The following is a 123,083-nucleotide window of genomic DNA, read 5'->3' on the forward strand; positions in this document are numbered from 1 at the left end:
CACGGGCAGAGAACGGGGGAACAGCGGGGGCGTGACCGTGACGGGAGCACCGTGGCCACCGTGACGGGAGCACCGTGGCCACCGTGACGGGAGCGCCGTGGCCACCGTGACGGGAGCGCCGTGGCCACGCTCAGCTTGGGGACAGCGGGGACGCGCCCGGGCCGGGGATCCCGGCCGCGCTGCGGGTCTCCCATCCAGCGCCGATCGCGGCGGGCCCTGCTTAGCTTCGCCACGCGCTCCTCCCGCCACCGCCGCGCCCGCGCAGGCGCGCCGGCCGTACGGCGGCCGGGAGGGCGCAGGCGCGGGGCCGCTCCGCCGCCCGCCGCGTAAACAAGGGCCCGGCGGGGATGCGGCGGGGTCGGCGCGGCCGCGGCGGCCGCGGCTGAGGGAGGGGCGCAGCCTTCCGCAGGTGCTTCCTCGTCCTTCATCTCTCCCCCCCCGCCGGACGGGTGGTGGCGAGGGCTGTCCCGCCATGAACTTGGCCGGGCAGAGCGGCGACGCCGGCAGCGGCCATCTGCTCTTCGCCAACTTCAACCAGGACAACACGTAAGGGGGGCTGAGGGGCGCGGGCTGAGGGGCGGCGGCGGCCTGGGGGGCTCTGGGCCGGGCGGGGCCTGCCGGGGTCTCCCCGGTGCCGCTGTTCCCATGGCGGGAGCGCCGCTGGAGCCGCCCGGGGCCTCGGGGCCGGAGCGGGGTCCCGCAGGGGCAGGGCCGGGAGCAGCCCCGGTCAGCCCCCTCAGCTCCCCTGAGCCGCTCCTGGCGGGGACACGGGCCCTGGCGTGCTGGCAGCGGCGTGGTGCCCTCTCCCTCCCCGCCAACTTCTGCTCCTGCCTGGGGAAGGGGATGGAAGCAGCTCCTCGCTGATGTGGAGCCTGGCATGACCCCCCCGAGTCACCCAGGACGCGCAAAGACTTCATCCAAAAGTTCCTCACAGCTGTCTTTTGATACAGTTCTTTTATTGTCGTTGAATCAGTGAGACTCAGGCTTGAAGGTATTTTTATGAGCCCATGCTACTTTTGGTTTTGATTTAGAAAAGAGGCCTTTCTCTGATCCTTGAAACTGCACTTCCTCGGGTTCGGATGGTTCAAGCTGCACGTCTCGCAAATTACTTAATCATTGCAGCCTATTTAGATCAATTAGTGCATATTAGTTTTTATGTGGGGTACTATAAAGCAGTATTTTTAATTTAGGAACCCCCTATTAGTTGGGATTGGAGCACTGAAGTTCATTTAAAGAAGGATTTGATTGTCTTAGAGGCCTGTGAGATAAAACTGGGGAGGGAGTAAGAACTGAAAGAGCTTGTACTCGAGAAAGGGGTTTTGTTTTAGGAAGTGAGTAAGAGGAAATGATCTCAGGTTGGCATCACAAAGCATAGCCCACGTGTGTGGTGGAGGGTTTGTTGGTTTTATTTTTTTTTCTTAACGACTTGTTCTTTTTGCAAGCAACAGTATCTTGCCCTGATGAGGGAGATCTGTGCCTGTCCTTAGCAGGCATATGGGAGTTGTGAAGGTGAGAAGGTTATTTCTAGTGGCTGCCAAGCAGAGTTACATCACAGCAGGACAGACTCTGCTTTTTAGGCTTTGAGGGGGGTGAAGAGATGAGCAGGTTTGAGACAAGAGACTCTGGCAGTAGATAAGTTGTGGTGAATGATGGGGGAGCAGTAGTGCTCTGTCTATTTGTAAGTAAATCATTATCTCTGTGTTGATTCAAGCCAGAGACTGTGCAACTGCTTTTTACATTTTTTCAGTGGGTGCCATATAGAGCTCACTCTGTCCATATAAAACATGCCCAAGTTTTGCTCAGCTATCAGTCCTTAAACAAGTCATAATAAGTAGGGGATTTGCCACCTCTTTTTTCTGCAGCTTATAATGGCCATTATATAAGTTTTTGAAGTTCAGCTCTGTTCTCCAGTGTGGCACCTCTGCCTTTTCAGTTGCACCTTAGCTTTGTGGAGACCTTTATGTACCTAAAGATCACTGAGTTGTGACCAAAAAAGCCCCCTGAATTTGAACAAGAGTTGCAGGTTGGCTTGAGAACAAAACCAAGACAGAAATAACAAGAAAACAAATACAGCATAAGTTTACCTAGGTTTTGACTTGTACACCTTGAAATCTTTCTTCAAGGAGCTTAAAGGAGTTTATAGGGAGAGCAAAGGAACACCTGGCTAAAGATTTAATTCCCCAGCTGGTTGTGCTACTGCACTACTTTTCCCATTTCATTTTTGTAAATAACCAAAACATGTTCTTTGACAGCTGGTTTATTTTCTTTTTTTTTTTTTAATTTGGTGTTCTAATATCCATTGTTTCTATAGATGATGTTTTTAAAAAACAGGATTTATATATAAGTCACATTGAGATTAGCTGATGAGAATTTTGGTGATGTATCTTTTATGTGAGGCAGACCTGGCCCATAGATCTTTGCAATTCCAAGTTTTGGGTTACTAGGTCTTTCGTGTAATTTTTGAATATTTGTGAATTCAGGTATCTGATGTAGCAATGACAGAAATATCAAAAGGCTTCTGTTAGTGTTTTTGTCTCAAAATTCTGAGATTAATTTAAAAGGCCACTTGATTTGAGATAAAATGAGGTGGATGCTGATGTGGAATAATCTCTTCTTACTAACAGTATCTTAAATAAAACTCCCCAAGAAAAGTAGTAAGTATAAGACCAGTTTTGCAGATGCTTTTTTGAGCAGCTTCTCACTGAAACACTTGTCTGATGTGCTAAGTTGCCCAAACAACCAAGTTCCATTCAAGTTCCTAAACTGAGTAGAATTTAGTGGTTGTGTACATTCTTTAAACAGAAGTTTATTAAATTTTGTTCCTGTTTCCCACCCATGATCTCTCCTAGTTTCTTGAGTGGAGAAAGAAGGCAGCTCTTTGAGTTTATAGTATACTATTATATAGTATATATTCTATATACTATTTTACATACTATAATATATATACACTATATAGAATATATATGCTATACATCTAGGAGATCCTGATTTACCAGGTGAGAAGAGCTGAAAAGAACTTATTAGAATTACTTACACTTTCTCATGCTGGGCCTCAGAAAGCTCACCTGTTTTCAACTTTTACAGGTAACTGGAGCCCTTCTCCAGACAGGCAAGGTAAACAAATGTATATTCTTTCAGGCACTATATGAAAGACAAGCTTTGTTTATGTCTGCCCAGTCAGTAGAGCTCACATCATGCTTTAAGGTGCTTCAGTAATTAGAAAAATTGCTGACAGACAAAACTGGAAAATAAATGACATGGGCTCATTGTTGTTACTACATTTAAAGCTTTTACCTTCACCCTAATAAGGTGCTTGTTGCACTCAGGCTTAACTGTCTTGCTTACCTGCACAGCAGAGCCAGTTCCTTGTCTTAGGAAAAGATGGGGCTTGTTACTGCTGAAAAGAAGTACCAAGCTAACTTTTCTTTGCTTTATGAAGATTTGGTAATTAGGTACTCTCTCCTGTAGAAAGATGAGCTTCAGGATGGCTCTCAGTCTTGGGAAATTGGATTGCTGGTAGTTAGAAGAATGTTGTCATCATAAAAGCTGCTGTTGCTTTTCACAGCTGTTGCAATCGCTGGTGACTGAAGCAGATATCCTCTATCCTGCTTTTAGTCTCTTGGTTTTCCCAGGCTTGGCTAATATTCATTCATGGATGCTGTGTGTAGTGACATTGTCTCTTGGAATAGTATCTGCATTATTGCAAGTGTTGTCTTGCCTGTTTATCCCACATTGCCCTAAGCTTTATTTACATGAGAGTTTTGAATTACTGGCTGGGACTGGAACCCTGCCTGAAAACGCTTCACCTATAATGCAGCAGAAGCGGTTGGTTTGTGGCTTCTCTTTGATATAATGTTTTCATTAGGTAAAAACACAGAGAAGGGTATTTTCAGAAGATGTTAGTGTGCTTGTTTTGGACTGAGCCCTTTTCCCCAGTGAATCAATCATTGCACAACTTGGCATGACTGGCGTTCCCTGATTGAGAGGCAGAAGCTCCAGCTTGCAGATCAAAGTGGAGCAACCCATCGGAATTTGGGTGTCCCAGCAAAACCAGGCAGTGGAAGCTTGTGGGTGGCCTCTGTGCTATGTAGGTTTTACAGCTGCAAATCTTTAACAGTGGATAGCTGGGAAGAAAAGCCCAAGTGCAGTTTGTATTACTTCTGGGAAAACTGCTAAAACTGACCAGAGATACGTTTATGAAAAATTAAACACCTCACAAACTCATAGAAGCTTTAAATCTCATAAGGGAAATGGTAATGGATTAGAAGTTTGTGACTTTTTAAGCAAAGCATAACTTCAAGATCCCAAAGCTTGTATGTATCTATATAATAGGTAAAACTTTCAGTATTTAAACTCTTGCACAGTTATTCTTTGGAAGTACTTAGAAATGGTGTTCAGATTCAATTTACAAATACGCACCCACTTCCCCCCACCCACAAAAAATAACCCCACCAAAAACCTGCTTGCAAAATAATGCGAGTGGGCAGACTAGAGAAGTTTTAGTCATCTTTTTTTAAAATAAGTAATTGTGTGACAGCGTTTGGAAACAAAGTAGTCACTGGAGTTTTGAAAGCAGACTCCTGATGAAAGGGGAAAAGAAAACCTTGTGTTCTGACTTCTAAGGAAAACACTGGTGTGTGCCTTATTGGCAAGGATTTCTTCAGCCTCTGCTTTCATTTATGTGTGGAGTTACACATGACATGTATCACTCCATGTATTTCTTCTTTCCAATTTAATTCTGCCCTTTATTTCCAAAATAAATCAATTTCATTTTACATTGTGAGCAAATGCTACTGTCTCTGTATGCACCTGGCATGCTTTGTATCCCAGAAGCTGTATTCTCATTCCCTTACTCTGTGATGTTTGGATCTCTGTAGTAAACTGATTGTGGTGGGAGGAACAAGGGTTAGATGCTGAGCATTCACTCCTCTGCCTTTGTTTCTCCTAGGTTCAGGTGTCCTTCACCCGTGATCCTTGAGGACAGGAGAGCTCTCTATTCCAAGGAGACTTTAAAGCTAAACACAGACCAAAAAAAGGAAGGACAGAGCGGGCACGTAGCTCCTACACTCAGGGAGGATAGCTGAGAGAGACAACCGTATGTTGTGTTTCTTGCTGTTGTTGCAGAGGGCACAGCAGCTGAGGGGGGCTGGTCAGAGGAACTATTCTTCAGTTTGTGACCATTTGGATGGGGATTTGGCCCAAGAATAGTGCTATTTACTTGGATTATGGACTTTCTGTTGTCCCAGCCTGTGTGTGAAGTGATGAGCAGGCATGGTCTCCTTTTGCTGTAGCAGATTTAAGTTTGAGTTTTCTTTTAATACAAGAATAATGGGAAAATCTCCTGTGGGTTGTCAGAAAGTTGCTGACAAAAATGTATGAAGTTCTGTATCTCTTTTCCAAAATAATGACCTTTGATATTACAACATGCCCATGAGATGTTACATCAGATATTTTGGAGGGGGAAATAAAGAAAGATACATTTCTTTAGTAATTCCTTAGCAGTTCATATGTCTTCGTTGACTTTTATTTCATCATCATCATTATTATTATTATTTTCCCCCTCCTCATCATAAGCCAAAATGTTTTGTCTGTGGAAATTTACATTGGTTTTGAAATGAGATGGAACATTAGTATAATGAGACTGTATCATAATGAAAGTAGGCTTAATTAAACAGTTATTTAAAGCAGTAATGACTTTTAGAGTCATGTTTATGCTGCAGCTGCAATTGATTTAATCTTTGGGAGAGCTGCCCTTGTTAGGAACTTTCTGATTAATGTAGAATATTTCTGATTAATAGTTAAGGTCCTCTGTGATATGGAAAGGGAAAAACTGGTTTTTTTTCCTTGCATATATATATTAAAGAAACAAAAGAAAACCTTAGGATTCTAACCCAGCTGAAAAAACTTGTTCCTAAAGAACCAGAGAGACTGAAGGAGCTGATTTCCCACTTTAGGTGAGTGCACTTAGAGTGAGTGTCAGCATCTTCCAATGAATGTGTGAAATCTCCTAGCACTGTTTGCTTGATGAGGATAGTTTTAATTATTTATGGTAGTCACTCTTCAAAATACTATCAAGATTTATGTAGTCTTGGATCAGTCTGCAGCATTATCTCTGCAAAAAGTGGAGAAACACAGTTCCATAAATCATAGCTATATTGATAATTTTGCACTGAGGAGACAGCCTTCACGATGAAATAGCTCAGTCTACAGTCTAAAGTGTGTAATAGAGGCTGCACATAATAGAGCTAAAACCCACATGTGTATAGCATAATGTTAAGGGGAAAAAGCCATTTTAGAGAATATTTATTTTATTTTCAATTTCAGTCTCATCAGCTTCTGAAAATCAGTGATTATAAAGCATAACACCTATGCTGTAAAAGGAGCTTTTGATAAACCACAGCAGCTTCTTGTTGGCCACTGTCTATCTGAGCAAGAGCTGAATGGCTTATTGATCATATTTCTTCCCCATATGCTTGCACATTTTTGCAGAGGTGAGGTAATTTTGGCTAGGTCCTTGTTTTGTGGATTTGGCTGTGGGGTGTCTTAAGGGCTTAAGTGTAATATCAGTGCAGGGGAAGATGAGAGATTTAAATCACTGTGATTATGCTGGTATAATTCAGCCTAGTGGGTTCTTATTACATAGAAAAAGCCTTTTTCCAGTAGTTTCATATGAAGTAATTTAAGAGTACATTTAAAAAAAAACCAAACCAACAAACCCTCCAAAAGCAAGACTGCTGTTCCAGAAGAAAAAAGGGTTATTTTGCAGTTACACTTGTACACTAAAATGGGTTTAATTATCTTGACTTGAACCGCTCTGTGTAAACAGATAATTTTGACTTCATCACCTCGATCCTGAAATAAATAACAAAAAGCAGTTGTCATGGATGGAAAGGTCCATTCTGTGCTTCTGCATTTTGGGTTCTACTCAGTCTAATGATTTTTATCATGTACACAATTCTTGTTTGCCATTGTCTACAGCTCATTTGAATGAGGTGTAGTCGTAGGACAAGAAAAATGGGCTTCCTTGCTGCTTTCAGTGATCCTGTCAGAAAAACAGTGATTCAGCAGTACTCTGTACTTAAAGCTGTAAGTACAATTCAGGAATCAGTTCTGCCTAGAAATACAAATAGCTGCTGTGTGGGGTTCTCCATGAGGATATCATCCTGTGTCTTTTGTGGATCATTTATATTGCAAGGAGTCTTGTGGCTCCATTTATTTTTAAATAAGCACTCTGTGGAGTGCTTGTTTACCTTTGCAAAGTGACAGTTTTACTGTCATTCTTTGTTAAACTTTCTTTTGAGGAAAGCAGTAGATGATATAAGAAAAGCTGACTCATTGCTTTGTTTTACCAAATTAGAGGTTCAGGGTTTGTTTTTTTTTTTCACATAATGTGAGTGTTTGTTGAGTTGTACAAAAGTAGTTGAGCAAAACCACTGAAGTGTCTTTGGTGATTAATCAGATGGAGACTGCTGAACATTGCTGATTTTGTCTGAAGGAAAATTAAATTCAGTATTTCTAGGATAACTTAGAGAAGCAATCATAAAACAAAATTTTGTTGCTGCTCCTCTATCTTTAAGGCTAATATGCTTTTTTAATATCTTGGTTATTGAATCTGTGGAATTGAATCTCTTGCTTGCATGGTTCATGTTTTAAATTTGAAGGTTTAAACCCTTCTCAAACATAATTTCCTAAGCAGATTGTGCCAGTTGTATTTTCTTCTAGAAGGTCATACCATCCTACAGAAGTTGATTTTGTAGCTTAATTTCAGAGGGTGAACTATATGAGGAGGCATTTTTAATCTTCTGGGTATGCTGAAATTTAAAAAAGACTCACTTTGGAGCCACAAGTGAAAATACAGCAAGAACATGAAATCTAGGAATCTTCATTGCAGTCCAAATGCAGTATTAATTGTCGGTACATCTGAATTGTAGAGAACCATCTTGCTGAGTTCACAAAGGCGTTTTTGGCAGCCTGACTGGCACGGTTGGATTAGAGCCCTGTGTTGAATGACTTGCCACAGTTTAGGGTATCAAAAATGTATTTTATTGGAATTTTTCTCCATGTCTATTGGCACTAAGGAATATATGAATTATAAGCATATTAATGCACTCCTGTAAAACTCTATTGACTCTTAATTTTCTTTATCTGTGGCATAAAATCTTCCTCCAAAATGGGGAGGGGAAACAAGAATGAGCTATTGTCCACTGACTTGATGTGTAAAGACCTGCAAGACAGGCTAAAGGTTTTTCTAGCTTAAAATTTAAGACCTGCCTTTGACTCTGTCTGGAAAAGCAATTAAGTGGTCTGTGACCGAAGTGTGAAAATTGAGTAATGGAGGAAAGAAGGAGTTTTAGTCAGATTTTTAATGTTCTGCTATTGTTCAATCTGTTTAACATCAGTGACTGGCACTTTTCAGAGGGTGCCTCTGATCAAAGATTCAGTATGAGTATTTGTAAGACTGAAACCTGACAGTGGGGGTGCTAGAACATCATCACATAGAGCCAGAGAAAATTAGAGTTGGCAGTCTTTAATTACTTTTTTTTTTTTAATATGAAAATTCCTCTGGGATGCTCAGGGACGGTTACACTGTAAAGAACAAAAATCCCCAGACAGCCCAGTTTAAAAGGTCTTGGAGGTCACCTCTAATGATGAGGCAATGATGTAATTGGTTTGCATTACATTATTCAAGTCATCATCTTCCCTCCACACTAAAGCTTTTAGCCTGTGTAGAAATCACCAGTGAGAATTGGGCAGTAGGTTTACTTTAGGCTGTGAACTTTCATTTCATGAATGTGAAACACATTTCCACACCCAATTTCTGTAATTCTGAAGCTGTTTGGTCTAATCAGAATTGAGGAAGATGTCTGTGTCTGTTATGGCTTTTTTGGACAAATCTTTTATCACTTTCCTTACTGAGCTAACCCAGCTGGAGGTTTAGAACTGGGTAAGAATCTCTCCAAGGGTAATCACTGCTGGTGGAGTTGATGTTCCTGACTGGCTTGTTTCTTTTGCAGGTCCCTTGCAGTTGGCAGTAAATCAGGCTACAAATTCTTCTCTCTTTCTTCTGTGGACAAATTAGAGCAGATCTATGAATGCAGTGAGTATCTTTTTTTTTTTTTTTTTTTTTTTTTTCTCATTTTCTAATCCCCTTGGTTGGCTTAATGTGGGAAAAATAAGAAATGTTTTGCTTTTTCACAGGTTGTTTGAAATTGGTATAAAAGGAACCTTAAGTGTAAATATCACACAAATACAGTAATTGCCAGCAGGGTAAAACTATGAATCAGTGATCTGTATTTAAATTTAGCTGGTATGGTACAAAATTTGGTAGAAGCTATGAGCATTCTGCTTTTCTAATAATGTCCAGCCAGATTTTAGCCAGGTTATGTATTATTTACTCATGTGGGAGTGTCTTTTGGATCTTTATACTGGCTCTTGGGACATGGAAGCACTAATATACCCTTATCAAATAAGAAAACAAAGCCTTAAGTATATTTTTTTACCCTAATATTTCCTATTAGAATATTATTCTTTACCATGCTAGCTGCAGGCTTGCTCATCCAAAAGGGCAAATAACTCAGATTCCCATAACTTCTCAATGGTGATCATAGTTGAATAGGATCTGAGGTGAAATGGATAGAGGCCTGGGTGAGAAGTGGTATCCCCTGTTCTGGCAACAGTTCACAGACTTCCCTTTTTTGAGATGCTAATAAGTCAGCTATGAATTCTATGCATGAGTATCCTTGCTTTCTTGTAAACTCCATGTGAGCAGGTGGTGCCAATTGCTGTGATGTCAGCATTTATAGTGGGATCCCATGACAGAGCTGTCCTCAGACTCCATTCCCAAAGTGACCTGACCCTGTGGCATGTTAAGTTTGGAAATGAGGTGTGATTCAGATCACCCATTACCTGGGATGACAGCCTGCTTCTCTACACAGTCAATGGAGAGAAGTAATTGTGAGGTTCAAATTAGGCACCCGTGGTTGGATTAAACTGTGTTGTAGCTACATCTTTCTATTTGAGTCATGGTCTGGTTGTACTGGTTAATAAGTGCCTTGGATTCCATTTTCTGCTGTGGAGTTTATGTACCTGACCTCTGCAGTATGTCAGGCACTTACAGTGGCTGGCCTGGTGTCACCCCAGAAGATTCAGTGAAGATGATTCCCTGTTACACAAGACACTGAAAAATATCCTGTGAGGTCAGCTGCACTGGCCAGGACTGCATCTTCTGGGTAGTCCTTGAGAGAAAAAGTACAGATTGGATAAAGTGCCTTGTTCAACATCCTGCAATAAGCTGATAAAAGCAGCTCGAATTGGAATTTTGACCTGCTGATTCCAGTCTTGTCTTCAGACTGTTCTGGGATGCTTGTATTGACTTAAACTCTTGGGTATTTTAAGTTTTCTGAGCGTTAAGTCTGTGAAAGCTGAGCAGAGAGTGTGAGGTAACACTTAGTAGAATGTTTTGGGTTGGAAAGGACCTTAAAGATCATCCAGTTCCCCTATCCCAGGTTGCTCCAAGCCCTGTGCAACCTGGCCTTGGACACTTCCAGGGATGGGGCAGCCACAGCTTCTCTGGGCACCCTGTGCCTTACCACCCTCACAGGGAAGAATTTCTTCCATATACCAAACCTGAATTTCCCCTCTGTGAGTTTGAACCCATTACATTTTGTCCTCTCACGATAAAAAATCCAGTCAGTCTTGGCTAAAAGCAGATTCAAATATTGTGAGGCCTTAATTTTCTTTGTGTGAGTCAAATAATTTTCAGTCTTGGACTTGCAAACCATGCCTGTTAAAACTTGATATGAGGGTGGAGAGCTTCCTGTGCATTGGGTACCTCCTTTCCTCAAGGAAGGGTATCTTGAGTCCTCCCAAACACAGTGCCTCCCACTTCCCAATTTAGTTTAAGTGGATGTAAAGACTTCTTGTGTTGAGTGAGCACTGTTAAGGACCCCTCTTCTGGAAGACTGATCTGCTAACTCTTGTGTAGGTGTTTAAACTAAACTGCAGAATACGCCTCATTTGTCTTGTGTTTGAGAGAAACACAAAAAAAGGTGGGAGATTTGGCTGCTCCCATCACTGACTTCTCCTGTGACTGCAAATCTCCTGACTCCCTGTGCAGTTGATCCCACTGTAAAAACAAGCATTAGATTGGAAGGTGCTTTAAGGCTTAATGAATGCTTCTGACATGCTTCATGTTCTTGGATTAAAAATGGAATAAAGGCACAGCTGATCATAATCTAGCTGGCTCTAACCAGCTCTTGTCTGTGATGCTACATGCTTGTGTTTATGAAACTAATCTTGTTATGTGTTTGCTTGTTCTCCCCTTGCTGCTGATACTTAATTTGTTTTGCAGTTCTTTTTGTTCTTACTCTGTTTTGAATCTGAGTTTCTGGCAATGTTCAGTTGTGTAGTGTAAAGGAGATAATACTAATAGAAAAAAAACCCCTGTGTAACAGCATTGCTACAGGGCTTTATTGCTGCTAAACATATGATTAATTCAGGTCAGCTGAACATAGGATGGGCAGTATAGCCTGGTACCCTGTTGAATAGTTGCTGTTGGGAAGCATAAATTACTTGGCAGCTGTGAAGAGATTTTATCTCTTCTTCCTGTTAAAGGAAGACAAAGGAGCAGAGGTGCATCCTGTATTTTAGTGTGATTTTAATTAAATGCCCATCACTAAGCCTTTCTTTAAAGGTAACCGTCTGTATTATTGTCTGTGTATGGTGAGACTGAAGTATTATCAATACCTTTGAGGCATTTTGCTTATTTAAAATTTTTTCTTCTGTCTGGTGGCATAGTTGTTGATAGTGCTGTTCCCTGTGTGCCTTCTGTGCTGCCCACCCTTCCCATCAGTGCAGCATAGGACAGCACTATTTCCATCTGAATCCCTGCTGCTGTTCTTCTGAAATACCAGTTCTCCTGCCTGCCTGAGAGGAGGACAATTCCCAGAAGCTGTGTCTGCACACTTGTCCCTGGATGGGGAAAGAAGCTGTGCTCACCCTGGAGCTGGGAGCAGTCAGACTGTGGGGTTTGGGTCTCTGAGTGCTGATCTTCTGACTCTTCTACAAAGATGTCGCCATTCTGAAGGATTTTAGATGGAAAGCTGATCATCCATCCTGTAAAAATATTCGAGTCTTTTATGTAGCTACTCTGATTCAAGGGACACAGACCTCTGCATTTCAAAGTCTCTGCGTACATTTATTGAAGCCAGTTTTTGTATTTCTTTTTCATGTGTTTTGTGTAGTATCAGAAAAATGGAGAGCAATTCCTTGAAAACAAAGTAATTACTAAAATGCATTATCCCTCTTGCATGAGAAAATTGAATTTTCAAAGCCTCTGTGAGCGGTTATGTCTTCTCTGGAAAAGTACCATATTAAATACAAGATGTAGATAAAAGTCAATTATGTATTGTGGAGTACTGAAAATGCAGATTGTAAACCTGCTCCTTTTTCATAAGTAGCCTGTTTCTCTCAAAAAAATGGAACATTAAATATTTTGTGTTCGCTTTCTTGAAATAACTGTCCAGAAAAAGCACTTTGAAAGCAGATGTGTCCACACTGATGGCAGTGTCATGTACTGAGAATGTTGAACAGAACTTTTTTCATGGAGTTTCTGTCACTGCTGATGGGAACAGTGCAAATTAATTATTTAATGTTTCTCTTGGCCAAAACAGAAGCCTTCAGAAACAAGCTCTTTTGGGTTTTTTTTGTTTGTTTGGTTGGTTGGTTTTTTGGTGGTTTCTTGTTTGTTTGTTTTGGTTGGTTGGTTTTTTTTGGTTGGTTGGTTGGTTTTGGGGGTTTTTTTGGGGTTTTTTTTTTGTTTTTTACTGGCTGTTCTATGGTTTGGAATGTGTTAAGCGTTGAGCTAATCCAGAAGCTGGCTCCTGAAAATTTTGTTTTGATGGATCAAGGCCAAAGGTTCGAGTCACTTGTCTTGACTGGGCTCTGTAATAAAAGGGCAGGTGTAGCCAGTGGCTGTGAAAGAGCTGCAGAGCATGGTAAAACTCTCTCCAGCATCTCACTGCCCTGAAATCTGTATGCACTGTGTTCCTGGGGCTTTGGTGGAGAGCTTTATGGGATGGAGAGGGAGGCACAGATGCCCGGATAACTGGTGGTGGGACTTGGCCTCCTGCCAGCATGGTCCAGTGATGTGCTGTGATCAAATGCTCTGAAATTATCTTTGCCAGGGATCCTGGACTCTCCTCCCTCCTGCTGTCTCCTCATGCAGGGATTTGTGTTCCTCCTTTGCTTTCAGTGCTCCCATAGTAGAAGCACTTGGCAAATCTGATGTTTTATGGCTCTGCATGAATGCTGGGCATCAATGATTCCTGCACAAATTGCTCTTAGGGCCTGTCAGGTAAAAGATGGGATGTGTGGAAATTGCTAATTGGTGGCTGCAGCAGTCTTGTGGCAAATGAGTTTCACCAGCTTCTCTGAGTACTGTAACCTTTCTTTCTTCATAGAGGGGTAAATGGAAATGCCAAGGGTTTGGGTCATCAGAAACCCTTTCAAGCATAATACAGCTTTAAAAAGAAAACCCAAACCCACACACAAAACAAAGCCTTCCTAATTTTTCTGCAAAGATAAAGAAGATAATAAAATCTGGAATTTTACAATTTTCTTGGTCTTGTAGATTTGGGAATTTTTTTGTGTTGGATTCTGGGCATGGGAAGTAGACACTGTTCTGAAACATAAACTTGTGTGACACCTTGGGGAGAGGTTAGGAAATCTTTGGAAATCATTACTCACTGGGTAGATTTTCTGCTTTAAAAGCCTGTCCCATGTCCCACCTTGACTCTGAGCTGTTGTGGCAGAATGTTTGTGGTGTTAAACTGTATTTTTACATAGACTGAATCTATGATTCTGTGATTTTCTTAAACAGTATTTTCTGTTGATATGCATCATTCTTCTCCCCTGAAATGTCCCTCTGTATTTTTCCTCGTTCCTGTGATTCCTCAGCTGACACAGAAGATGTGTGCATTGTGGAGAGGCTCTTCTCCAGTAGTCTGGTGGCCATAGTTAGCCTTAAAGCTCCACGCAAGCTGAAAGTTTGTCACTTCAAGAAGGGGACAGAGATTTGCAACTACAGTTACTCCAACACCATCTTGGCTGTCAAACTCAATAGACAGGTGAGAAGTGGTTCTACCTAAGTGGAAATATGGAAAAGGGGTTGTGGATCTTATTTCCTCTGCTGATTGATGTCTCTTCCTTTAGCGACAGAATTGCTATTTGAAATTTAGTAGTACTTTTCCAAGTGTGGCTTCTGTATGGAATCTCAGTACTTGTATTTAGTTAAGTATTTTTGGTTCTTTGTTTATGTATTTACTTGGGGAAATACCCTAAGTAAGCTGGGCATGCTTTGACTAGGAGGTTGGACTGGAGACCTCCTGAGGTCCCTCCCAGTGTGAATCATCCTTTCTTTCTAAATGTGAAAGTATGTAAGACTGACACTTTCTCTTCAGGCCAAAATTCAAAGTTATCTATTAAATTATTATTGTTCTAAGTGCTGTTTGCTGAATTCCTCTCAAAAAATAAAATCTAAAAAATGTCATGCAACTGGTGAGTTTTTTAAGCACCTGGAAGCATAGTTTGCTGTATGACTAAATCATTAGTAGGCTCTTCAGCAAGTATAGACTTCTCTGTCTTTAGCCAGTTCATTCAAACTACAGAGAATGGCATCTGGAGGAGAAAACCTTAATGTCTGACTTTGCCCCCAAAAAATGAGTGTGGGAGGAGGGGTTTCCTGTTTAAAGTCATGAGAGAAAGAGTGGGTAATTTGATTTCTGTCACAGGGAGTTAGTGTAAAATGAGTAATGTCTAGTTAGTCATCCACATGTAGTCTACAAAGTAAATGAGATAATGAAGAACTTGGTAAGAGTTTTTAAAAAAGGCCATTCACAAATGATTATGGATAAGTTATAGGTTTTATGAATGGTTAAAAAGTCTTGTCTGTTTTCTCTGTTTAGCAAAAGGAGAAAGTAATTTCCATTATTTCCACATGTAAATTGGTACAGAATAAGAATTAAGTGAAGGCTTCTGGCTTGCTGACTTAAACTCGTACTGGGCGTGTTTTCAGTTTGCACTGGTGAGGTTGAGGGAAGGGGGGTGCAGTGCTTGTGTCAAGAGCTGGATTTTGTGTATTATCTGTCAGACTCTTCTCCCCATCGGGTGGGTACAACCTCTTCTCTATTGGAAGATACCTACTGCATTTTGGGATAGAGTTTTTTTAGGATTGCTAGATCCGCATGAACTCCATTTTCACATCACCATTTTGTCCTGTTTCCCTTTTCTAGAGGCTGATAGTATGTCTGGAAGAGTCTCTTTATATACACAACATACGAGACATGAAGGTATTACATACAATCAGGGAGACACCTCCCAATCCTGCAGGTAAATGTGATGGTAGAATCAGCAGAACTCTGAAAAGTGCTTTTTGTGTCAGTGTATGAGGTTCTCTACAGGGAACTGTGGTGGTGTTAATTCTGCTTTCAAATACAATAACAAATATGAGTGTTGTCTGAAAGCCTTTAGTTAGATCCAGCTGAGAACAAGTAGCAGACTCTGCATCTTCCCAGTATTTTGGTCTCCTGGGGTGGATGTGTTGAAATGTTAGGAAAAAAACAGGAGAGATAAAAGCTGGATTTTGACAGCACTTGGTATAGTTAAAGACTTTGTCAGGTTAATACTTTAGGAATCATGGCAGACATGGGAAGCTCTGCTGTTAATCAGTTATTGTAACTCTATTGGTATTCTTCCTTTTCTGTTTTATATTAAACAAACTTATGCTAAATAGTTGCATACATCACAGGTTGACTCTGAGATTACTCATCTTTATTTCTATTTCTGTTGATAATTTGAGTTGTTTTTGTAACATTCAAGCACAGGATCAGGAGGTTTTACTGCATAAGTCCTAGAATTTTCCTGTTTCTAATCCTGTATCTGCATCCCTTCTAGGGTTGTGTGCTTTATCAATAAACAATGATAATTGCTACCTGGCCTATCCAGGAAGTGCAACTATTGGAGAAGTACAAGTCTTTGACACCATCAATCTGGTAAGAATCTTTGTATGCTGTTTCCACCTGTAAAGATGCAGGTTTTGAAAATGTCTTAACTTGCTCAGGGAGGAACTACTGGACACTTAGGTTTCTGAGCAAGTTTGCAGCATCTCTCACTTCACAGAATGTCAGCAAAGAAAATACACGTGCTAATACTAGATTTGATTGAGTAGAATTGGGCAAATGGGTGGAACCAAGTAATTTCTATTTGAATTGTCTTCCTGCTGCTTGTACTTGCTATGCATATGCTTCAGTGATAATTTTATGTACTTAGTTACTGGAAAAAATCTTGAAGCTGTTGTCCAGAAACTAAAAAACATATTTGCCTTGAATGTGCTTAAATATGCAGTCACTTGTAGCTTTTAACCTGTACTGTTCTAAAGTTCTGTTTTATTGATTCACTGCAGAGAGCTGCCAATATGATCCCAGCTCATGATAGTCCCTTGGCTGCTTTGGCATTTGATGCAAGTGGTACTAAACTTGCCACAGCCTCAGAAAAGGTAAGGGAGATTTTGATTGCCTTGCTAACAGCGATAAACATCAAATTTGTCATTAAGTATTTTAAGTGTGCACAGTTCCATATGCAAGTGCCAGAAAAGAAGGCTTACAGTTAAAATGGGAAATCTAAGTTAAGATCTGTTAATGATATTTGACACAATTTCCATGCTGAGAAATGCTGGATAATAAGGTTATTTAAATAAAACATTTTAATCTGGCTGTAATTAAGGCAGTCCTCTGAGTGTTCCTCCCTTTAGTGCAGGATATTTAATAGAAATTAGTTGTCTTGTTTTGATGCTGTCTTCCTAATGAAAACAAGACAGTTAAAATCCAGATAGAGAGAAGTGCCTTGCTAGTCTTTGGCATGTGATGACAAATTGTTCATGTAATGTGTGTAAATTAGAGAGTCTGAAGCCTCTGCTCTTTCAGTAATAAGCTTAGACTATAAAGGTATAACTGATTGCACCTGATAAAGGCACAAAGACATCCAAGAGTTTGCACTCGTGGTGCTTGTCTAGTGTGCTGGTTTTCATGATCAAATGTGATAAGAAGGGCTGGTTTGGATGCTCAGCTTGTTCTCTGCATTAATAGCTCCCACCTCTTGTTTCTGTACTCTTCAAACACATCTTACAAACGAGCTCCATAAATACTTCATGTAGTATCTGGGCTGCATCACAGCAATGAGTTAACAGCAAAGAGGTTTGCTGCTTCTAGTTGTGCTTACTAGAGCTAGTACACAATGAATGAACTTGAAATGAAAAATGATCTATTTATACTTTTTTCTTTGCAGGGGACAGTAATAAGAGTGTTTTCCATTCCAGAGGGACAGAAACTATTTGAATTCCGAAGGGGAGTGAAGAGGTAAAGTTCAGCTGGGTTAATTACCTGATGCTCATTCCTTATGGTTGATTTCCAGTGTGTTCAGCAGTTGAGCTGGCATCCTGATTTTTTTGCCTGTTTCATCTTCATTCATCCCTGCATGTATGCTTAGAACAGTTTCAGCTTGAATGTTTTCCAATTTCCTTCCTTTGGACTTGACTATTCTACAAATCAATCCTGTCAGAATTGTACTCTCTCTTGCCTTTTAAAATTTATTGGTGAGGGAACTTGTTTAAAGTGGGTCACCTTTTGTAGGATACATTGTATTCTTATGGAAATTGGAGGCAGTACATCTAATATTCTTACTCTCTTCTAAATCCTTCTAATGCTGTGACCATCGATAGCCATTGTGCAATGGTGTTGTGGTTTGTGGCAGCAGAGTAACTCTGTGGTTCTGCTGTACTTCATACAGGGTAAGACTGAGTTCAGATTGTTACTAAATGATCCCATATCTGGTAAACATAGAGCTGAACAGCATTAGTCTTATGCTTGAATAGCTTCAAGAAATTATCAGAGAATTCAGAATGCTAATTATTGAAGGGTGTTTTTTGTTACTTGCAAAGTAGTGGTGGCTTTAGAAATCTTCTTAACTAAGCTAAATAGTTTGACTGCTTTGTTTTTCTTCTCTTTTTGCCTTTTTCCCAGGTGTGTGAGCATCTGTTCATTGGCTTTCAGCATGGATGGCATGTTTCTGTCTGCATCCAGTAACACGGAGACAGTGCATATCTTCAAACTTGAGACTGTGAAAGAAAAGTAGGTTTCAAAGGGACCTTAGATTTTTTTCAAGGAAAAGGATTAAAAGTTGACTGGACTCAACAGAATGAGTTCTCAAAAGTGTGGACAGACTTCTTTTGAACTTTTATTGTAAAGTAAAGGGCATAAGAAGTCACTTATGAATCAGCAACTGCAGTTGAGCTGTGTACTGTTCTCCCACTGAGTAGAAAAGGTGTTTTCCTGCCAAAGAGAACTTGGCCATCCTTCACAGAGGAGTGTGGAGCAGTTTTAACATTTTCAGTTACTTTTGTTTCACCTCCTCTGACATCCATGTGGGAAGAGCTATGTCAGCAATGCCTTCCAGCTGCATATAGGGGGCTTTAAAAGACACCAAGTTGTAAAATGTGTATTTATGATTTGAGAGGACAGTCTTAATTCCATTTCAGTGGAAGTTATTGGAAACAATGATTTGCTTACTGATAAACAGATTAATAAAATCCTGAAACATGGTGCTTTCCAGTAGATTCTGCTCTTGTATAATGAATGTTATAAAATGGAGTCTTATATGCAGAAGTATCAGTTTACAATCAAACATGCTTAAATAACAAGCTGAGGGTATTGAAGGACACATTTTGTCCTGTAGTATAAATGAAGTGTGTTAGGATTCTCAAGGGTGTTAGTTATTTCTGAAGAGAAACAAATACTTATTATCTTTTAAAATAAAATGTTTTAAAGTGTTTACACACTCTTCTCTCTAAGGTGAAGGCAAAGTGGGTCACTTTTCTCTTCTGACTTGTAGACCTCAGGAAGAGCCTACAACCTGGACAGGTTACTTTGGAAAAGTGCTGATGGCCTCAACGAGCTATTTGCCCTCTCAAGTAACAGAGATGTTCAACCAGGGTAGAGCCTTTGCTACAGTCCGTCTGCCCTTCTGTGGGCACAAAAACATCTGTGCACTTGCCACGTGAGTACAGAAATGGAGCCTGCACTCCCCACCCTGCTGGGTTGTTTGGGCTCTGGAGAGGCTGCCACTGTAAAACACAGCTTCATCTGCAGCAGAACACTGGTCACCTGTGATCATTGTAGTCTAAGAGCAACGTGGCACAGCTAACACCTCTCAGTCCTGTGAGAGAAGGAGGAAAGGGCATAACATTTAGATAGGAATAGCCCATTTCTAAGAGTTGTTTAAAGTTGTCTTTTAATTTTGAATCAAGAATATTGAGAACAGACCCGTGGGCTTTTATGGCATTTGTTACCATTAGTGCTATGGGGAGCGATAGTGTATGTTGTTAGTGAATTGCAAAATTAGGCAATCCAGCCTAACCATTAAAGAAGTCTTTGAAAGCAAGTTCATATAATTCTTGTCTCTAAAACAGCATAGCATTCATTAAAGTTAATTTTGAGGACTAAATCTAATCTTTTATTCTGTCTTCCTCAAAGGCAGGTCCCATTTGGCACAGCTACCAAAGTAATAAGCTGAGCAGTAGTAAACTTACTTTGTGGGGGTTTTATAGTTTTTATGCTAAATTGACTTCATGTCTGTGCTCTCACTCCTCTGATCTCAAAGCACCCTTTAAGCAATAATTAAGCTTTGTAACATTTCTCAAATAAGTAAATCCTTCCCGTTAGACTATTTGTCTCTGGAATTGCACAAAGCTTGATAACAGGATGGTAACTTCTGAATCTGTTTTACTGAGTTATATGTAAATGCTTGATTCCTGTGGCATCCTGTTAGCCCCAAAATGTGGTTATGCTACAAATCTTTTACACACAGCTCTTTCCTGGGTGCTCTGTTAACAGCATTTCCTGTCCAGGAGCAAATATGTGGAAAATAATGCCTTAAAGTTATTAGAATCATTTAGGTTGGAAAAACCCTCTCAGATTGAGTCTAACCAGTAAATCATGGGAAGGGAGGAGAACATGCTTTCGTATGTTATTAAATCTTTTATATAATAATCTGTTATTTAATTACTTCTGCTCTAAACCTTTTTAGAATCCAGAAGATCCCTCGTTTGCTGGTGGGAGCTGCTGATGGGTATCTCTACATGTACAACTTAGACCCCCAGGAAGGAGGCGAGTGCACACTAATGAAGCAGCACAAGTAAGTCCATGTTAGCTGAGAACCGTTGTATTTTGTTTCTTCTCAAAATCCAGTTTCTTCTCAAACCTAAGTCTGTTCTGGAAAAGTCTAACTTAGAACAGCTCATTTCTTTAAACTAATCTTTTTCCAGACCTCTGACATGAATGAGTAACTTCAGAATCCCCCTGAGCCTTCCCTCCAGGTATCCCCTACACCAAGCACCACTTTACCAGCAGAAACTTAACCCTGTCCAAGTGCAGGGAGGGATCAATCGCTGTTCTCTCTGTGCTCCTGTTTCCTCTTGGCACTTTGAGTTGAGTTACTTAAACAAGAATTTGAAACGCGTGACACCGTCCTTTTCATCAATAAATGAAGTGGTTACAAACATGAGAACTTACTCTGACTTCACAGAGGGGAAACTGGCCTATGAAATTATCCCTATTCTCTCTCTGCTGGTGTCCTTATTAAACTTCCTTGCATATAGGCCAGGCAGCTGGTGTGCTGTAATAGTACTGTAGAACACTTAAGAAATAGGACAACAGAGTTTTTCAGTAAAGGTTGGCAGGAAAAGCTAGGGTAATACAGTCAAATTACTTGATCAATCATGGAACTAAAGATAATAATTTGTGATGATAATTCAGGTTTGCAGCTTTGGTCAACCTACAATTATGGTCAAAAACCATACATTTATCTGAACATTGGAAGACATGACCTCTGGTTAGAGATGAAGTGAAGCCTCATAGAGGGAAGCTTTTACCAAGTTGTTAATATTTGAAATGCCTGAATACTTTCTTTAAAGGGCTTTCTGGTATCTGTGTCAGAAGCAACCACTTCTATTGTGACAGTGCTCAAGATAACCTACAATATTGCTGATTGGAATGGGGTGTTTTACAATGCAGTCTTGTTTTGAGTCTTCTTTTCCTGCTATGAGCTACTAGGATTTAGATCCTGATGCTGTGTCAGAGGCAAACATGTTGCTGATGAGTCATCAGAAAAATACCAAGTGTCGTCAGGTACTTTCTGTCCAGGCCTCTGGAATAAAGGGACCAAGTTCCTCCTGTTGCACTTCTATGTACGTTATTCTTACACATCAGATGAAATATTTTGCTGTAAGCTGCCAGCTCGAGCTGTCTTGTGCCCAGGCAGATGACCTCTCCAGCTAACCCCTCTCTTCCTGGCAGGCTCGATGGCAGCATGGAGCCCGCCAACGAAATTCTGGAGTCTGCATCCCACGACCGGCCGCTGGTAGCGCAGACATACAGTGCCGCTGTGACTAAAGGTACATATGTGCCTTCCTCACCCAGCAGGCATGGTAAGGAGAGGGCTGGGAATGGGGCAGGGAGCACCTCTGCCTGTTGCTTCCTTCTAGATGGCTGCGTGAGCTGGTCCACGTCCGCACCGAGCTTTGCGTAACCGCGCGTGCGAGGTGGAGCCTCGGTGAGCAGTAGGAGAAGAGCACTCGTGGTGTGCAGTAGCTTTCTGTAGATGGGCCGCTTGTCTTTGCTGCTTTCTGGGTAGAATCTTGTCTTGAGTTGTGGTTGATGGCTGTAGTGATAGTTTCGGTATTTGCCACATGGTTCTTGAGGCAGTTCTGCACCTGGACCTTGTGCAAAGCATCTGAATTATAGCCCTGCTCTTTTTTTTTTTAAAGAAATTTTTTATGAAAGGTTGATAAATGCTGCTGTTGTTCCTTTATGGGAACAGTGACCTTTTAGCCTGATTCACTGCTCTGATAAATCAAGAGGATGAGAACTTGGTTAATGCTGCAGCTCTCCAAGTCAGTGGAGCTTTTGCCACGTCTGGCACCCAGTTTAGTGCCTCGCTGCAAAGGAAGGGCATTCAGCACATGACAACGTCTGTATTGCATCAGTGGAGGCTGAAAACAGCAGCCCAAAGCTCCAGTGTGCATTGCACACACACAGGAGTTTAATTTTGATCATGAGCTGCTCTTGGCTTGGAGAAACAGTCATGAAACACAGTCATGATAAAAACAAACATAGGGTGGCAGTGAAACTATTTGAAGTAATGCCTGGTACTTCAACTCCACTCATTCACTCTGGATCCAAGCCTTAGTTTGTTGCTGCTGATTCCCCAACTCCTTGTTCCTTTCTCTCCAGCCTATACGGATGACCTGGGTGCTGTGGGTGGAGCTTGCCTGGAAGATGAAACCAACTCACTTAGATTGGACGAAGACAGTGAGCATCCCCCCATGATCCTTCGGACAGACTAAACTTGGACCTGTGAACTCACTCCTGAAGCAGAGAACACTGGCTTGACGTTTCTTGAGGAATCTCGTGTTATGCTGCTATGAACTTTGACATGAGTTGGGAGAGAGGATGACAGACTCTTACAGTTTTAAGTCATAGCTGTAGTTGTAATTCTATACAATTGGAAAAATACATGGTTTTCAACTCAGTGGCTTTTAATCTTGCTTATCTATTTTAGCTGTGTTTATTTTTTTTTGTTGCCAAAACCTGCTGTTTGTGCAGCCCTCAGAGCCTACTTAGCTTTGCATGCATTCATGTGCCAAGCAAGCATAGGAGGGGGAGAGAGAGAGAGAGAGAAGCCACTTTATAACAAACTCAAGTTTGTATTTTTTTTATATATGTATATAATATTTAGCCTATATAAGGAAGGAGTAGAGAAGTGGTTCTGGAAGCTGAGACTAGTTCTGCACTGACAAAGGTCCAAATGGTTCCCTGTGCATGGGCTTGCAGGCATACCTAGTGACTGACATGCAACCTTTCAAATGCAATGGCCTGTTTTTTTTGGGTTCTCCCTTCCCTTTCCTGGACCATTTTGTTAATTAAAATTCCTTCTGAATGTTGTGTATTTGTGGGACTGTTCTGTTTGTTGGGATGGAAAACTGGAAGTGTTTCCCTGCATAAGGATATAGAATATAGAAAGTGCCTTTACAGGGAAGGAAAGGAATTGCTGCAGGAAGAAGAGCTAGAATGAGGGAAGGATTGTTAGAGAATCGTGTCTGTACACCTTTGGTGCTTGGGTGTCTGTAGCCTGTGGTGGCTGATAAGCTTGTGGGTTTTTGAGAAAAGACTTGGAAAGCACTTTCTTTCTTTCCTGTAGATTGTCCTGTTTCCTTGGCAGAGTAGCAATAACCTTTTTTTATACCTTTTTAAATTATCCAAAGCAAGGATTCTGTCAGGCTGGAGGGAAGTCCCTGTAGAGTTTGGCAGCCCCACTCTCTAAACAGCCTTAAGGTTTCCTGCTAGAAGGCTCCCAATTCCTGCTTCTTCTCAGTCTGGGGCTGAGTATACTGCTCTAATACTGAAAGTTCTTGATTTTTTTTTTTTTTTTCAGATTCTGATGTAAATATAAATGATTTGAAAATTTAATTTACTTCTGGATTCTCTACTTCTACATAACAATGTTTTTCTTTCTGTTTTTTTTCCCCATTCCCCTTCTCATCAGAGTACCTCTTATAGACACATTCAAGGACTAATAGTTTCTTTGGCAGTTTTGGAATAAATCCTTAACTGCCCTGACACTGACTAGGGCTTTCCAAGGCTGAGTAGTGCTGCAGACTATTTTTAGGGTTGTAATGTGCCTTCTCTTAAGTCTTGGATAACAGTTATTGAGCAAGTGATTAGTGAAGTACTTGGTGAGTGTTACTTCCCTTTGCCAAAAGAGCCTGCTTTGCCTTCTGTGTAGCAATGTGGGTTTTTCCTTTCCCCCTACTGACTGCTTGCAAGGAAGTGAATATAAAGAGAGGCAAGGAAATGGCAGATCTTGAGAGGAGGACATAGGCTGAGTGCTCCAGCTGTGTGTGAACTCCCTGTCACAACTAGGCAGTGATGTTCTTTTAGGATTGGGTACCATGAACAAGTCTTCTGTGGAGCAGTAGCAGGCAGTAGGCTCTGTCCCCAAAGCCCTGTGTGGGCAGATGGGCTTCCCCTGCCTCTACAAGTACAAAGAAGGTGGCAGCTCCTGCCAGGAGAGCTCTCTCAGGGAGGCTGCTGTGAGTCCGTGTCAATGGAAGGTGTTCGTACACAAGTGTGTGTGGGAGAGAAGGGATCAGGCTTGTTTATTCACTGCAAACCCTTGACTGTCCTAAGTAGTTGGTTGGAGTGGCTTGTGGTGTCCTCTCCAGAACCCAGCACATTCACAGCAAACCCCTGACTCATGCTAAAATCTCACTTAATCAAGAGACTGTTCTGGCTGACAACTCAATTCCATGGTCTGCAGTTATTTATTTATATTCTGTTTTGCTGTGATGTTCCAAGCTGCAGAGTGAAATACAAGTCTTGAAGTAAATATAAGCTCAGTGAGCTTTGCTGGCAAACTGAACCACCCAGGAGATGTCTTCTCATTCCAGACTAAAGCTGGTTAACATTCCTGATAACATCCTTGGAGGTTTGGCCTAGACTCCACAAGCACAGTTAGCTGTAAACATGCACCAGCAACACAGGTCTGTTAAGCACAGAAGTTTTACAACTCTTGAGTGTGGCAAAGGCCATGTTACACCCCTAAATGTAATTACTAACTTTACTGTTAAAAATTGAGATCATTTATTGTACTAATTTTATTCCCTTCTTAATTTCCATACCTTATTTTCCACAGGTGAGTAGGAGAGCCCATAATCACTATATTTGTGTCTTCCATACGCTGTAGTGTGTTCCTGCTCCTGAGCCACACACTGTGGAATTGCTGTGCCCTACTTGGTTCACTCTTCTTAAATAGAAGCTGAAAGCCAGTTAAGAGTATCTTCTTGCTGTTATAACAGAGAAAATCTTTTTATAGAGCAAAAATATTCATGTTCTGAGGTTAGTGACCAGCTAGTAGGGTGGAGCAGGTCATTTCTGGTCCCCGCTGGCTGTGTATTTGAGTGGTGACAGTAGTTTAACTGCATGAGGATATAAACTTTTTCTCAGATAAAACATGACTGATGTAATTTCCCTATGATGGCCTTGGGCCCTCAGTAACCACCCTGTTGTGGTGTGCTACCAAAGTTAGAAATCCTTTCAGGTTGGGGGTTTATCCCAGTGACACAAAGATGTATTTCTATTTTTTTTTTTCTTTAAACATAACCAGAAATGCTGTTTGCAGCTGCATCCTCGCCTGAGTGTGGAGCATGTGATTGCACTGTTGTTCTCTGTGAATCAGGTGGTGTCTAAACATTTCTGTTCTGATGCTCTGACAGACCCAGGGTAAGCCAAGGAGGCTCGAGCCCTGTGCTGTGGCCACAAGCTGCTGGTCACAGGATATGGGAACACCTGTGCAATCCCTCTCAGTTTAGACTGACCTTCCTTGGAAGGACAGTGTTTGTTCTGTACAGCCTGTCTCTCTCTCTCCATATGGGCTGCACTTCTTGATAGCTTTTAACTCAGTGGAGGGGTGAGACAGAGAACTGAAACAACCAAAGCTGGGGAGGGGGGAACACTGAAAAACTTGGAATCCTAAACTCAGGTCTTAGCTTGCAGTGGGATCAGTTCCCAGTGAGTACCGTAGGGAAGGAGCTGTTTCTCTTGATGTGCAAATGGGCACGACATCTGTCTGTTTACTCTGTATTTCAAGTTCTGAGGCACAAAGCTTTTATCTGCCCTGGTCTCTTCTTATGTCACTGTTTCCAAAATACAAGTGATAGATATGAATCTAGCAGTTAAAAGGCAGGGCCTGGCAGAGGAGGAGGAGGAAGTAGAAAGCATCAAGAGATTGGTAAAAGCTGTTTGTTCTGGTGCCCTGTTGAACAAGACATTGGCACGAGTGCTCCCTCTGAGATCAGGTGTGTGCTTGTACCTTGCTGCCCTAGGTCCTGCATGGCGAGTTCCTTGGCTGTGTTTTGCAGAGGATGGGGGGTAGAGGTGGTGGCTTTTCAAGTCTGCCTGAATGCAAATAAATACCTGAGAAGACCTTTAATGCAGTGGCAGGTGTCTGCACAGAGGGAACTTGGTCTGACCTGTGTGGAATAGTGAAAAGGGAGGAGTGAGCAGAGGAGCCCCGGGCTGGGTGAGTGCTGAGCCCGAGCACAACACTGTTCCATCCCATGCTGTGCTTTCTTGGCTCCAATAATGGCATTAGCACCAGCCAGCATGCAGTAGGACAGTAGGATTTCTTTCCCTGTGGGTTGCTGAGCTGTTCAGTATCCCACTGGTGTGTGCAGATGCTCCACTGCTGTTTGCAGAGCGACAGGAGTCTTTGTCCAATGCGTTGGTGGGGATTAATCACTGCAGAGGTTTGGGAAGTTTTATTCTGTTTTATTCTAGCTCCAGCTGTCCTGGCTAAGAGTCAACTTTATTTAACCTGTTACTATCTGAGAGCAAGGCCCGAGTGTCTTCTCCACATGTGGAGAGCAGGCCTTTCTTTTCCTGGAATCTGCTGACCTGTGAGAGGCTTGCAATGAAGAAAGCTTGGCTCTGACTGTAAATAAATCCTTTCAGATTCCAGTTGTACAACCAAAGGAATTCAGCATATTCCTATTTTTCTAATCATGACATGCCTTCATTTTAATGCTCTTCTGACTGGCAAATCTCATCTTATGCTGCTTTGAAAATAACGGGCAAGAAGTTGTAATTCTGGCTTGCAAAGAGCTGCCCTTGTGCTCCTTACAGGTGTCAGTGCTGTGGCTTTGGCCCTGCGGCCACAGGGACCCTGCATGTGTCCGACTCGGGAGTGGGGAGTTCTCCCCAAACCTGCAGCTCTGGCTTTCTGTGGGGTGTTGACTCAGCCCTAGGTCTACCTGGATCTATTTGCTCTTGCATTTGCTTCCTTACCTGGAGAAAACCCTGCATCCTGCAGTGCTCACTGCCTGTTTGGTATCTGTGTGGATAAGTGAAAAATCTGTCTAACATTCCACCTCACCAAGTGTCTGGCTCTCACTGCTAGCCCATCGCTCTTTGTAATTTTATAACTGCCTAAGAAATTAAATCTGTGTTGTGATAAGTATTCTGTGTCTTCTTCCTTTTGTTTGCTTCTTGGAGATGGGGCTGGATAAGATCAGGATAAGGCTACGTGGCCCAAACCAGAACAGCAGCAGTTCTGTGCCCTCGGTCTCACAGTGCTTTGTAGCTGCTCTCCATAGACACTGTCTGTGGAGACTGGGACTGGGAAAGGACAAGCAGAGTTTTTCCTGGCACATTCTGCTTGCAAATGTAATTTTCCCTCTTGTTCTTTCTTAAAGCTGCTCTTCCCAGGACTTGCATTTGTGTATTTTTCTCATGCTGCTCAGGTGAGTTTGATAAGTGCCTTTATTCCTATTTTTTCCATGGGATGCATCTCAAGCAGTACTTTCATACCCAGCCCACTCCCTGTGCTGTCGCTCCAGGCTTGTTGCTTCTCACATTCAAGCCCTGGAGGAAGATGTGGAGCGAGCCCCTGCAGATGGGAGAGGAGGCAGCTCCTGCTGCCGAGTCCTTCCTCCTGCAAAGCAGCGATGAGAGCTTTGATCAGGGTGGACAAGGGGAGCAAAAGCCTTTCTGCTCTTGTTGGCAGTGTCGGAGCACGCAGGATGAGATGAGTGTGAGACTCTCCCTGTTCTCCTGCGTGGCTGTTTCATGGCGAGGCCTCTGCTGAGGAGCTGCAGGCGCCACCTCCCCTGCTCCAGCTCTGGAGGGCAATGCTGCCCTGTCGCTGCTGCTGCTCTGTGCCTCCCTTCGCTCCAGGCAAAATCGGCTCTGCTGGCTCAGATGAGTGTCTCTAAACTGTTGGGGATGTTTCCCTGTCTCCTGCCTGGAGCAAACTGAAGATCTGAGGTGGGTTCAGGCAGTGGCAGTGACTTCCATCTGCTTCTCCTCTGTCCCCTGTGTCGCAGGTGGATCGAGTCATCCAGACCCACTGATGCTTTGGGAGGTCCAACAGCCCCTCTGCTTCTGCCCTAGAGGAGCAAAGCAGAATAATCTCCATTAAGCATGGGGAAAATTGTAAACAGTGGGTCATACCCAGCCCTGAAATAGGCAGCTGTGGTTGCCTTCAGGACAGCAGTTTCACATCTGTCTGCTGGTACTGAGTTTGGCCCACTGAGCATGAGTTTCCAGGGAAGGGACTGAGCAACCCCATGTCCAATTATTTATCTTACTACAAGGGTAAAGATGGACTCGTGCCTCTGTTCCTCTTTGCTTTCTCTTGGTGCTGAGCAGGCTTTTGGGTTCAGGTGTGATGGTCTGCCCTGACACCCTTCACTATGCAGGGCCTGAGTCCAAGATGAAACAACAGAGCAAAACCACAATCCTGGTGTGAACAGCCCCACTTGGGCTGTGGCTGAGCTGAACACACTGCTGGGAGCAGAGGAAGGAGTGAGACACGAGCAGAGCAGCTCACACTGCCCCTGGCCTGGCTGGTTTGCAAGGTGGATGCAGCATCACTCATTTTTAGAGCCAGTGGGCAGAAAGGAGGAGCTGGAGCTAGAGGTGAGGACCAGCACCACTCTGATCCTGCCCAGGCTAGGGAGCAGCTTGTCCCTCTCTGCAGCACCCACACTCAGCTGGTCCATGAGCATTCACCTCTCCCGTGCCATATCCAGCCCACACCAGTCTCAGACAGGCCCTTGGCAGAGGTTTTCTGGCTAATTAATGAACTATGAGCTAACTGAGGGCATTGTGCCCAGCTTGCTGGAGCTGAGGACAGCTGATGCTGGCTCCTCTAGCACTGGGTTGGGAATTTTAGCAGAGTTCTACTAAGTTACAGGTTATAATAAAGGATTTGGAGATTGTTGTATCTGGGGTAAGTCCATTAAAGTAAGCCAGAGGGTTTGGGGAGTATTTTGATATTTTGGATGCTGTTTTGCAGGGGCAAGGGACTCATTTCTCCACGAGCATAGTCCGGAGCTGGGGAGCACCAGGTGATGCAGGGGCACGGATGCACTTTGTCCATGTGATCAGAACCTCCTTGGCCACACGGTGGGTCCAGAGTCACTTTTGGGTGCCAGCCTGCTGTGTAACTTCTCAGCATCTCCTTTGTCACTGCAGTCCCCTCCTCCCTGCTTGAGCGAGGCTGGTGACAGCATCAAGCCACTGCTCCTCAGTAGCTCCAGATTGGGGCTGATAATTTATTTTATCTGTGGAGGGCAGGCAGAGGGCTGGGCCGGTGGCTGGTGAAGGGAAGGCTTCTGGGGGCCAGCAGTGGGGGCTGTGCTCTGCTGTTGTGCAGCTGCTGGATGGAGGTGCAGTGGCCTGGGGCCACAGAACGTCCCTGTCCCTTCCTTGGGACCATCCCAGCCGTCTGTCCCCAGAGCATCCATGTTCTTTCTTCCCTTCTCTGGTGCCATCCCAGTCTTTTCCTGGAATTTCCATGTCCTATCCTTCCTCTCTGGGGAGCAGCCCTGCTCCTTCCCTGGGAGCATCCCAGCCTACATGTTCCCTAGCAGCATCCCAGCCTTTTTCCTCTCATAACCTCCCTACTTTTGCTGGCAGCATCCCAGCCTTTTCCCCTTGGTGCATCCACGCTGCTTCCCTTGTTTACTCCCATAACATCCCTCATGCACTTCTTCAGCAGCTCTGCAGCACCTTCTGTGCGTGCTGAGGGCATCTGCCTTGCACTTGTGCTCCTTGACCCAGAGCCAAATGTGAGATGGGGGAAAAATACTGATCTGTGTTTGTCTTCACCTGAGCCAAAACTGCTGGGGGAGGCAGAGGGTGCTTGGCTGCTGTGTGTGCCACCAGCTCCTGCCTGGAGCTTGATCCGTGCTGGGACGAGGGGACTGTGGTGGGGCCAGAGCAGAGTGGGTCTGGCTCTGTGCCGCTGCTCTGCTGTGTTTTCCTGAGCAAATAATGCTGCAGCTTTTGGAATTGGGCCCAAAATTGAATTCTGGCAGGGGAGGGCAAAGCTCTGGGCTTCACCTGGCCCCACAGCCTCTGCTGCTGAAGCCTGGAGCAGGGCTGGTGTGAAGGGAAATACAGACCCTCTGTGTCCCCTCCCTCTGCACCACTGGGGCACAGGGCTCTCTGCTCTCTGTGGGCACCAAGCACTGGGAAATCATGCAGAGCATCTCTCCTCTCCTTACCCGAAAACAATTTTGGAAATGAAAGCCGGGAGACAGAGCCAGGGACGTTTTCTCACCCCTTTTTACCGTTTCAGATAGGAAACAGCCTTTCATCTCTCCCAGGGTGAAAGGCAATTTGCATTTCAAGAGGTCAGGACGAAGCTTTTTCTCTTTGCGATCCAAAATTCGTTATTCAAAGTCTATTTGGAAACAAAACAACACATGCATGGGAAGATGGCCTCTGCAGGCTCAAATTAAGTGTTCCTGTCATCCCTGATTTCCCTGGCTGCTGCTGGAGGATGCGAGATCGAGGAGGAGGAGGCACTGCTGGAGATGTGAGTGGAGCAAACCTGTGATATCCTCGGAATGGCTGGAGCTGCTTCAGGGCTCGGGGGTCTCCCCTGGGAACTGGGGGGGCTTTTCACCCCCCTGCCAGGTCAGTTCCCTGAGGATAGCTCCAAACCCACCTCCCTGCAAACCCTGCTCCCTTCCAGCTCCCACACTCGCCTGGGCTGGACCTCAGCCTGGCTCCAGCAACCCAATCCTACCCCATAAAAAGCCTCTGGCAGCCTGGAGCTTCGCTGGGCACTGGTGCTTTGTTTTCTCAGCTGCTGCCTCTGCCCTCACTGCTGCCACTTACTGATACCAGAGTTTGCATTAGCAGGTGCAACTCTGGGATATTCAATTACCTATAAAGAGCTGTAGCAACGCCAAGGCATTGCTGGAGGCATCAAGGCCGTTGGTTTCAGGGTTTTTTTCCTCGGTTTTGGGTGCTTTGTTTTGTTTTTTACCTTGCATTTAAAGGAGACGCGAGGATGGGTAAAGTGGCACGGACCGAATAAGAAACATAAGTAAAACATGGAGTAAGAGAGGGAGAAATAAATAAATAATCCTGTTTATTAAATGAAACAGCTGGGTAGGAAAAAAAAATGATCTCCGGGAAGAAAGCAGCTCCCTGGGCTATTTTTAGCTCTTTTGTTTCTCCCCCCCTTTCCACCCCCACCCTCCTTGCACAGTCTGAGGGTTTGGTGCGTGTCAATCCTGCTGTTCTCCCTCACCTCCTGAGTGCCAGGTGATGTGCTCTTTTCTTATTTTCTTTTTTTTTTTTTTTTCCCTCCTTTTTCTGCATCTTATTTATAGCACGGAGCCGGGGGAAGGGCAGCAGCATCAGGAGAGGCCGTGCAGGCATCGCCCTCGGTCCTGGCAGGGGAAAGGAGGGGGCAGCAGGGGCTGAGCCTCCCCTGCAGCATCAGGGGCTGGACACGGACCCTCCCTCTGCTCCTTGGCATCCTCAGGAGCTGCTGCAGCCCCCCCAAAATTCCCTTTGCCTGGATCCTGGGGGCTCCCAGCAGCTCCAGGGCAGGGGCCACGTTTGGTGTCTCCTCTCAGCTTTTGCACCAGTGGTGCTGGAGGAGGATTTCCACCAAGTCTTTCCCTCTCTAGGCACCATCATTCCTAAACCCATCCCAGTGAAGCTCCCCACTACCCCCAGGCACCCAGCCCTGCAACCTTCCCCTTTCCCAGCCATCCCTCCCACCTCCCACACCTCCCACCTCTTCTCCTGGATGCTGCTGCTGCCCCAAGGCCCCTCACCGAGCATCCCGTGGGCTCCCATCTTTGTGCCGTTATGGAAGAAATACATAATTCTTTTATTATTCAATTAGGAGTTTAACACACAATCAGGTGATCACTTTAAGAGGATTTCCTATAAGGCAGGATTTGAATAACGGGGCTATGAGTAATATATTCCCTTAACTGGTTTATTCCTTTATCAGATTTTTTTTTTTCCCCCTAAGCACTTTAATGCATTTACTTTCCCATTGTCGACACTTTTCTCTGGCTCTTCCTCCCTCCCCGAGCTTATGTAAATCCCCGTAAGGCGTTTAATGCGCCGTGTGTGTCAATAGTGCCCAAATCTTGCCACAGCATTAGGCTTCATGCATGCCCCGGCTGATTAACAGGGGTGGTGGGGCCAGCCTGGCTGCCCAAACCCCCTTCCAACCCCCACCGTGGGGCCAGCCAAGGGGCCTCTGCACTGGGAGCTGCATTTTTCCAGAGAAAAGGCTGGAGCTGAAAGTAGCTTTTCTTTGCAGGGTGAATGGGGAGCGCCAGGCTGCCCTGTCCGCCGCTGTTTGCTGCCCTGTCGCTCAGATTTCGGCTGTGTGGAGGTGTTCGCTGCGACAGGGGGATGGCTGTGGGTGGGATGTGAGCAGGGAAGGAAGGGGAAGGAGGTCAAATAACCCCTGAGCCAGCGTCAGTGCTGGTTTGTGCACACACAGTCGAGCCTGTGTGGCAGAGGGTGCTCGGGGTTCCTGCTGGAACCCTGTGGGAATGGCTTGGGCATCACTTGGGCAGGAAAAACTAGGCTTTTCCCACTTTTTGTGCCACCAAGGGCTGAGGTCACGTCACCCTCACCACGCTGCTCAGCTTCCCTTGTGCTGTGGGTTTGCTTCCCCTGAGGCAGCCCCTGGGATTTGTTTTGGGGGGTTAAACAGCCTTTATAGACATGGAGTGTGATGTACTGTTACTGGGGGAGAAACCTGGAGCCTGGCTCAGGGGGATGCGTTTCCTGCTCAGCTTGGTGGAATGTTCACTCTGACACCCACAGACAGTGCTGGGACACTGGGGAAAGGGGAGCCTGAGGAGGAGGGCAGCAGGGATGAAGGGAGCACCAAAAAGGGTTGGCCTGTAATTCCTGGTTTTCCCACTGCCTGAGGGTTTTGTGGCTGCTGGTGAAGCACAGCACTGGGGAAAACACCCCCTCCAAGGGTAACTGCCACCATTTTCTCCTTCCAGAGAAAAATCTCTCTCTCAACCTGTGTCTGTAAATAGCCTGGAGAGTGGGAGCAGGCTGGACCAGCCCTTCCCGGCGTTGTTTCCTCTACGCCCACCACTGATTGTCTCCTTTTTTTATCCTGTCCTGCCACTCTGCCTGTGCGTGCAGCAATTATGCAAAGTTGCAATCAAGGAGCTGAATTAGGAGCTCATCTTGGATTAATTAGTGATGGATGCAAATCTGTTCCAACAAAGAGGAGCGAGGGGAGTGCAAAGGCCATGGGTATCCTCCCAGGGTTTCTCCAGCTCTCCCAGGCTCGTCTGAGGGGAGGGATGCAGAGTAATGCCTTGTAGGAGAATTCAGGCATCCACGTGAAAGAATTTGGTTCTTGGCTTTGGGACAAGGCTTGGGTGCGCCAAAGCTGATGCTCAGCTCAGCCCCTGCATCTCCTTGGAGGTTTTAAACCCAGAGCTTTGGGCTTAGAGCATCTCCTCCCACCCCAGCCTTGCTGCAAAGCTTGGGGAAAAACCAGTTAATCCCTGCGGCCTCCAGAGCTGAGCTGCTGCCAGCACTGGGGATTTCTGTTCTCCTGCAATCGGATTGTGACAAACCCCTCCACTTGCATTGAACAAATTCCCTGGCTACTCCCCGCTCCTCGCAGGCCCCACTAATCCCCTGAGTGTGACTCTGGCCAAGAGGCAACATCCCTGATTAATCCCCACTGCTGCCGAGGATGCTCCTGGCCCAGCCAGTGCTGGGAGCAGACCCCGGGGATGGATGCAAAGGATGCAATGCTATTTAAAGGAGCTTTTCCAGGAGGGGATTGCAGGCTTGAGAACAGCCTCTTCTTCCCGTGAAGTGGAAGAGATGCACGTGCAGCGCACTGAGCCGGGGGGTGTGGGAAGGGGGTGCAGATGTTTTATCCCTTTGCGTGCCCCCCTCAGTGTCACCCAGCCCAGCTGGTGCAGAGGGGACACCCCTGGGGCACAGAATAGCCAGGGCAGCCTGGCAGAGTGAGCACGGCTTGGTTAAGGAGCTCCTTAGCCAAGGGACGGCTCGTGGCTGTGCCCACAGGGATGGGGACACTAGGGACAGCCCATTCCCATGGTCCCCAAGAATTTAAAGCCTTGGCTTGAGGTTTTTGGTGTGCAGACAGCTGAAAGGTCTCTCCTTCCTCTCACCTCTGCAACAGCAATGATTAATAAAACCTGACTCGGCTGGAAGGGCAAGAAAAAAACAACAATACAGGACATTTCTGGAGATCATCCTAATCCAGCACCTCGGAGCCAAATGAATCAGCAGCTTCTTATTCTGCCAGCAGGATTAGTCAATGTTCATCCAGGCTCCTGGGAAGTGAGGTGAGGCTCTGCATAGCAAGGAGCAAGGTGGCCACAGGGTGTTGGTTGGTTCATGGAGCCAAACAAATCCCTCCTTGTAATCCTGCAAACACTGCTGGGATGCACCCACTCGTGCTGGGAGCCATGGGACAGCAGGGAGAGGCAGGAGAAAGGAATAATGAAAAAATACCTCTCAAAATCTGCAGTGTAGGTGAAGGATGAGGCTGTTGGATGTGGGGTGTGGGGGAAAAACTCGAGGCTAGGGCTGTATGCAAGGGATGTCCCTATGCAATAGGGACCAGGATGCCTGGGACCAGGAGCACCATGCCTGGCTGGTTTTCCTGGCTGTTAAATTGGGTCAAGCAGAAACCAAAGGAGCATCTGAGCTCGCCAACCTTGAGCCAACTGTGTGGAAGCTGAATTATTCAGGGCCAGCTTAAAAAATTGAAGAGCCCAGCAAAACTCCAGGAGAGTGCAGCCCATGGGACCTCCATATCCTTGTCAGGCAGAGGCAGCTCAGCCCATGCTCAGGGGCCACCTTGGCATTTTGGGAGGGGAGACAGTGTTGTTTGTCTTTTGGGGATGGGCAAAGCAGAGTGAAAGCACCCAGAGAAGTTCACCCTGGTAGATTCCCCCGTATTCCCTGTAGAGCTCCAAGCTGTAGCAGCTACCTTGGGTATCCCAGCGTGGCTCTGTCACATCTAGAGCAGGAGCAGCTGAAAGAGAACTCCCTTGTCCCCTGAAACGAGGATGTCTTGATGGTGTGGTTTTAGAGAGGAGGTTAAACCTGATCTTTGCCACCAGCTGTTTGGTTGTGGCTTGGAGAAACCTACGTCCACTTGGGAGCTGAGGTGCTCCCCTCAGCTCGGTTGTCTCTGAAGGACCAGCCCTGCTTCTGCTCCCGGGGCTTTGGAATGGGGAGAAGCAGCTCCTGGGGGGATTCCCTGTGGTGAGTAACGCTGCCTGGCGAGCGCCGGGGAAAGGCGGCTGCACATATGCTGCAGCTCATCCTGCTCTTTTCGTGGAGCACTCTCACTGTCTGGGTGCCAACCGGCGGCAGACACGGCCAGGGAACCCCCCCACACTCACCCCCTGCTTTGTTTTTACATTTCCAAGGTTTCTGGAAGAGGGTGATGGAGTCTGGTGTAGAGCAAGGGGATGTAACTCAAGGGGAGTGAGGTGCTTTGAGATTTTATAATGATACTATGAAATTAGAGCTGAACAAATGTGCCAAAGCAAACAACCCAAAGAGCAAACAGCCCCAAAAATCCCTTTTGCACCAGAGGGCCGAGCTGTGCAGGTGCTCAGCTCAGAGGGGAGCAGGGAAGGCTGAGCCCCGGCTCCAGGCTGTGCTTGGCACAGCAGTCAGATGCACTTTGAGCCAAACTCTGGCTATTTCAGACCAGGAGAAAAGATGGAAATTTCCACCTGGCCTGTTTTCTTCCCTGTGCTGAATTTGCAGGAGCCCCGTTGCCCAGCCCCGCTCCCTCAGAAGGGCTGAGGCGCTGCTGGCGCTTGTGTCTCTCATTTCCTCTGGCGGCAGCAGCGCGTCCCCGGCCCCGCACGCTGATTTACACATCGCAGCATTTATTGACTGCGAGGCGATTGTAATTCACAGCCCGGTGCAGCCACGGCCTGGAGCAGCGATGGTTCCTCTCCTCCATCCTCACACACTCCGCGGGGAGCCCAAGGATGGTTCCCCAGGGATCTCACCCACTCTCTGGGAGGAGGCACCTGCTGAGTCCCTGCTCGGTGCCTTGCTGCTCCTGGAGAAAAGCATCAGATCCCCGTGATGGAGCCTGCACCCTGGGCCGGCTCACCCAGCCCAGGAGGGGTGGGGACACCCACGAGGTCCTTGCCTGTGTCACCCACCTTGGGGAGGCGTGTCTTCTCCCTGGGCAGACATCCACACTGCCCCATGTTGCTGGTTCCCTTCCTCCTCTGCTTCCATTCCCTGGTTTTGGAGGGGAGCAGAGACCCTCTTGGCTGTTTCCTCAAAAAGCTGGGGGATTGCTGTGTTCTGTTAACCAGAGCTGCAATCCATCCATCCCTCCATCCATCCATCCCTCCATCCATCCATCCATCCATCCATCCATCCATCCAACCATCCATCCCCCCACCCACCTGTCCTGCCATCCACTCACCCACCCGTCCTGCCATCTGTCCATCCATCCATCCTTATTCCATCACAAAACCCTTCACAGGGCAGGCATGGCCCCCTCCCTGAGAAGCTCATGCCCTAAATTAAATTACCGGGGCTTTCTTCCTAATTAATCTCTCTTCTCAATTAGCTCTGGACCTCCGAAATCCCTCCAAGGCACCTCTAGCCGGTACTTCAGGCGGTGCCTATGGACGGGGGTACGGGCGCGCATCGGGAAAGCCTCTCCGGGGCTGGCGGGGGGGCTCGGGGGAGGAGCGGGGGGCGGGCGGGAGGCAGAGGCAGAACCGGGGGGAGCAGAGGCAGAACCGGGGGGAGCAGAGCCGGGGGGAGCAGAGGCAGAGCCGGGGGGAGCAGAGGCAGAGCCGGGGGGAGCAGAGCCGGGGGGAGCAGAGGCAGAGCCGGGGGGAGCAGAGGCAGAGCCGGGGCCGCCCCCGCTCCGCGCCGCCGCCGCGCTCGGTGCCGGCCCCTCCCGGCGGAGGCTCCGGTATGGCGGGGCCGGGGCCCGGCGGCCGCCGGGGCTGAGCGGGGCGGGCCAGCGCCGGTGCCGCAGAGCCGCCGCGGCGGAGAGAGGTAAGAACGGCCGCGACCTGTTGTGCTCGGCCGGGACCGCCGGGGAGCGGGGGGAACGGAGGAGAAGCCGCCGCTCCGAGCCCCTGCCCGCCCCGGCCCCACTGAGCATCTTCCCGGCTCCCCCGAGCATCCTCCGGGCGCGGCCGGGAGCTTCTCTTTCAGCCAGGGGACGTGGGATACTGAATTCCCCCCGTTTATGGCAACTTCGCCGCTGGCAAGATGTCGGGGGACGCTTTTGCCAGAGCAAAAATGGCTTTTGTGCCCTAACAGGAGGGCTGCGGTGCCCGGGGGTCCCGCAGAGCCGGGGGGCAGCGGGGCAAGGGCTCCTCTCGGGTGAGACCTCCCACCCCTGCCCGCGATGGAGAAACGCCCCCACCCTGGGGCCACAGGGGCGGCAGGGTGGAAATCCGTAGGGGCAGACGGATGTAAATCCAGCGGGAGGAGAAAATCCAATTTACGGCAGCGCAGGGATGCTCGGGGGAGCGAGGCGGAGAGCGCCGGAGGCTGGTCCAGCGCCGCGGCTGTGCCGCGCATCCCGCATCCCGCTCTGCTCCCGGCCCCGGGAAGTTTGGGGCACACACAGTACGTACGAGGCTTTTCCAGCTGGGATGCTCTCCATCTGGGATTCCTGCTATGGAAAAGCCCTGCAACAGGCTTCCCGGCATCCCGGGAGATGCTTCCCGCTGGGTTTTGTTGCCTGGGTGGCAGCAGGCGCAGGAGGGTGTGGGTGAAGGGGATTGCGGGCAGCTCCCCGGCAGCGGCACGATGGAGCGGTGGCCCCAAGACAGCGTGCCCTGCCGGGCTGTTCTGCTCCGGCGCTCTGGGATGGGGTGTCGGGGTGAACCCCAGCATGGTGCGGGAGGGGGACCCCATCCCAGCCCCCCAGCAGTGCTGTGGCCTCAGCACAGCCTCGGGGCCGGGGCAGTGCTGCCCTGTGCACCTGCCCCTGCATGAGAGAAGCATTTTAGGCTCCAGGAACTCGCTGACGGGGTCTGTGGGCACCACGTTTGCCCCACACCTCAGGGCCCTCCAGCATCCAACATGTCCTGGCAGCTGGAAAACCTCTCTGCTCCTGCAAACATCATGTCTGGCAGGGAGACCAAAGAAATCACTGTCATTGATTTTTTTCTCCCTTGCCTGACTCAACCTACTGCCTTGGAGGAGATTATTTTCGCCACCACTACCACCACCCTGGATGTCAGGGAGATCTGCAAGAGGTTGGGCTGGGGACAGACAAGGAATTCAGAGCAGCCCCTTGGGGTTGAACCACAGGGATGAACTCTATTTTGGATGGCTCTGGTGGGTCACTGGAGGATGTCGGGTATTTGGAGAGCTCATTTTGGGATGCGCTCGGTGCAGCCCCTCAGGTGTGATGCTGTGGTCTCTCTGGCAGGTCTGTACTGGCTTTGATCCCCCAGAGAAGCAGATCTGAAAAAAGCAGGGTCAAATCCCATCCCCTCTCTAAAAGCTGCAGGAGTGTGTCTGCCCAGTTCTGCCCCAGAGCCAGGCACCAGAGATGCTAGAAGGGCAGAAAGCAGAGCAAATGTGCTGCCTGCAGGGAGCGAGGGCTTCCCGAGGCAGCCAGGATCTTCCCTGAGTGATTTCATCCATTAATTTCTCTAATTGCTTTTGGAAATCCCAGTGGTGTTTGTCTTCGGTAGCATTGCAGTGGGGTGCTGAGCCGGGCTGTGCCTCGGGGTGGCTCCTGTGGGTGTCCCACGAGCCCTGCTCAGCACCCCAAAGCCAAACTTCAGCTCAGAAGGTCGGTGGATCCCATCTGCCTCGGGGAAATCATCTTTCCAGGTGGAAAAAACATCAGAACCGCTGTGATGCAGCCAGGTGGAGAAGGCTCAGGGCCACCCACGTGTGTCATTGTCCCTTGCAGACCCCTGGCATCACCCGGGGGGGACCTGTGCCCCCGGGGGTGTCACTGTCACTGCTCTGCCTCCCCCTCAGGGTGGCCGGGATGGGCTCGGTGGGAGCCGAGCGCCTCAAGGAGCTGAGCCCGGCGCTGACGCCCGAGGGGAACGTGGTGATGAGCTTCAGCTTCGACAGCTACCAGCTGGAGGAGGACGAGATGCAGCGGGGCAGCCAGGCCAAGGCTGTCCTCACCTTCATGGAGCCAGGTGAGGGTGGGCACGGCCCAACCTGCCCCACAGCCAGGAGGAGGTTCCCTGCTGCTTCCCCCCCTGCTTAGGAGCTTCCTGGGATGGGTTTAATAGCCACAAATAGCCTGAAATGTCACAATATAGCCCACTACCCTTTTTCATCCCTATTTGTACCCATGTGAGCCACCAGCACATCCTATGACAGCTCTGCAGGCTGGCAAGGCATTGAGGATTGGTGCCCTGGTTCTCCTGCCAGGCTCACCCCCAGCCTGCAGCTTCATCTTTCTCCATGCAGGACTCAGGGACACTGCTGGGATTCACCCAGCTTTGCTCCACATCCTGAGGCAGCCCTGTCCACCTCCACACCCACCTTCGACTCTTCCTGCACCTTGACTTGTGCTGTCACCTGCACTGCCTGGCTCTCAGCTTGTTTAGCTGCAATTAAAATTCACCAGACCCCCAAAGCCCAGATGTTTTCCTGCCTCCTGGGTCTCCATGTCTTTATTTAGGGAAGGACCTTCTCAGAGCTGGGGCTGTTTATTTGTACATCTACAGGGAGCTGGGCTGTTTCCTTGCCTCAAGGCTGGGGTCTGACGTGGGTCCCAGGGGTGCAGCAGTGCCACTGTCATGTCTTTTTCTCTTTCTTTCCTCTTCTGGGGCAGTTTCTGAGGACCCTGAGCCCCAGGATCGATACCATGGGATTTATTTTGCCATGCTGCTGGCTGGAGTGGGATTTCTCCTGCCCTACAACAGCTTTATCACCGATGTGGATTACCTGCATCATAAATACCCAGGTAGGTCTGGAGCAGCTCCAGCACATCCCTGACACCCCAAACCTTGAGAGAGCTCAATCCCACTTCCAAGGGAGCTGAACTCTTGTCCTCCCATCACCTTCAGGGACCTCCATTGTCTTTGACATGAGCCTCACCTACATCCTGGTGGCCTTGGTGGCCGTCATCCTCAACAACGCGCTGGTGGAGCTGCTGAGCTTGCACACCCGGATCTCCGTGGGTGAGTGGGGTCCCTGTACCCCCAGGCAGTGCTGTTCCCATGCTGTGCCCATGCCACCACCTCTGTCTCCTCCCCACAGGCTACCTCTTTGCCCTGGGGCCCCTGCTCTTCGTCAGCATCTGTGACGTGTGGCTGGAGCTGTTCAGCCGCAGACAAGCCTACGCCATCAACCTGGTGGCTGTGGGGGTGGTGGCCTTTGGCTGCACAGGTATGTGGCAGAGCAGCTGGGCTGGGACATGGCAGGTAGGGGTGGGAAACAGCCCCATCCCTGTCCCATCCTGGGACAACCTCCTGCTCTGATCCCTACAACCCTCAGGTCCCCGCCCCATCCCATCCACCTCTGTCCAGGCATTGTGGGGCTGGCCAGGGGCATCAGCATCAAACTGTACTGGTCACTGACACCACTGATCTGGGTCACCATGGTGGCATGCCAAGCCCCCACACCTGATGGCCACTCTGGGTGGGAACAGGCATAGTGGAGCATCCATGGAGGGGGAAAAAGGCCCTCCTGCTTTTGGAGCAAGGAGGCTGCTGGAAGGAGCAGCTCCCAGCTGCCACAGCACATGGGTTCCCTCTGGGATTTCTTCCCCCTTCCCGGAGTTTCGGCTGCAGCAATAATCCCTCCTTCTCCCCTCTGTGCATCTCTCCTGAAGTGCAGCAATCCAGCTTCTACGGCTACACGGGGCTGCTGCCCAAGCGCTACACGCAGGGAGTGATGACGGGCGAGAGTAAGTACCCACAGCCACTGAGCATGTCCCCAGCCCACCACATGGGCTTGCACCTTCTCCTGGGGCCCCAGTGAGCCACGCTCGGTCCCCTCTGGCCTCAGCACAGCCAGCAGATCAGGGATACCCCAGGGTGCTCCCCAGCAAACCAGGCAGTTTACTGGTTTATAAGTCTCTGCACTGTCATGCCAGGCTGAGGTGGGATGTCTGCCAGGAGCTTTATCACCCCAAAATCCCTGCTGGTGACTCCTCTACACTGGGAAGCACCACATCCACGTGGTGGGGGATGCTGAGGATCCCTGAGCCGGGATTCAGTGGGACCCAACACTGACAGCTCTCCCACACCACCAGGCACCGCCGGGGTCATCATCTCGCTCAGCCGCATCTTCACCAAGCTGCTGCTGTCGGACGAGAAGGAGAACACCGTCATCTTCTTCTTCATCTCCATCGGCATGGAGCTGACGTGCTTCATCCTCCACCTCCTGGTGAAGCGCACCCGCTTCGTGCGCTACTACACCGACGGCTCCCGCAAGGGCCTCCCCGAGAGCCGCGGGGCCGGCGAGCCCGGCACTGGCTACCGCGTCCACCACGACGTCACCTCCGAGGACGTCCGATTTGTAAGCCGAGGGTGGGTTCCCCTGCCGCCCCCTGGGGTTCTTGGCCGCTGCACCTCAGCACTGCTGTCCCCTCTCCCCTCATCCAGGAAAACCGGGAGCAGGGGCAGCCGAGCTCCCCCCGGGGCAGCCCCGGTCTCGAAGCTGAGCTGGCTGGGAGTGGCACCTACATGCGCTTCGACGTCCCTCGGCCCAAGATCAAGAGAAGCTGGCCCAGCTTCCGAGGTGAGTGGTGGGCTCCATGGAAAGCCATTCCCGTGGGGTGGGATAAATGATTGGTGATCCAGTGTTATGGGGGAGGATCATCCCCAAGGCTGGAGAGGGACTTTTGAAAAGGGCATGGAATAGCAGGACAAAGGAAAATGGATTCCAACTGAAAAGAAGACAGGATTAGATGGGATATTACCAAGAAATTTTCCCTGTGAGGGTGGGGAGGCCCTGGCACATGCTGCCCAGAGAAGCTGTGGTTGCCCCATTCCTGAAAGTGTCCAAGGTTGGACGGGGCTTGCAGCAACCTGGGATAGTGTAAGGTGTCAGCTGGGGGTTGGAACTGGATGGTCTTTAACAGTCTCTTCCATCCCAAACCATTCTATGATCCCTTTCCTAATGATGTGCCCATAACCATGGGGCAGACTCATCTTTGGAAGGCACCCCTGGGGGTCAGACAAAGCTCTCAGGCTCTGCAAGGGGGCTGGGCTGCAGTTTTGGCTGAGCTGTGCTGTCCCTGCCAGACATGCTGCTCTACCGCTACGTCGTGTCCCGCCTCATCTGGGCCTACATGCTCTCCATCGCCATGACCTACTTCATCACGCTGTGCCTCTTCCCCGGGCTGGAGTCGGAGATCCACAACTGCACGCTGGGGGAATGGCTCCCCATCCTCATCATGGCCATCTTCAACCTCTCTGACTTTGTCGGCAAGGTAGGAGGGAGGCCAGAGCCAGCACTGAGGGGGTCTGTCCTCCTTTGGTGCCCTCTTTCTAAGCCACTTGGCTCCACCAAGGGTTATCTCCACCCACGGGGGTCTAACCAGTGTGAGGCTGGTGCTCACCAGCATGGCCAAGGTTGGGTTCCCACAGCAGATGTGTTTCCCTCATCTCCTTGTTGCCTCATTTTGGGCACAGCCTCCTCATCCCCACAGTAGTCTCTGCTCCTCGCTGCAGATCCTGGCTGCCCTGCCTTATGACTGGAGAGGGACTCACCTCCTCGTCTACTCCTGCCTCCGTGTGGTCTTCATCCCCCTCTTCATCATGTGCGTCTACCCCAACGGGCAGCCCACCTTCGGCCACCCCGCCTGGCCCTGCATCTTCTCCCTCCTCATGGGCATCACCAACGGCTACTTCGGCAGCGTGCCCATGATCCTGGCCGCAGGCAAAGTGAGCCCGGAGCAGCGGGAGCTGGCAGGTAGGACTGAGCCCTCCCAGGAACCCCCCATGGTGTGGCCACAGCACCCTGACACCCCCTGTCCCTCCCCACAGGGAACACCATGACCGTGTCCTACATGACGGGCCTGACGCTGGGCTCGGCCGTGGCGTATTTTGCCTACAGCCTCACCAGTACCTCCCACAGCACCTGCTTCTACACCGAAACCTCCAATGGCTCCTTTACCTCGGGCTACTGAGCCCTGGGGCGGGCAATGGGGACAGGATGGGACCTGCTTCCCACCACGGTCCCCAGCGCCCCACGTCCCTCCTCAAGGAGGGAGCCTGGAGCCAGAAAGCCACCCCAGCATGGACAAGGACTGGCATCCTGTTGGCACAGGGCTGTGGCATTCCCAAACGGCCTGCGCTGCCCAGCCAGGCACTGCGCAGGGCCGCTGCTCGGGGTGACATTCCTCCCACCCCAGGGGACAGTTCTTGTTGCTTTTGGGGGTCTCCCCATCAGCAATCTCCAGTGAAGGCTGGGGATCTTCAGTTTGCACCAAGCCATTGACAGGAGGAAGAAAATACTGCCAAATCCCAAAGGGAATAGGACCAGCACTAGGGAGGAGGGTGATGGAGGGCTGGTGAGGAAGAAGAGGAGCAAGAGAGGAAAGAAACACTCCTTCAGTACCCCGTGGCTCTGGGAAGGTGGGTCTCAACTTCCATTGATGGTGCTGCAGGTTTTCACCAGGAATGGCTCGAAATCACAGTCCCTCCCTAAATATGTGAATCATATGGTTGGGGAAAAGTTTTATTTTAAATTGTATCTTGTTTTAACTCTCCTAACTGCAACAGAGGCAGGGTCTTGCCTCCCCCCACCCCACACTGTGAATCTGCTCCTTTGCAAGGGGAAAAGGGGGGGTCCCAAGGCTACAGCACTGCCAGTGCCACCTGCAGGCCACTGCTGAGCTTCAAGATTTATTGCACAGGATGTAAGTGAAGCTGATTAAATAATTAAATGTCTTTGCAACAATGGCTGGTCCTTAGCTGTGCCACTGGCACTTGACTGCTGTTGATGGGCTGGGCTGGCTAACGCACACAGGGTGATGCCTGCTGCCTGTCCTGTTGGGTTTTGGGGTGCCCCTTGTCACCTTCAGTGCCCCCTTTGTCACCTGGGGTAGTTGAACACGTCACTGGGTTACACCAAACCCCCGCCAGCCTGCAAACTGCCGTGGGCAGCACACAGGAGAGGGAACAGGCCAAGAGGAGCAGAAAACGTCAGGAGGAAGTGCCAACACCACGTTTTGGGACCAGCTGTACCTCACTGTGCCAACTGGTGGGTGCCATCTCCCAGGGAATCGAGCCCAAGGAGCCAGCGAGTGCCAAGCCTGGCCCCAACCTGGCCCCCGCAGCACAGGCGGGTCTGACCATGCCAAGCTCCTGCCTGTAGGAAGTGCAGCTCACACCAAAAAGAGCAAATCCAGCGTTTCATCCTCAGCACATGGTGCCCTGAGCATGGTGGCAGGGGGAGGACTCACACCTCCAGCCCACAGGGCCTGTCCAGCAGACACCTCTACTCCAGTGTCCAGTCCTGTCCATCGGTGCCACCACATCACACACATGGGTTCTCCCCAAAAAGCCACCAGGCACCTGGGTTGTGTCTTTCTCCAGGGCAGGGGCTGAGCCAAAAAGCCATCATTGCCTGTGGTCAGGACAAGCGAGACAAAGAAAGATGCTTCGTTGGGTTGCTTTTTTTCAATTAGATTTTTTTTTTTTTTATGAAAAAAGATCACACGGAGTTCTCCAACAAACAGAATGCCAAAAAAATTGTTTTAAACAAAACATAAACAAAACAAAACAAAAAGACAAAAACCTGGCTCTCCTTTCCTCTCGATTGTCTGAAATATCCTTGTGTTCCATAGAAGGCAGTGGGTTTTAAGTGCTTTCTATTTAACATTAGCATAAAATCTCTCTCGCGCGCTCTCTCTCTCGCTCTTTAAAATATGCTCACACAATTTGCTTCTAGAAGTACAGTACACTTTGAGCGTGGGGGGTGTGCCTGTTCCCAGATCATTTACAATCACAATCCAACAGGAAATAAAAAATAATATTCTAAACGTCAGACTGTGTTCATTTCTGCCGTTGTGGGTTTTTTTCTTTTTTTGTTTTTTATAATTTCATAATTTTTTTCACAGTTTTAAAAAGTTTATATTTATATATATATATTTATATTTATATTTATAATTAAAAAGTTGAATCCATTTAAAGACTTATAATACAGGAGGGCTAAAGAGTCTTTTGGTACATTAAAACTGTACAGGCTAGAACCGTCACTGTCCGCCGTGCCGAGGCGCCGGTGGCCCGGGGTGGAGATGAGCTCAGCACCATGTGGTTTGTTAAAAGGATGAGGGTTAACTCTGTGGGGCTGTCCCTCACCCCTGAGCCCCGGCCTCCAGTCTCTGGTACGCAGCCAGGGTGGAGAGTTTCCAATCTGTCCTTGGCTTAAGCGTCTCCCCAGCGGAGCGTGGGCCGAGCCGGGCCCACTCCGCGTCCCGGCGATCCGTAGTGCGAGTCGGGAGTTGCAAAGATCAGTGCGTCTCTTGGAGTTTTGTTTTAAGTGCAAGGATGGTGCGTCGTTCTCCTCAGGTTCTCCTCCAGTGTTCCCTCTGGCCAGGTGTAACCCTGGAGCAGCAGTGGCGGTGCCCAAGGGGAGCTCAGCCCCTCTGTGATGGAGGGAGCTGAATGAAGGGTGCAGTCCCTGAGCCCGAGGTGGCAGCGGGGCTCTGGCTGTGGGAGCGCCGCGGGCAGGCACAGCCGGGTGCACACACTGCCCCTGTTCCCTTCAAATGATGGGCAAGGCTTCCCAGCAGCTCCATGGCGGGTAAAGCTGGGCGAGGGATGCCAGAATCCCGTGGCCTCTGATCTTCTCTCCTCCAAGCACCAAGCAGCAGCTTTTCCCAGTCGTTTCCTGCCCCTTCACTGCATGTTCCAAGATGAGGTCTCAGTTTGCACCCCCCTTGCTACCTGCTTGCTCTCTCCAGCACCATTGCAGAGCAGAAGGGGTGCAGAGCTGCAGAGGGTTCAGACTGTTTGTTCAAGGCAGTGGGAAGGCAGCATCCCAGACTGGATGTTGGCTCCTCTTCCACCTGGCTCCTCCCAGGCCAGAGGATTCTCTTCTGCCATCTCTGTGCTGGGGCCAGCCCTGCCCTGTCGTGCTCCACACGCTGCTGGAGGAGCCTCCAGGGAACGGGAACGGCAAAAAGGCGCTGAGAGGATCGAGACGAGGCGCTGAGAGAGACTCATCTCCTTTCTCTTTCACCCTGTCCTTCCTATAAAGGTCATGCGAAACTAAGCAGGAAAGGGAATATAAGGACGGAGAGGAGCGCACGCAGAAGGCCAGAGGGTCCTTCCACGCGCGGGCGGCTTCCGAGTTACTGATGGGGAAAAATGACACAAAAGGGATCCCTCCTGCCGGGGGGTCCCGCTGGTGAAATGATCACGAGACCCATGTGCTTTCCTGGACCAAAAGGAGGAAGGGAGAAGTTGGTCAAGTGTAACCTTACTTAAAGCCACTTCCAGAAGAGCCTTGGGGTTCAAGCACCACCATCACCACCATCCCAAATGGCATCTTCCTTGAGTCCTGTAACTGTTTCCCCGACCCCTTTCTTCAGCCTTCTCCTTCCTCCTCGCGTCTCTCGCGCTCTCCTGTCTGTAGTGTGACACAGAAATGAGCATTGAAAGAAACAATCATGTCGTCTGAACAGGCACGTCCTCAGGTTTGTCCCATCCCTTCCCAGAGGGTGGCATGTGTCCCCTGGGCAGTCAGCAGATGACAGGGACCCCGTCGGTGTTGAAGATCATGCCCGTGGTGGGCTCGTAGGTCCCTGCAAGGTAGTAGAGGTCCTCACTGTCTTGGTATTTCTTTGTCTTCAGCATCTGCTCATATTGATCCAGACCAACAACAAGACACTTGTGTGAGATGGTCTGGACATCATTTTCATCCACGTGAGAGGACTGGTAGAGGGCTCTCTGCACAACAGGAAGAGAAGGAAGGAGGTGGGAAAAAAAGGAGCCATTAGATCACACAGCATTTACAGCATCTTCTTCCGTAAGTAGGAAAAACACTCATCATCATGGGCTAGAACTCTGCTCACACTCAAGAACATCTCACTCATCCCAACAGCCAGCCTAGGGGAGGGACACCAGGAATGTGCAAGGTCCATGGCTGGACAGTCCCTCCAGCCCACTGAACCTGAGCCCTGGCTTTCACTCGGCTCCCACTGATGGGAATGCTGCAGCTGCCCGGCACACATACAGGGAAATACGGAGGCCAGGAGTTTGTCATCCTCATTTCGAGGATGCAAATGCAAAGATGGGTGCTGGATACCAGCTCCCTGTTCTTCCCCACACCCAGCACCTGCAGCTACTCCCACCCTCCCAGAAATATCCATCCCAAGTCCTGGGTAGTGCAGACTTTGCAGCTGAGGCAGGAAGAAAGAGCCAGAGAAGTTTGGGGGGCATTTCCTAGCAGTATTTACTTGTTACAGGGTACCCAGCATTCCCTCCCAGCCTTCTCCCAGTCTCACCAACCTCCATAAAGTCCTTCCTCTGGTTGGATGCTTGCAAAGCTGTGGCCAGACTCCTGCCCGATTTCTGATCCCAGCGCTGTGCCAAAGCAGAAAAGAGGAAACAGATGAAAACCTGGTGAATTTGTTGTTTTTCCATGCCATCACCTCCTGCCCACTACATGTGCTTTTGGAACTTCAACCCCTGCCCACTGCCACTAAGAATAAATCCTGCTGTAAACCAGCTGCACACATGTGCAAAATTAAGCATTTCTGAGCACCAGGCTCATCATTCTTACACTTTAAAAGCTTGATCTGGATCTTGACACTTTTTTTGGATGCACGCAAAAGTCTTTATTTCCTAATACAAAGAAACCCACCCCTCCCTTCTTCAAGAGGCCAACACTGCGCTTGCCCACACCACAGGCAGCCCTCCACAAGATGAAAGAATGGGGCCACCCCCTCCAGGGTACCAGTAACAAACTGGGCCTTGGGTGTTTTCTTCATTGTTGGAAACAAAAAGGGAACAAGGAGCTTTGCAGCCCTCTCAGCAAAGGAGACCAGCCTACCTTGCCTTCATTGAGTTTCTTCCCAGGGTTGGTTTCTTCTGGGTGATAAAACCATTTGACTCGGACCACCATGTTGTTCCCCCAGGATTCCCACATGCTCTGGATCCGGCCAATGTAGGGCAGGTTGGGGCGGCCAGCGGAGAGGAAAACGGCGCAGTCTCCGATGCGGATGATCTCCTTGCCCCGCACGATGGCTTTGTAGAACAGCTTCCTGGCCTTCCCTTTCATTCCTCTTCTCTGCCAAGAGAGGATCATGCAGGTGGTCAGACAGGGATTACCCGTATTTTCCCTATACACCACTGTTTGCCCTGTCCCACATGCATCCCTTTGCTGTTGGCAGAGCCACAGTATTCCCAGAGGACTGGGACAGAGGGATACACCACCACACAGAACGGCTTCCCCAACACAGTGAAATCCAATCCCCATCTCCTCCCTGCACAATGGACACCTGGCACACCACGCCAGCAGTTCCACCACCCCAGGAAAAGGGAAGAGGCACCAGAAGGCAAAACCAGTGCCGAGCACTATGGTGCATTTACCTGCGTGGGCTTCCCAAACCACTTCCAGAGCTGCCGTGCCGGGAGGAAAGCAGCGATCTTGGGCCTGTTCTCCACGGAGGGCAGGCGCTGGCGCTTGGCCAGCTCCTTGGTGGTGGGCAGGTGGATGCCCTCGCGCTTCTTGGGCCGGCTCTTGTTGCCGCTCTGCGGCGGTGCCGGCTGCTGCGCCGGCTGCTGCGCTGGCTGCTGCGCCGGCTGCTTCTGGCTCTGCGGGTGGGAGGACGCCCGGGATTTCCCTGCCTGCTTGGTTTGCTTGGGTGGGAGGGTTTGCTGCACCGAGGAACTCGGCTGGGCCTCGGCTACTTCGTCATCAGAGCTGCAGGAGGAATCTTCATCCGTAGTGGAGGAGGAAGAAGAGCTGGAGCTTGATGAAGAAGAGGTTGATGAGGTGGAGGAAGAGGAGGAAGATGAAGATGAAGAGGAGCTGCTGCTAGAAGAGGAAGAAGAGGAGGAGTTGGAGGAAGAGAGAGGGGTGGATGCTCTTGAGCTGGCTGAGCTGCTGTCCTGGGCTTCCCCTTGGTTCTTCTCAGTCTCCTCTTCTCCCTCTGACTCCGAGCTGCTGTCACTGCTGTTGCTCTCAGACTCCTCCACACCTGCTGGACCTGCTGACTTTTCTTCCTGGTCCTTTGAGACAGCAAGACTCTCTGCTGAGGCATCAAACTTTCCTCCAAAGCTGGCAGGGGAAGGGTCTCCCTCAGCCACCTTGGCTCGGGAAGATTTCTGCTTGCCCTCCACACTCACTGCAGCAGAATAGCCCAGCCCCAAGAGACTCTTCCCATCTCGGCGACTGGCCAGGTTCGAGTCCTCCAGCATCCTCATCGCCTCCTTCATCTTCTTTGTCTTTGGAGACATCACACCCTCATGGTCCAGCTTGATCAGGATTTCGTTGTCATGCTTCCTCTGAGCCTTGACCATGGTGCCAAACTCTTGTGTCTCTTCAGTGGGCCGCCCTTTCTTGGCCTTGGCTTTGGACACGGAAGCATCACTGGAGCCGAAGGCTGCCAGCGTTCCCGGGAGATCGCTGTAGGGCTCTGTGCCGAGGATGCTGCCGAACACAGCAGGCTGGTAAGAGGGCTGTGGGGGGCTGTGCAGCTTCGTGGAGATCTTCATTTTGCTGGCTTTTGACCGCTTTTCCTCTGTGGGAGCAGGAGAGCCTCCAGTCGGCAGCGGTTGCGATTTTCGTGACCCCTTCATGCTTGGTTTGCTCAAGCAGGCCGGCTTCTCTGGGACTGAGGAGGTAACAGGTGAAGAGTCCACCTGATCCTTCTCTTCAGGCAAGGCAGCCTCTTCTGCAGAGGAGAAGAAACACAAAGACATGATGTTATCCCTCCAGATGGGCTTTATTAGCTCAGACACAACCAGACACCAGCGCTGACTGGTCTCTGGCCAAGCATGGCTTGTTCCTGCCTGCTCAGGTACCCCCAAAGGAGCACAGGGGGTGCCCTCACTGCTCACTGAACAGCCTGGCCTGGTGCCAGTACTGTGAGAAGTGACTGACAATGCCCAGGGGTGCTGCTTCAACTTCAGGAGAACCCAACTACAAATCTCCTGCACCTCTGGCCCTATTGATGGCTGCAGAGATGCTCAGCTGAAAAAGGGACTCTGCTCCATATCCCTGACTGACAGAAGGAGGCTGTCACAGCACAGGCCAGCATCCGAGCCAGACTCCTGTAAACTGTAGCCACAGCAGAGTGAGATGCACGGGTGTTTTGCACTCAAGCAGCACATCCATCCTCATCCAAATCCTGCTCCAAGCAACAGCTCTGACTTGGGGAGAACAGTGGGGAACAATGCAAAGATTCCCTCAGCTCCAGGTCTGGCAGTGTGGCAACTTACCAGCTTTGGCCTTGACACTTGGCTTTCTCCCTCGCCCTTTGCCCTTTGACACAGGCTCCTCTGACCCCAGTGCAGCTCCCTCTTTTCCTTCTCCAGTGTCTTTGCTGGATTTACGGCTACGGCGCTTGGTGCTGGGCACCAGAAGGGCAGGGGAAGGCTCAGCACCTGGAACAGGTCAAAGAGATGTTCAAATGCAGTCAAGTAACACACAAAATAGAGATGTGATATAGTGAAAGTATCCCAATCAAATCTGCAATAGGAACTGGCCTTTTTCCTTATGGGTGATATCCCACCCCAACACTGTGTTCTGTAATTGATGGTGCAATCTTTGTAAATGAGTCTGTGAACCTGTCCCAGAGTTTGAGGAAAGGACCCCAAAACTCCATGTATATCAGAGTGGGAGGAGTATTGCAAAAAACTCAACAGCAAGACTCACACTGGATCTTGTAGTCAGGTGGGAGAAGCCGAATGTGAGACAGTGGGATGCGTCCCGTGTCCCCGTCATCGAACTCTACTGTGATGAGATCACCATCTTCCTCCAGATCCAGGGTTCCTGTGGGATGGGGGAGAAGATGGGATTAGGAACAAACATCAGAGTACAAACCCCTTGGGGTAAAGGAAGTGGGGACACTGGAGAAAGATAGGGGTGCTACACCTGCTGCAAAGCATCCCACTTCACCTTTCCTAGGCTGTGCAGGGAGGGCACAGAAGGCTCACTCTGCAATGGAAAGTCCCTGATAACAATAAACCAGCCCACTCAGTGTGAAATTCCCCATCAACAGCACTGCTCCAGAACATTAACAGCCATTCCAGTTTGACTTCCCACCTCTCTCCAACTGTTTCCCTTTATTCTTGCAGAAATTCACTTTTCTCCTTTTACTGAAATATCTTTTTTTTTAACTAGTATTTCGTAACTACTCTCAGCCATCATAAGCTGCTGCTTTTCACTTTCTCCAAGAGAAATAAGCTGTGTTCTCACCCTCTCTTCTTGCATCAGCATTACTGGTTCATACATCACAAGTAAGTATTCCCTTTAACACATGTGGTATGACCAAGACCCCAAAAAACAAGACCAGCCATGAGAGAATTGTCCAGAACCATTCATTAACTTTTTAATGAGATCAGACTAGATAGTTTTGTGTCAGAGCAAAGTTGTGAGTGTCCAGGTGATTTAGAAATCTTCACAGCCTCAGAAATAATTGATGCCTGGAATAAATTCTGACTTTCTGAAATGTATTAAATGTCCTTGATATTTTTAAGCTCCTATATTGCTCAAACCTCTTCCAGAACCTGCAGGATGTTACTAAATCTGCATCATTAATGAGAGAGGCATAACCTGGGCAGAGATCAGGGCTTCCCCAGACAAGGCTGACATCCCTGAGGACACACAGGGCTGAGACATCCCAGCTTCACAGCAGCCAGGGCGGCCTTACCTCGGACAACTGTCCCCGGGTAGAGGCAGCGGTACTGCTGGCTCCAGTAGGCTGCAATCCTTGTGCCCTCGGGCAGGAACCGCACTGAAGGGGGCTTCACATCGATGATCTGCTCAGGGCAAGAGGAAGGCAATTACTGACCACCCTGGCACCAGCACAGACCATCCCACCACACCTGGCAGGAAGCAAAGCAGCTCTGGAGAAGGCAAGGAACAGCTTCCCTGCTGCAGAACAGCCTCCTGTGTGCTCACAAGAGGAAGGAAGGATCACCCCGCTGGAATACAGGACTAGTGCCTGCTGCCAGCGGGGAGCGAGCACACCAAGGGGAGTTCTGCCCACACTGACCATGGGGGCAGGACCAGGACACCCCTGCAGCTGGAGGAGGAGAGAGCTCCCAGCCAGCCTCCCCCCACCCCAGAACAGGCCAAGGGCACGGAGGACAGGCAGCCTTTGGCAGCACATACCGCTTCCTGCAGGAGCTGCTCCAGGCAGTAAATGTGGGGCCGGTTTCCCCTCTCACCCTCCACCACCACCCGGTATCTGAAACACAAAGGCTGGGTCAGACACAGCACATGGGAGACACCACCCCAACCAGGTAATGCCTCCCTCTGATGGGAGAGGATGTGAGAGCACTTAATGAGAGATAATTGGATTTCCCTCAGTGCTGATAAACCAGAGTGAACTCTCCTTCCCTCCCTGCCAGACACTGTCAGTCTCTAAGCAGTCAGCTCTACACAACCCCCAAACTGATCAGTGCAGCAGCTATGTCCCCATTTTCTGGCAGATCTCAGGTGGATATGGCAGCCCCTCAACTCACATGTCTGGTGAATGCACTGTTTTGACATGCCCAGCATAGAGCAGTTTGTCATCCATGGGGATGAGGACACGCAGGCCATCCTTCAGCTCATCCTTGTCAATGATGCAGGAGCGGGGAGCTGTGAGGTGTTGGAGCAAGATGGGGATTAGAGAGCACCACACATGGGAAGGGACAGTAAGGAGAGAAGGAAACTTCATATTCCCAGTACCACTGTCCCCTCTCTTGGTAACAGTAACATACCAGTAAATGAAAATAAGGCAACTGAGAGACTGGGCTTCGACTAGATGTCACAGTGAGCCATGCTGATCAGGCTTAGTTTTTATTGAATTGACTGAAAAAGTGGTATCTCCACCCCAAAGACTCATGGCTTTGGATGAGGAATGTGTGACAGCAGCACAGTTGTCCTCTGAGCAGCCCTGGGAAACCTGCCCAGCTCCCCTACCTATAAAATTCTGCCCTTACCTGGTGTGGGTGGCCTCTCAACCAGCATGCTCAGTGGGATGTTCTCATCCTCTGAGAAGCTGCTGTCTTGGTTGGGTTCAAAATCCTCCTCTGCTGCCATGCTCTCCATGAGCTTGCTGACAGCTCCTCCTTTCCCTCGGTTCTGTGGGACAGCAAGCAGCACATCAGCTGGATCACCACAGGAAACATCTGATCCCATCTCACCACCCTCCAGCAAAAAAATAACCTGAGGATATCAGGACAAACCTGTTTCCAGCCTCAGGAATGTTCATCTCACAAACAGTTAAGTGTGTGCACCCAGACTTTTTGTTGCCTTTATCCCCAAGCATTACCAGCAGCTGACTAAAAGCTATTCCCCACATGCTCAGTCTTGCAGGTTGGGAGAGATGCTGTGGAGCTGCAGTTTTGCTCTGCATTCACCACAGTGCCCCTGAGCCTGTGCCTCCACTAAGGCACCAAGCTCTGTTCCTATTTCTTCTCCTGTCTCCATGATATGTTCCTTGCTGTACACACAGACCATAATAAGCATCACATAGAAATCATGTGAGAAGACAGCAATGTGTGTTATGAGATGCAGTGGAGCAGGAACCAGCTGTGATCCAGTGCTGAGCAAGGCTACTCCATCACCATCTCCACGGTCCTTGCTGTCCATGCAAGCTTTCCTTTCACCTCATGGCAGCCTTAGAGAAAATCCTGCCTGCTCACTAATTTGGGGGATGAAGGCAAATGAACAGCAGATGGTAGCAGCAGGTACTATCAGAGTCTCCTCTGGATTTTAGGCTTTTCAAACCAGCCCTTTGCGTGTAACACACCCAGCAAAACCTGCACCTCTGTTTGCCCTCTCTCACACTGCAACAGTCCAGGTGTTCTGCCAGCCACACTAGAAACAGCCCCTCACCTCTTTTTTCACCTCCTTGGCTTTCACCTTAGCTTTGCTCTTCTTCGTGGAGCCCAGGGCACTTGCCAGGCTGACCCGAACATCAGAGGGAGAGCTGGGGATGCCAGGGGGAGACATGGATGAGGAGGAAGAGCAGCAGGGTGTTTCTTTACCCTTCTTCCGCTGCTAAAAATAAAAACAAAACACTCCATCATTAAAGAGAAGATTGGTAAAGACCTGGGTCCAAGGAAAGGGAAAAGGTGGAACAAGGCAGGCTATGCACAGGTAGGATTATGTTTAGCCAGCAGTTAGTTCACTGCCCACATCACATCCTACATCTCTGCTTTCTGGCTTCACACGTCTTGGGAAAAGCTTTTCATTACACTGGAGAGCAACTCCTGCCCATCAAATCTTCCTCCAAAGAGCTCCAAGAAGATCCCAGCTGGCCTCATGTCACAACTAACTTGTCTAACTCTCCCCATCAGTGCTCTTCCCATATGAACTGAACTGGAGCCAGAGGGAGCCAGGCATTCAGCTTAGATGAAAAGCCACTAACCCAGAGACCACTGTCACCCCCAGCCAGGGACAGACCTCATAAGTCACCATGGTAAAGGGGAACAGCCTTAAAGGCCAGTGTGGGTGCCACAACTCAGCAAGAGGACAACCTCTTGCACAGAATGGGAGAGAGATTTCACAGGATCCGTTTTAATGCAGGATCATCAACTCTGGCCACCCAAACAGAATAGATTTGGTAAATGGAGTGCGACAGAAGTAACCAGTCCTATTCAAACACAGCTTTTACTCCCTGCAAGTCAGATTCAAGTCTGACAGAGCCTCCAGGTGTACATGGGGTGACAAGGGGCAGACAAACAACTGCTGAGACAGGACTCAACTCTCCTGTGCCTTAGTGGAGTTACTCGCCCTCCCTTCACCCTCAGCTCCCAAGCACCCCAACACCAATCTGGCCAGCACATTCCTCACCTTGCTTAGGTCCTTCCTCTCCTTCCCCTTGCTGCCCTCTTTTTTGGGGCTCATGGGGGCCCCCTTGCCACAGCGCCCAGGTTTGGAGACAGGGGTGGAGCTGGCAGGCGCCGTAGATGTCAGCATGGCCGAGGACGTGGTGGCGTCGTGGAGGAAGATCCGCTCGCTGCGGCGCCGGTTCCACAGGTCATCATCGCTGGCCTCCAGCCCAAACTCAAAGCTCAAGTCCTTAGGGGATTTAAATTTCTTCAGCTTGCGGCCTTTCTCAGAGCCCAGCTTGGCCTTGTCAGCGCTCCCAGACCCGGAGTCAAGGCTGCCGGGGGCCTGGCTCGGCGGGATGCTGCTGGGCTCCAGCGGCCCCTTCTTCCCGCGCAGCAGCCCTGAAGGAGATTTCTTCCTGATCTTGATCTCACTCTCCGAGTCGGTGTACTCAAACTCTGTCCCTAGGTGCAAAGGATTTAACCATCAGTCAAAGCCCTGGCTGAGCAAAGAGGGGACACATCCTGCTGGAAACTTCTGGGCTCCATGGAAGATGCTGTGCCTGTTCAATAGAGCTCTTGCTTGTTCCCCTTTCCAATCCCCACATCTCTCAGGCCTCCATTTCTGACCCATAAAACACAGCGCAAATTCCCTGGAAGTAAGCCTGCCCTGCTCCAAACCAGAGCCAAACAATTCAGGCAGTGTGGTTCAGTGTGTTCCCTGCCTCCATTTTCTCCACAAGCAAAACCCTGTAGGGAAGCTCTGAAAAGATACTTTAACGTGCCCCTCCTCAAAAAGGAGCTGCTCAGCTGAAACGAAGCATAAACCCCAAGCTGATCCCTCCTTCTTCCTGGTGGGAGCCCTCTCCAGTTTCACCTTTGTTTCAGGAGAACAATGTCTTTTAACAAATGGAATAAACCCAAATTTCAAGCTTATTTTTTCCCATTGGCTAACAGACACCACAGATCTTTTAACTGGCTCAAGGAGTTGCCTTAAAGTCAAGAGAGGTAAAGGATCTTTTGTCTGTGGCAAATGGAATTCCCCTCACACTGGCCTCTGCTCAGCACCATGAGCACAGAAGTACCCAGAGGCCTGAAATACTGTCATAATGCCAAGATGTTCCCCACCTTCACTGTATTCCCCTGAACCTGAAAAAGGAGAGCAAGATCATGTTTCCAGGGGCAGAAGAGAAACTGAGGCAGCACCTACACACCCAGCAACACAGGCAGGAGGTAGGCAAACAACTTTCACATGGGAAAAGGAAAATAAATGTGGCACAAGCAAGGAGAGCATCTTCTCTTGGTCCTTCTCTCAAATACACTCACTCTCCTGGGTAAATTCAGTCTGCAGGAAACTGCTCTCATCTTCTACCCAATCCTCTTCCCGAGACAGCCCCAGCATGGAGAGAAAAAAGAGCCAGCGTGTCAAAAACAAAGCTGGCAAAGCTCAAAATGAAAAACCCATTGGAAGTTAAAACACTCCTCTCTCAGTACTGTATGAGGTAATTTCTAGATGCTTCCAGTTTCAAGGAGGGCAGATTACAAGACAATAAATTCTTAGCAGAGGCTGTTGGAACAAGTTGGCAAAAGCCTAATATAGCATGGAAACAGTGCTAAAACAAGCCAGGCTCCTGAGGAGACATCATTTTCCATTCTAAAGCATGCTATAAATTCCATTATCACTTAATAAATATTAATAGAGAATTTATAAATGGAACCCATATAGATCTGTCTGACCAGGAACAATGTCACCAATGGGCACTTGTGCAGCAGGGCATGGGGAGGGGAAGAAATAAACTCCCAACACATTGAAACTGAGACAAAGGCAGGGCAGAAACCCAGATTCTGGCACTGCAAACACATGAGCAGAGGAAGGAATGTTTGTTTCAAGTCTCTCTGGCTGGCTTCTATAAGTAACTTGATGGGATGAGCTGATGGAAAGAGCTTTTCTTCTGCTTGGGTGTCTGTGCTTCCCTTGGGTATCCAAGATCAGTTGCATTTAGCACATGCTTCCTTCCCTAAAATTTAACAGCACTTCACTGCCTTCTGCACTCTGTCCAAGGGGATGCAGCATCCCACTGCTTGCCTCTGCAGCGTGTCTTTTTGAGAATTTGCCAAGTAGGAAAAGAGGAAACTTTGACAAAGCCACAGCTGTCCCTAGGGAAGCCACGGCTGCAGCTGCTAACCTGCCATGTCCGTGACTGGCTTTTGTTTCCCTATCAGCCACTTTCTCCACCTTCAGCATCAGGACCAAGCTGCCAAAGCAAAGAAAGGGCAGCTCAGTGTCTGGGTACACAACATGCTCTCTTGCAGCACAGCTGGGACCTCCCAAACCTTCCACCTTGCCCCCACAGCACCACCCCACACCAGGGATCTCACCCATCAGGCTCTGCCGCTCCTCCTTCTTCTTCGCCTTCTGCTTGGCCTCCAGCTGGATGATGGACAGCGGAGGGGGCACGATGGGGCTGGGCATGGCGCTGGCAGCAAACCTGGCCAGAAGGCCCAGGCCACTCTCATCCAGGGCAGGTGACGACAGCCTGTCTGTGCCATCCGTGCCATAGTCCTCTGCTTCCTCCTCTTCCTCATCGTCATCATCCTCCTCCTCCTCCGAGCTGGAATCTGGCACGCAGAAAATAGGGAGCCCATTACGAATCTCACGGAGTTGTGCACCAGCCACATTCCCAACCCGAACTGCAACTCTCCTGCTGCCCTGTGCCCAACAAAGTGGCTCTGAGCCAGCCAGGACTGAGCCACAAGATGCTGGCCATGGGCACACACGTGTCCTTGCAGCCATAGAGCCAGTGTCACCCTGCCTGCCACCACCCTGGAAGGACACAGCAATACAGGGTACAACAAAGACAACCCACTCAGGGCAAGGGAGGGAAGAGCAGGGTGTTGGCAGATTTGAAAAGGATGCCAGGCACCCCTTCCCTACAGCTTTCAGGAGGAATTAAAAGTTAATTCCTTTGAAAATCCCGACCTGGGAGCTGTGGGATTCCCCTCCCGCCCACCAAACTTCCTCCATAACGAAATCCATTAAGTGTAATCAGAACCAGAGATCAGCATGGAAGGGGAATACCAGAGAGCAGTCTGTGCCTTGGCAGGAGGCAAGGGGAACACAGGGAGGAGAAGGGGCAGGAAGCAAAAATGCAAAGAGGGGAGGAGAAATAATAATTTGAAAGCAATGGATTTGGAATGCATAAGGGAGGAAAGTGTAGGTAGTGTTGGAGACAAGGAGCAGTGTTTGAACTCTCTGCCTCAGAACTCTCTCCACACCTTTCATTTCCCTTTCTACAGCTCAGGACAGGGAAGCCCCAGCTCAGCGCAGGCAGAAGAGCTGCCCACAGCCAAAATCTAATTCTGGCAAAGAAATCAACCTCACTGCCTGCCTCAGCTGACACCTGCAGAGCAGTGGGCTGAGGGTTTCCTCTAGGGTGTGTACACAGCAGGTATTTTGGGGTAGATGCTCCGAGAGTGGCACCTCTCCCTCCCTTCAGCGCTTCCCAAGAGTCTGTCAGCAGCTCAGAGGCAATTAATTTTAACAGCATCTCATCCAATGAGTGCTGGTGAGCAAGCCACTTCACAAATGCACATATACCACACACACACTTATACACACACATATATGAGCACAGAGATCTATAAAAATGTATACATTTAACTCTGAAAAGTGAGTCTGGAAAAGATATTTCATTTCTCTTGAAATTGAGGGCTTAAGTAGGATCATTGAGGCTGCTGGAAAATTTCCACCACTAGCAGGAGCCCTGTTCTGAGCCCACTCCCCAGCTCCTACCAGCCACTATCCTTGTGTCTGAAATCCAGCCAAATGAGAAACCAGATCCCTTCAAAATGAGCTGGAATGAACATGAAAATCCTTTTCTTTTCACATATGCCCTCAGGGATAGATAAAAACGTCCTCAACACTTGATTGCTCAGAAAAAAAATACAATAACACAAGTGTTATTTTTCAATTATATTAGAAAGAACAGGAATTTCAGAAAACAATGTTCTCATACTTCTGTTTTATCAACTGAGGTAACTGGCAGCTTTTTCTTGTCTTTTTTTTTTAACATGGATAGTTTATCTCTGTAGCATATATCTGATAGTCAGAGAATGCTGATTTTTAACTGCATAAAAATTCCTTCCCCATTTCAGTTCCTCAGACTCGTTCCTTGTGATATAAAAATGCTACTAAACCTACAGTCCTGCAGTCAATACCAAGAAATCCACAACCATGTTCACTCCTTGCATAAAAACCACATGCAAAAAAAAAAAATTCCACAGCAAACTGGGATCAGATTCCTTCCCCTACCAGAAAACGGGTCACAACTGCTGTTTTTACATCACATTTTGCCAAAAGACAAAACAAATCCAGATGAACTTTATTCTGAGACGTGAAAACCACCTGCCTGAAAAGCAGCAAAACCTTGCCTGAGTTCAGTGACACCTTGTGGGATAGTGAGACCTTCTCCATCCATCCCATCTAGTTCTGAAATTCAGCAATTTCCAGCAAAAACAGAGGAAGAAAATTTAAAAACTCAACCTGTACAGCCCCTCATGCCAGAACTGAGAGCTGGCTGAGCAGCGAGTGACTCAGTGAGCAGCTGGGGAGGAAAATGAGAGGGGAAAAAAAGGGGAAAGTTTGCAGGAAAATCCATGACCAGTTCAGCCACATGGACTGCCCAGCAGCACCATTCCTTCAGCACTTACACGCTGCATGTGCAAGGGCAAAAGGGTGCCCAGCAGCTCCAGTAGTTCAGAGGCACTCAAGTAAAACAGATTTAAAAGCCAGGATGGCAGTGGCTGCTCCTCAGGCTACAGAAAATACACAACACAATGAGGTGCCTGGTGGTTATTCCAACTTCCTGCTCATACACAGTGTCACACTACAACAAGACAACCGAAGACAGTCCCTTGTCAGCATTTTTACCACAACACTTACATTTTTATCTGCAGGAGATACAATTTCCAGCCTGAAAATAACCCCATTTTAACACATTCACAGCACAGATCTATCCTCCTCCACCTCTCATGGCGAGGATAGATGTTGCTAACCCCACTCCACACGCACAACACAATCCCTGCTCCTCTTCTTTCTGATTTTCCAAGGGACAAAAAGTAACAAATGAAGCAAAAAGAAGGCATCTGGGGCTCTGCTCCAAGCCCACATGCTTCTAAAGTAAGTCCCCAAACTTCTGGCCATAGTGGCAAATAAGCTGCTGGTGCTCTCTGTCCATCTGTACAGCTCCTTGGAGAGACTGGTGCCTGTATTTAATGCGAAGCAGAAATTTTATTCCTACTGTACCCAAACTATGTGTGGGTTTAAAATTAACTATGTACAGATGCCATTACACAATTGAAGCCTCAGTATTTTTTTTTTTTTTGTCCTGAAAAGGTGATTTTTAGCTAGCAAGGGGGAAAAAGATTTTTTTTTTTTTTTAGAAATCGTTTTTTCCTTCAATGGTAAATCTGTTAACAGTGAGAGAGGGCAAAGGAAAAAAATGCTCAAAGTTAAAAATATCTTTTCTAATTGACATTTTTAAGAGCATGTATATGTGTGTATATACCCACACACACAACCACACATGTACATACACAACTCCACAGCCAAAACAAACAATACATTCATATCTAAATGCAACTGATGCCATAAATGGGAGCCAAAGATTATTTTAATTTTTACCTGCACTGAATTAAAACCCAAACCCAGTTAAGAGTACTAAGTTTTCTCATTGCTTTTAACAGCTAAGCTGCCATGGTATTTTACTGTAGGAGAGCAGTAAATGAAGATTTGTTAATGATGAACAGAAATTGAGTAAGCAATTTGGTTTTTAGAGACTGATGTATGTAACAAGACGGGTTGAGGCAGGGGTGTGAAGAGGAAAGGCTGGGGAAGGGAGGGAGTAAAAACACACACTTAAAACAGTCATTTCACATTGTAAAAATAAATAGCATGATTTTCTCGTAACACCAAGCAGGTCTACAGCATACAAAGCAGGCTAAGTACAGGCAGACTTTAGACAGCTACTGGGTCATTAACATCTGATTTCTGCAATCTGTCCAAATTCTGGAGGTTACTTATTTTTGAGTGTCCAATTGAAGACTGTACCTTTTTTTTTTTTTTTTTCCAGATAAGCCAATTCTCACCACTGGAAGATTCTTCCCCTCCACATGTGCTGTGCTGTTGACTCCAGAAGTGCTTATGAAAAATTTAGAAATATTACAACTATCACATGGGAATGTGTAGGGAACTGGTTATCCCTCATGGCTTTTTTATTTTTTTAACTGGGGTAAAATCATCCTCCAAGTCACGAAAAAGAGAACAGAGAAGAAGGCACTAAATTCTTAAAGAAAACAGAGTATGGAGGAGGAGGACTTACGGGTCTTTGGTTTCAGAAAGCTCAAGGAATTACCTATCCTGATGGGCTTTAACCCACATTAGCAGTTTCCTCTCCAAGGTCACTTGATTAAAACCACACGTTTGCTTCTTATCAGAATGGCAATGTGATGTTTGGTCTGTAAGAAAGCAGCGTTCCCCCCACAATCTATGTCTAACCGGATGAAAGAAAACATGTCTTCCTGCAGCTAATCCCACCTTTGACACAGATACTGCAGAGCCAGGCAATATCCCTGACATGGGGACATTTCTACACCATGGCCCAGAAACCTTTAAGGTTTGCATCTTGGACTCATCTGTAAATCCTTGCCCTGGCTGGGCTAATGGGTTGTCCAAAAGTAGTTCTGCAAGCAGCAAAGCATTTCTGGAGTCCTCAGACACACACACACACGTGCAAACCTTCCATGTGAGACTCTTCATGGACAGAAGAAAGCTGGAAGCTGACAGCAATCATTTTCAAAATTAAAATAACCAAGAGAATGCAAAGAGCTACGTGTCATTATTCATGGAGGCAACATCGAAACGTCTGAGGCTGACAGATGACATAAAGAAAAGTTATTTTGCCTACCTACATAACAATGGTCAAGGTTCAGGCTCATGGCTAGTGACCCTCGCTGAGAAGTGTCTGCCCTACAACCAGCCAACCACTTTGCTTCTTTAGTGCAGCGTGAGAGCAAATGCAAGAGACCGACACAGACATTCAAAGCATCATGGATAGGGGCAGGGGTGAAAGGGTTGGTCAAGCAGCTGCAAGGAGAAAGCGAGCACTTCTAGAAAAGCTGAGGTTATTAATCGGTTTAGTATTCAGGGAAAGCCATCAGAAACCCTATTACCCAAATATCCCTTCAAGAAATGTTTCTGACAAAAAAATTAAAAAAAAAAAGCCCAAAAAAAAAATCATTTGCAGGAAAAAAACCCCAAACTGTAACCAATAATCCCTTCCCGCCTCCCTCTCAGTACCCACCTCCCACCCCAGGGGGTTTTGCATCTTTGGTTTCCCCACCATTAAATGACACCCCAATGGGATTTACAATGCATTTCCCCACTTGTTCCAGATTCCCCAACCTCCTCCCATACCCCCTCCCCTCCCCAGATTTTATCCCATAAAACTGTGATTTTTTTCTTCTAATAAAGCAGACAGGTAACTTGAAAAATAGACAAAGGGACAAGTTACCTCTCTGCTTACCTGGAGCAAAACCGAAAAGCAAACCCAAAACCCCCCTCAAGAACTTGGCATCTAAAAGGGATTGATATCCTCAAAATTTCCAACAGCAGCAAAACAAACAAAGAAAAGATGCAGGAAGGAACAAGGAAGGGAAGAATGGAAGTTAACGCAGACTCTTCATGGAAATGCAGCAATCTCAGCCTTACATAAAATTCCCACTGTCCCCACGACTTTTTGGGCTCTCTAAAGAACAATTTTTCTTTTTTTTTTTTTTCTTTTTTTTTTTTTTCCTTTACACATGTATTTCTCTTTTGGGTTTTCTTTGAAATGCATTGGTGGGTCCAGCCCAGAGCCACATCAAAACAAATCAACATTCTGTATCTTTCTGCCGTGTTTGATAATTTTCTTTTATTTTTAAGCTTTAATTTTCTTTCTTTGCAGGTTGGGTTTGGAGGGAAGAAAAACCAAACAGGTGCACGGAGGAAATTAACATCAAAAAATTCAGAAAATAAAAAAAAAACCCAACAAAACAAAAGCCAAACTATCCAGCCCTGTTTTTCAATTAACAGCCCTGAGCAGTGTAAAACACTAAAAGGCTTTTGCTGGGCTACATCCAGCTCTGCCATGTAACTTAGATAACAACTGGGGATGCTCTTGCTTTGCATTCAGCCCAGCCGAGCTAGTTTCTTTTGGGAGCTGAGGGCTCATTAAAATGACCTTTCCCCATGATTATTATTTAATGAGTGCGCTCTAAAACAGAAACCCCTTGTGTCTCTGGAGGAAAAGTCTCAAGTAATCTCTTTTCCCACTGAAGTACTAATGACAAGCTGACAAGAAAAAAAAAGCTGCAAGAAAAAAATTGGGGTGAGGGTGAGGGAGGGAAATTGGAGAGTCGAATTTAATGCAGTAATTGCCACATCCTTGAGCACCGTGGGTTATGTCTGGGCATCTGAAAAAAAAAAAACCTACCATCCAAAAAGAGACACAAAAACTTGACATTTACATTTTTAAAAATTAAACAGAAAAATTTCTGGCTGTTGAAAACACCCTGCACCCTTCCTGCAGCAGCAACAAGGAGTCAGTGCCTCCATGTTTTATGTGCCTGCCTGGAGAGAGTCTATCACCAAAGAAACTAATATAAAACTAAAGATGGGTGAACAAAAAAAAAAAAAATTAACTTAAAGGGGTTGGGGGGAAAGGGGGAAGCCTAGGCTTTATCTGGACAAAGGCAGCAGAGATATTTGAATAATAGAGAGTACCCCAGACTAGGTTAATTCCAGTTCTACTGATGGGGAGTGGGAGCAGGAGGGGGATGCAGAGCAGGATGGAGTGAAGCAGCAACCTAATCGCCTGATAAGAGACACAGCAAGAGAGACAAGGTACACAGGTTTAGTTAAAAATGAACTCGGTATGTTTAATAAAGCTTGGTAAACCAAATCGCAGTACAAACATCAAGTCACACGGCCACACAACAGTACCCCGGTAATGAAAAAAAAAAAAAAAAGAAAAAAAAAGGGGGGGGAGAGAAAAAAAAAGAGGGGGGAATCAAAGAAAAAGGAGAAATGGAAGAAAAAAATGGGGGGGATAAGAAACAGAAGGCGGAAGAATAAAAAGGGAGAAGTAATAACAGAGGGGAAAAAAGGGGAAAAGGAGGAAAGTAATTAAAAAACTCCTTTCAAACTTCGACAAGGCTCATGCCAAAATAAAATAATAATAATTAAAATAATAATAATAATAATAATAGTAATAATAATAATATAATGGTGGTGGTAGTAGTAAGGAAGGAAGTGAGGTTAAAACTGAAGGGAGGAAGGGAACAGGAAAGCAGGGAGAGGTGGACACTAAAACCCAGTCAATATAAAAGCTCGAAAAGAGCCAGCCAGTAAAAATATCACAATGATACAGATACAAAAAGGATAAAAAATAACTGTTGGGGTGATAAAGCAGGCTACGCTGCCAAGGACAAAGATGGCCGCCCTGGCTGCGACCATCAAAATGGCTGACCCCGGCCCGCCAGCCCCCCGCCCCGTCCCACACGGCCCGGGCTGCGCTTGCTATGAATTAATAACCTTGATCGAACGAGTCCTCCGAGGAGTCGCTGAAGGAAGATCCCGCCTCGGCCTCCCTCAGCAGCAGGCAGAAGGGCTGCTTGCGCCCCGCCGCCGCCTTCGGCCGCAGCGGCCGCGCTGGGGCCGCGGCGCTGCGCGGGGCCGCGCTGGGGCCGCCGCCCGCCCGGCCGCCCTTCCTGCCCGCCGAGCTGTACAGGCCAGGCGGCCGGGCCTTGGCGGCGGGCGGGGGCTGCGCCGGCCACTCGTCCCTCAGGGATCCCTCCTCCTCCTCCTCCGAGTCCGTATCTGTGGTCAAAGCGGGTGGGAAGAGCGTTACATCACCGAATGGGGGTTTGGGGATTTTGGTGCCACCACTGTCCGCCCCTGCCCAGGTGGTCCGTCATAAGCTCAACGAACACAGAAATTCACATTTCCTTCTTTTCATCACAAATGGACATTCTCCACCTCCTTGTCCTCCCTTAAGGTCCAAGGAGGGTTTTTAGCTTGGCAGCAGAAAAATGAAGCAAACGTTTCCACTATGAAAATGTCCACTGAAGGCACAGCACTGGCAACAAATGGACCATCAACCTGAATCTGTCTTGGCTATGGTGATGTTCAACACTCTTGACCTGAATCTCCTTTTCTACATGAACCAGCCCTCACAGAGGGTTTTCAACACATGTGGCTGGAGCAAGCCCAGCTGCCAAGAAGGCAGGATGTCTAACTCCAAATGTCTGACTCGGAGCATGCTGCCCCAGATGCTCCACGGCATACGCCGCGAAGGAGCAGGGACCAAGCCGCTCCTTGGTCTGCGAAGCATGGCTTTACAAAGCTGCTAATCCTTGTGGGTGGTGAGAAGTTATCAGGCCATCCCCTCTGGCATCTGATGAGAGGGGGAAAAAAGCATATGGTACCCCTGGATACAACAGCAGTGGGTATAAATTGCCACCTGCCCGTTTGTGGACATGCCCTCAGCTCCACAACATTACACATTGTGGCATCACTCCCCAACTCCACTGCACTGGGTTGTGGAGAGGAAGACACGAAGAATGGCAAGTTTAGGAAGCTCGAAGCCCAAATACGCAAATTATTTTAGACACCTGACTTCTCTTAAAATTTTTGGGAGTAAGATGCTCAGTTCGCCCTTTGGATCTATGCCCAAAGTTTTCAGGACTCCAGGAAGAAAATCCTGAGGTCAGGAAGCAGAAGAATTTGGCGCCAGTCCCGCTTGTCCTTCTCCACATGAGCAGCCCAGCAATCATAGGAGGTGCTGCCATATGCTCTACCTGCCTCCCCAAATTCACCATGCCTGAGTGACCAAATGACAGGCTGAGGCTCTTCCCTTGAACCTGCAAAAACCAAAGCTGAGCTGTTTCCTCAGTCACAACAATCCTGAGCTGAGACCTGAGGGACAAAGGGAAACATTCCTACCCCAGGAGACTCACTGGACAGTGGTCAGATAGAAGCTCTCTTAGTTCTGGGAAGGAGATTTTGCTCATGAAACCACAGTGCCAAGTGTGAAGGCACTGTAAAAGCTCCCTGTGCCATGAGCCAACAGCCTATACTTTCTCTTCCCATTAGCTCCAGAGCCCACAGTTCAGGAGACACGTGTCTGTTCCTGAAGAACAGAACTGCTGGGTAGTATGTAGAGCACAATAAGCCAAAGGCTGTGTTCAAGTCCAGTGGACACAATGACTCCTATTTTGCCATATAAATGGCTAATTTCATGCCAAACATTTGTTCCATTGGAGAGTCACTAGCTCATCTTCCCCATTAGTGAAATTTCTAAACTAGTGTTGCACCAAGAGATGTATTTGTTATGCACACAAACACCCCATAAAGGTTTTAACATGGCTTTAAATAGCTGCAAGCAAAAGGAAAGATGCGTGTGCAAGTGAGCTGAGACCATTACGCAACTGTCTCAGACCATAAACTCTGCCCCAATGTCTGCCTGAACTGTTAAAGACTCTCCTAATGTTTGGTTCTACTGTTTTCCCAACATGGTCAGCAATTCAGATTTTTCCTTCTGTAACAGGGGTCAGTTGCTGGAACCGTCACCTCGGGCACACTCTGGGTTCAGAAATAACCATCGCCACACTGATGGGCTGGGGACAAAGACTGATGAGACCAATGGGAAGGCTCAGCACAGCCAGCCAGGAAGCAAGCCGTGACACTGAAGGGCAGGAGGATGCTCAGAAACATCAGTGTCCTAAAGCCAAGCCCACTGAACTCAAAAAGGACTTCTACAGTCAACTGCTCCTAGAGAAGAGGCTCCACCTGCTCAGCTGACAGGTAGGAGAGTGTCTACTCCCACCAAAAGCAAGAACATGGGTCAACTTCTTTTAAGTGTTGAATAGAACAGGTCAGGAAGAGACACACTGATTGTGGCTTCCCCTTGGACAGCAAGATGGGCAGACAGCCCATGCTGACCCCAAAGATGCAGCAGCAGTCACTGGGAGGAGGAGGTTGCTTTTCATTCATGAGCAAAACCAGACCCATCTGCAAGACCCCTTTCAATAGGCCAGAAACTCCCACCAGAAGCCCTCCTACAGAAAGAAAATATAAAAAAGAGGTTACTTACTATAGGAGTAGCTGCTAACTTCAGATATTGCTGGTGAATGGGAAACCTTGAGCTGATTTTTGACTTTCAACCCCACCTCCATCTTCTTCATTTTGGCAGTCACTTTGTTTTTACCTTCCTTGGCAGTTTTCAGTGACAGGCCCAGGTTCTTGGCCAGGCTCTTCTCCTCCTTGCTTGGCAGAGCCTCATGGGCTGAGAGGTACCTGCTGCCACCTCCGCTGGTTTTGAGCTTTCCCCCAGAGCTGTCAGCAAACTTGAAGGGGGATTTGAGTTTGTCTTGTTTGGTGAGAGACAGAGCCTTGTCAAGCTTGCTGGCCAGCTGCTCCTGATCTGATGGCACCTTCTTCTTTTTGAGCTTTAACTGCCGAGGTGAAAGGAGAGACAAGGTGAACATGGAGCAGATATCACAGTAGACCTGAGGGATTTTACTAGCCCTCCAAATTGCCTCATGCATCTAGTTAATAAAGCCTCAAGGTGATAGTCTTAGCCCCCAGTTCATAGCCCACTATGGTTCTAGGGAAGAAGAGGAAGATGTCAGCAAACAGTACAGTTTTACTGAGCACTACAAAATTGCAAGATTAACTTAGAAAACTTGAATGTTCTTCCAAAAGAACTATGTTCATAGAACAACATATTTTGGAGGTTTTTTTTTTTCTACACTACCTAGTTTTTAGGGTATGTTTGGTTTGTTTTACAAGCTTTGCTCTGAATCACAAGGATTAAAAATCATCTTTATCCAAGAGCCAGCCAAATAAATTCTCATTTCCACATAATCAACCAGTTCCAGAGGCTGGGATGCAAAAAAACCCCAAATACCTCTCAGCATGAGCATCAGCACCACTGCACTACAGCCAGAGCTGTTACATCCTTTCCAGTATTTTCTCGGTTCTTGAAAAAGGCAAATATATTTTACATGTGCTACAGCTAGATAACAGCAGCTCAAACTCAGTACTTTGCCTGCATGCAATTTGGATTTCATCAGCAGCTTAAAGCTCCAGTAAGTATCTTATTGCTTCAACAGGAGCAGAAAACCCTGCATTTGAAATAGCAAGGTTGTGCTCCCATTCCTCCTTGCTTCAGGAGGTCCATTCCCCTGTGCTCCCTCAATAGACAAAGGGGTAAGACAAGCCCTGCTCTGGACTCAGAGCCAGTGCAGCACTGAATGCTCTGGCTGGCTCCAAGGCACTTGACTCGGACAAGGAGGTTCAACATGGCTCTGTAAGCCAACATTAGCCCCTCCACTGCACACAATCCTCTCCTGAGGAGCATCTAAACCCATGTGAACTAAAAACAGACACTGAAAGATCAGGAGTCCAAGCCAACACCAGCAAAGCAGGAAAGAGGTGGGCTTTTGGCCTGTGGCTCCATGCTCCCCACAAGGGCACTGACCTCATTTGAGAAGCTGGGAGCTGCATCATGCTCTTCCCAGCTTGGGTTCTTCCCTTTTATCTTGCCACTGCTGCTTTCCACATCCTCGTCTTCCTCTGGGAGGGCCCCTTTGTGCCTCTTCTTCATGCCCTCACCGGTCTCAGAGTCTTCAGAGAGCAACAAGGACTTGCTCAGTCTGCAAGCCAAGCACACGATGGGTCAAGGTGGGGGAGCTTTCCTCCCTGTGATCCCCACCAAGCTCAAAAGTGAGGTTAAATGCCTCCCAGACAGTGGGGATCCTCAGAAGGAGCCAAGTGAAGTGACAGCAGTTTAGACAAGGTTTTCCACCAAACTGGAGAGCCTAAGAGCCCCTTTGTGCACACTCTTGGCCACCAGGACAGGTGAGGATGCCTGAAATCAGAGACCTGCAAGATGGTCTCCAAAAGGAAGTGCTTGGTGTTTTGGGAACAGCCACCAAGAAGTGCCTGACTTGGTACAGAGCAGCAACAGGAAGGACTGACAGCTGAGGTGGCCCTTAAGATCTTTTCCCACTTCTACTTCCATGGACTCTGCAGGTGAAGAGGGATACTCCTGAGGCCCAGGGGGGTGCCTCACTGCCCAGACACTTGCTTTGGTATGAGCAGGAGGTGGCAAGGAAGTGCCACTTGAGGTGACAGGGAGGGACAAAGGCACTGCAAGGACTGACTCACTCCAGACTCCAAGTCGGGCCCCTTGTGAAAGGCACTTGTGATCTACGTCACTGGACTTGCTTTGGGATTTGGGGGAAAGGAGAGGGTAAATAAATAAGAAAAGAAAATAAAAAATGAAGTAGGTGAGACTATAAGCACATCTTTCCCAGCTCCTCAGCCATCTCCAGTAACTATCTGATGGATGCTCACTCAACACCTCAAGATTCCTACCAAGCTTCCATTTCAAGCTCTCATACGCTGTCTCCTTCACCCTAAGCCTGCTGGTCAGACCACCGAGACAAAGCCACTAACACGGGGCAGCTTCCTCAGCTTCCAGGCACTTCCCCTCCCTCTATCCTCTCTGCTGACCTGCACAAACAGCTAAACCAACACCTCAGGCCCTGGATGCTGGCTGAGGGTGCATCTCCATCTCCCAGAGCAGCCTGCTCCAGCATTGCTGTGATCCAGAGACATGCACACGCAACACGGTCACACATCCACACGTACACAACTCCAGTTGCCTCTGGACACCTCCAGCCTGCCCAGCCACACAAACACAAAGAGCAAAACAAGCAGCCACAAAGAGGACAGATTTTCAGAAGCGTTGGTCAGTGGGAGCTGGGCACCTGAATCTGATTTGCCGTCTTGAAAAGGATATTTGCAGAAATATGGAGCACACAGGGAGGCAGCTTGGAAATGCCTTCCCTCTGGAGAAGCCATCTATGGTAGGGTAGTTGGCCAACAGAGATCCAAACAAGAGCAGTTGGACTCGCAAAAGAGAAAAAAGCAGAGTAGAGGATAATCCAGATGCTTGAAAGAGAGATGTCAGGCAAAACCAACTCCCACTGATTCAGGGAACAGAGAGAAGACAGAAGAAAGACAGCAGAAAAGTCCTACAAAGTAGATAACCTGGAATAGTCCTGTCCTTCCCAGTTTTGACATCAACATCCCCACAACTGGCTCTACAGCACCTGATTGCACCATCTGCTCTCCCAAAAGCACACGAGGACACATCCCCCAACTCCAAAACCTCACCTAGAGCTCCCTGCCAGCCACATCACCTCACAGCTGCTCAACTCCACCTGTCCTACCTGCACCCAACACCAGACAGGTGCTCCACCTGCGGGGAGGGAGGAACTGGCACTGCATTCCCACCCTAAGGACACACTCACGTTAACGGCACGCGCTTCCACCGCTGCGGCCAGCGGCCAGCCTGCCAACACAACGAGCCCCCGCTGCATCCGAGATGCTCTCCCCACGTCAGACCCTGGCGCAGTGACCCTGCCATGTTCCCGTCTTCCCCAAATTCCAGCCTTACTTTCCACTTTTGCTGTCACTCTTCCCTCTCTCCTTAATGGGTGACAGAGCGCTTGATCCAAGTTTCCTCTTCCTGGGCCTTCCAGGGCCTCTTCTCGCCAAGCTTCTACTTTTCTCGTCATGCTTTTCCCTTTAAAAAAACCATACGCTTCACTGTTAACCAAGGCAACAAAAAAAAACCAAAAACGAAAACAAAAAAAAGGCAAAGGAAAAAAAAAAACAAAACCAAATTTTGCAACCAAAAAGCAAACCAAACAGGGAAAAAATAAAGAAAATAAATCCAAAAAAGAAGAAAAAGGGAAAATAATTAAAAGAAAGCAAGCAAGAATGGGAGCCAACCCAGAACCTTTGCCTGCCACCAAACTGCTAAACTGAGCTGCTGAAGCCAAGGTTGTCTCTAACACAGTCTCCCAGCTGCAGTCACCAGTTACCAGGTTGTCGTGTCACATAGCCTAGGAGTGTGCTGTGCAAAGCTCTGGTGGGATGTACCAGGAGGAGAGGAGAGGAGGCAGGGAGGGATGGAGGGCAGTTTTCTCTCCTGGGCCGAGAGGCAGTGGAAATGCCCAGCTGGAAAAAACCAAGACTTGGGTGAGCAGCCTGTGACTTACTCGGAGTCCCTGCGGCGCTGCAGCTTCACCAGCTCCCGCTGCTTCTCCTTGTAGCGCCGCTGCAGCTCGGCCAGCCTCATCCTGTAGTCCAGCTCCATCGCATCCATGTTCTCGATGGCCGATTTGATGGAGTACATCTGGGGTGGGGAGGCAACAGAGTGTCAGGACACGTCCAGGGGGGCCACACTGGGTGCCCTGGCAATGGCCAAGGTGTGCAGCCTGGCAGAAAGCCCTTTGTGCTGAGAGGGGAGCAGACACCAGCACAGGCTCAGAGTGGTACCCAAGAACACCAGCAAAGCAAAGATGTTCTGTGGCTTATGCACAGGATGGCATCAGCTCACAGGGACTGCAACTCTGGAAGAGAATCTGCAGGATAAGATGCTCTTTTACCTCATTTAAAAAGACAGATCATAATACAACATATCTTGGAATACTTACTTGCTCTGTACAAAATAATTTCTCAGCCTCTTCCACAGGGAAGGACCAGCAAATTAAAAATAAACAAGGAAAAACCCTGCTGCCAATATTTTTATTTATCCTCTGGCCAAAACAGCAACACACAGGTTCCTCTGGTTTCACATTAGAACACCACTTCCAGGGGCTGACAAGGGTCCTGCTGAACCTTGACTAACAAACAAGGCAAAACCCTAAACTGCAGCCCACTGACTCCTGTGCAGCCAGGAATGTGACATGAAGGAACAACCAGCTCGTTCTGCTGAATGCAGAGGGGCAGCACAAGCCAGCATGAGCCCCCAGACTGGGGCTGGGACAGGGAGCTGTGTGAGTGGGTGCACTGGGGCTTTCCAGGCTCAGCCACACTAAGAGCTACTTACTGGTTCATCTTTCTTCTGCATCCAGCTGTACTTTTTGTTGGGATTCAGCTCTCGAGGCAGCCGGATGGTTTTCAGACTTTCCATGAAGGGGGTGGAAAGCACTTCCATAAGCATGTGGGTGCTGGCAGCCAGCAAACTCTCCAGCGTTGGCCGGACAGGGAAACTCTCTGGACCTGCTGAGAAGGACAGAAAAAAAAGCTACAGAAGATCACATTCCAAGACTGCTTCTCCAACAGGCACAAGGAGAGGCTGATGGCCCCTTCTTGACCATGGCTGCTCAAGGAGCTCCACAGCCACCCTTGGCCCCCACTTGAGATCTCCTGTTGTACTCAGCCACAGTGTAACTGGCAGTTCCCATCATTCTCACCTCAGGAAGTTACTGGAAGGTGAGATTCTTTTCAGGACCTGCCAAGCTCTTGGAAAGCATCATCTGGAGCTACTGGGGGCTCTGGTGCCAAACCCCAACAGACTGTGGACTCAGTGCCTGCCAGAAGGGTGTTACCCTGGCAGCTCTCAGCCACTGGGGCTCCGTTTCCGCTACGCATACCACAAACTGTCTAGACATGGCGAGGGCCTTTGGAAGGGAGAGCAGTACAAAAGCCACACGTAGCTCAGCCTGCTGCAACAAAAACTCTGCTCCAACCCCAGCTGAAGTACCAGCCACTCCTGCAACTCAGAGCAATGCTCTCCTTGCTGCCTGGATGAGGCTGCAAGAGGTTCCACCTCTGATTCCACTTGTCTGCCCACACAGAGAGCACAGGGACCATAAGCTGGGAGACCCAGCATGGTCCAGAGTTGACCAGACTCCCCACTCACAACTTACTTTGCATTTCTTGCTTCCGTTTCTCCAGCTCCATCTCTGCAATTTCACTCAGCAAAGTGATCCCTTGCAGGAAGGAGTGCTCCAGGGTCTGGTCAGTTAACACCTCCACCTTCATCTGGGGTGGAGTGACAGTGGTGGTAGTCAACAAGGAACAAGCCTGAGGCATTTCTGTAGCAGCCACCAAAGCATTCATTCCAGCCAGTGGGTCACCCGGCTTGATGTCCAGATCTGGGATTTGGCAAGTGATTGCCTCTTCTGTGTAGGAAGGGATCTCTGGCCCCTGCTCCCCCTCCTGAGGAGGCAGGCTGGGAAACTCCCTCGCCCGGGCCACATCAGCGCTCTGCAGATCCATGGCCACAGAGGCCTCCTCCCGCTGGGGCGCCAAGTCCATCTCCGGGGGCTCGCCCTCCGCATGCACGAGCAAACCGTCATAGTCCATGTGCATGGAGCAGGTTTCTGCTCCACTCCCGCTCTCTGCCTCAGCCTCTGCTTCTGCAGGACAGGCCACAACCTGGTAAGGAGGTGGGCAGCTCTGAAGGTCTTCCTGGTCCTGCTCCATAGCACCCAGGGCTTCGCCTTGGTGCAACAGGAGATTGCAATTGTCCACGTTCTGCACTGGGACGGCTGCAGAGGAGGTGATGTTCAGAGTCCCCATGTCCTGCTCACAGATGCTTTCTTGGCTTTCCTCCATCTGCACCTCTGATTTCACCCTCTCTTCCAAGGATTCCTCTTCTGCTGCTGCTTGGATGGGCTCTAGGATTTTGGACGGAGACAGGTGGATGGGCTTGACCTCTGAGGAAAGGTCCATGTGCTCAGAGCCTTCAGCAGGCAGCGGGACGTCAGGAGCCAGGCCGTCCGCATCAGATGCTGCGGGGGGCTGGAGGAGGTAGGGATAGTGTCTTCCAAAGGAGGGAGGAAGGGACTGGAATGGGTATCCAGGGGGGATCTCTGCAAGATATCAGAAGGGACAGACTGTGTAATGGCTGGGTCTCCAAAGCACCTTCTCTCTCACTAAGGCATAGAGCTGGTTCCCTGTGCTTCCAGCATCTCTGGTCTCTTCCTTTATCAAGCAATAGCTGCTTTAGGCATCTCTCTCCTGACCAAGCAGGCAGCACCCCAGAGGACCTTTCTCCACCTTTCCAGCACTTTCATGCAACTGGAGAGAGATCTGCCTCCTGCATCCTCTCCCACTGGGACTCCAGCCCTGGAAGAACCAACCCAGGCTTGGCCCAAGGGAAGAAGAGAGCTTACAGCACCAGGCACCCATCACACCAGCCCTGCTCCTTCCCTCTCCCCTGCCTTTTAGAGGAGCTATGTGGCTTTCCCTAGGGGAAGGGACAGAAGCAGGAAAAGAGCCGAGGAGAAAAAGGGAGGCAGGCACAAACACAACAGGACTCTGTCAAAGCAGGGCTCTCTTACCTGGGAACAAGGCCTGATATGGACCAGCAGCCTCTTTTTCCAGCTCCAGGTCTTTCTTCTCCACGGTCTCAGGTGCCTCTTCCTTTGGAGGGATGGCAGGGGCAGGGGGTGGAGAGGCGGGGGGCGGGCTGGAAGGATGGGAGCTGGGGGTGGCGGGGTAGGAGTAGGCTGGCTGCGAAGGTGGCTCCTCCATCTTTTGGATCACCTCAGCTTTGAGGACAGACACGGGTGAGGCCCTGGGAGAGAGGGGAGGTGGACTCACAGCCTTGCTGTAGGATGTGGAGGCGCTGGGAGACAGCACAGGTGGTTTTCGGTGCACCAGTCCCGGGGCAGAGGAGGAAAGGCCTGATTTGGCACTGTCCAGGCTCCGTTTTGTCACCTTCTCCTCCATATCCACACGCTGCTCGTTTGCCTTCAACCTCTCCTGTGACAAGAACAGAGTAGAACTCAGCACAACATGTGGAAAGTGGCAGTGACCTACCACCAAGCAAGAGCAAAACAAGGTCTTATCAAGTATGCAGTGGAATAAAACACATCCCCAGTGCAAGACCATTTGAAGACCAATCTGATGGAGGGTGACACTGGATTTACAATAGCTTCATTATGAATTCCCAGCTCCAGGAATCATGAGAAGGATGGCTTAGCTTTCGTTTGCATCCAAAGCAAACCAGTTCTATTTCCAAGCCTCCAGCCTAGCAAGCACACATGTAAAATGAAGCCTGAAAATCAGAGGACCACTATAAAAATGAATGGGTGTAGAACACCCAAATGAAAGCTCATGACTTCCAAAACATTTTCAAGAATGGGAGCTCTCTCCAGGAGCGAATTGTGACTGCTGCAAGTCCTGCAGCTGCTCCTCTGAGCTGCTCAGGAGGTTTGGAGGTGACCAGGGATGAAACCACTCAACTATACAGAGACATCCCATGGGAAGGAATCTAGGTCACACTGCTGCTGCTGGGGACCTCTTCTGACAGCACTGCTCAAGGGCTCTACACCAAACACCCCCCCCCAAAACCCATTCTAACTGCAGGATACACCAAATGCTTCATATCCCACAGACCAGGGCAGAATCACTCAATGCATCCATACCCTTGAAACACACTTGCCATACAGGCACAGCTGCATTTTCTCCCCAGACACTCCAACTTCAGGCTCGTTTCACAGCCAAGCAAGAAGTTCTTGAAAACATACCACGAGCTGGGCACTCCTCTGCAGCTCCATGGCGTGGGCTGCTTGCTGCTGCAGGATGTACAGCTCGTGCTGCCGCAGCAGCTGCTGATGGGAGAGGAGCTGGAGCTGGTGAGCGTGCTGGAGGGAGCTCCTGGTTGGGGGGTACATGGCAGGCCACAGCGGGGGTGCCCGGTCCATCAGCTCTGCTGTGGAGTGAGCAGAGATGCAGTCAGGGAGGCAGCAGGGTAAGGATGAATAAAGGATTCAGGATCACTCAAAGCAATGGTCTCTACAGTCCCAGAGCACAGAGGATGCCAAACACTGGGCTGTGCAGAAATACAACCAGAAACCAGAGAGGAAAGCGTGCTGTTTTCCCCTCTGCAGCCCCAGTCACACCACCCCTGTGCCCCAGGGCCACTGGACTTGCTTTGCTCTCCAGCCCTTGGTTTGATTTCCATGCCTGAGCCTATGAATAGATTCTCCTAACCAAGGACTCAAACTCTGCAAGGTCCTACAGGGGATGAAGAGCCACTGCTGAAGATGATATGTTTCTATCTCCAAAACACACCTAATGAGAGGCCCGCTCACCCCCACCCTACAGCTGTGGCTGCTGGTCCCCACAGGTAGGTATGCACCTCTTTGGCCCTCTCCAAAATCTGTTTTCCCCACAGCTGTCAAAGAATGGTCCTCAGGCACAAGCTCACATCCTTACCAAAGTGTGGCAGGTGCTCGCTGGGGATCACAACAAGCTGCCCTGACTGTGGGTCTCTGGCAAACTGGTAGGCAGAGGGGAGAGCTCCCCCCATGGCAGGGGGGAAGCCTGGAGTCATGCCCTGGTGCAGGGAAGGGTGACCAAGTCCTGGAAGAAAAAACACCGAAATCACAACTCAAGAGATGCAGACCAGAAGTCATCTACTGCTCTGAAACACCTCCTTCCCTTTTCTCTGAGCTCATCAAACAGCCTCACTGGGCTGTAGCAACACTTTTCCCTGGATTTCATCGGTGTGAACACCCTCTGGGCACAGCTCCCTCCCAGGGCACTCACCGTAGGGATGGCCAGCCAGCCACATGGAGGGGCTGCCAGTCCTGGGGAGCCAGGGGTGGGCTGCCAAGTGCGAAGCGGGGTCTGCAGACCAGCGCCCGGAGCCCGCCAGGGCTGGGCCTCCCGTCACCATCAGGTTGGAGTTCAGCCCGTTGGTGGAGCAGCTGGAGGGGTGTATTCGGGCAAAATCTGCCAGCTCCTTGCTTTCTCTGGGGATGAAGGAGACAAGAGAGACACAGTGAGACAGGGCTCGAGGGATGGAGGAGCCCAGGAGTATGGATCAGCCTGCAGAACCAGTGTTTACAAACCAGGGGCAGTCACTCAAAGAGAGCTGTGATGGAGGTGTCACATCTAGAATAAAACAAACCATCTCTCCAGCCCTTTGGAACAGGCATGGATTTGCAACTGTTTATTAGGATTGCTCTGCTGAGGACTTAGGATCTGCCTATAGCTCCGTGTACCCCACTCAGCATCCCTCTCTACGCCAGCAAGTTTGGTACCTACACCAGGATGGATGCAATCCTGTCTCCTCTTTGGACTGGTTGTCCCTGGGCTCAGCTTGTGACACTATGGCAAAAGATGTCACCTCCTTCCAGCCCTCACCTGAGCAGCTTCTCCTGATCCCGCTCCAAGCGCCCTGCCAGGAGGTGGCTGTCCCGGTGGCGGCTCCTCTCGTCCCCACAGTCATCTTCAGAGCGTCCGTGCCCTAAGAGACAACCCAGCACCATCAGACAGGAGAAATGGCCTGGAGAAAGCTGTCCCCTCTCCTCTGGGCATGGAGCAGAGTACCTGAGAGCCACTCTACCCAAACACCAGTGTCCCCAAGGATGTTCCAGTATCAAATCCTGAAAGACCATGCAAGGCTCTCTGAGTGATCAAGATATTCTCACTAAAGCAATATTCTCTTGGTAGCACCCAAGTGCATGTGTTTCAAAGTTCATGTCTCCAAGACATCAAGAGACTACTTGCCACGCCAGGCTGGTCTCCCAGGACAGCACAGCCACCAGCCTGGGAGCAACAGGACCAAAGGGACTACTGTGTTGGAAGTCAGTGGCAGATTTCTCACCCCAGCAAGAGCCAAGATGCAGCTAAATCCTGCATCAAACCACATAGTCCTGCTTAGGACATCTCAGAGAGTGGAAGAATTTTATCTCTGCACTTTCTGAAGCACTTTCTGATCTTGTAAATTAGTCTGGGAGCACTGAGTATGCTCTGAATGCCTGTCCCTCTGCAACAGGCTGAACCAACAATACAGACCCTCACAAAACCAGCACGCTCCACTCCACAATTCAACCATTACCAGGAATCTGCATCCCCCTCGAGACATGCAACAAGAAAGGGTCTGATGAGGCAGGAACACATATGGCAGATGAGGGCAGGAATCCAAAAAGGAGGGCTGGATGTTTGGCTGGAGAAACCACTTGTCCACAATCAGCACAGCTCTTGCAAATACAGCCTGGCATGGTAGCAGCTGCATCTGCGAGAGGTTAAGGAGGCACCTCCACAGGAGCAGCAAGCAGCAGAGCCTCGCTTGGCTCTGCCAGCATCAGGTATTGGGGCCACCCTTCCCTTTATCCAAGATCTTCACTCCAGCTGCCTAATTTTAAGCTTGCTTTTCTCCCTAGTTTATTCCTTAGCTTCTTTCTTGAATGCTCATTTTTCATACAATTCCCTGTTGCCCCTCTCTGCACTATGCTTTGGTGATACGCTCCACTCCTAAATCCCAGCCCTGCCTGCAGAGAGCACTCAGCCTCGCAGGACTGCACCCCAGCAGCCCTTCCCAGGGTCCTCGCTCTCCTGTCTGGATATGATTTGGCACATGGGAAAACATCTCGGAACATCAAGTCTATTCTGCTGACAGGCAGTCTTTTCAAGGAGAGCTCTAGTGTGTATTTCCACAAACCTGGACAGCCCATGGGTTTTTTGCTGTCATGTCTCCAATTCCCTCAGCTTTTACTGTCAGAAGGAATCCAGGAAAAAGACAACATCTCTCCCAGCTCCTTTCCCCAAGGCTTCTTCACGGGCTCCAGGCAGAAAACAAAGATGCTTTAAAACCTGGCACACAGCTCTGCCTCCCAAAGGACTTTCCAGGGTCACCACGTCTCCCTCACAGCCTGCCAGGACACCACGTGCAGCCCAGCCAACCCCAGCCAGCCGCTCCTTGACTCACTGAATGATGTCCCACACAGCCTCTGTTGCTCACTTTTACTCCCCAACCACCACAGCACGGGGGCTCACAAATCCCTCTGGAGCCCAAACATCTTCCCCTGTCTCTCCGCCAGCATTCCCTTTCCACACCCTAGCCCAGGTTTTTCCCCTTTAGAGCCCCTTTTCCTCTTTCTTTCCGCTAATCAATGCCCAGCTGTCTTTTTGCTGTCAGCAATATGGAGCAATTCCTTGGAGAGCTTACAGCCTCCCTTCCTTCCTTGGCCTAAGGTGAGTAGACGCCCTCCCCCAGTCTTTCATTAGAAACGCGTTATTCGTTATTTTATCTTTGCTCCTCCCTCTCCCATCTACACTCCTTGTGCTCCATTATTTCTAGACGAGTTTATCATTTTTTTTCCAACCCCCCAATCCAAACACAAACACTGAAGGACCTCAAATTCCCACCCAGCCTCCATCCCACCAACGGGACAGTCCCTTTTCTGGACAGAACGATGATTGTCCAGACAGTGAATGATCATTCTGTCTATATATATGAACATGACGCACGGACTGCATAGAAAAATTCAATCAGTTATGCATGGAGGAAAGGCTTAGGTCCGTTCCCTTGACAACCAATGCCCAGTACTAAATACTTGCATTTTACTTGCCAAATACTACAGATTAGGCAACTAAAGCCTGCTTTCTCCTTCTTAAAAGGTCTAAACATTCAAGCACCGTCCACTCAGCGCAAGCAAGCTAATGTTATTAGACGAATATCTCCTGGCACACAAAGGGGGGGCAGCATTTGGGGGGCGAGAGGAGGAGAAAAGCAGTCTTGTTTTCTGTCTGAAAGCCAACTGCATCACTTAGCAACGAGCCCAGAGGCCTGCCAGAATTCAACCCTTGTTTGCAGCCTTTTAGTTCGGCTCAGTAAATTACATTTAACGCAAGCTGGGAGCGTCTGGGATGATTGAACGGCTGAACAAACAGCTCCCTGTGCTGCCCACGAGGTCCTCGGCCAGCTCCTGGCTGTAGGGAGGGCACTGGGAGGGGATGGGAATGGGGAGAGGGGGCTGCTGCCTGAGGGAAACTGCTTCTTGCCACTGAAGTTTGGGAGAGGCGGGCAAAGGCAGAAAAATGGGGAAAACAAGGGCTGAAACTGGAAATCTGACCATTGCTCGCCAGCCGCTCGCTTTGGCATCGCTCCTTGGCACAGCAGAGCCCCGTGCCAGGCAGCCCCCGGGTGTTATCTTGCTATACAAGTCAAGCAGAGAGCTAAAATCTCCCTGGCGCCATCCCACTCCTGCCAGCACCATGGCTTAAATCAAAATCATGAGATTACAACACCAGCACAAAGGTGGTTCGAGAGGTTTCTCTGTCACTCCCTCTGCTAATGGATCAAACTCATGGAGCAGGACTGTCCTCAGAGGTGGCCAGAGGGGACAGAAGTGGGGACAAGGGGACAGACTGCCTCTTGCACAGAGGGTCTTGCTTCCCACTGCGGTTTACAACATGTCCTTGGCTGGCAAGGGAGGCAAATGCAGTTGAAGATGACAAACTCAGTTCATGGCACACAGCCTGCACTGAGTGGCTGCCCTTCCCAGGGAACAGATCCTCCAGGGAAGCCCTGAAACAAGCCCCAGGGAACCTACCTTTGATGCTGCTGAGAGACAGCGAGCGATCCCGATCTGCCAAGCTGGGCCCCAGTTTGCTGCTGCTGCTGCTGCTGCTGCTGCTGTTGTCCTTCTGCCGGGCCACAGCCACAGCAATGCCCACAGGCAAGTGCCTCACCTCCACCTCGCCCTGGGAGCCGATGCTCTCACGGCCGAAGGATTTGGCACTCTCGGGTCTCTCAGGGTCCCTCTTTAGCTGCTTCGCAGGCTGCTGCAGCAGCAGCTGCTGCACCTTGGAGGCTCCCAGCTGTGCAGAGTCCAACTTCACGTTGCCCAAACCCCCAAAGGGGCTCTTCTTGCCACAGGTCTGCCGGGACGCCGTCTCCTTGGCAAAGCTGCCGCTGTACTTGATGAGGCTCTGCATGGCCGAGCCTTCTCCGTGTGAGGCAGGGTGCAGGACGTCTGCGGCGCCCCGCGAGCCCACCACCGAGGACCGCGGCAAACCGCTGGGGTCAAGGTAGACCTTCTTGGCCTCCTCCTCCACCCGGCTGACGTGGTTGTGCTGCGCAGCCAGCACCGCCATCTGCGTGGTGGCAAAGTTGCCCATCTCAAAGGGCTTCCACTTCTGCTCGGGCGGTTTCAGCTGACCATGGTCGAGGTGCTGCCGGGAAGAGTCCAAAGTGCCATAGACCTTTGCTGCTTCTTTGGAGCTGGATCGCTGGAAGCGGTCCCGCTCGCAGGGGCGATGCTCTGCCTCTGGACTCGGCTTCAGCAAATCCTTGGAGGCCAGGAACTCCCTGCTCTCCGGAGAGCCCAGCCCCGGCCGGTTGAGGAAGGGCTCTGAGGTGACCTGTCTCTTCAGTGCCATGGAGTTCGTCCTGATCACCGAACTCTTCTCTCTCAGAACCTCCATCCTTTTGGCATCACTGTGACAAGGAAAGTCCTGGGACAAGAGTGTGCGGGAGGCATCTGCAAGGCACCGCTCCGTGGGTGACTGCAGCACCCCCACCTTGCCAAGGTCCTTGTCCTTCCCCTTGTTGTCACGGGCCTGGGAGGCGATTTGGATGGGCCCGCTCCTCTCGTCGTAGGCTTCGACCGAAGGCACGAAGGTGGGGGCGATTACTTTGTGCTCCCTCCCCAGCTCCTTGGCCGGTGGGAAGATGGTGTACATGCTGGAATGGACGGGCTGCGGAGGGAATGTTGTGGCTGGCGTCATCTTCCCCGTCTGCGAGGGGTGTGGGGATGGACAGCTACAGGAGATGTGCAAAGCGCCCACAGAGGGCAGGAGGGGCTCCCCCCGCTTCAGCCGCTCCGCGTGGGCGTGCGCAGAAGGCCTCATGTTCTCATCGTGCCGAGCGGGATCCTTGGCACAGCGGTCCTGCTCGCCACCCAGGACCTTCAGCATGGGGTCCCCGCCGCCGTTGCAGTTGCTGAGGGAAGAGCTCTGCAGCGGGTTCTTGGACTTGGGCTCCCCACTGCCTGCGCCCCGATTTGGCATGTGCTCGGCCAGGAACGGTGAGAGACGCTCGCCGACCTTCACCGCCTTCTCCACCACGCTCACTTTCCGGTCACTGTCGGGCTTGGTGTCCTGCGTGAGGTCGACCACACTGCGGGGTCGGGGCTCCTCCTTCGGCTTGCTCTCCTTCTTGGCAAAGGGCAGGGACAGATCGCTCCGGCATGCGCGCTCCTTCCCACCGGGGTCTTTCAGGCCTTCTTTCGAGCTCTTGTGCAGCTGCCCAAGGTCCTTTTCCCGGAGCAAAGTGCTCGATGTGTGGCTGCCCATGGTCCTTGAGAGGGGAGGCTGCGGGTGCAAAGCGGACTGGCCTGCATGGCTGGACAAGTAGAATCCATCTGCAGAGTAAAAGCAACGAAAATTATCACAGGCTTTCAACCCCTGCAGTCCTACAGAGACAGGCAAGATGTGGCAAACTAGGAAAAAATGGATTCAAGGATGTCTTAAACAAAAATGCCCAAGGCAAAGGAGACCAAGTAGGTTCTTCCTTGTGGGATGCACTACAGCCCTGTCTCATGCAGACTGGGGCTTCAAGGAGGGACCTGGCCAGCCACATCCAAAACCTTGGTACGGCTCAGCCCAGGAAACATCCCAGCTGATCACCCTGCTCTTCACCCCCAACACTCCAGCATCCAGCAGCTCCAGCAGCCAAACAAGCCCAAAGGACAGTGTAAGTACCCAGGGGTGACCGATGGGAAGGGCACACAGTGTCCCAGACTCACCTTTCTGTGACTCAAAGAGGCTGTGCTGTCCCAGCTGGGCCAGGAGTGGACTGCCGGCACTGGGAGGTTCGAGGTGGCTCAGGGGAATGTACGATGGGTAGAGACCGTTAGGCAGATGGGAAAAGCCTGCAGAAAACGGGAAACAGAAGAGGGAAACATGTTTTATCCCAAGCAGCACGCTGCCTTGGAACGAGCTCCGCAGGAGCACAGACTGTTGTGGCTGTCAGTCCCTCACACGCCAGGAGCGGCGGTGGCGGCGGGGACACAGGCGGTGACACACAGCACACACAGCCCAGGGCAGGGACCCCTGCTCAGGGAGCCCACCTCAGGCACTGACCCCCACTGCGGGTCCCCCAGCTCAACACGGGCACCTCTGTGGGGCTCCAGCTCTGCAGCAAACAGAGCATGCTGCTTCCTGAGGAGAGCCTGACACCTGAGGGCTCCGTGACCAAACCACCTGGCTGATAAGATGTTTTATCACAAGTACAGCAACCTGTGGGTGAGAGCACTCCCCAACCTGCTTCCAGAGCCATCATAAGACCTTCTTGCCAGCACAGCTTTGCCAACACAGCTCATTCCCGCTGCAAGGCCTAGTACTGGCTACAGGCTTTGGGAAAATGAGAGCATCCTCCAGAGCAGCTCACAAAAAGCATAGTTTCATATATCCAAACTCAGCATCTTATCCCAGAGGAAGGCAAAACAGAGGAGAAAGTGACAACCACCCAAGAGCTGATATGAAAGCAGCATATCCTCACAACCCTGCTGCCAGTGGTCTAGATGTCCTGGACACTGGGTCCCTAGCAACACCCTCATGCAAATCGTCCTCATCAGCATTTCCTCAATGAACACAACCACCATAACAGTGGTAATAACACAGTGCTGGCTACAGGCAGCAATTCCTCTCCAACACTGCCACCAAACGACACCCGTGCAACACTACAAACCCAACCCTCCACCAGAATCAGTAGCCCAGTCCATGCCAGAATTTAAAAACTGAGTTAAAGCCATCAGGAGAATCTGAAGGAGCCAGTCAAGCCCTCTGCAACCCTCCTCCCTTACCCCGAGCCCGCATTAACAACCAACTTCCCCCAGATTCAACGATCCCACTGAAAGCAACCAGGCAACAAGTTTGTCAAGAGTCCAGCATCCAACTGGCTCAAAACAACATCACACCAAAACCCAAGGGGAGACGGAGAAGTTCAGTCCCCGAAGCTGCACGTGGAGCACCATCTGCGAGAGCTAGTCAATATTTCACATTATTTAGACAGCCAGGATCTCTTTCGCGTACATGTTTGCATCCCGGCATATGTGCCTCACCGACGCGGTGCTCCGCACAGCTCCTGGCCCGCGTCCATCACCCGACAGATCCCAGCGGCGTCACCCGCACACGCCAACCTCCAGCAGCAGGACCAGGGGAGCTGCTGTGCCCGTGCACTTCAACACAGAGCCCGTTCCCAGCAGGTAAAACCTGCTGCTAAACCCTGAGCGCAGCCCTGCAAAGGCGCTAAGCCTGTGCACACATTCGGGCCTCTCCTTGGTAACCCCAAAACCTCCACACCGAAGCATTTCCAAACACCTTTTCTTATTGCGGAGATGGAGAGAGCTGGGTAGAACCCAGCTTAGCTTAGCTGTGAGCAGCTCCACTCCACGCAATAAACGCCTCGGCCGTGTCACTGTCACCGCTCTGGCAGGACTGGACTGGCAACAAGCCAGCATCTGGAGCAGGAGTGACACACTTCCAAGGGAACACGAGTCCCATCTGGCAGAGCACATGGCTGCAGCATGGCAAAGCCCCTGGAGCACTCCATGCCACACCAGCCCGGAGGCTCTGGCCACAGACGTCCCCACGTGAGCCCCTTCTCCCAGGCAGACGTCAACCCCAGCTGCAGCTGCTCCAGCAGGCGGAAACACCAGCACGGGGATCCCATACTGCAGACACCACGGTGCACAGATGCCCATGGCATGTCCCCACTCGCACGTGGTGCAAGGACATGAAGCCACCTGCAGGGCTCCAGGGAAGGGACACACTCCAGCACTGCCATCAGGCAGAGGGACACCTGAACACAGCTGAAGTTATTGATACCCAAAAGGCATTTCAGTACCAGTTACATCCCTGGTGCTATGAGGGTATCTCCCTGCTTTTGGCATCATATCCTGCCCAGGGATAAGACAGGCTCAGTCCAAGCTCCAAATGTTCTGGAGATTCCTCCCCAGTCAGCATCATCACATCCTCCTACAGTGACCCAGCCTCAGCTTGGAGCTGCACAAGCAGGATGGGGGAATGCAATGTGTCCAAGCTGGGGACAGGTTCAGATGGACAGGTTGGGAACCTTGCAGGGCAGTGTCACCATGCCAGCTGGGAAACAGCAACAGAATTGAGCTGATGCCACCAGCCAACCATCAAAGCCACCTCACACCTCTTCCCAGGAACTTCAGAAGCCCACAACTGGTGTTCCTTGGAGAGGCGTAAGCACATCCCAAAGCCCTGCAGGTGGAGAAACTGAGGCACAGGCAGGTGCAATGACTTGGTGCATCATGCAGCTGACTAACAGCAAAACCAGAGAATCACTCAAACGCCAGTCTCGGGTCTACCAGCAACACTGTTTTTTCCCTTGCAAAGTGCCTGAAGAAGCTGCACAGGCTGTATTTACCTGGCTTGTTCCCTGCCAGGAACCAGAGCTGGAGTAGGGAGGAGGAATCTGAACCACAGCTTTCCGAGGATGAACCCAATGCAAATCCAGCCTCGAGGCACTGCCAGAACATCTCTTCCTCCGTACAGCCCTCCAGCAGCCACGCTGACAGGCTGCTGGCGTACGACTCACACAGAGCCCAAAACCTGCTGCCCCAGTGCCCTGGGCAGGACCTGGAGGTGAAGCTGCTCCTCCATGTGCTGAGAAACTGCAGGAGGCGGCCGCGGGTGAGTCGCTGCCTCCTTGGATCTCTGTGCCAGAAAGCGATGCCAAGGGGAGAAATTCTACCGCAGTGAGCAACGCACAGCTCACCCCAACCATGGGCATCTGCCAGGAGAAAGGGAGGGGAAAAGGGGAAACCACAACCATCTCCATCTGCCTGGGGCCAGAGTGTTTGCTGAACCAGCACAAGATCCGCTTTGCCCAGGGACACGCCGACAGGTCTGGGCAGGCTGAGCCACGCTCCTCCAGCCCAACTGCTTGCCCAGAGGCGGTCTGGCAACACAGCAGAGGCAGGGAGGTGTGAGGTGGCAACACTGCCAAGCCCAGACTGGCTGTACCCCCCCTTCCCTGCCAAGTTACACCACACCAAACACATGCGTGTGCCCATTAGCTCGGCCTCTGACCGCCTGGGAAAGGCACCACCAACACTTATCTCATGCCAGCAGGGACACATATGATCCAAAGCAGCCCAGTTCTGAGGGTAAAAGGCTTCAGGGCACAAAGATCATCATTCAAACCACCTTATCCCTATAGCCAGCAGCCAAAATGCAACCCCTGTGATGCTCCAGGTGGTGCAGTGGATGAGCACACCTGTCCTCCTCCTTCCCAGCTCCAAGATTATAAAACATATCTGTTTTGCACAATTGAGACATAAATCACTAAGGGCTGTTATTAGAGGAACTTGGCGGGCGCAGATGTGTCAGCCCACTTGAAAACATCTTCTTCATGTTTGCTCAGCTCTCCAAAACGGCACGGGTTTGGGGGAAGAGGTACGGCCTCGGGTGACTCACCACCGAGAGGGGATGTGACCGATGGGGAGATGAGATACCAGCGACCGCACAAACCACACACCAAACGTCTGGAGGCCGGAGGTCACGCTGGGGGAAGTGGGAGGGAAACAGACCCCACGTGCTCAGCCCGCTTGGGGTTGCCAAAGGTCCCTGTGAGGACGGAGCTGACAGAAAGCACCGCCAGGCAGAGATGGAGCAGAGGGGACTGCCACTGGTCACCAAGAGTTTTAAACCTGTGGGGCTTTCTCTAACTTGGCCCCTCACACTTCAGGTCTAAAATTCAGTCCCAGCTGGACAAGTCAGTCAAGCCTGGGTTGTGAAAGAGTCAGACAGGAGGAGAGCATGCTGAAGGCAATATGCTGGAAGTGAACATATCTCCCCCATGGACATAGCCCTGGCCAATGAGCCAGGCTACACGCCTGAGGTGACACGGGTGTGTGCCAGCACTGGGAAAGCTGCTCCACCCCTCCTCAGCTGTAGGTGACTGGCTGGCACCTTCAGCATCTCCATGCTGTCCTCCACACTTGCTGCCAAGATGCTACAGAGGAGACAGCTCACTTGGACACCCTGAAGAGTTATGGGCAGCAAGCAAGACCAACATGGACACACCGCTCAATGAGGAATTCACTCTCCCAGTCTGGTTCCATGTTTCCAAACTAACCAAGAGCATCAGCACACCAGAGAGAAGCAGTATCCACAAAGCCTTTGCTCATGCCTTGGGACAGCTTTCCAGTCGGGAAAGATATTTAATCAAGTCCAGCACAGCTGGACAACCCTGTTGGCTGGTGTGGGTTACCAGGTGACCACATGCACTGCTGCCGGCAAAGCACACCCTGAAGCTGAGCCCTGGGCACGAGCCATCCTTGTCTGAGAAGCCACAACCCTGGCACCGGAAGACCAGTAGCCTCCAGCACCCCAGGAGAAGTGAAGTAAGTCTCCCCCATCAGCCCCATCTGCCCGTTATACATTTCTGCCACTTATGAAATATTTCCAACTGCCAGCATCTCACCCCATCCTCCCTGGGCCATGATAGACAAACACATTGCCAGGACTCAGGCTGGCACCACACAGCGCTCTGCAAGGGGCTGTGGCCACAGAAGAGCCTGAGCTATAAAGCCTGACCCCTTGGACTCTCCAATCTGAGCCCAGCAAGGCTGGGAAACACTGCAGCGAGAATATGGGTTTATTTCCATGCGATGTTTTGAACTCTGGGCACTCAAGGGAGATTTGCAGCCCAGCTGCAGCCAGTTCTCAGCAGGCTGCTGGGCGCAGCACAGAGCAGGAGCTGCAGTCGCCCTTGGCCAGGAACACAATTACCTCTTCCCCAGTCCAGCTCGCAGTGCCTCACAGGCAGCCAACTGGGACAACAGTCCACACCACAAACAGCTGGATAAACGCTTACATCCTCCCCTCAGGGAGGGAGGGGAGGAAGGCAGGGAAGGTCCAAGCACAGTGAGTACCTTCCCATCACTGGCAGGACAGACACCACACCAGCTGCCTGTGCTTACCACCATCAGCGCATCCCTTATTCTCTCCCTGCAGAAGCAGCAGATTCCCAGGAAAGACTTCCAGGGCTCCCCCTCCAGCACACACCTCCCCATCTCTGCCCCGTGCAGCTCAGTGAGGCACAGCCGCAGCTATTCCTCATGCACACATTTATGGCTGCAAACAGCTGCGAGCCCGAGTGCTGACAGTGTAAATCTTTGCCACCTCCTCCCCTGCCTGCCGGGGCAGCTCCAGTGACACCCGAGGCACCAGAGCCGCTTTGACTCTGTGCCATGCACGAGACACCAGCGATACGAGCCCCTGAACATGCTGGGCTGAAACCAAAGCTCCCGGATCAGATGTGCCTGGACTCCAGCGGTGGCTGGTCTCTGTCCCCAGCAGCCACAAGCTGCTGTCACAATCCACCACTCTCCGCACCAAAAACCACCCCAAAAGCCATATTTACACCCCATGCCATGGGACTGGCAGCAGCTTCAAAGCACTAATTTACAGCCTCAATTCTCTGCATCCCCTGAAAGCCTTCGATCCCATCCCCGGGATCCAGAACAGCCAGGGCAATTTAACTCCCCATTTAATCTTCTAAGGGCCCTGGCGAGCTCGGAGACAGCATCCTCCAGTGGGGGGTCCGCACTCCCACACTTTGCTGGCTTGAACAGCGCCGCGCCGCTTTCCTTCAGCTGCAAAAATCACTACCTTAAAAGCCAAGACGAATTCTCCCTCCAGCTCAGCACAGCTCTCTATTGTTTCTTTTAATTTTATTTTATTCCACGTGGGAATCAGTGTCCAGGCTGCTTTATTTTTAAGTGGCTCTTGCTCAATATTTACTATCGCTCGCAGCTGCGTCAGCACAGAACACTGCGCGCTCGCGCCGGGTTTCCGACCAGCCCTGCTGCAGCCATTCCCCCCGTGCCAATGCCATGCCATGATTTTCCTGCCGTGTCACCCTACTGGTGCATCACCAGCCCCCCACAGCCACAGGACACTGAAAGGCAGGGTGTGAGCACAGGGGTTGGGGGGGTTCCCTGCTTCCATGGAAATAAATATCTTAAGGCTGAGCCCTGCCGCTCACCTCCTCACCCAGGAGCTGGAACAGCCCCAGCAGCCTGGAGATGGCAGAGGAGGAGAAAATGGGAAGTGGCTCAAGGGACTGGTGTTCACGTCTGGTTCTGCTCCAATGTCCTGGAGATTTAGTTTCCACCATGCAACAAAACAATGGCAAGCCAAGGTAAGCCAATGCCTCAGGAAAAGGACACCAACAAGACACTCTGAAGATCCCCCACAAGGTCACCTCCCCATTAACAGCATCTTCATGGGGACAGCAAGAAGCCACCCAGGTGGGGACACAAATCACTCTGGCAAAGTGAAGGTGGCCTTTCCTCACACTGGAGGGATCAAGATGGAAACCATCTCAGTGGGATTCTTGACATGATGTGCAGCCAGTCCACTCAGCCCGAAACACGGGGTCTGGGAAGCAGTGATCTGGTCCCATGCTAATCCTGACACTCAAACCAGTGTCAATGCTCCTGGGTCACGGCCAGCTGCTACAGCAGAAGCTTCTCCCACATGCCCCCAGCCTGAAATCCCCCACCACACTGGATGTCTCTCCTTCTTCACTGGCATAATTAAACCTGACACCCCAACTGGGGTCCAGCAAAGTCTCCAGGCCCCCACTACACAACCACACAGCTCTCCTTAAACAGCAAAGAGTGACATGGCGAAGGTCTTCAGCTGTACATTCAATAAAATGCTGTATGGAAATTGAAAAAAATAATTAATTTTAACTCTCAAACTGATTCGTAGAATCCCCAGGAATGCAGAACCTAGCTGCTAGACTGCAGTCTCACCTTCCTCCTGATTTTCTAGTATAGCATAAAAAAATGCCTTTTCTCTGGTTCATCCTTCATCATGTTGAAGATTCTTTAGCCACTGGTGTCCAGCACATGGGTCCTAAGGCTGACTCTGCTTCTAGCACTGGATGCACACTTTTAGTACAGGTGCTCCCCCTCCTTCCTAAGCACAGAAATTTAACCCGCCCCATTTTTATAAAATGTATTTTTTTTAAATCACCCAAACTCACTGCAGAAGACAATACAAACAAGTGAGCCCCCCCGCCTCCCTGAGCCCTGCCCGCATATTTAACCAGGCACTGTCCTGCCTTCATTAGAGAAGAGCTCGTTAGAGCTACAGGAGCTCAGTGGGGAAGGTTATTGTGGGATGGCACTGATGCTGGTCCCCACATCACCTGCACCAAGTGCCTGCCAGCAGCAATTAAATCAACCTTCAAAGAGAGATCCCAGCTTTCCCAGCACCATTAGCCGTGCCCTGGAGGGAACACGGTCTATTTTCAGCCACAATGACTTAAGATCAGGTCACTAGCAGGTTAAATGGGACTGTGCAGCATCATCTCCCTGCCCTCCCATTGAGAAATTTAACTCTGCTGTGTGATGGGCAGCACCAGCCCTGGACACACACCAGGTGCCCACGGAAAGGTAAATGCCACCTGCCTGCTCCTCTCCTCTGCTTCCCATCACTGGCCATGGACACCCACTGCCCTGGCTGCCTTACCTCTGTGTGGGGTGGTGAGAGGGGGTTCACAGCAGGATCACCCCGGGTTCCTCCCAGCCTGTCCTCCTGCCCAGCACAGTGACAGCTCACGGCCATGCCCAAGGCCAAGGGTGTTGGGAGAAGCCTCAGCACCCCTCATCCTGCAAACTCAGGCCTGCACAGTGCCAGACCAGGGCTGCTCATCTCACCCCTTCCTCCCAATGGCCCAACTGCAAGTCCCCAAGCAGGGGACTGCCCCAGGCCACCAGTTCCACCAGGGTTTCACCACAGCCACCAGAGAGGTGGCATCTCCCCGCAGCAGCTCCATCTGCTCCACTGCTGGCTCCACCACCAAAACCCAACCAGCCACCCCACCACGAACATCTGGCAGGGAGGTGGCAGCTGGATGTGGGTTTGTTTTGCCTCCCAGGCTCCTGCCAGGCGCAGTCAGCACGAGCCGGGATGACTCAAAGCCCGGGAGACGCAGCCTCCGCCGCTGCTTATTTTAAACCCTCGTCTGCAAAGCGGCTGCTGCGGCTCGGCACCTCTCGGGGTGCTTGCAAAGGGGGTGGCACTGCAAGGCAAAACTGAGGCACAGCCCCACGATCAGACCTGGGCAACACATCACCACTGCCTGTGTGATCAGCAGTCACTGAGCTCAACACAAGGGGCCAGCAGCAAGAGGGGATCAGCTCTGAGGAACACACCCCAGCAAGGGGTGCAGCAAGGACCCAAATGAATTCTTCAGCTCTGGCTTCACGGTTCCCCTTGGATACAGCATAGCCAGGACACAGTCAAGTGCACGATGAAGCTCGATGCTCCTGCATGTGCTGCTCTGTGTGCCACAGGAGTGAAGGCATCCCGCTCCCAAAGCCCAGCACCGACTTAAACAGCATCTGCAGGGACTGAAACCACGCTGGGAAAAATTCAGAGACGGGCTGCAAGCATTTAGGGGTGGAAGAGAGGGATCCACACACAGATCACAATCTCGTAACAATCTTTTCCTTAGGAAACCAGGCTCAAAAGCTCAGCCTCTGCCAAGCCTCTCCTCGACACCACACTCAGCCTTTTTTCCTTCCAGATGCTCCTGCCCTTCCCACACTCTCTTGAACATCAGCCCATGCCACCTCTTCTGCACCAAAAAAGCAGTGAACCATGAAGCAAAGGTGTATCTGCAGCCAGCAAACGCCCAGGACCCCAGACCTCCCCACTGCTGATAATGAGAGATAAACGCATGGACAAATATTATGGCAGTAAGGTTTAATTCCTGATGAATTATGCAAATCCGTATTCAAATTGAAGCACAGCCCTTGGGCTCTTGACAAATTGCCAAGCTGGCCTCGATGACACCAGGCAGGGACAGCCAGCCCTCCATCAGGTGAGGCACTGCATGGGTGCCCTATATATGTACATACACACACGTACGTGCTTGCACATGTCACCTAGGGAGACCAACGAGTACCTGCAAGAATGCTTCAAGAGTGACTTTTGCACTTCTCCTTCCTCCCAGCTATATTTAGTGTGTCCAAAGAAGGCCACAAAGATTTTGTGTCTTCCACAAGATGGAAGCAGCTTGGGGTGATGGCAAGATTCAAAGCAGGACATGAGATAAAATCCACCATGTTCGGGTGATAGGAGGGGAAAGCCTGAAACAGTTGTGCCAATATGACTGTCAGCCCTGAAGCTGAGGAAAGGAAGATCTGTCCACAAAATAGTCACAGAGAGGGCTCATCTGATGAAAGTAGGAATTTCCGATCCCACACAAACCCCGAACATCCATTAAAAGTAGCAGAAGAATTACTGCTTTGTGTCACTAATCTCATTACGGAGAAAGCCCTGCTGCAGCTCCGGGATTGCAAAGGGAAACCCCGGCACGCTGCACACTCCAGGAGCCTGGCACAGCGTGCCCTGCCCATCCGAGCGGAGCCGAGGCTTCCACAGGCACCCCGGCGAGCTGCCTGCACCCTTCTCTACTCACCCGCCCAGATCTCTACTCGCTGGAGCATTATCCGCGTAGCCTGTGTGTGACACGGCGTGTGGGATGTCCCCACACCCAGCAGACCAGGATGCAAACACCAGGATGACACACACTGCCTGGCGATAACACGGGAGCCGCTTCATCCACACACAGCGACGGCACTGCCTGCGAGCAGCGCGCAGCCCAGTCCCTCCAAAACCCTTCCTCCCCAGCACAATGGCCACTACCGTTAATATTTTTAATTATTTTTTCATTAAAAGCAATTAAATCAAAAGCGTTAAAAGCATATTCAAGTCACAAGGAATTCTGCTGAGAAGGGATAAGGGCATGAAGGGAATTAGAGGCAAAACATCCAACTACCGAAGGTAAAAAGGACTCTTTGCTGGCAGGGATGCATGAGGATAAAGATGGAAGAAGGCAGAAGCAGGAGCAACCTTTGCAGAAGTTGCCGGGAATACAGCTCCAGAGAGACAGAGCTGAGTGCCCTAAAATTTCTGCTATTCCTCTAAAAAGACATACTCCCTCCTTAATATTGCTTCTTCCCCTGCTTCAAGCCCACCATGTTTGGCTTGCCTGCCTGCATCCAGCTCCCTCAAAATGGCTCTTTGGCCACTGCTACGCCGGCAATAAAATTTATTCCCAAGGTCACTTCAATCCTTTTGCCACTATTTCAATCTGACTGGATTTAAACAAAACCCAGCCTCAGACATACAGAGTCCCCCCCCTCGGCCCCTCCTTTCTGCCCATCACTCCCCTGATTTAGCGCTGCCAAACTCTCAACTACCTTTCGCTTCCCATAACCGTCAGCAGCAACAGCTGGAGAGGAAAACGGGAGCATATTGTGCACCCAACAGCTGATCCTGGCGGCGTGGGGAGCGAGCCCAACTGTCTCTGCCGCGGTGCTGCCGCGTCGGGGGCTCCTGCCGCGCGTCCCCCAGCCAGCGCCCACGGGGACACAGCTAAAGGGGCTGTGTGGCTGCCGTCCCCCTGGTGTTTAAGAGCTGGAGAGAAGAGAACAATAAGCAAAGCAAATAAACAGCACAGAGGGACGGCGTCGGTGGGTGCGTGGCGATGCCTGCGGACATCCAGCTGTGGCATCCCAGAGCGAAGCCGGCCAGTAATGCGGGGATGGGAGGAAACCCGGGGGAGAAGGAAACCGCCAAATCCTCGTGGCGAGGGTGAGGCAGCCACAGTGGAGCGATCCCCTCCCAAACTTTGGTTTTCAAAGAGCATTCCCAGCTGGAAAAGCCAGCGAGAGGCTGTGCAGCTGGACACAGCACTGCTCCCTTGCCCCGGCTCCAACGGGCAGGGAACTCAGGGCTGCCCTGGGCTCCTCCATCCCGCCTGCATTTTCAGGTTGTTCAGGGCGCAGCGTGCTCTCCGTTTCAGCAGCGAGGCTGAACAAAGCACTCCCTTGTCCTCGGCACCTCGATCAGGCGATGCTGGATCGCGTTACCTAACCCAGACCAACATCTCCTCGTCCCGGCACAGCAGCTTTCGTGTCAGCACATGCCAGGCTGGCCCCGATTCCCTGCACCACCTCCTGCCTGGAGCTTTAACTGGACCAGTTTAGTACACGGTGAAAACACACGGGGCCTTGTTTGGACTCGTTGGGTGCTAACCCCAGCTCGGGGAGGTGATCCGACACCCTCGCGCCGGTCGCAGCCGCGGCCCAACCGCAAGGCGCTCACCTGGAAGGCTGCCATAATGACGTTAATTCCCATTAACAATGTTCATTTCCATATTCATCAGAAGATGGTGAAATGACAAGATGGGGGGTTATTTACTATATAATTATAAACTAATTTCAGCTTTACCCTGGGTTATCCTAGGAAGGAGATCTAAAATTTCCCTTACGAAAGCCCTACTCTGCTAACCACGTCTGCAGTGAGATTAATTCCCAGCGATTTCCATTTCTCCAACAGCTGTTCTGCTGGGAAAGAGCAGGAGCTTGTCCCCAACACCAGGGACCTGCCCAGTGCCCCATGCCACCCCCAGCTAGGATTTCTAGTGCCGGCTCTTCCTCCAGATCAGATTTTCTCTGGCACACCATCAGTCAGGGATGGGACCCGTGGTTTTCCAACCCTACCAAGGAGACACCCTACTGGGTAGGAGGCAAGGTTTGCTCCAAGTGGGAGAAAGGCTGCTAGAAACCACACTAATAAATGACACCTTTACCAGCCTTGTGTTACCAGAGGCAGGGACAGACTCCGGCCCATTCACCTGGGAAGGTGTTGGAAACACTCACACGGCAGAGGATCCCACAGGACCTTGCTCCAGGCAAATTTACATCACCACATTGGCCCTTGGGCTCTTGTCCACGTTCCAAGCCCAACATCCCTACCAGCTACCACTGCTTGCAATGGGCACTTCAACAGAGTATGCAGAACAGGCTGGACAGTCCTTCCCACTGCTTCTGAAGGATGGAAATGCAACCCCACAGCCCACCAGGACATTGGGAAAAATCACTGGGACATCAGAGAAACACAGGAGCTCAGGGTGGGAGACTCCCAAAAATGCACAAATCCACCACCATTTCTGCCCAGACACTGTTCCTGCCTTCCTCCCAGCCTACGAGTTGGCTGCCAGCCCGTGGGAGCTGCAGGGACATCACTCCATGGCCAAGCACTTCCTCCACCCTGGGGGATGCCGGGTGTGAAGAGCAGAGTGTGACGGGACCCAGCACAACATCGCTGCCCAGCACCACCTCCCCGAGCCCCACTGGGACAGGCACACTCCCTGCTCTGCCTGAAAACACATTTCCAAAAGCAGGGCCCCAAGGGAGGGGAGGCATCCTCCCAGGCAGATCTCTGCACTGTCCGCATTCCTCCCGGTGTTACACCGAGCTCCTGCCCCAAGGAGCCCCCCGCACCACCCCTTGGGCGGGCAGGAAGGGGGAACCGCGATTTCAAGGGCCATTAAACACCGATAGTATTTTCCTTGCAGCATCAAAACAGAACCAAAAAAAATCATGCCGAACCACGGGCAGAACCCTGCTGCTGGTCCAGGAGCCATCGTGCCCCAAGAAACACAGAGGAGTGGAGCACGGACCGCTGCAGCACCCAGTCCATGCTGTCCCGGTCTCTCTATCAGCGAAGCAAGTTTAGCACGGATGCAGTTTGATGAGTGAATTGTGCTCCACTGGCACTGCCGAGAGCAAAGCCTCCTGCAAAATCCGCGGGCTCAGCAGAAGCACCATTTTGCCATTATAAGGATGGCTACAGTGGGATTTTGCTGGCACAGCAATGCTGTCCTGGGGGATGGAAGGGTATTTTTATTTCTTTTCCTATGCTCCTACCTGGCCCAGCTGTCTGGAAAACTTCTCCCCGGGCACAGCAGGCCTGGAAGCAAGGACAGTCTTCCAATCTGCTTTAAATCCCTGCATTTGAATGCACATGCTAATGTGAAGTAGGAAAGCAGGGAAAGCAAAATCTCTCCCCTCTGTCTGCCCGCTTTCCACCCAGCCACTGCTCTGGAGCTGGATTAGTCAGCCCTGCCCATACTGGTGTGTCCCTTTTCCCGAGCACTGAAAAGTGTTTCTGAAGCGTCTTTTAATGGAAGAGGCTGAGCGTCCTTTTATATAAACACAGATCTGTTCCAGCAGCCCCCCCACCACCCAAAAAAGGATACCTCAGCACAGAGCAAAAACCACATTTTTATTAATTACTATTAATATTATTTTAGATTTGGAGAGTTATCTTGGATATGGGTGATCCTTGCTCACACACAGCCCCGCTGCTGCCTGGCAGGGACACAGTCCCAGAGCAGCCCTTCGCAATCGCGTCTGAGGGAGCCTTTTCCACCTCCCCCAAAACACAGATCCTGCCAAGAACAACACGCTCCTCCGGGATGGAGCCGAGACCAGGACCCAAAGACAGTGGCACAGGGAAGGTGCAAAATGATAAACCTCTGTATTTTGAGCTGCTGCAGAGCAGAGCGAGCCCTTGCTTTAATAGACTCAGCTGCCTCATTCCATCGATTGCTGCCTTTTTTTAAGCCTTCCAGCAAGCTCCAGGCATGAAATTCCATTGCAAACAGTCCCTTCCCTCCTTTATCCCTCTGCAAGGCCCATGGGGGGAGCACCCCGCTCCCCTCCTCGGGGATGGGGAGATGGCAATGCCCAAGAGTACAGGGGGGACAGGGAATGGCATCCCCGGCTCAGCTCCCGCCTTGGCCTCCAGCTCACTCCTCCCTCCTTGCGCTTCCAACAAAGGGGCTTCTGTCCCTGTCCTCCCCCCGTGGAGCAGAAATCGCTACCATGGAGCAGAAATCCCCCCGAGAGGAGCCGAGGGTCCAGGGGTCACTGGACACAGCCCAGGCGCCCGTACTCTGGCGCTGGGGCAGAGCCCGGCTGCCGGAATGAGCAGAAGGTACGGGAAAAACAAGGAGTCGGTGCCGGCCATAACTGGATTCTCAAATATGGCCAATAGTGCTATTTTTACAGGGGCGTATTTATTTTCAGAGGACGCTGGGACGGATTCAAGAGTCTCTTTCTTCAGCCCGGCGGTATTTACGGATCGGTTTGAACTGGCTCTATTTAAAGGCTTTGCCTCCTGCCCACTTTTCTTAACCCCTTGCACAAGCCTTTGCATTCCACCCCTCCTAAAAACAAAACAAACCCCTAAAAAAACACAACAACAAGGAAAAAAAAAACACCAAAACCACACACCAACAGCACTGCAAACGAAAAGCTACAAAGGGTGCCTTGGTAGCAGGAAGCAATCATCATTTCAGGCGATATTGTTAAAGCCGTAAAAAAACAACAACAAAAAAAATATCCCTGCCTATCCCACTGCTGCGGTTTAATGGGAGTTTCGGCTGTTAATTGTACAGATCCTTTTAATGGAGTTTAGCCTGACTTGGAATTGCCGTGACAAAGCTGAGCTTTGCGAGGATCGTGCCGGGGAGCGGATGGGGAGACCGGGCACCACTGAGGTGCAGGGACAGGCATTTCAAATAACTCCCAGAAAGAGGAAAATAAAAATAACTTTAAAAATAAAATAAGAACACAGTAAAAAAGAATTGGAAGTATAACACACTCCACTCCCTCTGTGAGGGGACTCAAATCTGAGGCTTTCTCCCAGTGTGGTAGGAAAGCTCCCAGACGGCATCACTGAGCTTGGTCAGCTTGGAGAGGCCAGAGCTCTGTGCCTCCCTCCTGACCTGCCTGGATTTCAGAAAAGGAAACCTTGGGAGGAGAAATAAAACTTTAAAAAAAATTACCCAGTGAAAAATAAGAGTAATTTTTAAAATTTCCAAGAACCCACACTCTGTTTGGCCTGAGATTGTCCAGATGCATTTTTGCTAAGATCACATTCAGCTGCAGTAGGAGGTGGAAGAGAGAGGAAAAAAAATAACCAGGGGGGGAAAAAAGGGAGGGAAAAAAAAGACAAAAGGGAAGGAAAAAATAAGGTGTTTGCCCATGTGCTTGGCTTCATAGCCCCGTTCGCTTTACACCTCTCCTCTTAGCACCTGGGAAATTGGCACTGCCACCTAGTCTAAAACTAATAAATCTTTTTCCCTCGATTCAGGCTGCTTCCTTCTCTGCAGATGTTGGCAATCAGGTTTGCAAATTTCAAAGTCATTCATCCCGGGCGGCTGGGAGAAAAGCAGGTTTATTATTGCAAAACCTGTCACCCTCCCAACGCCTAAAGTAAACTCCGAGTCACCTCTCCACGCCCAGGGGAAAGAGAGCGGAAAAAAAAAATTAAAAATAGAGCCAGAGAGGGAAATCAAACGGTCAGAAATCCCTTGTGTCCTCCTACAGGACTGTGGGCAGGAGAGAGCGGCAGCGTCCTCCCAGCAGTGCCGGACTCTGCGAGCCGCTGAGAAATGGAGCTCGGAAAAGGGGAAAAAAATGAAAATCCTCAAAAAAAATAAAGTAATTTAAACAAATAAATAAAAAGCTGACTGTGGGAAAAAAAAATAAACTGCGTATATTTCAGCGTCTAGTTTTTTGTTGGTTTTTTTGGGTTTTTTTTAATGGATATACAGCCGTGGGGACCCTAAGGATGAAGTGCGTCGAGAAGAGGGAAAAAATTCAAGGAAGGAGCAGTCACTGCACACTTGCATGGAAGCTTTGTTCGCGAGTTTAAAAAATAAGAATTTTGAAGGGAAAAAAAAATTAAAAAATAAAAGAAAAGAAAAAACAGCATCAAAACCAGCGGTGCCGGCAGCGCTACCCGGGGGCAGCGGGACCTCAGCGGGACTCGGGCTGCACCGGGCAAGAAATCACCGAAAGAGCCCCATTTTACCCCTTTTTCCCAGCCCAGGGATGGTTTTTTTTGGCTGTCCGGGAGCGCAGCGCCGGGCAGCGCAGTCCCGTCCCTCCGCAATCCTGTCTGCGCCTCTCCCAGCTTTCCCGAAAATCGGATTTATTCCCCGGATTTATCCCGCAGCCGCCGCGGAGGGGATTTTCCTCAGTGCCAACAAAACCGTACGCTGGAAGGGGGGACTTCTATCGGATAGGCGCGATTTTTTCCCCTATTCCCTTATTTTTTACTCCATTCTCTTATTTCTCCACCGTCACCCTATTTGTTTTCGTACTTCTTCCCCATTCCCCTAATTTTTTTCGCCAAATCAAAACCACGCGAAGCAGAAAACACTTGGGAGGGAAAACACGCGAAAAAGCTGCGAGCACATAAATGTATAATTATCCTGACGGTATTTATATTTTGGGGCGGTGGGGGGGGGGGGTTAAAGCCCGATCCCGGGTTCGCCGCCCGCGGAGGGAAGGCAGGGAAGGCGCGGGGGGTTCCGCGGAGCCTTACCCGGGTGGGAGTGGAGGCTGATGCCCGACGCGAGGAATTTTCCGGGCTGGAGGGCGGCGGGGAGCCCGGCAGCCATGGGCCCGGCGGCGGGGGCCAGGCGGCCCGTGGCTCCCAGGCGGTGGCTCTCCATGGCCAGCCCGGAGAGCAGCGGAGGGGGGCCGTGCACCGAGCGGGGGGGCCCGAAATCTCGGCCATCCATCATCCACTCGCCGGCTTCACGGAGTCTCCCGGATCGCTGTCGATGCCCGCCACCACCGCCTTCCCGCCCCCCCCCCCGCCCCCCACCCCCCTTCTCCTCCTCCCCCAAAAAATCAGATGGTTTTCAAAAATAAGGCGTCCAAGCGTCCCATGGCGCGGTGCAGGGAGCCAGCCCCGGCGCGGCGGTCTCGGCGCTGCCTGCGAAGGAGAAAAGAAGGGGGAGGTGCGGTGAGCCGACATGCCCCGACACCCCCCTGCTCACAGCCACCCCCAAAAATACCCCCCAAAACCCACCCTCAATCTTCCCGGAGTGGAGGATAGAAAAGGGGGAAAAAGCGGGGAGAAAAAAAAAAAAATCTAAGGAAAACTTGTGGCAAAAGGCAGGCAGAAAAAAAAAAACTAAGTACTTAAAAATAATATTTTAAGAATTTAAACTTTTGTCCCTAAGAGTTACATTTGTCACGGCCGCAGCCCCGGCCGGGCAGGGCAGCGCCCGCCCGCAACCCGGGACCGACCGGCGGGGACGCGGCACCGCACTTCGCCCCGGAAAACAAACACACAAATCCCAAAATAACAACAACAACAAAAAAAAAAAACCCACCCAAATATTTCTTCTTTTCCTTTCTTTCCCCACCTTTTTTTTTTTTAGTTCTTTAATTTTTTTTTTTTATTTTCCCCCTCTTTTCTTTATTTCTCCCCCGCCGCCGGCTCCGGCGGCGGCATCTCTCCGGCAGCCGAGTTTCTCGCTTCTTTTGGAGCTCATTCCCACGGCTCCAAACCACCGACTGGGCTTGTTGTTTAGGTTGGGGTTTTTTATTTTTCCTTTCTGCAGCGCCACTTTCACTCGGGAAAACAAAACCCGTATTAACGTTTCCCGGCACAGCTTAAAAAAACCAAAAAAAACCAACCCAACCGTATACATAAAACTATCTATATTTGTACTCGCAGCCTGATGAAAGGCTCCACTCGCCCGCTGTATTTTGTATAGCGAGAAGTAACAAACAATGCGTGGATAAAGTGGAGGTTCTCCCCCTCAAACCCTCTCCAAGCGCTACCGGAGCCCCGGGAGCCGCCGCTCCGGCCCCGCCGCCCGTCCCGGCTCCCGGGCGGGTGCTCCAGCGCGGGGGAGGAATGATTAAAAAAAAAAAAAAAAAAAAAACTAAAACAAAGGAAAAAAAGAAATAAAGAAGAGAGAAATGCTAAATCACAAAATTCTACCCCCAAAAAAATCTCACTGCTTTGCTTTGTTGGGGGTTTTAAAAAATTATTTTCGAGTGGATTCTAAAATTAATTAAAGCCTGCCTGCGTGGCTGCTCGGGGCGAGCCGCACCCCGAGGGCTGCGGGAGCGGCCGGATCCCGGCTGGAAAGTAATCAATAATGGGGGAAAAAAGCTAAAAAGGGGGAAAAAGCGGGAGGATGCGGCGGAAGAGAAGGGTCGGGGGTGGGGGGAGATGGGACCGCCGCCCCGGGCTCGGGGTGCGGATCCGGGTGCGGGTCCTACCTCGGCGCGGTCAGGCCGCCTGGTCGCGGGGCATGGCGGCGGTGCGGGGCTGGGGCGGGGGGTGCCGGCTCGCCGCCCTGCCCGCCGCCCGGCTCCTCCGCTGCTCCGCTCCGCTCCTCAGGGGCAGCAGCGCGGGAGCGACGCGGTGGCGGCCGCGCCATGGAGCGGCGGGGCCCCGCCGAGCTGCAGCATCGCCTCCACAACCCCCCCCCCCTTCCCGGGCCGGCCCCGCGCGCGCGGCTCGGCGGCGCTTAAGGGAAGAGGAGGGAAAAAAAAAAAAAAAAAAGAAAAAAAAAAAAGAGAGAGAGAGGAATAAAAAAAAAAATTAGGGAGGGAAAAAAAAATTATTAAAAAAAAAAAAAAGGGGAGCGCGAGCGCGGGGCGGGAGGGAGGGAGGGAAAAAACGGGGGAATGGGGGAGGGAAAAACGGCGGCGGCGGGGCTATGAAACACGCATTGTTCTCGGCGCGGCGGGGGCGGGCCCGCGGCTGCTCTGCGCCTTCCCATTGGTCGGCCGGGCTGTCACTCAGCGGCGGGTAAACAGGCGGCTGTTTCCAGGCCCCCCGCTCGCCCCGCCCCCGGCGCTCCCGCTGCTGTTTCCAGGCCGCCCCCGCGCTGCCGCCCGGAGCGGGCGGGCGGTTGGCGGGAGCGGCCGCGGGTCCCCGCTCCGAGCGGGGCCGTGAGGGGGGAGCGCCCCGCGACCCCCTCCATTATCTGTGGGGTTAAATCCTTCATCCCGCCCGGGCAGGGCTGAGGGGGAAGTGCCGCCGGGCCCTCTCCCACGGCCCCGCCGCGGACAAAGCGGCCTTTCAGGGCCGGGGGGGAGCGGGGGAGGGTCCCCTGCCCTCCCTGAGGGCCCCGCCTCCCAAAAAATTCAAAAATAGGGTGAAAAGGGACGCTGGGGGAGGAGACATTGACACATTCCCCCCCTCTGGATTGTGAGTGGGGCGGCCCCCCCTGCACTGCCACACTAACTTCTACTTTTCTTTCCATTTTTTTCTTTTCCTTTCTATTTTTAATTTATTTTTCTCCCCCCCCCCCCAATTTTTGATGTGTTTTTCCCTTTCCCCACTTCTTCCCCTGGGAGAAGTGGGGGGGAACACCTCACGGCTGCCAAACCCCCCCGCTCTTTTCCCGCTTCTTTACTTAATCAAACAAAAATCGGCTTTTATAACGAAAAAGGAGAGGAAGGAAAATACAATCTAATTTAATCCGGTATAAATTAAAAGTAATAATAATAAAGCGTCCCCCCCCCAACCGCCCGGACAGGAGTTTCGAGGAACCCACCGGGACATCGGCCAGAAAAGAAGAGAAACAGCCCCAAAAATCTGCTCATTTTTAAACATTCCAAGCAAAATCGAGTTTGTCGAAAAGCTCTCACGCTGCTCAAGGCCCTGGTTTAACGCGAAAATAATCATAATAAATAACAATAATATATATTTATGTTTTTATTTATATTTAAGAGCAAAACTGCGTCAGAGGCGAGGGCTCAAACCCCGCTGCCTCCAAGGGGAGGGCGCTTCTTTTCCCAGTCTCCTTTAGTAAACCAAAAAAAAAACCAAAAAGAAACCGGGGGAATTGGGGGTGAGAGGGGGAGAAGGAAAAAAAAAAATAATGGTTTGATCGCTTTTATGTGGCTTTAAAAGCGTATTTTATAAATGTTTAATGCCTTCACGCCCGGACCTCCCCGCCGCTGTCCCCGGGCCGGGGGGTTGGCATATCATAAATCAGGGAAATGATAATAAAAAATAGAAAAAGCAGGTTCGGGCGGGGCGGGGGGGATCGGCCCCCCCTGCCTGCAACTCCAGCCCTTCCTCCTCCTCCTCCTCCTCCTCCTCCCCTTCCCCCGGCCGGGAGCCATCTTGTACAGCAGCTCCTGGCTGGGGCATCGCTGCTGCAAAACACCCTCAAAAAAAAAAAGAGTGAAAAAAAAAAGTACTTCCGACCTAATATACGCGTTTTTCTAATTATTATTGTTATTGTTATTGTTGCGATTATTCTCCCCTCTCCGGCGCGGTGCTGTTTCCCCGCTGTTTTCCACATGGAATCTCAGCCCCGCTTGTTTTCTCCCTATTATTTCCCCCACTGATCCCCCGCAACACCGCAATGGGGGGGCTGCGAGCTCCCCGTAAAATTTGGGGGGGATGGCGGCCGCTCCCACAATTTCCCCCCCGCGCCAAAGCTTTTCCGCAAGCAGCGCTTTCTCCAAAAATACCTATTTTTATTAAAAATAACATCGGGGCGGGGAAGGGGGGGGCGGTGGGGTGGGTTGTCCCGCGAGCAGCCGCACGGTGTTGTGGCCCCCCCCATTCCCATTCCCGTTCCCGTTCCCGTTCCCATCCCGATCCCATTCCCATTCCCATTGCCATCCCGATCCCATTCCCATCCCGATCCCGGTGCCCCGGGCTCCCGGCAAGTTCCCACGGTGCCGCCCGCCCCCGGGCCGCCCCCGTCCCCCCCGCACCCCCCTCCCGCCCGGCTCCGCTCCCTCCATCTCTTCCCTTCTGCTTTTTCCTTAATTTTCTTTTCTTTCCCCTTCTTCCCCTTCCCCGTCCCCCAGCTATTTATTCTCCATTTTGTTTTGTTTTGGCGTTTCTTCCTGGTTCGGTTTGGTTTGGGTTTTTTTCCTTCTTTTTTCCCATTCTTCCCTTCTCTCCCCTCCCCGGGCGAACCCGAAATTCCCGGTGGCCGCCCCCGTCCCGGTGCCCGCGGAGGCGGAGGGCAGCGGGCAGGAGGCAGCGGAGCGGTGCAGCCCCCAGCCCCACACCGGGCACTGCCCCCCGCTCCCGGGATGCAGGTAGGACGGGAAGGAGGAATTTGGGAGTGGGGGGAGCTGGGGGAGGCTCTCTGGAGACGTGGGAGGCAAAGCAAAGCGATGCCCTCCACCCCCAACACATCTCCTCCGTTTTGGGGGGCTGCCAAGGTGTGTGGGGGGGGTGGGGACACTCACCCCTTCATTGCCAACCCAGCTCTTGACTTCAACTCACAGACTGGGCACAGGCCCTGCTGCCGGACCCCCATCCCCATCTGCTGGGACCCCCAAAATCCCCTTTTTTCCCCCCACAATAAACCCCCCCCATCCCGTGCTCCCCATCCTTAGCTGGGGGGGGGTGCTGTGCATCCTTCCCGCCCGCTGTTTTTAACGTGCTTACTACACGTTTTCAGGGTGTTTTTGGAGCTATATTTAAAGCGTGCAGTCAGTGGCTGGATTTAGAAATCCAGGCATAAATCACATTAAAACGCGGACGGCGACGATCCCAACGCGTCGGCAAAGCTTTGCCCTGATTTCATTCCTTCCTTCCCATCTTAAAAGCAGAACCAAGTCTGACAGCAAGGTCCTATCTCCCCCCCCCCTCCCCAAAATAAAACCCTGTAGGGACAGAGGTGGGATTTGAAGGCAAGGGGGGCCCTGCTGGGGTTTATTCTGATGCATCCATGGCGATTTATTATCGATGGGGGGGCTCGGATAATTCCAAAGCCTGGGGTCTCTCCCCACCCCAGCCCCTGTGAAGGACCTGCCATCCGTGGGGAGGGGGCTGCGGAGTGGGGGGGTCCCAATGAGGAGATCCCCAAGGAAACGGTTTGGGAACTGAGCGAAGAATTTCTGATTAATGACCAGAACAGCTCGGGATTTCGGCTTTCTCCATAAATCCTGGCTGATTACAACCCTTGTGCTCAGCCTGGCTTTGCATGGAGGGGGGAGCCCAAAAAGCGACCCCCGCCAGGGGCTGTACCCAGTGCCTGGCAGCAGCTGGGGGCTGCAGCATCCTCACCACCCCAGCCAGAGCAGGGAAGAAGGGAGAGGGGCCAGGGGGTGCACAGGGATGTGGTTGGTGCCCTTCCCCCCAGTTCACAGCAGTTCTGATCCCGGAGCTCTGGGGTTTGTAAAGCCAAACATGTCCCAAACCAGGCTGGTTTTGAGTCCAAATACAGACCGATGGGTTTTTTTTCCCTTGCCTGGTGCAGGAGGGTGGGTATTTATGCACAATCCCGCCCTGTTTTCCTGCTCTGCCACCTGTGCACTCACTGCCACCCCAAATCCTGAACTGGGATCCCCCAGTGCCAAGACCTGCCCCATGCTGGCTGCCCTTTGCTTTCCACGAGCTCCACCAAGCCCCTCTACTGGGCTTTTTTCACAGCTAGCCTGGCTCTTGGATACATCAGACTGGATTTTTTTTTTTTCCCTTTTACCCAATAATAAGCTTTTTTCATCCAAGATCGGAGGAAAAAATAGTCAGGGAGGAGGGTTGACATTCACAACCCATAGAGAGCTTTGAGAAGAGCACCAGCCCCAAAGCTGTAATTACTGCCTGCATTTTTTGGCTAGGGATCAGCTGCTAAATTGGTTGTAAGGCACGGAAACGGCAGTTACACCTTTCAGCGGAAAAAATGTGGTTTAGTGGAGAAACGTGCACGGGAAACCTCCCCAAAACTGCAGTCCCCATACAACACTCCACTGTTACAGGTTCTGCATTTGGGAGCTTAAAACAACCCTCACCTCCAGGTGAGCTGAGCTCAGAATGACAAGACCTTCTGCATCAACACAGTAAATTGGGGATTTTTCCCTTGATCTTTCAGTTAAATCGAAAATACCCTCCTGGATGCAGGACACAAGCAAGAGGGAGGCAGGAGCATGTGCTATTTTGAGGTTTGATATAAAATAGATACCCTTGGCTCCAGCATTTCTCCATAGCCCAGCCCACTGGAGCTGCAGGTACTTTCGTATGCATACAAAACATTCTAACATGGAAAATATTCACAGCTGCTCTCGCTGTTTTGACAGGGGGGAAGGAATCGCGGGGCATGTTAAGGAGATATTAAAAGCTGTGGTTTGAAGCTCCTAAAGCATTTACTCAGCGGGAGAGCCAGAGAAAGAAGTTTAGAAGTTAACTGCATACTTGTGTGCCTTTGCTCTGTCCTTCTTAAAATTCACCTCTCCTATCTGCTTCTAATTTAAACAAGCAGAGCCCTCCAGGAACTGGAAAATCCAGATTTGCAGCATCTCCCAGGGAAAGACGATTTCCTACGTGCTCCCCCCTAGCGCGAGGGTCCTGCTGAAGGTTAAACTCGTGAGTGCCTTTGGTTTTGCACCAAGTTAATCTCCCCACAAAATAAAAGACTGGGGAAGTGTTGGTGAAAACTGCACTGATGCTGCTGGCTGGTCCCCGGCTTGCTCCCATCCCTGTTCCAGAGCCAAACATGGATTTCACCACCTCTGCCAGCACTGAGTGCTCATCCCCACACTGCACCCTGGCCTGCTTCAGCTTCCCTGCCTGAAAACAGGGTAAACCCATCCACCTCCCCGGGGTACATTAGGGTGGCTTAAAATTAAACACTCACAAATGTATTTTCAAATCCCTTCATGAAAGGCATGAGAAGCACTGGGTGTTAACAGAATAGATCCTTCACCTTTTAACAGCTGTTAATTGCCATTAAAACCAAACCTGCACAGCTTTATTGGAGCAGCATCTGAGTTTCCGTGTCGCATGCCGTGCGTTGCAAAGCCCTCGGTCGTGCCCTCCTGCACGTGCCCGCTGCCAGGACGAGCTGTGGTGGATAAATCCTGCCTCACCCGTGGTTATCTTGCATTTTGGGGCCTTTTGGAGGGTTTCCTGGTGCCAGGTTTTTCCCTGTGCCGTCCTGTGAGTCGCTGCAGCAGTTGCAAGGAGCTCAACGCACCTGCCCTCGACTTGCAGCGGGAAAGAAGACGGGATGCAAGACGTGTTCCCAAAAATACCCCGAGGAAGCAAGCAGGAGCCTGCCCTCGAGGAACTGGGTCCCTGGGGCTGAATCCAGCCCGCAGCTGCCAGCAAAAGCACGTGCTGGGTGTCACAGGGCTGGGAATAGCTCTCTGTGACCAAGGTGGAGTAAATCAACAGGCAGGGCTGGGAAAAGGCTGCCAGCACTGCTCCCCCTCTCCCATCCACCGTGCTGGGGGGTCCCTTCCCTGCTGCTTTTGGGGTTCATTGACCTGATCCCTTCCGTGGCATCCCCCAATCGCCCTGCAGCCTAGATCTGAGTGCCAGGCAGGGGGGAAAACCTTGGGAAAACGCTGTGGCAGGAGCTCTCCTAGGGAGGTGGTGGAATCACCATCTCTGGATATGTTTTTAAAAAAGACTGGACTTGGCACTTGGTGCTATGGTCTAGTCGTGGTGTTAGGGCATAGGTTGATGATCTTAGAGGTCTCTTCCAACCTCATTATTCTGTGATTCTGTGATTCTCTGTGAAGCCGCTGGCTCGTCACATCCCTCGCAGGTGCTTTGTGCACTCCCAAACATCCAGACCCACCTGGGAGTGCCCCGTGCTGCCAAACTGCGGGTGCTGAAGCACACGAGGTGCGTTCAGCAGGGCTCCCTGACTCTGAGCATCTTGCCAGACCCCAGGGTTTCATCTCCCCTGCATCCAGCACAAGGAGAGGATGTCCAGGGCTGGCTCCCAGGGCTATCCCATCTCTGTTCCCATCGCCCAGCCCTCTGCGTGGGGGAAGGGGAGGTTGGACAAGACGAGCCCTTTCTGCTCCACAAAGCTCGTCAGCCAGCAGCGCTGGGCTTATAATTATTATTTGCTTAAAGACGAGCCGAGCAGCTATAGACAAAAAAGTCCCCTCTTGTCGGAGCTGGAATTTGATGTCCTAACGACTGTTTTTGTACTGTGCCTGTTAGAGGAAAGAGCTCGGCAGGAGGGGGAAAGAGAGATTTAATTATAGAGCTGCATTGTGATTTTGCACACATAGCTGGCTGTTGTAATCAGGTTACAAGTGTATCTGATTTTCTTCCCTCCCCTCCCTCTTCCTCCTCTTTCTCTTTCTTTTCTTCTTTTTTTTTCCCTCCCCCTTTTTCCTTTTGGTGGTCCAAATTAGTTGCTTATGTTTGGGTGTTGCAGAGATGAGCTGTTACTTGCCTTCAGTGAAGATCTTGATCTAGGGAACAGTGTTTCCAAAGAACCTCGGCAGCTCTTTGCCAAAGGAAGGCAAAGATTCCCAGCTCCAGCAGAAACCCATGAGGATGTGCTGGGCATTTGCATCCCACCCTCCCAGGACTCCCTTCCCACCATCTAATTAAGGGAAGACACCTATATAAATATGTGTGTGTGTGTATGCAATATATATATATATATATATATCCTCCTCCATGCTCCCCACCAAATTCCTTCACATCCAGGATTCCCTCAATAAATTGATGCACTTGAAGAAGAGGAGGAACCCAATTTAACTTACCTGGGGCAGGAGAAGAGAAAGAGAGGAGACAAGAACCTTTTTAAAAGAAACTTAGTCTTTTCCCTATCTGAGGCAAGTGATGCCGCACTGGGATTGGGGGCTGTTGTTGGGTTCATTTAGGAATCCATTGTTGTCCATGTGAATTCTTTTTTACATTTCAAATAACAGGATTATTTCCCCAGGGGGTAATATCCTGTAATTTGAACACAATAATGGGAATAAATTACTTACTTAGAACTAATAACGACAGCCTGATTCCAATATATATAGGAACTGTAACAGCTTTGGTTAGTTAAAGTGTAATTGTGTCGACGGATGACATTTTCTTTCAAAGGAATCTGAATGACTTTTAATTAAATTTGCTGGGGGTGGGGAGGAGAAGGAGAGATACACTGGGAGATCTCAGCTGCTGAGGCTGCGGCTGGTCCCAGCCTCGGTGGCCCAAGCCCAGCTTTGCCCCAGGCTGGGTGTCCATCCACGGTTGTGGAGTTTTAAAATCAGGCACAGAACGGAGGAGAAACCAGCACCAAACCCCCACAGCCCAGAGATGGAGGGGGTGGGGAGGATGAAGAGGACACTGAGGCTGGAAGGATCCAGGGGATGGAAGGATGGAGCCCAGCCCATTTCCCAGCCTGGCAGAGGGCAGGGCAGTGCCCAAATCCTGCCCTGGGGCACCAGAGGTGCCTCTACCTTTGCTGGGAAACAGAGGAGCTGATGGAGGGCGGGAGGCACCAGCAGCCAGGCAGGGCAGCTCTGCTGCTCGCACTGGAGTCACAGAATCCAGGATGGTTTGGGTTGAAGGGAATCTCAAAGACCATCTTGTTCTACCTCCTGCCCTGGGCAGGGACACCTTCCCCTATCCCAGGTTGTTCCAAGCCCCGTCCAGCCTGGCCTTGGACATTGCCAGGAATCCAGGGGCAGCCACAGCTTCTCTGGGCACCCTGTGCCAGGGCCTGCCCACCCTCACAGGGAAGAATTTCTTCCTTATACTCAATCTAACTCTGCCCTCTGTCAGTGAGAAGCCATTCCCCCTTTGTCCTGTCCCTCCATCCCCCGTCCAAAGTCCTTCTCCAGATCTCTTGGAGCCCCTTTAGGCACTGGAAGGGGCTCTAAAATCTCCCTGGAGCTTTCTCCTCTCCGAGCTGAACACCCCCAACCCAATATTGTTACCTCAGCCCAAGGGTTCTCCAGGGAAGGCAGCTCTGACGAGGGGGATCTGCAGCAGCAGCTGTGCATCCCAGCTCCTCGCCCTCACCCCAAAACTCCAGTGCAAGCCCCGGGCTCTGCACATCTCCTCACCGCTGCCTTCCGTGCCCACCGCTCCTCAGGTTTATTTCTGAATCAGCAGCACGCGAGGTTCCCTTCAGAGGCAGAAAATAAAAAGAGCTGCAGTGTGCAGAAAGCCAAGTTCCTGCCCCGAAATAATCCTGGAGAGGAGCGGCGTGCTGCTGCCAGTGGCTCCGGCCTCCTCCAGGACTCATTTTCCTCTGTTTATCTTAAAAATATTTCTGTGCTGAGGTCCCACCCCGCGCGGCGGAGCCCTGCGAGGCCGCCTCCAGCCTGACACACGGCCTCTTGTTTATCCACAGCCAGTTTTACAAATAGCTTATTAAGCCCAGAGGTCTGTTTGCTGGAGGAAAACCTCACAGAGCAGCTCCTGCAGCCCCTCCCGAGGCTCCTGCCAGCTGTGCCCCCTCCCCAAACCCCTCTGATGTGCATCCAGGGGCTCGGGCTTCTGTGGCTGCAGACATCAGCATCTGCCGGGTTTGGGAGTCACTCCTGCTTTGATAAAATAACCAGAGTGCTGCTGGTGGGTCCCCCAGCACTCTCAGGCTCTCCCTGTTCCCAGGCTGATGTCCCAGATGGGATTTTGGCATGGCACAGGAATGCTGTGCCATGATTTACTTGATTTATGATTATATGATTTATGTGATTTATGCTCCCACAGTGGAGCTGCTGGGAAGATTTTTGCCTTTTGCAAGACCCTCCTGCAAGGACTGCTGGTTTTGGCGTGGGGGGGTTTGAAGAGGTTTGGGTTGCAAGAAGAATATTTTGAGGGTTGCTGGAAACATGTCCAAAGCCATGAGAGATGAGGACAGTTGGATACTGTGTATGGTGGTCCTGGCAGGAGCCCAGGGGGACAGTGACTCAGATTCCCCCTGTGCCACTGCTGCCCACCCTGGCCTGGCATCCCCAGGAGGGAGCTGGGATGGGAGTTTCAGCCCACAGCAAATTGTCAGGGATGTCCCACCGGGCTCAAGCCTGACCACGGGCACCTCTCTGACCACAGGGACCATCAAACCCTGCCCAAGCACCTCTGTCCCTGCTGCCACCGCTGTGCCCAATCCCCAGCATCCCACCCCACCCTGGGATGCCCATCCTGGGCATCCCCTCCCCAGGACCCCCCAGAACATCGCTCCCAGAGCACGCGGCCAGGCAGAGCCCCGTAACACAGCAACATTCATAGCCCAGCCGAGGAGATTGAGTTACCTGCCCCTGGAAGAATAAAGGAGGCATTCAGCCATTTTTTTAAAGTCTTTTCCCCTGCCAAGGCCAGACACGGCGGTGACGGTGGCGCACAGAGGCAGGGAAACACGAGCCCCTCTCCTCTCCCTCCGAGGGTGACCCCAATCTGCCCCACATCCCCCGCTTCCCCGACCCTTTAACACCCAGGGAAGCACATGCTTGGCTCACCCGTCACGAGCTCCCTTATCTTTTAATAAAACCTTTAAGAGCAGAAGTCAGGCAATGCTGGCACAAAGGCAGCTCAGCCTCCTCCCGGGACATTAATCATTTTCTTTGACACGTTTTGCTAATTAGCCAAAGCGTTTGCCTCGACAGGGGAGAAACTGGGGCCTGGGAAAAAAAAAAAAAAAATTAGAAGAAGGGGGAGAGGTGGAAAGGGAGGAAGGAATGGGGGAAGAAGGAGCTGACGCCACCCCTGTGTGATCCGGCATCCCTGGGCATCACCTTGCTGGGAGAGAGCCCAGTCCTAAACCCATCCCAGGGATTTTGGAGCACCATGAGCTGCAATACACATTTTACCTTCCCCATCCCACTCCTGGTTACCCCAATAGTGCCGATTGCAGCCGTGAAGGGTTATTTGAAACGCGCTGTTTGGAGGTTTAACTCCTGCCTCTATCTTTTACACGGCTGTTAATCCTCAGGACACATGTTTCCTATCAGCCCTTGATATTTAACATATAACAAGTGTCTTATTAAATGCCAGGGACTGGCTCCATGCAGACCTCTCCCCCCAGGACCTATCCTGAGGACATCCCAAAGGCAGATGGGGCACCCTGCCTTGGGCACACTTTTGGGGTGTAGAGTTTGTTATAATCAGCAGGGAGAGAACTAGAGTGGGGTGAAGGCTCCTCTGCACAGGAATTCAGCATTTAAATTGGCTGAGCAGCTATCGCTCCCACACGTGAGGAAACCCCTCAGAATTTTAAAAAACATGTTATTCTTAAAGGTTTTCTGGCAATGCTGTGGTGGCCAGTGAGCCCATCTCAGGCAGGAGCTACTGCCTCAGCATGGCTTCTTCTCCTGAGTCCGACTCAGTTTTCAAAGGACTTGATGTTTTCTGGGGGAGAGATACCACAGAGAGAGCAACTCGCAGTGAATTCCCTCTAATCCACAGCAGCCAAAGTAGAAAATCCCAAGGAGAAAGCAACGCCTGCTCATCCCTCCCTCCAGCCCAGCATGGCAAAATACTGGCTCCTGTCCCATCCCTGAACATCAGCTCTCCATCCCAACTCCTTAGGGAAGGGCAAGGCAGAAAACCACACGGCACAATCCCCTTTTCTCCACAAAACCAAGGGTAAGAACAACAAAATTGGGTGATACAGCCCCTCACATGATGTCAGGACACCCCACTGCCCACAGCAACTGTCCCATCCCCATCCATGGGTACAAGGGAGCAGGAGCAGCATCCCAGAGCCACGTCAGTCCTTTGGGGAGTGTAAGAAAAACAAATCACAGCTCTTTGCTCCTCTCCAGCACAAGTTTCTCATTGCTGTGGGATGACACACACCACCTCCTCCAAAACAAGGCTCTGTATTATTATTCTGTTTCTAATTTGGGGGTTGGAAATGATTTTCCATGCCAGATTCCAAACTAAACCAGTGCCCCCCCCCACCAAAAAAAAAAAAAAAATTGCTGATGTGCTTTCCAGAGAGCAGTGGCACAGTCAGTGCTCCGTGAGGAAAGGCTGAAGGTGTGGCACACAGCAGTAAGCACCACAGAACATCCCTCTCAATGCCTATTTCCAAGAAAAAGCATTTTAAAAGAGCCAATTCAGTTAAACAGAGAGCTGGCCCAGCCTCCTGCTGCAACCGAGCCTGGGATGGGCTGCTCCCACTGGGAAAGGGCTGTGCTCCATCTCTGCCCTCCAAAGGACTTGGAGAAAAAGCGATGAAGGGTGAGAATTCAGGAAGCAGTGCTGGGAACTCGATGGGAATCAGCATCATTCCCATTCTGAGTGTTTTAACCCAAATCTACCAGTGGATCCTGCTTGCCTCCTACGAGGCATCAAGAAGCCAAGCCACACAGCAAGGTCTCACTTCTCCCTGTCCTGCCTGGCCTTGGGGACAGTGGGGACACCCAGGACAAGCCTGGATGAATCCCCAGCCCCATCACCCCAGGCTGTGCCACAAACCTTGTGGAGAGATTTGGGGAGGCCCCGTGCAGCGGGCGGTGCTGGCAGGAGTGTGGAAACCAACACGCAAGGAGCCGGTGGAAACCCTCCAAGCTTCCAACGCCGTTGTATAAGAGCCACTCAAAAATACTAATCCCCAAAAAAATTCAACCCCGGGAGCGTGACCGGGCTGCCTCCCAGGCAGCTGATGGAGCGTGGTTTGCACAGCCAGCCCTGCACACATCCAGGGGAAAACGCCTTCAGGTGAGCGAGCTCCGCAGGAAGGTCGGGATCCCAGATGTTTTCATACCGATGATCCTTTAAAAAAAGCCAGACACGCGAGGCAGGGAGGCAGGATCGCCCGCCGCTGCAAAACAAGTGGTTTTTCCATGAGTCACCAGTGGAAAGAGCAGATCAGGCGTCCCATGGGTGGGCTTGGCCGGGCCGGCTCCGCATCCCCGCCGCGGCCGGGAGGATGCTGCGAGCGCAGCCGCGTCCCTGCGCCGCTCTCAGCTCTGCTCTGGGGTCACGCTGGGGCGGATTCCAGGGAACCCCCAAGTGCCGAGGGCCTGGGGATGCGGGGATGCAGGGTTTTCCCGATCCCCCTTTCCCCAGGCACTGCCATTCCCCATGGAGACCAAACGTGTGCCCTTCTCTGTGACCTCGGGGCCGCTGTCCCCTAAAACCCTCCTGAGGGACAGCGAAATAAAAATAAAGAAAGAAACGTGAAGGAGCGCCCCGAAACAAACGGGTGTGGTTTGTCGGTGGCGGGAAGGGGCCAGAGCGATGACAGGCAGCGCAGGAAGTCTCTGGGATCGTAAATCCCATCGGGAGCGCACCAAGCCAGCGTGTTTCCTTCCCCGGCTGCCTGGGAGGTTACGGGTGAAGAGGTAAAATTTAGGGACTCTGGGGTGGGGTGTTTTGGTGTATAAAAAGGTGGTGATGAAGGAGAGGCGACGGCCGGGCAGCAGCCAGGGCAGGGGTCCCGGGAAGGGACGGGGTCGCATCTCGGCAGGGCTGGAGCTCCATCCCGGCATCATCACCGCAGGATAACAGCGAGCCTGGCTGCGCTGCGGTACAGAAACGGCACGTACTTGCTGCTGGCCGGCTTTCCTGGCAGTCCCAGGCAGGATTGGGCTGCGCAGGAATTTGGAAGCTGCCTTAAATCCAGAAAGAAATGAGAAAAGGCTGGGAGCGACTTTCTGAGCAGAGTTCAGCTGCAAATCCCCGCTCGGCAGCGGCCGCAGCGGAGACGCGGCTGCCGGGAATCGCCTCCTCCTCCTCCCTGGGGACATCGAGGAAGGCTCCCCAACGCCTTCCACACCTTCTCCTCCCTCTTCCCAAAAAGCCTCCTCGGTCACAAAGCCCCTCAGCACCCACCCCTCCTCCTCAGCTCACCCCGCGGAGGTGACCCCAGCGATGGATGTGCGGCTGTGGAGCTCCATAAATCGCCCTCGCCTCAGCCCGGGGCTGCTCTGTCCCCATGGATTGACACCAGGCTTCACTGACTTACTGCTCATTTGGGGGGAATCGGGAGGAAAGGGATGAAAAAGAGACAAGAGGTGCCGAGTGCTCTAAAAATCAACAGCAAAACCGCAGAGAAATTCTCCCCAAAGTCTCCTCTGGGTGCTCAGGAAGGTGCTTCCCTACCTCTGGCTGTCCTCATCCAGGGTTGCTGCTGGGGTCATTTCAGCCCCACACCCATCAGGAGTCCAGCTCTGGCTCTTCACAATCCCAAATCCATCAGCAGGGATTTCCTGCTTCATCCTGGCTTGTCATATTTGCGGGAAACTCCGAGTTTCTTAGGAAAAACAAGGCCAGTGATGTTCCTCAGCTTCCCCAGTGACACCCCGGGGTGGGGAGGGTGCTGGTGATGATGGTACCCAACCCTGCACCACCAAAATCCAGGTTGCACCTTTTCCTGGAGGAGGAACAGCCATGCACTTTCCACCCCAGTGATTTTTTTTTAATCTCATTTAGGAGAACATTTTTAATTACTGGTGCTGTCACCCCGCACACTTTCTGTGTAAACACAGCCTCTCCATGGTGGTTTAAATGGACTGAACTCACACAGTCTTTAAAGCATCCATTGGGAAAAGCAACCAGCCTGGAAGCCCTGCCAGAGGGAAAGGGAAGCCCAGGTCCTGGAGAAAGGAATAAATATACTCAGGATATGCCCCAAACCCATCAGCTCTGTGTTTCCCAGCTCTCTCCTCATTCAGGGGCAGGCACCAACACAGGGACCCCATGCCACAACCCCTCCAACTCCCTATATTTGCCCTAAAGGGATTTTCCTGCCTTTTTTCCTAGCTCAAGCACCATCCTTTCCTACAGCACCTGGGACATAACAAATATTATTCAATATCTCAGCTAGGTTTTAGATATTAATCTTTTAACTCCCAAACTGGAGCTTGCAGGGGGAAAATCACATCTGCTGGGAATGGGATCCCAGCCACAGCACTCCCTGGTTTTCAAGCATCTCATTTGGCTTCTCATGCCTTCTTTTGGGGAACAAACAGCTTTTCCATACTGGGCTGATGAAGAAGCGCTTGAATATTGTGGAAAGGGCTCAGCTTTGCTTTGGTGAAAAGCTGCTTTCTCAAAAAACATCAAAAACAACCTCCTGTAGGAAAAATGGATGGTTTGGGATGACCAGGGCTGCTCATCAGGGATTCAGGGCTGGGTTTGCCCCCCTCACCCCACCCCAGTTGCCCATCAGCCCCCCAAAAAAGCCAGTTTTGCTCTTTGCTAATAACTCCCTGCACAGAGGGGAGGGAAGAAAATTCCCTTCGTGCTCTCACTTATGCAGAGACAAGGAAATGTCGTTTAACTAAACCAAACAAACGAATCCAGAGGCAAAGAGAAAAATCACATTATCCCCAATCATAAATCCTGGAGAGGGGTATTTACAGGCTGAATTGCCAAGTGCATTGGAACTGCAGAGCATCCGAAGAGCAGATAGCCATAAAGGCAGACAACGGCCCTGGAAAAATGCTTTGATTAGGATCTGGGCAGCATTCAGCCCAGATGTTCATTTGTCAATGGAAGAGGGATGGGGGGGAGGTGAGAAAGGCTTTAAATTAATCTTTACAACTAGAAAGGAGCTTGTAATACACACCATATGGGGAGCAACGTCCTTGGAGCCCCCTCTCCTCCCCCAGCCCGGCGTGCTCGGGGCCAGGCTGGGACCCTCTGGCTGGAGCCTGTCCCCCCCTCCCCATTTTCTCCACACACCAAACACCCTGTGAGCCCAAACCCCTTCCACATGTGCTTTTTTTTTTTTTTTTTACTGTGAACAAAACAAACTGCAATTCCTCTTATAGCACCAGATCTCTTTTATTATTCCTCCCCTCCCTACTCCAGACCCTGATACCTGCTCCCCTCTCCCTCCACTATCCACATGTGGGGGGTTTTTAACCCTTCCAAGCTGCCAGCAGTGGCGAGGTGGGGGCTGTGTGTGGGGAAGAGGGACGAGGCTGTTTATTAAACGCCAACCATTCAAATTAATTCCCCTAATGGACTCACCGACATCATGGTGTGCATTTAAATGAACGCTTTGTCATATTTCATAGCCAACCTGCAGCTCTCTGCAGAGCAAACCTGCTGGAAAGCCAGCAACAGCAGCAATGACAGGGACAAACCTACAGAGAGATAAATAAGAATGAAATACAAATCCCAAACGCAACATGGAGGGGGGAATAGAGAGCCCAGGAAGCCCTTGGAAATTTGGAGGTGCAAGTGAGCCCCCGGGCAGGGCAGCAGGAGCTGTGTGATGGCAGTGGGAGATGCTTTTCCACGTAGGAGGAGGAAAAATCTTCTTACTGCTGGGGCAGGAGCACCAGAGAACCTTTGGCTGGGATGGGGAGCCCTTGCCCAGGCCAGCACAAAGCCACAGATTCCCAGCTGGAGCCTGGCTGTGCTCGCTGCACTGAAGCCCTGGGGAGCCCCACCACGGCCAGGACCAGCCCCAGCACCCCCAGCTCAGCCACAGGGACCCAGCAAGACCCAGCCCCTCCATCCTGCATCCCCCTGGACCACCAGAGTGGGCATGAGGGTGGAGGGGCCTGGCCAGCACCCCTGCTCCCAGCACGGGCTGGGATGCTGGAGCCCAACCCCTCCTGGCAAGCTGTGACCACAAAGCCAAGAGCCCCAGCTCCTTGCAGAGCATCCCTGCTGCTCCTGAGTAAACAGCTCTTCCCCCAGCAGCCCTGGGACAGCCACAGGTTCCTCACCTTGGCTTCAGCTTCAAGTGCTCCTGGTCTTTTTATCAGCCTGATGGGAGATTGGTGTGTGCACACAGCCCCCACGTGCAGCACCAGACACCTCCTGCTCCTCGGGTTCCTTTTCTTCCCCCACCTTTAAGAGCTGCAGCAGAGATTTCTTTCCACCTTTGAGGGTCCCTTCTCCTTTTCTCCATCCTGCCTCAGGCAGCTTCTGTGGGATCTGGAGGATGAGGAGGGCCTGGGGGAAGTATCGCTGCCCCACTCCTGTTTGGCCCGCTGGCATGACCAGGGGTTTTCACACACCACGAGGGCCAAGGGAAAGGGAATTTTCATGGTCCAGGACAGGGATTCAGGCAGCAGCCCCAGCCACATGCTGGGCACAGGCAGGAGAGCAGAGGGAGCAGTGAATGCTGGCAGACAAGTCCCTGAGTATGGATGGGCCAAAAAACCAAAAATCATGGAGTCCCAGAAGGAAGGGAACCCAAAGATCACCCAGTTCCAGCCCCTGCCATGGCAGGGACACCTCCCACTGTCCCAGGTTGCTCCAAGCCCCATCCAGCCTGGCCTTGGACACTTCCAGGGATCCAGGGACAGCCACAGCTTCTCTGGACAACCAGTGCCAGACCTCCCCACCCTCACAGGGAAGAATTTCTTCCTAAAATCTAATCTAATCTGGCACTGTTTGCAGAAGGTTCTCATTTAGGAAAACATCTGGAGTCAGCACTTCTCCTCCAAAGGGCAGCAAAGGGCTCAGAGGACAGCAGCCCTCATGCTGGGGAGGAAGAGGAGGAGGAAGGAGCCCATTTTCCTCATCCCCCAAGGAAGGCACACAACATATTTGTGCTTGGTGGCTGTTGCCTGGCCTCGAGTGAGCAAGGCACCACCCCCCTGCCAGCCAGAAGCCTGAAAACCCCCTGGAACCCAGCCAGGAGAACTGCCCCTCCAGGTCCCAAGGCCACGGGGGCCAAGCAGTGTTGGCAATGCCCAGGGTCCTGCCAGGGCCAAGGGGACCCCCAGGTTTGGCTGAAGGACCCTGGGGACTCGAGGGGACAGGAGGAGCAGGGATGCTCCTGGTCCCCGGGGCTGTGGTGGGAAAATGGCTCAGAGAGGGACAGCACACCTGGGGACACGGCTGCTGCCACAGCACAGCCAGGGGATGTCACCTCCTTTTTTCCACGTCATTCTGAGCCTTTTTCCAGATTCCCATGGCCCCAGAGCAGGAGCCTCCCCCCAGCCAGCAATATCTGGGCTGCAAACAGAGCCCTTCCTCCCACGCTGGGGGATCACAGGTGAGGAAAGGTCCTGTCCCATCCCACTGCATCCCATTGCATCCCATCCTATTACATCCCATCGCATCCCGTCCCATTGCATCCCATCCCATCGCATCACATTGCGTCCCATCCTGTCCCATTGATCCCATCCCATCCCATCCCGTCTCATCCCATCCCATCCCATCCCATTCCATCCCATTGATCCTATCCCCTTGATCCCATCCCATCCCGTCCCATCCCATCCCATCCCGGGCGGGTCCCCAGGGGCTGGCAGGCCCAGCTGTGGTGGCACTGGGCTGTGGTGACATCTGCTGGGCTCCCCCCAGCCCTGGGCAGGAGCCACTCCCAGCTGAGCTGGGATTCCCTTCTCCAGCTCCCCTTCAGACACCTCCACCCCTCACCGCCAGCTCCAAAACCCCAAAACCCTCCTTGCCTCGGCCAGGGGAGGGGGCAGCACCCCCAGCCCCAGTGGGAGGGGTCCTGAGCAGACCAAAAACCTCAAAACCTGCATTAAGGGAGAAAAATGCGCAAATTAGGATCAGGGGGGTGGCAGGGATTGGAGAAGGGGGGGGGGAGTTGTTTATCTAGAGCTGATTTTGATTTTCCTCTTTCAAATATCAGCAGGATGCTGAGCCTCGCCTCGTTATGCAAATAGAAGCAATTAGAGCTCACCCGGGCTCTGCCCACGTGATGGTTTATGGCACTCGCAGAAATCCTGCCTGCTGCATGAGAGGAATAACAACAGCAGCAGCTCCCCGTGCCTGCTGCAGCCCTGCTGGGGACACGGGCACAGAGCTGGGCACTGGGGAGCCCAGGGCTGGGACAGCTCCTCCATCACCACCCCCGGCCTCCCCAGGTTCTCTGAGGAGCATCTTCTGAAGGAAGTCTTCTCCTCTTCCATGGATACACCAACCCGGCTCTTGGGGTGTGAGAGAAGTGTTGGAATCTGTGGTGTTGATGATCCCAAAATTGTAGAAAGTCTCTTTCTGCCCCAAAGCAGAAGCCATAATTGGTCTGTGCTGGTTTCCAGGTTGTTTATTCTGTTTATCTCTCACATGTTCTGCTGCCCTGCCCAGCTCTGTCCTGCAGGGCAGCGTGTGGGGCTCTGCCCTCAGTGGGATGTGACAAACATTAAATACCAGAAACTCCCTGGGCTGCATTTACAAGAACGTGCCAATATCTGTCACCTACGTTGGACAGTGTGTCCCCAGCCTGAACCAACAGAAAAATGCCAACACCACAGTGAAGCATGGAGGGCATGAAGAAGGAGAAAAAGGACAAGGCACACCCAATTTCCTCCAGCTTGTCCCCTTTGGACCCCTCATCTAGAATCCTAACATTTTACTTTTGCACCCATGCCACACTTAATTATTACTGATATCAAACACTCAGAACTGTTAATTCACCCTGTAAGATTGAAAACTCTTTTCCATGGACAGAGATCACAGCCAGTGTCTCTGGGGGCTCTGTCCAGGGGGTTCCTGAGCCCTGCCAGGCTCCCAGACCTGCCAGCCAGAGGGAAGCCCTGGACTCCCACAAGAAGGAGGGATGGAGGGGGAAAGCATCACTCCAAAGCCTTTTTCCCCACCAAGCCACGAAGTCAGCCCCCAGCAGGGCATTTGGCACTTGGGTCCCAGTGGATGACCTTTGCTGAGCTCCAGCAGAAAGAGGCAAAGCAAAACGTCCTAAATTCCCTGCACGGGGTTAAGAAAGCACAGAAAAGTCACCCCACAGCTGGCCCAGCTGGAGGTGGTGGTGGCTCCATCCTCTTCCAGCACTTCACCTCCCCAGGGCCGACCAGCAGGGACCAGACTGGGGAGTGTAAATCAGGCTGGACTCCCATAAATCCATCATCTCCCTCCTGATTTACATCCAGGTAGCCAGGAGGATTTACTCCCAGTACCTGCTTTGAGTTTCCCACCCCCAGAGGAGCAGAGGGAAAAGCAAAAAAAAGAAAAAAAAAAAAAAAAAAAAAAAAAAAAAAAAAAAAAACAAGCTCTTTCAATATTGATCTTGCTCCTAAATCTTTTTTTTTTTTCTTTTCTTCTTTGGATGCAAATGGAGATTGATGAGCCCAGGCCAGCAGCTCCTCACCTCTGAGGGTGATTTCTCTGTGTTTCCAGGGGGAGGAGTGGGCAGTGGGATCTCACAAATCCACAGAGGCCATCACCCCCTCATCCATGGGCAGGAGGGAGCTCCCAGCACTTGGCTCAGCCCGGAGGTGCTTGAGGAACATCCTCATGGATGGAGAGGGGTGAAGGACATCACCAGAGATCATTTCACAGAGAAATGACATTAAAGCCAGCAAGCATCCCACAGCAAGTCTCCAGCCTGCATCCCTGCCTCTGTGACTCCCTCCCTGCATCAGCAGCTCTTTGCAGGTCGGAAGAACAGCGAGGAGCTGGTCCTTTCCACCTCCCAAACCAAAACACTCCCAGCTCACAGGGGGAGGCAGAGTGTGATGGCACGGAGAGAATTCTGGAATTCTGCAGCCACAGGATTGTTGGGAATAATACCTCATACCCACCCTGAGGGTCCCCCAAAGCTTTAGGAATTACCCAGGCATCCACAGAAGCTGCAGGCAGCAGGAGCAGGCAGGGAGCTGGGAAGGGGCTGAGTCAGCACCCGGAGAGTCGCCCCCAGCCAGGCCATTCGTCAGGCAAAGGTTGGAAGGAGCTTTTCTTCCATAGCAGGGCCAGGCAAATAATTCCTAGCAGATAAATAATTCACCAGGAGTTTAGCTGTGCTCTGGCAGCAGACTGCCTGCGAGCCGTTAGCAATTACCCCGAATTTATTTGCGAGCCTGAATTTTTAGGTGAATTATTCAGACAAGATGTTGCTGGGCTGGGGAAAATCCCGGGGAAAGGAGGTGATACCTGAAATGACAGGTAAAATCATCATCAGGAGGGGGTGGTGGCCTCAGAGGACGTGGTGGTGGTGTTGGGATTGTTCAGCATCTGCAGGGCTGGGAACGGCCGGAGGAGGCACTGGAACAGATCCTTGGGTTTCCACCCACTCCCTTCCCAGCCAGGAGCCCCTGGACATCCCTGGGCTTTCTGCTCCCTCTGCTCAAGGAAGAGGAGATGAAGGAGAGACAGCACAAGCGGAATAAATTCAGATTTCTGTGTGGATGAGCATCTCCCAAATTGTTTTAATGAAGCATCTCCCTGGCTCTGCCAGCTGCAGGCTTCTCCACAGCCACACAAGCCCACGTGGTGGGGACACCCACAGGTGTCTTAACTCATCTGGAGTCATCAGCCAAAGGTTTGGCCCCTGCTACCTGCAGTAAAGACACAGAGATGGGCTTTGCAGGGAAAAAAATACCAAAACTCTCAATTTTCTTGAAGGACAAAGCAATGCTTGGATCAGTAAATAAGAGCAGCAGCATTGCAGGGACACAGAAATGTCTCAGAGAGGCTTCTCGGCCTCCAGACAGTGGACTGCTCCTGCTCCAAGGCAGGCTTGGCTCTTCCCTTGCCTGGAGCAGAAGATCCCTGAGCAGTGACAGCAGCAGCCTCTGGCCCTTCCCCAGGCAGCTGCATCTGCTCCTCATCCCCAGGAGATGAGGCTGCTGGAGGAGAAGACTCAAGGGCAGGTTGGACAGGGCTTGGATCCTTAAGGTCCCTTCCAACCCAGACCATCTGGGATCCTCTGAAACTCCAACCACGCAGGGCAGCCTGACACCTTCCCCCAGGCACAGCTGTGGGTTCCAGCAGCCAGGCTGGAGTCACCTCCCTTCAACATGAAGACACCACAGGACCCAAACCTCCCACCTGCCCAGAGAAGCTTGGCAGGTCACTCCTGAAAACATCCAGATGGACTGAAGAGACTAATAACAGTGATAAAAACAAATACAATCTCCCAGCTGGATATTTTAAAGCCCACCTTGTGATTTTAAGGGTTTAACTCACATTTACTCCTCAGGGCTGGTGTGACTGTCCCAGCAGCGTGACCAAGTGTCCTTGTCCCCTCCCGTGGTGGGCAGCAGAGCTGGCAGCCACTCTCCTGCCTTCCCAGGGCCACTCCAGGTGTGCTCAGTGCCCAGGGACACAGCAAACCCCTTTCCCCTCTCCTTTGGAGGGATGTGTCCCTTGCCACGGTCCCCACACACGGCACAAAGTGTCCCCAGAGCCAGGAGCTGTGGCCAAGTCCCCTCCTCACCGACTGAGGCTTTGCAAGGCTCCTGAATTAACAAACCTGCCTCTCCATCAGCCAGCTGCTACAGGCTCCAGATCAATGGAACAGGTAAAAGAGAAGAAAAGCGAAATAAATTTGCATGACTGCTCCCTGACAGATGTTTGATTCCACAAAAGGAACACGTCTCCTCTGGCTGGGCTGAGATCCTCAGCAATACCAACAGTTCTCCTGTTTTCTCTTGAATTGCCAGTCATGCATTTAAAATGATCTTTAAACAGAGAAAGGAGGGAAATGATTACCTCGGGAGATGCTGACTCGGAGGTGCAGTCCCACAGGGAAGAAGGAGGTTCCAGACCCACTCCAGCTGCTTTCCAGGCTGCCAGAGCCCACCCAAAGGAGGATGAAACCCACAGATCTTCCCACTGGCTGGAAGGGACTCGCTCGTGGGTGTCATCTGCTGCCTTCCTCCAGATGCTCCTCACCCTCTCCCTGGTCCCTGCTGACTCCCAGGATGTTCCTCAGGAACATCCCAGGGTGATCCTCAGCATGTAGCCATTTCCATCTCAGCTGGGACAGCCTGTGCAGTCTTGGTGAGTTAATCCAGGGTATTTCACCCAAATTTCATGATTGGTTTGATTTATTGCACAGTGCAGACTGGCAGGGGGGACAGCCTCTGTCCTTGGCAGAGGTTTGGGAACAGGGAACAATCCCAGAGCTCAGAAAGTCCAGGAGAGTTCCCTGTCCCCTTCTAAGGCTGCCCAGAGGCCTTCACCGTGCTGGGTGGGAAGACTGGAGGTGGAAAAAGCCATTGAGCACTGGGAAGGGGAGCCAGTGGCCAGGAATGGTGCTGGGGACACTGGGGACTCCCTGACCAGCTCACACCAAGCTTCTCTTCAGGTGCCAATGGCTCTTCCAGTCCTTGCTTGGTCTCTGTGCACTGCCTTGGCTGCACCCCCTTTCCCAGGGCTGGGGGACAAGGCCCAAAGGAACCACAGAGGGAACCTCAGCATCCACCCCACATGGCACATAAATACCCCATAAAATAAATACATCCAGCC

At 50.8% G+C, this 123,083-nt stretch overlaps 3 protein-coding genes across 6 annotated transcripts; 2 read left to right on the plus strand and 1 right to left on the minus strand.

The window, feature by feature from the left end:
* Positions 1–304: 304 nt before the first annotated feature.
* WIPI2 (WD repeat domain, phosphoinositide interacting 2) lies at positions 305–27,123 on the plus strand. 2 transcript variants are annotated; one of them, XM_021549475.2, is made up of 12 exons: positions 305–546; positions 9,015–9,097; positions 13,957–14,126; positions 15,291–15,387; positions 15,952–16,049; positions 16,460–16,552; positions 17,341–17,411; positions 18,075–18,182; positions 18,943–19,107; positions 20,137–20,244; positions 21,405–21,535; positions 22,341–27,123. In XM_021549475.2, the coding sequence occupies exons 1-12, from the start codon at positions 473–475 to the stop codon at positions 22,451–22,453; spliced, it is 1,311 nt and encodes a 436-aa protein (XP_021405150.1). In that variant the 5' UTR covers positions 305–472; the 3' UTR covers positions 22,454–27,123. The 2 variants fall into 2 exon arrangements, with proteins under 2 accessions (XP_021405150.1, XP_021405156.1); XM_021549481.2 differs by having other exon boundaries at positions 21,405–21,502.
* A 9,808-nt stretch (positions 27,124–36,931) lies between these two features.
* On the plus strand, positions 36,932–44,936 carry SLC29A4 (solute carrier family 29 member 4). Its single transcript, XM_021549514.2, has 11 exons — positions 36,932–36,998; positions 38,955–39,124; positions 39,769–39,900; positions 40,004–40,117; positions 40,197–40,325; positions 40,771–40,845; positions 41,194–41,459; positions 41,546–41,681; positions 42,188–42,375; positions 42,617–42,857; positions 42,932–44,936. The coding sequence occupies exons 2-11, from the start codon at positions 38,965–38,967 to the stop codon at positions 43,072–43,074; spliced, it is 1,584 nt and encodes a 527-aa protein (XP_021405189.1). The 5' UTR covers positions 36,932–36,998; positions 38,955–38,964; the 3' UTR covers positions 43,075–44,936.
* On the minus strand, positions 44,744–99,101 carry TNRC18 (trinucleotide repeat containing 18). Of its 3 annotated transcripts, none has more exons than XM_077786893.1 (28): positions 98,844–99,101; positions 82,343–82,468; positions 80,147–81,958; positions 76,953–77,055; positions 76,353–76,558; positions 76,020–76,166; positions 75,329–75,513; positions 74,138–74,561; positions 72,719–73,666; positions 71,896–72,068; positions 71,063–71,199; positions 70,456–70,584; positions 68,470–68,644; positions 67,081–67,441; positions 64,521–64,805; positions 57,269–57,508; positions 54,912–55,354; positions 53,952–54,116; positions 53,054–53,195; positions 52,592–52,709; positions 52,239–52,314; positions 51,775–51,883; positions 50,778–50,894; positions 50,342–50,506; positions 48,488–49,794; positions 47,949–48,185; positions 47,405–47,479; positions 44,744–46,843 (listed from the first exon to the last, which is right to left on the minus strand). In XM_077786893.1, the coding sequence occupies exons 1-28, from the start codon at positions 99,043–99,045 to the stop codon at positions 46,637–46,639; spliced, it is 8,814 nt and encodes a 2,937-aa protein (XP_077643019.1). In that variant the 5' UTR covers positions 99,046–99,101; the 3' UTR covers positions 44,744–46,636. The 3 variants fall into 3 exon arrangements, with proteins under 3 accessions (XP_077643019.1, XP_021405168.2, XP_031362023.2); XM_021549493.3 differs by having other exon boundaries at positions 53,952–54,113; positions 71,896–72,071; XM_031506163.2 differs by having other exon boundaries at positions 71,896–72,071.
* Positions 99,102–123,083: the final 23,982 nt, after the last annotated feature.

This window comes from Lonchura striata, chromosome 16 (genome assembly GCF_046129695.1).
Source record: "Lonchura striata isolate bLonStr1 chromosome 16, bLonStr1.mat, whole genome shotgun sequence".
Lineage (NCBI taxonomy): Eukaryota > Metazoa > Chordata > Aves > Passeriformes > Estrildidae > Lonchura > Lonchura striata.

Coding starts and splice junctions, on each gene's coding strand:
- WIPI2 (XM_021549475.2), top strand. CDS start 473: ATGAACTTGGCCGGGCAGAGCGGCGACGCCGGCAGCGGCCATCTGCTC. Junction 9,098..13,956: donor AGAGCAGATCTATGAATGCA/GTGAGTATCTTT, acceptor GTGATTCCTCAG/CTGACACAGAAGATGTGTGC. Junction 17,412..18,074: donor TTCCGAAGGGGAGTGAAGAG/GTAAAGTTCAGC, acceptor CCTTTTTCCCAG/GTGTGTGAGCATCTGTTCAT.
- SLC29A4 (XM_021549514.2), top strand. CDS start 38,965: ATGGGCTCGGTGGGAGCCGAGCGCCTCAAGGAGCTGAGCCCGGCGCTG. Junction 39,125..39,768: donor CCTCACCTTCATGGAGCCAG/GTGAGGGTGGGC, acceptor CTTCTGGGGCAG/TTTCTGAGGACCCTGAGCCC. Junction 41,682..42,187: donor AAGCTGGCCCAGCTTCCGAG/GTGAGTGGTGGG, acceptor TGTCCCTGCCAG/ACATGCTGCTCTACCGCTAC.
- TNRC18 (XM_031506163.2), bottom strand. CDS start 99,045: ATGATGGATGGCCGAGATTTCGGGCCCCCCCGCTCGGTGCACGGCCCC. Junction 50,895..51,774: donor CCCGGGGACAGTTGTCCGAG/GTAAGGCCGCCC, acceptor CCCATCCCACAG/GAACCCTGGATCTGGAGGAA. Junction 49,795..50,341: donor AAGTGTCAAGGCCAAAGCTG/GTAAGTTGCCAC, acceptor TCTCCTCTGCAG/AAGAGGCTGCCTTGCCTGAA.